General features: G+C 45.9%; 5 protein-coding genes and 2 non-coding genes across 15 annotated transcripts; 2 read left to right on the forward strand and 5 right to left on the reverse strand.

The window, feature by feature from the left end:
- Positions 1–10,657: 10,657 nt before the first annotated feature.
- On the reverse strand, positions 10,658–48,113 carry ep400 (E1A binding protein p400). Of its 9 annotated transcripts, none has more exons than XM_029259382.1 (53): positions 47,927–48,113; positions 45,322–46,658; positions 44,975–45,085; positions 44,733–44,817; positions 44,344–44,463; positions 41,169–41,572; positions 40,788–41,087; positions 40,389–40,574; positions 39,950–40,090; positions 39,667–39,745; positions 39,446–39,492; positions 39,290–39,344; positions 38,380–38,466; positions 38,137–38,244; positions 37,104–37,297; positions 36,005–36,182; positions 35,482–35,618; positions 35,220–35,389; positions 34,908–35,082; positions 34,513–34,649; positions 33,673–33,859; positions 32,882–33,048; positions 32,262–32,428; positions 29,931–30,104; positions 29,449–29,607; positions 28,936–29,021; positions 28,509–28,801; positions 28,152–28,354; positions 27,851–28,020; positions 27,113–27,309; positions 26,725–26,836; positions 25,611–25,880; positions 25,436–25,513; positions 24,599–24,733; positions 24,441–24,485; positions 24,185–24,338; positions 23,797–24,032; positions 22,980–23,153; positions 22,828–22,875; positions 22,587–22,723; positions 21,963–22,019; positions 21,775–21,853; positions 21,490–21,681; positions 21,190–21,235; positions 20,995–21,101; positions 20,594–20,795; positions 19,217–19,341; positions 18,609–18,842; positions 15,835–15,985; positions 15,593–15,732; positions 14,295–14,459; positions 14,070–14,147; positions 10,658–13,895 (listed from the first exon to the last, which is right to left on the reverse strand). In XM_029259382.1, the coding sequence occupies exons 2-53, from the start codon at positions 46,627–46,629 to the stop codon at positions 13,599–13,601; spliced, it is 9,087 nt and encodes a 3,028-aa protein (XP_029115215.1). In that variant the 5' UTR covers positions 46,630–46,658; positions 47,927–48,113; the 3' UTR covers positions 10,658–13,598. The 9 variants fall into 9 exon arrangements, with proteins under 9 accessions (XP_029115215.1, XP_018587198.2, XP_029115214.1 ...); XM_018731682.2 differs by having other exon boundaries at positions 29,940–30,104; positions 38,380–38,469; XM_029259381.1 differs by having other exon boundaries at positions 19,217–19,338; positions 38,380–38,469.
- LOC114912492 (small nucleolar RNA SNORA49) lies at positions 27,610–27,742 on the reverse strand. The gene has a single exon (XR_003798302.1). It is a non-coding gene; the product is annotated as a small nucleolar RNA SNORA49 (small nucleolar RNA).
- Positions 34,283–34,404, reverse strand: LOC114912493 (small nucleolar RNA SNORA49). The gene has a single exon (XR_003798303.1). It is a non-coding gene; the product is annotated as a small nucleolar RNA SNORA49 (small nucleolar RNA).
- Positions 48,114–49,424: 1,311 nt separating the features above from the next.
- On the reverse strand, positions 49,425–54,872 carry pus1 (pseudouridine synthase 1). Its single transcript, XM_018731594.2, has 6 exons — positions 54,790–54,872; positions 53,571–53,846; positions 52,447–52,584; positions 52,243–52,345; positions 50,722–51,419; positions 49,425–49,974 (listed from the first exon to the last, which is right to left on the reverse strand). The coding sequence occupies exons 1-6, from the start codon at positions 54,850–54,852 to the stop codon at positions 49,936–49,938; spliced, it is 1,317 nt and encodes a 438-aa protein (XP_018587110.2). The 5' UTR covers positions 54,853–54,872; the 3' UTR covers positions 49,425–49,935.
- An 8,327-nt stretch (positions 54,873–63,199) lies between these two features.
- LOC114912488 (uncharacterized) lies at positions 63,200–67,980 on the forward strand. The gene is made up of 14 exons (XM_029259732.1): positions 63,200–63,300; positions 63,711–63,784; positions 63,891–64,024; positions 64,238–64,299; positions 64,603–64,676; positions 64,771–64,910; positions 65,092–65,153; positions 65,356–65,465; positions 65,623–65,751; positions 65,871–65,981; positions 66,096–66,191; positions 66,290–66,453; positions 66,925–67,044; positions 67,851–67,980. The coding sequence occupies exons 1-14, from the start codon at positions 63,240–63,242 to the stop codon at positions 67,975–67,977; spliced, it is 1,464 nt and encodes a 487-aa protein (XP_029115565.1). The 5' UTR covers positions 63,200–63,239; the 3' UTR covers positions 67,978–67,980.
- A 2,790-nt stretch (positions 67,981–70,770) lies between these two features.
- Positions 70,771–80,326, forward strand: LOC108921837 (coiled-coil domain-containing protein 180-like). Its single transcript, XM_029259733.1, has 26 exons — positions 70,771–70,908; positions 71,002–71,175; positions 71,710–71,825; positions 71,922–72,009; positions 72,175–72,217; positions 72,307–72,416; positions 72,499–72,650; positions 72,858–73,033; positions 73,138–73,318; positions 73,428–73,574; positions 73,689–73,833; positions 74,131–74,247; positions 74,358–74,456; positions 74,561–74,647; positions 74,747–74,862; positions 75,056–75,306; positions 75,863–75,983; positions 76,252–76,329; positions 76,411–76,480; positions 76,639–76,777; positions 76,951–77,111; positions 77,354–77,491; positions 78,195–78,306; positions 78,429–78,507; positions 78,856–79,000; positions 79,782–80,326. Exons 1-26 carry the CDS (start codon positions 70,771–70,773, stop codon positions 79,920–79,922), a joined length of 3,324 nt encoding a protein of 1,107 aa, XP_029115566.1. The 3' UTR covers positions 79,923–80,326.
- Positions 80,327–80,854: 528 nt separating this feature from the next.
- On the reverse strand, positions 80,855–110,046 carry LOC108921936 (serine/threonine-protein kinase ULK1-like). The gene is made up of 28 exons (XM_029259449.1): positions 108,814–110,046; positions 108,224–108,316; positions 108,059–108,100; positions 103,404–103,436; positions 102,838–102,874; positions 100,136–100,309; positions 99,336–99,409; positions 98,995–99,096; positions 97,722–97,780; positions 96,407–96,489; positions 96,199–96,249; positions 95,566–95,654; positions 94,546–94,705; positions 94,035–94,095; positions 93,737–93,829; positions 92,546–92,671; positions 92,277–92,431; positions 91,992–92,066; positions 91,650–91,876; positions 90,560–90,735; positions 90,280–90,395; positions 89,696–89,815; positions 89,427–89,614; positions 88,598–88,797; positions 88,230–88,348; positions 86,786–86,943; positions 84,533–84,668; positions 80,855–83,940 (listed from the first exon to the last, which is right to left on the reverse strand). The coding sequence occupies exons 1-28, from the start codon at positions 108,901–108,903 to the stop codon at positions 83,885–83,887; spliced, it is 3,093 nt and encodes a 1,030-aa protein (XP_029115282.1). The 5' UTR covers positions 108,904–110,046; the 3' UTR covers positions 80,855–83,884.
- Between the last annotated feature and the right edge of the window lie 32,962 nt (positions 110,047–143,008).

Consider the following 143,008-nt stretch of genomic DNA (forward strand, 5'->3'; position numbering starts at 1 on the left):
GTTCACCTGAAGCTCACGTCTCTGCACTGTGGGAGAAAACCGGAGCACCTGGAGGAGACCCACAGAGACACACGCTGCTGAAGGGGCACCCTGGGTTGGAAGACCGAAAGAGCTCAGCTCCACCCCGAGGAAATAAATCAAATTCTGGGGTTGACTTCTGTTGGTTGATGAGGGTGTCGTGTTGCATCCCATCATCCCTCACCTCCTGCTCTAACTCAGGGCCTCTCACAGAAGAGCTTTTGTTGGAAGAGCATGTGACGAGATGGTCGTCCATCCGGAGGGATTCTTCTTTTTGTAGAAGAATCAAGAAAGGCTGCTGTTTAATCACGATTCATTTTCCTCACCGGACGCCCAAGCTGCTCTCCAGCTCTTAAAGGCTTAAAGAATTAAACTGCTGCTTGAATCTGCTGCTCCTCTGTTTCTCGCCCCCTCTTAGAGCTTCTTTAGGACTTAAGTACCCTAAGTATTGTACTGTAAAGTCAATATAGATGAGCACATTATAATAACTCTGACGCAGGGCAATTGATTGAATCCCACCGCGATGTCAGAGGGAGCACTGTTTTTTATTATTATCTTTATTCATTGATCTCATGCAATGGTAGGTTTGTACACTAAACTACTATCAATCCACGGCGAGTACCTTGATCAAGGGTACTACAGCAGAAGGTGAGATGCAAACCCGGGTCCTCCAAGTGATGACTGACCATTATTATTATTATTATTATTATTCTCTGGGATGGACTCTGGACCTCAGCAACCCTTCCCAGGACAAGCAGTTAAGGAAAAGGATGCAACATTATTGATGTGATTTTTTTCAACAAATCTGAGGTTTTTAACAGGACACGTTGCCATTGGAAGCCGAAGGGGAGAAGATCCTTAGTTAACCCCAGTTCCTTAGCGACTTCTTAGCACAGCTGAACGGTGCATTATTCACCGTAGACGGAGCTGCGGCCGCGCCCACTGCTATAAGAACGGCCTCAGAAATCAATTTCCATTTCATTAACTTGCAGCGTCTCTCAGTTACTGTTAGCTCGGGCAGGAAATTATTCATGTACTCTTACCGTGGTAGGAGGCGCAAAGGAGTTGGAGCTGTGACCAAACACCCTGCTGCTTGAGGGCGTGTACAGGACTCTATGCTGGACCTCCCAGTTATTTTCCCGGTATTTTCTTTCTTTACTTCTTTGATCTGTTGCTCACACCCAAAAATATTCTCCCTGGTAGAACACAATTTGTAAACAATGTTGCAAAATTACAGTGAGCACAAAAAAGACATTTCCTGCAGTGTCTTTTCCCTCAGTGCTGCATCAAATAAAGAAACGGCAGAACGGCATATTTTAGCAAAACTCCTCTGCGGCGAAGCAAACACATAAAGATAATAGAAAGAGCTCAGTGTAGACCATTGGGTCAGGATTTGACAAGTGAGACATTTTTCAGATGACTGTCCACACCACTGTGTCATCATGACATCTTGTCTTTTCTTAGAGCTCCAATGAACCTTCATTCATCTAGGCACTTTTCTCCAAAGACACTTACCATGATTTACACATTTTAACAGCAGGGCAGATTTTACCATGTCAGTTGGTGAGGCTACTTTGGAACTGGGAGGTCCTGGGTCTCAATCCCACAGCCTGCTGCACTGCCCTTTATCTGAGCACTTACCCTAAACTGCAACAGGAAAAATTACAGTGCTTTATGAATGGGTAAATGGGTTTTGATTACCGAACACAATGCCAAGTTGCTTTGGCAAAAAGTGTCACTTAATGAATAAATCGCAGTAATGATCACAGGAAATTAAAAAAATCTCCCTTACATATTGTACAGATGTCTGATATTTCTTAACTGCGCAGAAGATGTGGCAGTAATCCAGTATCGAGATTGGATCATTGTTTATTTAGATGAGACGTTAGTAGAAAAAAATGTGAAAATATAAGTTTATCCTCTCAAAACTTTTTTGCATGATTGCGTCCTAATTTCTGAAGTGAATGCACAATATTTCAGACGGTAATAGAGCACTATTCATAGCCCCCAATTTATCTGTGTCAGGTTTTTTCGTGTAAATTACTCTCTCTAAGATGAGGAAAATTGTTTTGCACAGGACGTAATGAAACAGGCATCCGTAAAAGCATTTTATAATTGGTAGAAATTAAAATATTCATAAACACGAAGCTATAATTCATAGAAAGGCTTCAAGAGCGAAGTTTGGACTGCGAGACGTCCCGTCTCATTAACTTCACAGGACAAAGGGTGTAGATCCATACTGGCCTGTGGGAGCCGCACTGCAGGTTTGCTGGTCAATTCCCTAAGGGCAGGTATAGGGTTCGGGTTTGGTTTGGTTAGGGTTAGGGTTAGTGTTAGAGTTAGAATTAAGATTAAGATTTAGATTTAGATTAGGGTTAGGGTTAGGGTTAGTGTTAGGATGGTCAATCAGGGTTAGCCATAAGTAAGGGTTAGGGTTAGTTAGGTGACTTGAGGGGTTTCGCTCTGCCTCAAATCACTGCACTCTGCATATATCTTCTTTAGCTCCTCTTCCAATTGCTGACCCCCAGCCGTGGCTGTTGGAGTCACTTGTTCTTTTTCTCTGAATTGAAAGGTCGAACTGATCACCTCTGGCGCAAAATCCCAGTTTCCACTGTCTGGTATTCAATGGGAGTGGGGGGAGGAGTGGTTAAGTCTGCAAATTTTCCAGCCGAATGTTCCTGGATCAAACCCCACTTCCTGCTGTAGTACCCCTGATGAAGGCACTTACCCTAAATTGACACAGTAAAAATTACCCAGCAGGTACCACCTGCCTATAAAAATGACATCAGTACCTTCACTCCTCTCAATCCTAAATACTAGATTCAGCCAAAAGCCCCCGTGATGCGGACCATTCTAGCCTGCTTCAGCCCTCCAAAGCTGTCCGCTGTCCTCATCATGGTCCTCCACGGCGGAGCAGAGCGAACGTGTCGCCCGTCCCTCGTTCCTACGCAGCTCATTTAGCAAAGCGGTGAAAGGAAGAAACTGGGAAAATCATCCAGAGCAGAATTAGGGTGTCAGATGGCAGGGTTGTGTTTTTCATAGCTGGACTTGAAAAAAGGCCATAATCTCTACAGTCAAGACCCTCCCACTTTGGAGAGACAGATATGGACTTCGACAAGTCCAAATGTGGCGTATTTCAGAGAGAGAGGACGCCGTACACATGCGCTCCCTCAAGACAAACCCTTCCTGGACAAACAGCCCATCTGTAAATTACTCCAAAGATGGGGTAGAGCCAACAATCTGTGGAACAGTTTCCGCAATTTCCATAACAATTTGTGTTCCGATCCCCTGGAAGCTCCACCGCAGACCCAAATGAGGACAAGCTGCTCACAGAAAAGGGCGCAAAGGGTTTCGACGAAACGTACGAGCTGATGATGCGAAAATAGGAACGGTGCACGCCGATCCACTTCCTCCCTTTGTTTTCGTCCGGAAATTACGAGAACTCGTCGGCCCGTCTACGTGCAGAACTTGCCGTTTTAAACGATCGTCTTTGACCAAAGCGGCATCGCTGTGAACGTGAGCATTTTAGCAAAGTGCTCGTGAGAGATATCGCTTCGCTCGTGTCCCGAAGCTCCCGCTTTTATGCTACATAATTATTTCCCAGACCCAGCCGAGTTCCTTAATAACTTCACATCAACAACAGAGGCTTGGATTTAATATTCCTTCATGATGAGGTGCCTCATGTTTACGTAACTTCATAGAACCGCTATAAAAGAACAAGAAAGAGCTTAAGAGCATTGATATCATCTCCAGTAATAAAACATTTTTTACATGAAATGACAATATTATTAATTCTCCGAAAGATCAAAAGTATAAATGATACTTTTTAAAGGCTCAAAGCTCTACTCCATCACTGCCGGCTCCATCTCTGAATCCCTTCTTTAGTTCCACTGGACTGTCAGTATCAACAATTAATATCACACACACACACACACACACACACACACACACACACACACATTTTCAGAACCGCTTGTCCCATACGGGGTCCCGGAGCCTACCCGGCAACACAGGGCGTAAGGCCGGAGGGGGAGGGGACACACCCAGGACGGGACGCCAGTCCGCCGCAAGGCACCCCAAGCGGGACTCGAACCCCAGACCCACCGGAGAGCAGGACCTGGTCCAACCCACTGCGCCACTGCGCCACCCACAATTAATATCAATATATCAAAATTTTAATATCAATAATATTTTTCCAGAAGTCATAACCTCTCCGGTTTGTAGGCGTTACAACCTTGTGAGGCATTTGGCACTTTTTAAAAACTCGTTCTCAACGTCAGGCACAATTTTCCAAGTGTATTAAAGAGAAACTGAGGGGGAGAAGTTCGCTGTCAGCATTGCGGTGCGTATGAATAGTAATACCCTCATTTACTTGTTTTCACTTCTTCTCCCAGAGAGCGAGGAGCTGATTTATTTAGCGGTAAATGGCGGCTGGGAGACGCCAAATTCCTACCGCGGGCAAACGAGCAGCTGTGAGACGTCTCAGAGCGAAAAGGTTGCTCCTCCACCTGGCTACGATGGGCCTGCTGGGACGCCGAGTCGGATTCGCGGCCTTTTATTGCTTCACGGCTCAACGAGAACTTCCCCGATGAAGCATCGAATGTCTTTGTGTATCTCTGAAAATTCGCAACTCGATCGTTCGTAATTCGAGGATCCGGTGCGACGGGGGCCGAGGACGGGCGACGTTTCCAACGAGCACGTCGCCATAACGCGGCAGGATAATGAATCGAGGGCTTGCCGTACCTCTCCGAGATGCGTCCGGCGGGGCGTCGGCGCGTTCTCATTAAACATCTCCTCCGAAGAGGCGGCATGCGAAGTAGATGCGGCCAATTTCATTACCGCTCCGCTCTTGGCACTTGGAATCGTGTTATTTCTGAGCAATATAATAATATTTCAATATTAGATTCATTGAGGAGTATTCTGCCAGAATGTTTTCCCTGTTGGCGCTGTAGGATTGTGGACTGTGTGGATGTTTCCTTCGTCTTGCTTTCCGGTTGTGTGGCCAAATTGTCGTCCTCAGGGGTTTTGGCGTGTGGGGCCTTTGTTGACCTAATGCACATCGGTGAGCTAATTCCTCTGCAGGCGCATCGTTTTATTGTTTTCATATGTACTTTCGCCGAAAAGCACAACTCCGTTTTGGGTAAGTACTTTACTACGAGTCGTACTCGAGCAGGAAGTGACTCTCCCGGCCCTGATGTCGGGGTGGCACCGGGGGTTGGATCCCCGGAAGGGTATCGCAGCCTCTGGGTGCCGGAGGACCTCGTCTGCTTCGCGTCCGCTTGGTCGCTCGCTCCAGATGAGCGACGTGCTTCCGGCGCTTCGAGCCACTCAGGCCCACATTCACCCCGCTGCTTCCTCCTCCTCTTAACTCACCACCGCAGCGCTCGAGTAAAACGATGCAAAGAAATGGAGGGAGGAAAACAATGTGTTTCTTCCTCCCCATGTAGAGAAGTAAACCCATCCCTCGCCCAACAGGGTTAATCCGTTCCATGAAATTACCCTCCTGGACAAATCCCTGCTATTAGGGGGTCGAATTACCATCATTTGCTATGATGAAAGAATAACAGGCACCCAGACAACAAACATGTCAGCTGAAATTAAATGACAACACCAAAATCACACACACACACAGAAACTGCTTGTCCCGAGCGGGGTCGCGGCGAACCAGAGCCTAACCCGGCAACACAGAGGGCGCAAGGCCGGAGGGGGAGGGGACACGCACCCCGGACGGGACGCCAGTCCATCACAAGGCACCCCAAGCGGGACTCGAACCTCGGACCCGCCAGAGAGCAGGACCAACACCAAAATAATTTGTAATATGTGTAATAATGAATATTATTGATTTCTTTCACTTATTACCCAAGTTAGAAAAAGTGGCAATGTGAATTGTGCAGGAAAATGAATGATTTTCAGACCTCCTTTCTCACCTTCAGACGCCAACTCATAAACCACAAGAGAAACTCCTCTATTTAAAATAGTGTAAGTGTATTCATGTTATAAAAGCCATTTAAGCCAAAATTTACATTTACTTACCAGACACTTTCCTCCAAAGTAACTTCCAATGAACTCTATGTAGTGTTATCAGCCCACACACCTTATTTACCAGGGTAACTTACACTGCTAGATACACTACTTACACTGGGTCACTCATCCATACATCAGTGGAACACACACACTATGGGGGACCTGAACAGCATGTCTTTGGACTGTGGGAGGAAACCAGAGCACCCAGAGGAAACCCACACAGACACAGGGGGAACATGAAAACTCCACGCAGACTGAGCGGGGATCGAACCCACGTCCTTTCACACCACCAAGGCGCTATGAGACAGCAGCGCTACTCACTGTGGCACTGTGCAGCTGAAAATTTATGTGTATATACACTTTATTTCTACAAATTTTGTATCGATTCTGCTATTTCAGTTGTGGTAGACTCACCATAATCAGTGCTCTGACTGGCTGAGACTGTCAATGTTACAGGAAGTAGGAAATCAATAAAACAGATGTTGTTTGCTCAAAATTGCAGAGTTAACAGGGGAAAAATGTTGTTGTGCTGAATACTAAACCTGTTTTATGAAAAGGGGTTTATATTTTCTCATGCTCTATGGTTTTTCGTTCCCGGTATATGAGGGAAGGGTGTGCTTGTACTGGCAAGGAAAGACGATATTGAGATCCAGCACTTTCTGCCCATCACGATACAGTGGATAAGAGGCCTGGAGAACATAGATTGTCTTCGTCAAAGGGGCCTTTCAGAAGACACTCTTGAATCTGAGGGAGTCCTCTAGAATGGTCAAATCACCCCATAGACTCAAGACCGGTTCCCTCGCCTGAGCACTCGGTTCGTTGGTCCTAGAAGTTAGCGCTCCTTGCAGGAGCTGAGGACACGAGTTTGACGCCCGGTCAAACCAAACCTGGTGCTTGGAATCATGCGGAATCAGCAGAAGACAAACTGCTAGGGGTGGCCTCATCGACTGGCGGTTCAACTGCAATGTAGTCAATATCGATCTTGTCCTGTGTATTTACCACAGTAATACATGGGGATATATTCTGAAGTTACACATAATGAGCTTTATTTTAATTGCGAACACTTATCTGCCCAAGTTTATTTATTCATTCATTCATTGTAGCTACTTAGTGGACAAGGTACAGCAGACACTTGGTAGAGAACCTCTAACACAAGCTGCAGAGCGTTATGCTCCACCCTCGGGGCTGGAGTACCGAGTGGTCAAAGATGACAACGTGGAGGAGGGATACCCCCGGGGAATAAGCATATCCGGATTGGCCTCAGGTAGCGTGGACACTCGAGACCATCCTCTTCAAGGATGGACGCTACTGGTGCTAGGATGACTACCTGACCGTGAACAACCCGCGGAAGGCGGTGTCCAACTGAGTATCCCGAGCTCTGAAGGTCCAAACCCAACACGCCGCTTCATCCGTTCTCTTCTGAGGACAGCTGAGAAATTGTTTAAATCGACATCTTGGATGAGATGATTAAGTGCCGCCTTGGGCGAAAAGGAGACGCGAACAGCCAAAGTCAGACTGACGGAGCACTTGCCAGCACCCGGAGAAGCGCTCCGATTAAACATCATTGCTTTCTTGCTGGGGGCTTTCTGCTGCTTCGGATAAATTAAGTTACAGGCCTTTCGCACAGACGTATTTTAGAATTAAGCAATAAAGGTCAGGGTCTTCGCTCCAAGGTCTAACAACAAGAAGAAGTCCTCTGGGTCAGTAAGTCCAATTCCTTGGCTACCGTCTTGACATCGCGGGTACCCAACGGCTGAAGGAAAAGTCGGCCGTGGGAACGATCAGTTGGTCGTAGGCAGATGTCTGATTTTTTTCGTCTTCTTCAAAAGCAAAAAAAAACAAGCGATGAATACAAAGGCTGTGAATAATTTGTTTTTAATTTAAAAAAATCTTTTATGGAGTAAATTGAGACAGGATGGAGAAGAACAGCGAAGATTTAAAGCTGTACGACTGATTTTATTTCAGCCGTCTCTCATCTCATCATGTTCACAATACGCCATGAGACAGGAACGAATATGAAAATGGATCTCGCAAGTTCCAGATAAATCTGTGTTTTGAAGCTGAAACGATGCATAAGACCGTCGTTCAAATTTCACTGAAGGGAATTTACTTTTCTGGACAAACTACATTTTCTTTCCCATACATCTTGAATCTAATGCACTGGGACAGATCCACCTCAATAAATTCTGCACCGTTTTGACAAATTAATGCACTCTGGATCCCCTCTTCCATTACCCTCATGCATAAATAAATTAATTATACATAGTATATATTGCAAAGCCATTAGACCTCGTCTGTTAATTTGTGACATTTAAATGCAGTGTGATATATTTGCTATATTTGTCACATTGGTTAATTTTGTGGAAAAATGACATTTCCTATTAAACTTGCTCCCATGAGTGCCCGCTAGAAATGGCCTTTCCGCAGTGACTGGGTACTACAGCTCCTTCAACCGGCCAGGTGGTGGAGAAGCGGTGAAGGACGCGCACTGCTCCTGTAACTGGCTAGGGGGTGGAGGAGCGGTTAAGGCAACGTCAGACATCCATTCATATAAAAAGGCCGCTTCAATTGCCAGCTAAGCGGAAAAATAGTAAAAACACAATATGATTTCAAATGTAGATAATTTAGGGAGTATAGGTGTGCAACTTAAGTTTTATTAGTGTGTAAAAATGATTATTTTGAGCAAGCAACTGAAGTGTAGTTTTAAGTTCAGAGGGCGAACAAATTTTGAAAACACAGTATAGCAATGTCAATAAACAAAGGGTAGGGTAGGTTTATGCTTAGAACATTCTAGAAAGTGTGAAGAGGCAGAAACAACACCTACAAGAGCACGTTGTAATATCGACAGATATTGTTACACTTCCAACCAGCCGTGCAATATCAATATTCCCTTTGTCCGGCGGCGGGGTGTGGAGGTCCAGTGTCCATCCTGGCACACTGTGGACAACACACCTGTCCTGGGAACAGATTTTTTCCTACGACATAAAGAAAGGAATTCAAGTATTAAAATGAAAAGAGTTAAGCGTTTTCATTTGTGAAATACTGACGAAAATGTAAAAATGTAATTTTTTTTTTTTATGTCGGAGTGATAAAGCTGCAGTTTCTTGTTCTTGGGACCCTCTGGGTTTTTGGGTTCTTTTTTTAACTTGAGTTCTTCATTAATTATTCTTGATCAAACTTTATCTCAACCGCATTAAGTAGAACGTGCGATTTGAGCTCTGTCTGCGCTGCACGAATACGTGTTGTGTCCAACGTCACATTTTCCCACACAAGATTTAAAAAGAGCATTAATCATTTCATCAGCTTTCACAATAAATATCTGCTTTGTCTCTACTGTGTTTTACCTTTTGAACGTAAATAGAGTCCTGTTAAGGAGACGCTTTAAAACTCCGTTACCGAAACGGTAAAGGCGAAAGGATTTAACTTGCACAATCAGTTGAGACGACACACACCGGAGCTCCAGCAGGAGGCCGGAACACCAATACAGCGCAGTGTTGCGGTTGGAGCTGTTTCCTTTAGACCCGAAGGTTGCAGGTTTGAGTCCCACCTCCAGCCGTAGGACCCTTAATCAAGGTACTCTGGTGAAACTCCCCATCCTGATAAACAGGTAAATAATTAGAAGTTTATTTGGAGAAAACTGTCTGATAAATGAAGAAATAGTGTAAAGCATATCCCCCCAAACAGGTCTCAGCCCACAGGGTGGGATGCGGTGAGAGTGCGCTCCAGAGCACAGGCCTACAGATTCATTCATTCCGCAGAAACAATTCCTTCCTGGGGAGCGAAGGCTTCCTCATTTTGTCATCGTGACACTCGGCTACGCGGCCGGAAGGCTTAACGTTTTGTGCCGCTGTGTCTTACAAGCAGCATAAATAAAGAAATTAAACAGAAATCTGGCACCTAGCATTTGTCGTTGTAACAACACCCACGAAACGATACTTTTTTAAATACTTTGCAGTTTAATTTCCTGCTTATAGTCCTTCGAATGTGCTGCCGGGGACTATTGGAAAGTACAGTGACGCAGATGTGGAATCTGTTCGTCTGCACTTGTTTTATCCATAATTTGTTGCATAAATTTAACTATTCTTCATATTTCTGTGACATGTTTCTAATTCCTACTTTATTTGTATTGCCTTATTTATATGATCTCTTCTATCAGTCTGTATTACGGAAAGTCGGAAAAGCATTTCACTGCACGTCGTACTAAGCGCGGCTGTGTATGTGACAAACTTGAACTCGGACTAAGTGTTGTATGATACAACTTCCTGAATGTAGTAACTGCATGGTGATGCTTCTCATCTTGATCAAGACATTAAATGAACTAAACCAATGAATTGTGCATCATCGGTGTAATAAAGAAGTTAATGCAAACAACATTTCGATCAGTGCATCACAATCGAAACCTCAGGTGACCGAATAGAATGAGCAGGCGGTCGAGCAAATCAATACTGAAAGTGATTTTCCAAGATACAGATGCCAAAACAAAACACTTTTTCTTGAAGTGTAAAAGTGGAGGGAAAGATCATCGAATGATTGGACATTTATTAAGAACCGTTTATTAAGACTTTCTGACCTCCGAAGGCCTATGTGACCTATTACATTACGAAAATAGCGTCTGTTAATGCTGCAGGCTTCTGAAGCATCGGGGTCCATGTCTCGAGTCGAGGTTCCTTCAGCTGCAGCTGGGACACGGGATGGATGAGGTTCCTCCAGAAACACCGGAAGTCCTGGGCATCGTTGGGTCTCGAGTTCTTCGACATCGTGTGGAGGGCTGGGACAGGAGCTCTGGACTGACTGGTGCTCCCACCCCGATGATGTGCCACCAGATGATGCGATCTAACTACCGAGGGGTTCCAGGGTCCTGGAGAGGAGGCAACGGCCAACCACGGAGCATCAGACTCAGGAGGGACAGCGTGGGTTTCGTTCTGGTCCAGGAACAGTGGACCAACTCACCGCTCTCACTGGAGGGTTGTGGGATTTGAAGCACCTTGAGCTTTGCCGTCCTGAAGAAGACCCAAAGTTGTGCCCTGAAAATAATCACCATCTGCAAAGGTGGGTCTTCTCAGCTCCTTGTTTGCGATGTTTAAGGACATCAGATCAAGGGTCAGTCAGGAAACGGATTTCATCCCTGTTGTTTGCTGATGGTTTTGTTCCTTTGGCTTCATCGTGATGTGATCTTCAGCACTGCTAGAGTGGCTCGTAGCTGAGTGGGACGGGCGGGATGCAGGTCAGCACCTCCAAATCAGTTGTGATGGTTCACTGTGGGGACAGTGGTCCCATTGGAACTTCAAGTTCTACTCAAACAATATGCAGCCAACTCAACTGGAACAAAGTTCTATGGTCATAAAACATCCCATTGGTTTTTCTAAATGTTATGAAGCAAATGAGGACTGCAGGTCAGGGTGCATTAGACCATCTGAGAATTATGAAAGCAAAACTGAGGTAAGATGGCTCCTCAACTTCGTTCACGCTCTGGTTTATTTCCTACGTGCAAAGGTTTTAACTTTCATCAAGGTTTTTTCTTTTTTTCATTTCACTCAAAGTCACTGCGGTCTCTGTGAAAACAGGTTTAGACAGAGCACTTTCCCAGAAATTAAATCAGTGCTTGGTTCTCACAGGGTTAATGATGTACTTTCCTCCATTTGTGAATAACTAAATCAGTATAATTTAGTACAAGCTGCATTCACACAGATATCTTCCATGTGGTGAAGTTTTGAGATTTTAAAAATGTTTTACTTAATGTTACAACATTTAAGAATCTGAGTATGGAGGAGGATAAAAGCCCTTTTTGTCCAGAAACCAAGTTCAACATTCTGGTTACAGCCTAAAAGACAGTGAAAGGATCCACACCTCAAATCATACAGGACCTTACAGCGTAGCAAGCGCACCATGTTCCTCCACCACCGGCCACTTGGTAGCCCCACTGACAAGGGCTCCAAAATCAAAAGTGCACAGGTGCTCAGTTTTGTCCCCAACATCATGGAAGGAGTTCCCTCCCGCCTAGAAGGGGGATTAAGAACACATCCTTTTGAGAGCCATTCCCCTCCTGCTAGCTCTATCAATGAGTCTAACACCATGTGTTATTACCTATGTATTTGCTATTTCAATGTGACTGTTAGAGGAGTTAGTGGAGTCAGAACCTGTAGCCATAATCCTGTGTCTAAAGCGGTTTCTCTACTGCACAGCTGTAGCGTGTCTTTTTGGAGAAAAGCACCGAAACAAATGAAAAGGTTGCAGTCAATAATAGGGCACATAGTGGTTGGAAGAAACCAAATTTCTAAATGTGTGTAGTTTTATGGCTCACTTCTCCAAGAAGAGGTTGAAGTTCTGCCTCATAAAACTCCAATCCCCCTTCTTACTCAATACAGAAGCACTTCCATTCCTTGCAAGTGGCCGATGTCACATACGGAAGATAAGTTAGGTATATATTTTTTTTTAAAAAATAAAAAATAAAAACACAAAAACTTTATTACAGTTAGACCAGAAGGGAAAAAGCTTAATGAAAACACAACTACTATACAAGTACAAATGCCTCCCCCGCTTATTTACAGAGTTCTCCATGACATGGTAAAATACATGTGATGAAAAAAAACAAACACTGAAGATACTTTACAACAACATTTTACATGTTTATGTTACAAAAGACACCAGTGATATTAAATGATGGCTGGAAAAAAATAACACTTCAGTTTTCCTTCGTCCAACTGTGTATGTGTGCGCGCATTGGGAATACAACTATTTTTAAGCAAGGAAAGTGAACTAGAGCAGGAAGGAGATATAGCAGATCCATGCAGCATCTCCACTGTCTGTGGGAAGAGCTGGGAAGGGGGGCGGGGGGACTGAGGTTTAGAAAATACCAACAGAAGCACTGAGCAGCAGTGGAAGGAACTGTCAAAAAACAACAAAACAGTAGAGTCTATAAACTCACTTTCTGATGCACACAAGTACTCCAAACACAGATGACTTCCTGGGACACGCAGATGCTGTCGCTCTGCAGTGACAGCACTAATATGATTTTTATATACAAAATGATTATGCTTTTAAAAAAAGGAACAGTATTCACAGTGATAGACACAGAAAGGGGTTGAAAAATGTTAGAGAGGAAACTTGTCATAACACCAACTTCAGGGCAGAGTGGAGATAGGGGAAGGTGCCTTTTGCTCTCCTCATACCTTCACTGACAGCCTGTCTATCTCGAGGTCTTTAAAGGAGAACCTCACTTCGTGGCCAGAGATTGACATTCAAATGTTGATTACCATCAAGACGCTCCCTGTGTGGGTGAAAAGGTAGCTAACATAAGGAATAAGACGAAACAGCTGGTGCATCTGTTCAGCAACTCGAGAGCCCGAATCCCTCCCAGCGGTAAAACCAGGGTGCACAGTGCCACACAGATTTAGGGGCTGAACTCCACGTCCTGGCAACACCATCTCTGAATTTAAAGAGAAGAAACGACGAGATGGCTCCATTCCTCCAAGTTCATAGTCTGGAGGAGTGCGTGGGCCAGGAAGTAGTGTCGGGTTCCCCAGTAGCTCAGGTGGAGGAGGGTGGTGCCGTGTTCACTAGGTGCCACCGCTGGGCTTGGCAGGTGGTTTGACCCTCACGGCCGCTGTGGTGCGGGCCTGGCCCTTGGCCTGCTGCTGCGCCGGGGGGTCCGCGGGTGCCTGCTGTGGGGCTGGGCTGTGAGGAGGTGGAGTCTGCACCTGTGGAGAACCTGCGGCCACTGTTGTCGCCACCTGCTGCTGCAGCAGCTTCTGCTGCACCACCTGCGAGGTGGCCGCGGGGAGCACCTGCACCTGACTTTGGGCTGCGGGGGCCGTCGGCTGGGACAGCGACACCGTCTGAGCCTGCGCCTGGATCTGGGACACAGGGAGGGGCCGAGTCAGGAGCGGCAGAGGCGAGCGCCTTCTGGAAGGTTGCGTGGGACTTTGATCGGGCGGCAGAGCTACGGACTCTCAACACCATTCCGTTTTCGCCAAAGACACAGGTGTGAAAGAGAAGGCAGCGGCAGGTCGGAGACGCGAGAACCTCACCTGCTGTGGGGCGGACACTATCTGCTGGATGTTGGCCACAGTGGACTGCTGCTGCACTATCTGGGGCAGCTTAGCAACCTACAAATCAATAACGGGGTTTTTCCTCTATCAAGTTATTGTCTTAATGAAATTCCACTCTCGTTTTGCAGTTCCCACATAACCCACCGAGAACGAGTGGCTTCGTCGGCCCCCCGCCCACTGCCCTGTGCCCATATTCCTGCATACCTGGATCTGCTGCGCTCCGGCAGGCTTCTGTGCCTGAGCGATGGACGTGGTGAAGAACTGGGTTTTGATGCCTGGCTGGAGCTGAGGCGCTGTTGCATAGGTCACCTTCTGTTGCTGCTGTTGGGCTGGCTGTGATGTCTGCACAGTCACCTGTTGGGTGGTCAGCTGGAACAAGGAGCGGACGGTCCCAGTCACACCCAGTCAATTGATCAATACATGGCTTTGTATGGATAAGCCATAAGAAGTCTGCACAAATGTTTAAAGAGATACAAACAAATTGCACTTCCCATTCCTGATGCCATCTGTTGGTTCAATAAAAGGACAGTTACTGCTACACACTGGCTCCTCAAGTTCTTGAGTCAGAGATATAAATCTTGCAAAATACAAATATTTTTCGTTTTTATGTTTTTTTTTTTTTTGTAAATTGCATTTTGTTCATTTTACTTACTACAATCAGTTGTGGAATGAAGGCAACCTGCAATTATCCTCTGAACCGACAGGTGGCAGTAAACTCCCTCAAAAAGAACATGAGGGACCTGCTTAGTTCAAATCACTTTCACTGCTTACAGCTCATGTCTGGTGTTCCTTGGTGTTGGTGATCAATTACAAAATGAGGAACACTGCTAATATTTAGAGATGAATTGAGCAACAATCTATATTAGACAGGAGTGTGTGGAAACATACAAGTTTTTATTTTTGGTCATTTTTAAATCCCATTGAATTTTAATTACAGGACAAAGTTAATTCAGTTTTTATTAATATTAATAATAATAATAAAATATTTGCTACAGCTATATCCAGGGATTTTACCAAGCCTAGTCTGTAAATAATTTGAGGGATGACTGACCAGGAGGGTAAAACTGACTAAAGTTTCAAACTAAATTTACATATTTCCAATCTCAGCTGCATTCAAAAGGTGAGGAACTGTTTGTTTGGTGACAACACTGGGGGGGAATCAGCTTGCCTTTAGTCATAGCAGGTACTATGTTCGAAGCTAAAAAGTAATTAAGAAATGAGCAAATCTTACAGAATATGTAAGTATTTAAGTGGTGATTTATTGTGCCCTTTAAGAGGCAGTTAAGAGTACTTGTGAACGGTCTCCCAGGAAACAGCCAATTTTACCAAACTTATTTTCTTGCGATGAGCTGAGTCCTACAGACATGCTTTAGGGAAGTGTTACTGAAGACCCAAAAAAAAAAAAAAAAAAAAACTAATTCCAAAAATTTGTTGAGTGCTGCAGTGTGAATGCCTGCAAACATCTGGCTGTTTCTCACTGTACATGATGTGAACTGCCTCACCTTTTGCTGCGCAGCTGCCTGTGCTTGCTGGGGTTGCACTGCTTTCTGCTGCGCAGCCACCTGCTGCTGCTGTTGCTTCTTCATCTGCATCAGCTGCTGCATCGGCACTTGCTGGAAGGAGTGTGTGACCACCTGCCCACCTGCCCAGGGAGGAGACAAGCCGAGCCAGATTCCTGAGGTCAGATACTGAGGGAATGTAGCAGAGGGCCAAGCCTAGCTCACATGGAACTGAGAGGTCCCACCTGGTTTCTGAGGAACACTGATCCCAGACACGCTAATCACCCCGGGTGAGGAGACCACCGTAGGCATAGAGACAACAGAGGCCTTGGTCAGAGTCACCTGGGCTGTCTGAGCCGCTGTGGCCTGGATCTGTCCCTGACCTGGCACTCGTGTCTGCAGGGGAGGATATGAAATTCATTATCTCCTGTACATATTTATTAATCTCATCACATGAAGAAGGTACCATTGAAAAGTAGGGGCAGAGGCAATACTAGAAACTGTTATATCACACATATCAGACAATACCAAAAAGTAACACCAGTGCAGCACCCAGCTGGAAAACACTGATTTTCAGCATAGAAGCTGTAGTGACCATCAGAATTAAAAGGAAAACCACATTTAGCAACCTTAAACCCCCATAATCCAGTTATTTGCTTTTGCTCTGAAATTACATTTGATCCCAACAGACTGCAATAAACAAGGATGCTGACATCCTATTGTTAAAACACAGACCGAAGCAAAAAATGTCTTTGAAATGTTACATAGCAAAATCTAATATTAAACCTGCCAACATGTAACAATTTCAGAGTGCTTTCATTACGTCTGTATTCGTTTTAATGTGAACAGGAACTCCCAGAGACCACAAGTTTCTAACATTAATTGGCATTAAGAGCAATGTTATCACACTGCCGCAACACCAAAAGATTATTTAATTAAGATATATCTGCCCGAATTTCGAACAAGATTTAAATATTAAAATAAAACATTGCCTAAAGCAAAATCATACTCCATCACACATTATCAGGACATATTTATTCTAATTAAATGAAGATGTGTGCATTGTTGCAGCATGACAGTTTAAAAATATGACAAGAAATGGTGATCGCTTTGCAAAATTATACAATTATTTCTACTCCTCACAACTTCATGCATAATAATGGGTTACATTCAGAGCCTTCATTAGTTACCATAGCTACACAACTTTTCGGTTTGAGCCAAACTGAACTTAAGTCTCAAATGTAAGCTGAAATCATTCAACCAGTCATCTTGCCACCAAAATTAAATTAATGCCAATCCAAGAGGGTAACCGTCTCGACAGGCAATTTACTTCATTGGCTAGTCTGCACGTTTTCTGATCACCAAGGTGCCCTGAGAACCAGGTAAAATAGCTCATACTGTTGACACCATATAGCCAAAACACTTGATGAACCTTACTTTGCACTGAGCACCAAGCCTTTTGTGGCCATCTCTCTGTGTGAAAGTATTGTACTGCACATAAAAGCCTGAGAAGAGATACAGGGATTGTCACTGATAGAAAGTCGACAACCATCTTTGCTGCATCGATACCCTTGTGTGGAATAAAGATATGAGATGCTTCCATTGGGTGGGCTGCAGATGGTCCGTCAATCAAATGAAAACCTAATGTGTCCAATACTGACAACTTGGGAAGCAACTCAGGATTTAAACATAAAACAAACAAATTTTTTAGATTAGGCCAGAAGTCAAGGATAGAGTGTGGCCGACTTTGCAGCACTACTGCGGATGTTTGGAACTCTAAAAGCAACAATAAGAGGTCTATTGTTACCATGGCAATCAAACTTGTTTGCATCGGTTGTCAACAGATGAGTCACAAGACACACACACACACACACACACACACACACACACACACACACACACACACACACACACACTTGTCCAGAGCCAGGGCCTAACCCGACAACACAGGGCGCACGGCTAACAAGACAAAGCGTAAAAACTCCTATGAAGAAGTGCGCTGTAATCTCACAAGCAAATGAGTCTTATGAGTTCAAGGTAACTTTAAATATAACTCATGTACTCAGTGGTACTTTTATTCTAATGAGACACATCCTTCAGGCTGAGTGCCTTTATAACAGGGTGTAGGTAAACATTCATACGTCGGAGCAGCAGAGCAGTCTTACTGGAGAAGACTGCGTGTGCCCAATTTCTTATTTAGACAAGGAAACTTTTTAAAATATACAGTATGTTCCCTCTTTTCACCCCATATCTCACTGCATCACATTCCAGCACCTTTAACACCCTTTAGATACACACTACTGCTTAAAAGGACCCAAACCCTTAGCAAATGTCTGTTAATGTCAAACTGGCACCAGTCAACAGTCCCCTAAAAGAAAAGCTTTTAAATTTATGAACTCAGTGTTGTTCTGTGAAATTAATCCTTATAAAAGCACAATAATGATAAGGATCAGCGCATGTTATAACAATGAGAGAACCTCGAGGTATCAGCTCAGCCACGAAATGACTATAATTAAGTGAATAAAAACCGAACCAATTTAACCAAGCAAACATCCCATTTCTCGTATCAAACACACGAAAGCTGATCAGTTTGCTGTTCAGGCTTCACGCAGGATGGTGCGACTTGCATCTCCATTTAACATACATTTTTACTTAAACATTTCCAAGGGGAATACTGTTACCCTACAGCATGAGACACACTAAGCAAATGAGGCCTTCTGCAATAATACTCAAATGGTGACTTTATTTTATTTTAAAATCAATACTGTTAAAAAGACCAAGTGAAAAGAAATGTGAACAATGCTCATTCCTGCTTTAAAGACACTTGCATGTCGCACATTTTCTGCACTTATTCTCATTGACAGCAACAGTCCAGGAAGGGAAAAGATTACTTATGAACACAATCTGACTCTGATCCATGTCCAGTTGATCAGTGTATCACTACATTCTGCTTGACAGCTTTAATTAAGATCTAAGTCACACACATACACACACGTACTGATCGCAGTCTGACACTCACCAGCCGTGCCACCTGCAGATTGGCCACGGTGGGGGCAGTGAGCACCGCTCCGGCCCGTGGGGCAGCCACAGCGGTCAGCTGGGGGCTGGGCTGTGTGGCCTGCGCAGATGCCTGCGACTGTCCTGTCTGCTGAGTCTGCTGAGCGGCCGCCGCCACGGCCGCTGCCACCTGCTGCTGCTGCTGTTGCTGTTGCTGGACCATCTGCAACTTGTGCTTCTGCAGCTTCAGAATCTCCTGGGAGGGAAAAGTAAGAGCATGGTTAGACTGGCTTCACTGGGCAATAACTCCACCCCCTGACCCAGGAACACCCCTTCCCTTGATCAATCCCTCCATCCAAAGTATCCACTTGTCGTTATCAGGGTGGTGGCAGTCTGGAGCCTATCCCAGAACCACTGGGCGCAAGGCTAAGCAGGGTATACCCTGGGGAGGATGTCTTCCTCAGATATGAGGTCGAGTACCATTCCTCCATCCCCCATGTATTCAGATACCTCCAGCAGTCTGCCAGTGTACTGGGAAGATATCAGGATGGATTGTGAAGGTAAACAACAGGGTCCCTGCTGGGACTTGCTCTCGTTCGGGAATAAAGGAACAGGCTGTAAGATATTAACCTGGGGCTTGCCCACTGCCTTGATCTGTGGAGACCCCGTCTGTTGCTGGAGCTGCTGCTGGCGCAGCATCTGCAGGTGGGCCTGGGTGATCTGCTTCCCCTGAGCCAACTGCATCCCTGCAGCTGCTGAGAAGGACAGGGGGAGAGCAGTCAGATCCCCCAGAAACACACAAGCACCAAAACACAGGTCACATTTGCTGTTGCAGAAATTTTAGGAAACAGATCAGTGAAGAACCTGCAGTTAAAAATTAATAGGAAGGTGGTGCCATTTTCAGAAATTTGTAACTCTACTGTCTAACCGAGGAACCTGCACACCGGGTCGTTAGCATCAATTCTGAAATGTCGAATGAGCACAGAACTACACATACATGTTAATGGCAGTGTGACAAAACAGGAGAAACTGTGTTTTAGTCAGTGAATTGGAAAAGAAGAGGACGTTGGCACTAAACGAGGATTAATAAGTCCCTTGGTTTGCTGCAAAGCTCAGGGTGATAATGTATGCAGCTGCATTCTTAATATAATCACATCTTTACTCGTGTAATGACCACTGTATCATTCATTTTAATTAGGAAATTAAGAAACATTTGCTGACCCTCATTTTTGCTCTTCCTCAAATACAGGTTCCATTTAAAGGAATTAAAAATTAATGTCAGTCCACAGCCAACGTGGTCAGAATAACCTGATCTGAATTGTGTTATACATTTAATTAATAAGTTCTTGGTAGGAAATAAACCTCATGCTATATACAGTAGGCACTATGGATTTTCACTTACACACTATATCATTGTGTGTTTTTTTTTTTTTTTTGCTCTGAGAGCGCACTAAGGAGAAAAGACAGTCATGCAAAGTTACTGCATCTAAAATATAAGCGATGCACTGAGTGCTTCCAATATTGATCACATCAGGCCCATGAAGAGGAGTTTCTCAGAGATACCGATCAATTCTATTCAAATCTCTCCCACGTGCATGTGCCCCTCTTTACTCCACTAGTCCTCCATCTTTACTCAGCAGAGCTGCCTTTTGAACTCTGGGCCACTGTACTTGGCCATTAATATACACCACCATGTCCTCCATCCTTTAGAAGCAGCAACTTTGTTCCCCTAACAAGTCTATTCTATATTAATACTATAACACAGATGTCTGAAGTCTTCATCTGTTCAAAATTCTTTTTTTTTTGACACTTTTCCCCAAGCTGATATACACTGGGAGGTTTGTACTACTCTGCTTACATTGATTTACCCATTTATAAAAGTTAGGTAATTTCACCTCATCCGGGGTACTACAGCAGAAGCAGGGATCTGAAACAGGACTTGCCGATTACGAGGCTTTAACCACTATGCCGCCCCCCAGTCTCCCATCTCTGTAGACTGGAGCTCACCTGGAGCGACCGGTGTGACAAGAGAGCGAGTTTGGGTCTGCACCGGCGTTAGGCTGGTGGACACGACGGCTGGGGCTGTGGCCGGAGTCACCGCTCGGACGCCCTGGCCTGTCGCTATGGCGACCACCTCAGTGGGGGCGGCAGTGGCAGGGACAGCCCGCTGCTGTGTGTGAACCACTTGGGCTCCGGCACCCCCTGCAGGCTGGGAGGAAAGTGGGATGAGAAGAGTGTATAAATTACTGCAGCCTTTCAAAAATACACATGGAACTGAAAACAAAATGTATGTGGAAGAAACAAAGAAAGAGAAAAGTTAAATATGGCATCCAATAAAGAAAGGCACATGTGTACAGTCAAAGTAGTTATCTGAGCTCCCGGGGGAGTCTGGTTGTGGCAGAGCTTACCGCCATCACACCAGGGATTATGGGGGAGGCCAGGCGCTTGTTGGCCTGGAAAGGGCTGGGTGGGACCCCAGCCACCGTGTTCACGATGACGTTGCCACTCACCGTAGCTGTGGGTGTCGGGAACAGAAGCACAAAGTGAGTCAGAACTCAGAGGTAGTTCCACGGGGTGACTTGGCGATGTGGCAGCAAGCTTACCTGTTTGGATGGTGGTCCCCGCTGTGGCAGTCTTTATAGCGCCTGCCTGATGGAAGAGACAAGGCGGCTCACATCACATGAGAGCAAGAGCACACGCTTTCCCTCATCTCGCACACGCTCAATGTAGTGCACGCAGCTGGGTAAAAATTTAGCTTCTGGCAGACCAGCTCTACCTAAAGCAACTTCAGGAACAGGCAAACGAGGGAAAGTGCTGCTGAGCCAATTACCCCTTTTCAAGAAACAACAGGCAACTGTACAAATGGATAAATGTAGTAACGGATCACGGCGGATGGGTCTCACCAGGACGGCAGTGTTTGGCACGGCAGGCGCTGCAGCTACGGCCTGTGGCTGCGGGACACCCTGAGGTGCAGGCTGGCTGGCAGCAGGGGCCTGGGGCTGGGTTTGAGCTTGGGGAAGTGCAGCCTGTGCCTGCGGTGCCCCTGGCTGTTGCTGCTGCTGCTGTTGCTGAGCTCGGTGCTGCTCGGCCTGAGCCTGGAGACAGAGCAGGAAGCGTGAGGACACCGGGTAAGCATGCACGTTCATGTGGGGGTGCCATCAACCACAACACTCTACAGAGACACTCACCTTCTTTTCTTTGGCTATTCTTTCAGCACGCTGGGAAGCCACCTGAATAGGGGGGAGGGGCTTGTCATAGCTGATCCCGCTGTGGACAAGGGAGAAGGGATGAGACCTAGTAGTGCTCCTGCTAACCTGTTAATGGTTAGAAGCCACAAAACCCCTCTCTGCAAGCCTGCCGAAGACGAGCAGCTCACCTCTCTGCCAGGACGGAGGCGTGCTTCGGGTTCTTCTGGAAGGGATTCATACCCAGCCTGGCCACAAAGAAGCAAAAAGGAACAGAACAGCATTTCACTGACTGCGCTAAGACATGACTTGGGTCACACTGTGAACAGCAGGTGACAAACAGGTTTGTGAACAAGGGATCAAGTCCTGGGAGAACTGACATTTTGCTGTAACTACGCAAGGAGTTCATCTTCAAGGTCTGTATTCCAACAGCGAAAACATCACGAGCCACCTTTCCAGAAGCGTAGACAAAGACAACTTTGGCCTTTAAATCATAGTAGTTAAGAAGCCTGAATTACATTTACATATATTGAATTATCTGACACTTATCTTCAATGTGACTTACTACATTCAGCTGCTTACAATTGTTTTTACCCATTTTCACAGTAGGGTAAATTTTTACTCTATGAACTCAGTATATGTACCTTGACCAATAGGACACAGGGATTTGAACCCGGCTCCTATGAGCATAAAGGCAGCGGTTCCGACCACCGCATCCCCTGCATTATGAAAAAAATGCTCTCCGATTTCGAGCTCCAGTTACACCGGTACAACGATCTGCGTGTTTCCGTCCAGTCGGGAGCAACAGGCCTTACAGCGGTTTGATGGGGGGGCTCCTCTTGCTCGCGATCATCTTCATTAACTCAAAACGGCTGTTATACAGCTGCACCTGTGTGGCGTTGTCATCCTGGCTGTAGATCTGACAGGTGCGCAGCGGGCGGCTGTTCTTGGACTGGAATAGGGAGGCAGGCTGGTTAAACACGGAGCTGCGGGTGAGCTTAACACGAGTGAAGAGCTTTCAAAAACAACTTTCAGCGGACCAAGAACAGGACTCGCCTTGTAGATGCTTTTTGTCTTTTTCTTGGGGTTTGCTTCATACACCAACTGTAAAGATCAATGGAACAAAAAAGGAAGTTTAGCTAGCGAACAGGAAGGTGAAAGGAAAGGAGATGGCAGGGTGGCACTGTTTGCAATCAGGCCGTGCTCACCTTGCCCTCCTCCCGGGGGATGATGACGTTTTCGTAGCGGTTGCGGCACTGTTTCGGTGAGCGGTAGATGCGGCTGCAGGAGTTGACCACATCGCTGACTAGGTCCCAGTTGGGTGTGTGGGCCGGAGACACAATTGTGAGGTTTAGGGGGAGTTCCAAGAGGTGTTTCACAGCCTGCAGGGGGCGACATCCTTCAATGGGAACTCTGACGCTCCTGAGCACTGCTTACACCCTCTGGATTATGCTTGTAATAACCACATAACTGGCTGAGGTTCAGTGGGTTTTCATTCATGGACCTTGAGTTGAGCTAAAGTTATTAGTCATGCTTACGAGTTTCTCAAATTCAGTGGCATTTAAAGACTCCAGTCTTTAATAAAAAGATTTAATTTGTGCCCCTCTATTTTCTTGTTAAAACAAGCCAAAATCTTTTCTCTGGAGAACTATCAGTCTTTCATGCTTGGCAAAGGAACGCATTTTAATGTTATGGTGCAAACAAAGATACCCGTGTAAATATGTGAAATGACCAAAGCATTTAACATCTGACCTACATGATAATTCAGAATAATTTTGCAATGTCTGTGCACTCTGCTGTTACACAGTGCTACGTGACACCTGTTGAAAACCATAACCTTTACACCTTCTGCCCTTCTCTTTTAATGTGAACATAATTTCTCAGCATACTGTCTAGCCCTCTGTTACTGTGACTCAGGGTTGTTCATCAAATGAATTTTTCAAAAGGCAAATGGAAACGGCAGACAGTGGTGCAGCGGTCAAACAGAGAACGAGCGCAAAGTCAAGAGCCACATGGTTATCTGACCTGAAGCAAGGCCCAGTCTTCACTGATGAGCCACTCTGGGCTGTCCTGGCCCGCCTCAGTGGCAGGCTTAGCCAGCGAGGGCAGTGGCTTGGCGAAGGGAGCCTGTTGCTTAAGGGAAAAGTTCTTCTTCTGGTCCTTGCCCTCACGGCGCACCTTCAGCATGCTGGGCTTGTCGAAGAGTGAGCGCGGTGGGATCACCACCTCCCCGTGGCCCTTCTTCTTCTTTCGGCCCGCGGCTGCACCGCACGCGAGCAGAGGGGAAAAAAAAGAAAAAGGCCATACAGCCAAATCAAGAACATCATGCCCAATGAATACACATTTGCACCCAGAACCCAGGTTTCCAGGGACAGCAGATTCTCACAGTCAGAGAACAGAAGCACAGACCCACCAGAAGGATCCATCTTGAGCCGCTTGTGCTCCTTGCGGATGTAGACTGGAGGCAGCTTGGACTCCGGCATGGGCGTGGTGTCGTACATGAGGCAGATGACTGAGTCGATATAGATGTCGTTGTCGTCCTGAGGGGGCGTTGGTGGAGTCCACAGCTAGAACAGAGAAGGGCAAGGGGGGGGGGGGGTGACATTAAATACAGACGTGTTGCAAAGCTAAATCGATATTAAAATTAACGTGACCATGATGGAGCTTACCGGCATGATTTCAGTCTGCCCATCCTCCTCCTCAAAGACGTACTCCTGAGGACAACACAATAAATCAGATGTAACATCCACTCCGTAATAATTGCTTAAATGTCTTGCGGTTTGCTAACGAGGGCGATGCCTGGGAAATGAGTGGTAGCAAAGGGTACCATGTTATAGGCGTCCTCTCGAGTGTAAGTGAAGAGGTCCTCCTCCTCCTCCAGGATCATTCGCTCTTCCTCATCAGCCTTCATTTTCTGCAGATTTTCAACCTCCCAGTTTTGCTTCACAGAATTCGCGTGCACCTTAAGTTCACACAAACAGCCCTCAGTCAGAATCACAATCCAATTTATTTGGCCAAACATGCACACAGATACAGGAAATTTGGCTTCAGTTCCTAGTGGCTTAGTGTAGACCAAAAAGAAGAAGAAGAAAAAAAAAAAAAAAAAAAAAAAAAACCCCCAGACAGACAGACAGACATACAGATACAAGTGCAAAGATGCACTGACAGTCCAGGAGTATGAAAGAAAGTATCAAGGGATCAAATAAATAAGAGGGAGAAAGTACTTAGTACATAGACTAAAACAACTGTTCATGGACATAACAGCATGGGGAAAGAAACTGTTTTTGAATGGTTGTTTTGACACAGTGATCTGCAGCGATTGCTGGATGGGAGAAGTTCAAAAAAGTTGTGGTCCAGGTAAGGGGGGTTTGTCACAATTTTCTCTGCCTGTCTCCTGATTCTGCAGGAGTAAAGATCCTGGAGGTAGAACAGTCTGAAACCAATGAACCTTTCTACAGAACTGAGTATACGGTACAGTCTGTTCTTTTCTTGTTTGGTTGCTGATCCAAACCAGACTGTGATGGAGGAACTGAGTAGACTCAATGACTGCTGTGTAGAACTGCAGTTGAGCCTTCAAGATTTCATACGAACTATGACACACGGCTCAGCCACTGCAGAAACAAGACAATGTAAACGTCCCCGTGTTACACACAGCACCACTTACCTGTGCAGCCCGTTCCTCATCTTCGCTGATGTGCAGATACTCCAGATACTGTAGGGCGTATTTCTCAATTGGGGTCAGCTAGCGAGGAGGAAAAGAAGAGCCAGTGAAAAAACTGCAGATTCACAGTAAAAACTGCATCCTGTAGCAGTGCTCACATCTTCACCTCCATACGTACCTGTTCTATGACTGCTGCCAACTCGCCCATCCGCGAAAAATCATCCCTTCCCCTTCCCCTTGCCTCCTGCTCCTCCTCTCCCATGCTATCGCCCTCGTTCCCCAGTTCCTGTGGGGAATCCTGCCCAATGCTGTTCAGGGCCTGAATGTAGGGGCGTGCCACACGGGGGGAGATGGCTTCCGAAGGTGATGGTTCTTGGTGCAGAACCACAAACTCCTCCACCTTCTCCCCTGTGCCAGACTCCACCTCAAAAAGGTCCTGGATAGTCCGCTGGCAGGAAGGTGGAGAAGCAAATGCTTAAATGAAACCTTGGCTGTTACCAGCTGTGATCAACAAACATTCATAATAACTACACATGGAGAAAACAGAGTAGAGTATTGTCACTTTTCAAGTTTTTGTTTTTTTGGATGCCTTCATGTAATAGGAACAACAGTACTGGGACAGCAGGGAGCTGCGCATTTAGGGCAACAACTTCACTTTGTACGAAACCAACAACTACATAATATACAGCAGCTCATTTTAACTCCAATGTTAAAACAGTAATTTATACAGTAATTAACTTATTCCATTTATTTATAGGTCAGTGTCTAAAAATCACAGCACATAAATACTTTGTAATCACATAAAAAAAAATACTGACTCATTTTAGTGAGTTAACTTTGTTACATTAATACTCATTTAAAACAAGCGAAGATGAAATGAAGACTCCACAAACTCCAGCTCTGTGTCGACGTGACCAGCTGGTCCCCATAAACGCATTCCTCATCTTGTTATTGATGACTGACAGTAAGGAACACCACAGACAAGCTGCAAACACTTAATGAGTAGTAGTAAAATGCTCCGTCACTTCTGTTCTATATTTTACTGCAATCAATCAGCTTGGTGAAGAAAAACCGGTCACATTTGCTCCAGTAGAGGCAACTAGTGTTTGCAAAAGGAAACAAGAACAAACTGCTTTGCGGGGAAGATCTGTGAAAGTCAAAAAAGCCAATCGTTCTTAACTCAAGGAGCAAGTGTAACAACAGTGACAGAGAAAGACGCGATCAGTTAGAGTGACACTGAGAATACGTCCACATGTCACTAGATGGTTGCTGAATTGAGTCGTTTTACATACCTGAGTGAGGAAGGCCACTGTGTAGTCCGTGCCCTGGGCGGCCACCTCGCGGATCAAGTCCTTCGTGCCGTTCTTTAGTAACTTCTCCTCAATGGAGTTGCCACTCTCCAACCTGACAGTTGAGAGTGAGGTGGACAGAAGAGAGACCATAACAGCACCATTCACTATCAAAAATACAGGAAAGACTGGCTTTCGAGTTGAGCTTTATTGTCACGATGCTCGACAACTGCAGTGAAATTCATGTGCTCTTCCTGCAGTACAAATACTAGTGATAGCGCAACTGGCAGCGGGCTGCCATAGGACGGCGCAATCTTGGTCACACACACCCAGCAGCCACATGAAATCCTGCACATTCCACAGCGCACTACCGTCAAATGTACACGGTTACCGGTAGATGTGAATGTCCTTGGACCGGCCAATCCTGTCGCACCACTCCTGCGTGCGAGCGTCCATGCTCGGGTTCAGGTCCGTGTCATAGAAGACAATGGTGTCGGCATCAAACACGTGGCCCACAGCAGAACAGCAGCGATTGGTGAGGATGGCGCAGAATACCCGCCTCTTCCTATTGAAATACTTCATCTGCTCCTAAGGAAGCAAGCGTGCAGAGCATCGCATCACACATGGGCAAAGACCACAGTGGACTTCCATACCATACATACCCTCAATCCAGGCAATAAAATTTAAGGTTAGAAAAATAAAGCAACCGTTATATTATGTCCCATTCAAACTCTTTCCAAGTCTGTTGTCTGCAGTCACTTTGGGGAGTTAAAAAGTACAGCAGATCAGGGAGAAAGAGAGGGAAATGGGTTAAAAACAACAGCCTCAAGTAACAGAAGACAGAAGAAGCAAAGTGAACATAAGAGGCCCGTGAGGTGACAAAACCCCACTGTCGGCTTCTCTTTAGGCCCCAGGAGGAACACCATCCAGCGGGGAGGGAAAACAAGCCCAGTGCTCTATCCCATGAGGAAGACCAGAACCCTGCACTGCCTCCAGAAGGCCCTGGTGTTGGACAGGGAGGGACATGCAACCCCCATACTTTTCCTGCATGCCATGTCTCTTCCAAGCTCCACCCCCTCACCCCTCCTCTTGTACCAGCCCCCACGTGTATCCTCTCTCGAGCCCACACCTGTCGCTCCTCCATAGGCAGGCTCTCATCCAGTCGCACGTATGTGAGCTGCCGATGGTTGAGGAAGGCCTCCAGGATGTCGAGCATGCGGACCATCTGGGTGAAGATGAGCACACGCCGGTTCTCTGACCGCAGCTTGTGGAGCAGCACGGCCAGGGCCTCCAGCTTGCCTGGTTGGGGAAGAGCGGAGACAACACTTCTAAGAAAGCGAAGTTTGGTCTCCGTCGATGATCAGCGACACACTGAGTCCCGCAAGGCAAAGTGCTTCATGCAGGGAACTTCCTGTGCAAGTCGACTCAACCTGAGTCCATCTGCAGGAGCTGCAAGTCAGGAAACTGGTGGAGGCCGGTGGATGCCAGGCGGCGGATATCTGCATTGTGAGGGGCAGCCGCTTCCTGCAGTTGCCGCCGGAACAACTTCTGCTCCAGGGTGAACCGAGGCGGGGGATTGGACGCATACAAGCATGGGGGTGGAGCTACTGCCACCGGGACCACCGACCACAACCTGTGTTGGAAAAACAAAAAGAGGTCTCCATCAAAACAAGGACTTGTCTTCAGTCAGAACCCAAAGGCCTGGTCAGCTTTACTCTACCCCTGTTGTCATGTCCACACCCATGTAACAAAGTAACTAAATACCACAGTAAACTCTTGGCCAGTACCTCTCCGTCAGGTGTCTACTGGACTCCAAGTCCTGGATGGTGTGCAGCGCTGACTGCAGTTGGGAAACCGTAGACACACAGGTGTGCAGGGCCCTCAGACAGCTTTCCCTGCCTACCCACCTCCACCTGCTGGGGCCAGAGGAGGTGGAAGCGGCCCGAGCAGCGTCACACACGCAGCAGGCCTGCAGCAGGTCGGCCCCATAGAGCACAGCACGGGCGCAGCGGCGTTCGTTGGCAACAAAGAGGCGGCCGAGGCGCTCTTTGGTCTGCCGCATCCTCTCCTCGGAGGACTCCTGTGGAAGGGCCACTGACACGTCACTCACACCCACGGTGGCTGCACACCAGAAGACCGGGGTGAAATTACTCCCAGGGCACAGTGGGATATGCGCAGGTACTCCAGAGCAGAGGAGGTGCTGCTGTCTCTTACCTGAGGGGTAGCAGGTGGCTTGGCACTGCTCCATGGGTCCCCAAACACATTCGCTGTGACCGTGGCCTTTGCTACCACTCCAGAAGCTGATAAGGAGGAAAGGTCAATGTTTACAGTCAAATCAGAGAGCATTACTGGCCACTTCAGAATCACCAGCCACTCACTTTTGCACCCACAAACAGTTCACATTTTTCCCCATTTAGCTTCTGAGCACATGACCGCGCCCCACTGAACCGTTGTAGTTCAGGCATGGGGTCAGTGCCTGAAGACTAAGGGAAATATCTAGCATAGAGAGATGCCACTCTGCTGTGCTCAGTGAAGGACACGAGACAGACGACACAGAAAGCGAATCCTGAAATCGGCAAGGTGACGATGCCTACTGCTGGCAACAAGGAGAAGCACAACTTGTATGTGGGGGTGGGGGCTATGTAATTGCACTGTAAGTGTAGAAATTACACACTAGCACATCAATTAACTTGGCAGCTCCTGCGTTGGCATCCCACAGAGCCTTACCTTGAAGAGCTGAGGCTGCAGAGGCGGGCGGGGGAGCAGCAGCGGGCAAGGGAGTGGCGTTGGGGGCCGGAAGCGCCTGGGGCACGGCCTGCATCCCCACCGAGCTGGGGGGCCGTAGCATCTGCTGACCAGGGGCCGACACGATCTGCAGGATGTTGCCTGCGCCATTTGCGGGGGGAGGGGCATTAAAAAAGCGCTCAGAAGCTTATGAGACGAGACTGAAGTTTGCACAGATGTGAGAAGCAGAGGCGTTTAGGACAACTTGGTACATTTCACACTGCAGCTTAGGTTTGTTAAAGCCAGGTACTTAATTTCATACACGCTGCACCTATAATAAGTGACTGGGAAGGGATCGAGGGGAGAACCAATATGGGTGAAAGCATGCTAAGGTGAGCGGAAGAGAGAACGAGGAAGACAAGAGGAAGGGGTGGAGCGGGGGAGAGAGTGCGCATGCACCAACAATGGGGCCGAGTATACTTTACCGAAGGTACCTTGAAGCTGCAGTGGCTGCCCCGTGGTGAGCTGGCGCAGCTGGCTTGGAGAAAGTGTGAATTTGTTGCCCTGGAACTGCAGGGTGACGGGGGTCTCGGGTTGGGAGATGCGGCCCTGACCCCCCGTGATGGAGGCCAGCTGGGCAATCTTCACCACGTCGCCACCTTGGACAGACAGACACAGAGTGGTCTGACATGTGTCCAGAACTTCCTTTTCTGGGGACTAGGGAGTGAGGAGAGGATGTTATGCTGGATGGTTAGGCAGCGGATTCACCTGGCCTGGGGTGGGGGGCTGCCTTCCAACACAGCTGAATGAACCTCTTGGTCCAACCTCTTCCCCCAGTAAAACAAATTTTAAAGCTGGAGATGATCAGAAGACTCAGACCCTTCTGGAGGGTATTCCAGACTAACAAGCTTTTCCTGAAAGCTACTTATTATTTACTTTTTATAAACAGAGCTAGAATGCCTACTGGAACACCACGCTAAAGCTTCACCCAGTACACTAACAGAGAGCAGCAGCCAGCAGTTAGGGTTGGAGGTCTTAAGTTTGTCAACATGACACTCTAGCGCTGACCAGGGTTCTTTACAGTGCTTTCTTATTTCGAGCGGGTCATAAATGCCCAACCCAGGGACTGAGAACACAGTGTTGCAAAAAACTGCTGCAGTCACAGCCTGCAGAGATGTCATGCTGCTGGCATTTACATTTATTCATGTAGCAGATGCTTTTCTCCAGAGCAACTTATAAGAGTAAATGAAGGCACAGAGTCAAAAAGTAACAGCTGCGGAGACGGAATTCTTGTAGCGAAGCCTGTCCGTCCAACACCACCATTTTTGCGAGTACACATGGCACGCGTGGCTGTGTACAGAATTGACGGCGAGCCCCCGGCCTGCTTTGTGTCGTGTTCCACCATCACACTTTTTGAGTAACGAATCAACTTTTGGATCTGTGAGAGGTCTTAGTCTACCAAGACAGGCTGCATTTCAGTCTTTTTCGCAGTTGAAGAACAGCAGCTTCCAGAGTTCAGATTTCTCAAAATATCTACACCATGTTGGATTAAATTATCCATCTTCAGCTGTACAAGGTCCAAAGTGACTGCTGCACTGTTGCAGGCAATCTGAGGTCAGTCTATTTGTAGTGAAACTTCGACAACATTACATAAAAGAGAAATTTCTCCATTCAAGGCACAGCAGCGCACACACTTCAGGAACATGGGAGGCACCAGAGGAATGCAGGAGGCCATTTACCATGCTAAAAAAAAATCCCATGTACCCCAAGGTATGGGAATAATTTCAAGTGAAATTAATAACAGCGTAGAATAGAATGGAATGGAATGGAATAAGAGCAAAGGCTGGTGACAATGTCTGTGGAAGACTTAACAGGTTGTACTGATCGGTACTGACTTACAGATGGAATGTGTTAAGAGCCATAAGGAAAAGTTACCATGTAGCAGTACTGAAATATTAAAATCAAAGAACAAAAATAAAGTAAAATCAAGGAAATAAGTGTCACAATAATTCATCATTAGTACTGTTTCTGCAACCTTTTATACTGCGCAGGACAAGGGCTTGGGGTGCGATACTTTCCTATCTGAGACTGATCAAGTAGAGCTCAGGACAAGCAGACATGTCAATTATTGCTTTTTGCCGCATCATTTCAAATTAAGTGCCTTGACCAAGGGTTCAAAGGTGGATCCTTTGAGTCCAAGGCAGCTACATTATACATTTATAGTCAGTCATTTTGCTGACACTTTTCTCAAAAGCAACTTAGTGTTAAGAACAGTTTTTTCCCCCCCGAAGGTCATCACTCCCATGAACAGTTAACACTCCACTATTGGTCTATCAGTACAATATCCTATCACTTTTTGTAATTTACTTATTCACATTTTTTATATTTATACTACTATTTACACTCTTGTGTTTGCATACTCTGTAAATATGTTCTTTATTCTGTGTCAGCTGTTTGTTGCCTAAATATTGGAAGCATCTAGAACCACAGCAAATTCCTTGTGCACATCAGCACACTTGGCCAATAAAACTCATTCTGATTCTAAGGCACTTACAATTACTTAACCATTTATAAAGCTGGGTAATTTTTTTTTTTTTTTTTACTGGAGCAATTCAGGGTAAGTACCTTGTTCAAGGAGACTAAAGCCAGAGGTGTGAATCGAACCTGTGACCTGTGGGTCCAAAAGCAGCAGCTGTAGCCAATACACTACCAGCTGTAACATGTCTCCTACATGTGACGCAAAGCAGGAAGACCAGAGACACAAAGGTTCTGGAAAGACAGCAAGATGTCTGTGTGTAATGCAGTGATGATCTCACCCTGAGCGCCACTGCTAGGAGTCTTGCTCTTGACTGGGGTAGGCTGGGCCGCGCTAGTTGGGGTTGGTGGAGCAGCGGTGCTGGTGGGGGTCCGCTGAGCAGAGGTGCTGGTCATGGGAACCGTTCGGCCCTCTGGCTTCATGCCGTATTGGACGGGCTGGAAAAGTCTGCCAAAGAAAATCAGAACCCAAAAGGGTTCAAGCCAGGTCACCATTGATAAATCACTGCCCTAGGTCCTGCAGTACAGTCAAGCAAATTCCTGTTTCACTGAAAGGAAAAAAAAGTTAAAAAAAGGCTATAACTCTAAATAAATCATCAGAATAAAACCCAACAACTGAAAATTTTGATTTAAGTCCAAGAGTCTGCTCCCCAGTCCATGGCAGGGCCACAATTAGGTACCCAGACACACAGCCAGGTGAAGGTACTGGAGCAATTGCAGGGCAAGCACCTTGCTCAAAGTCACTACAGCCGGAGGTGGAGATCAAACCAGCAACCTTCGGAGCCAAAGGCGGCTGCTTCAACCACGATACAACCAACTGCCCTGACGCTATATGAACAGTGCTCTTTATATATTAAGGCATGGTGCTATATTCCATGTTCTAGTCCAGGGGCCCACACACCTCATGGGTTTGATCTTGAAGGCCTTGGGTCGGGGAGGTGGGTCCGGAGCGCTGTGGATCTCCTCAATGAGCTGCTGGGTGACCCTCAGCTTGGGGAGTACCTCCGTCTCGTAGCGTGTCAGCTTGTTCTCGTTGCTGATCAGGTCGAATATGGTTAAGTCCACTGTCTGTGGGGGGACAGTGCAGGGAGTAAGTACAGCTAAACAACACAATACCACCCACCCATCCTTCACACAGTCTAGACTGTGTGAGGCGCTTGTGCTACCTGTGGTTTCACGCATATGTGCACTTTTATTACATAAACAGCCAGAAAGCAAACACAGCTTCAGCAAACCGTCATTCCTTCAAATAAACCAACAGTGCAAACAAAACAAAGAGGGGGAGGGGGGGGGGGGGAAAAAAAAAAAAAGTTTTAACTCCTTTGCACAACACCTGCAAAAAAATGCAGCCCAAGATCTCCTGTCGTCCCCCACTCCCTTTTACATTCCCTGTTGAACAGGTCTACGGTCTGGCAACACACTGCTGTCTTCTAGTAAAGTACTCTAAGCTGACACCCCAAACGAGACAAACCCATCTCTTTGAAACATTTCCCTACATCACTGCGACATCTGGAGGCCCTTTCTGACACTTCTGAGCCGCATACTGCTGCCGGCAAAGTGTTTCTTTCTAGACAGACATTTCATACCACAGTAAAAGCAGCTGCTTGCTTTGCACTTTTAACAGTTTAATGTTTTTCAAAACACAGAAACAAGACCTGCACCCATCCCTCTGTGCCTCACACAAGCACACACCTTCCATGGGTCCGGCGCCAGGGCGCCCAGCACTACTGAAGCTGTGCGGTGCTCCAGGGCCGCACACACATAAGTGTGCACTGTCTCTCTGGAGTGCACCAGGTCCGGGTGGTTACAGATCCGCTGGAGCTGCATGAGAACCTGCAGGACACTGACAAAGTGGCCCGTCTTCAGCGCCTCTTGAGCTCTGTGGAGTGAAGCGGTACAAGAGGTTTGTCAGAGCTGCTGCGACACAACCCAGGGGGTTTAAATTTCACTACTTCAAGTAAAATATCCAATGGTAGGAAAGCACAAAATTCCAGCTGGGTTCAGGGTTCCCTTCCATCGACTTTGTCATAAATCGCAAACCTTCTTATACTGTATTATATGAAGCATAAGGATATAAAACCATGGAGGAATGCTACATTGTCTAATAGGGCTTTGTTATATTTTTTCCACTAATTTCACACATTAATCTTTCATTTATTCTGACTAAGCAGCCAAGTAAATATTTACTTCAACAAAATGATGTATGAACAGACATCCAGCCCCAACTGTGTCTGAAAACTGAGGAATCTGTGCATATTGACACACATTTGAGTTTACATGCTGACAGACAAGTTTGTGTGGCTCTGTAGACCCCCTTGCCAGCCCACAGGGAGTCCTGCAGAAGAAGCAAGCGGGACACTGCTGTACCCCTGTCAATGCCAGGGCACTGCACTGAACGCAGGCTCTGGAGTAAGGGAGGGGAAGCTCAGCTCTGCTTTGCAGAACTTGCACATCGGAGCTACTCCCCCACACACACACACACACACACACACACACACACATACGTGCTGGGCGGAGGGTGTCTGCGCTCACCCTGGCTGAGTCATGACATCCTCATACAAGCTCTTCTGTCTGCACGAGAGCCGACACTTCAAGATGTGCTCGTACTTCTTTGGCAGTTGCTTCTCGACGTCCCTCTTGGATCGACGCAGGATGAACGGCTGAATCATCTGTATTGGGAGGCAATTCATTAATGTTCTCTGGGCTCCAGAAACTTTCAGCCTACATCTCCCCACCAACAGAAGCACAGTAGTTAAGGATCCGACACTTATGTTGCTCTGAAGAAAAGTGCAAGACAAACAAATACATGTAAATTTGAACTTAACACTCAAGTTATGAAGAAACGAGGTATCTGGAAGCACAAATTGGCAAGAAGAAAGGTCCATGGTGTGGGATGTGATTAAGCCAACGAAGAGAGCTGGACCCACCCTGTGGAGACGGATGACCAGCTTATGGCAGTAGTCTTGGTTCTGGTCCGTGCCTGGCTTAATGGGGAAGTCCAGATAGGGGCGTGTGATGCCAGGAAGCAAGAAGTGCACCATGGTCCACAGCTCCTTCAGGGTGTTCTGCAGAGGAGTGTTGATGAGCAGGAGTCTCTGATGACTAAAGAGAGAGGAAAATTAAAGAATATTCAGTTTTCCCAAAGAACTCAACATTTCGTCATACTTTGAAATTTACAAGGCGGGCTCCGTGTGTGTGTGTGCGCATCTCAAAACAGAGCTGCACCTACTGCCACTTACCTCCTGAGGGTGAAGATCATGTCCCAGTGTTTCTCAGTCATGTCCTTGATGAGCTGCACCTCATCCAGCACAAGGTGACTCCACCCCCTCCTGAGGAAATGCTTCTGGTCCTTGAAAAGCAGCTTGTAGGACGTCACACATACGTGGAGGCTGTTGGGCTCTGACCACCACTGCAGGGTGCGAATCACCAGGTACGTGTTAAAGACATGGGGGAGGCAGTTTAGAGAGATGAGTGCTCAAAAGGTTCTTCAAAGCACTTTACCGTTCTCTTTCTGCGACGCTCCCTCTTTCCTCCGAGGTACAAGAGGATCTTCAAACCAGGGCACCAGCGCTTGAACTCCATCTCCCAGCTCAGAAGTTTACACGTCCTCACCACCACTAGGTGGGGACCCCAAACTCCTGGAGGGGAGAAAGCAGTATCAATACCAATTCCATTATTATTGCTTAAGTGACTTACAATAATGAGTTGTTTATACCAATTTAGACATTTATACAACTGGGTCATTTTCACCAGAACAATTCAGGGTAAATATCTTGACCAAGGATGCAACAGCTTTGAACCTGTAACCTCTAACTCTAGAGGCACCACCTTTAACCACTACATTACCTGCCATCACCTTAACAGCTTTTAAAATTTTAATACCACTGCATGAATCTGACACCAAAAAGATTTAAGGAATTTATTTATTGGATGTCTTATAAAAAGCTGCACTGCCTGAAGTGTCTGACTAGAGAATGGAAGGATAAGGGAGATTGAAGAAGAGAGGAAAAGGACGACCACACACCCTCTTGGCAGGCCAGGTGTGCCAGGAATGCCACCAACTGCACCGTCTTGCCCAGGCCGGTTTCGTCCGCCAGGATGCCGTTGAGCCGCCGCTTGTGGAGGCTGATGAGCCAGTCGACACCAATCTGCTGGTACTCCCTCAGGGGTCCGTGCAACAGGAAGGGGGCTGCACCGCGCACCTGGACCACAGAAAATATGCTTTTTATAATCTCTCGATGTGCATTTCCAAGAATCCGGTTCCCCGCGACCCCGTATGGGACAAGCGGTTCCGAAAATGTGTGTGTGTGGGGTCATCCTGCAATTTCAAAGAGTAAACAATAATTCACCTCTATTGTCATTATGCAAGTATAACAGTCAATTTCTGCAAGTCCCCTCATGATCCAATACACAAAAATGTACCTTTATTTTCTTAGCTCACACTTTTCTCCAAAGTCACTTACAATGTTAAGCTACTTACCCATTTGGTTTTTTTTTTTTTTTAACTGGTGCAATTTAGGGCAAATACTTGCTCAAGGGTAACGCAGCAACAGGAAGAATTCAAAGCTTCAGCCTTTGGAGCCAAAAGCAGCAGTGCTAACCACTACATTTATTAATTTAGCAGACGCTTTTCCCCAAAGCGATGTACATCTCATAGAAAATGCGTGCATTACATTAGGAGGAAGAGACATGGCTGCAGATGTGTGACTCAAGTACAATTAGCTTGCTTCCTTCATCATATGCACTGACATTCACTACACCATCAGCTGCCCCTGTGTATAAAGACAGATGACTATTTACTTTGTCTCTCCATCTACCCACATTCAGTAGTCTATCCATAGGAATATGCCCCGCCCCCTCCCAATTTGCAACCTGGCCACAAGCCTCTCGGTTCACCATAATTGCCGACTGTCACATCTTACCACTAAAAGCCCTTGGGAAAAACATCAAATGCCATATAAAAATATAACCTCATAAGCAACAGGTATCATAACTATACTTTGACAAAATAATCCAAAAGCCAGGAAATTCTGCAGAGGGAACAGGAGACCAAGAGCCTGATGGGACAGTGAAGAAAGGGTCACATCCTGATACGTTCGGTCAGGCAGGACGTGGTCACTTACAGACGAGGTGATTCTTGCCAAGCCCTTGGGCAGCAGGAGCTCTGTGGCAGCTGCCACCTCAGCGATGTCCCTCTGTGGCTTGCCGTCCGCTCCTGGAGACAAGGGTTTCTCTGGGCCCCGGTACTGTTCGACACTGAGCAGGGAGTCGATCAGCACCGCCTCGTGGGGTCCGCCCAACGGGGGCTCTTCCATTTCTGCGCCGGTTGACAAAGCACATGCTCACATTACAAGAAATTCCAAACAACATACTCAGGCATGGCACCATTAACCTTAGCACAGCAGCCTTAACCTTTGGGACAACTGGGAGAGTAGCGGTTAGAGCTACTGCTTTTGGATCCAAAGGTCACAGGTTCAAGCCCCACTTCCAGCTGTAGTACCCCTGAGTGAGGTACTTACCTTAAATTGCACCACTAAAATTACCCACCTGCATAAATGGGTGAATAATTGTAAGCTTGTAATAATTGTAACCTTAACATTGTAAGTCGCTTTGGACAAAAGCGTCAGCTAAATGAATAAACGTAAATATAAGCTTGAAACCAGCATGTGTGTAGTGAGCCTGACGACAGGTTTTAAACACTTTCCAAACTTCTCAGTTGACCAATGTTTTATGAGAAAGATGGCGTAAAGGGACAGTGCATTCACTAGGTGTGATGCTGTCAGAAATGTTGTAGCAATGAGAAAGTGCTGGGACAGCATGACGACCGGCTGGGCTGCAGTGGCAACTTCTACACTTGATTGCCGTGTCAGCAGACAAGAGTACAATAGAGCTCAGCGTACAGCAACAAAACACCGCACTTTATACCCATGCGCTACGCATTTGACAATAAACTTAAAATAGGAAACAAGTTTATTTTTTAAGTTCCAAATGGACGTTGAGTATATATAAAACTGATGACATACTGATATATATTTATCAATTACAGTATATTAATGGCTTCTCTCTGCTAACTGCCTGTCTAGACTCCTCCTGCTCTGTAACTCTGGAACATTGCTAACAAGATTTTCATCTCATCCTGGTTCAGTACAGTCTCACCTTCATCGCTCTCATCATCTTCACTCTGGACATGGCGCTGGGGCCAGTTGAAGTCCTCGGAATACGCACCAGCATACTGCTTCACCAGAATATCCAGGGGCATCTCAGCTGAGAAGAAAAAAAAGGAGGACCACAGGAACAAATCGCCAGAAGTACGGTGAAGTATGGGGTGGACCATGAGACCACCATGCAACACTTCAACTCCCAATGTCACAGTCAAACACAAACCCCATGTGGACAAACCTTCTTTACTGAGCTCCGCCAACTCAGCCTGCTGGTCTGACGACACCTCTGTTGCCTCCTGCTCCTCAATGGTGCTCTCCTCATCTTCTACTGCAACACACAGGCCATATGCTGTCACTGCAGGGACACAGTGGCCAACAGAGGGCAGGGTGCCCAACACATCACCACTCCCTAGCACAGTTACAAAGCACCCAGGTTTACACTGTCTGTTCAGCAGGGATGGATCATATTTTTCTCAAACTGAAGGCACTAAAGTTCATGTAACGTAAGTCCATTAAGTCACTGCATTTAAGTTGTGCAATTAAAACAAGCAGCAGGGGCTTGTAGTGTAGTGGTTAGAGCTAATGGTCATAAATTCAAATCCCACCGCCAGCTGTAGTACACTTCAGAAAGGTAGTTACCCTGAACCGCTACACCAAAAACTATCCAGCTGTATAAATGGGCAAAACGTAGGTATCTTAACTTTGTGTGTCACTTTGGCAAGAAGCGCTATGTTAGATAACTAAGTAAATGTCACAGCAGAAATGTGGAGGTGTTTGTTTAGTGACCTATACAGCATACGGTACCAGTAGTACCATAGGAAGTCTGATGGGTTATCCAACCCCATTTCGAGAAAGAATGTTCATTATGTAAAGTGCATCCACAATACTGACTTAAAAAACAGCACAGCATCACGATTATGGTACAGCAGTTGTCAAAGTGCTGCAGAGGCAACTTTCCAAAAAAGGCACAAAAGCAAAGGAGGTATTAGCAAATGAACTTATCCATGTGACACCGCTGACAGTATTAAGATTAATTAACATGGTACATTAGAAGTCAGCAGAGTCTGTGTGTGTGAGAGAGAGCGCACGAGCACATGTATTTGTCCTAACAGTCTCCAGACATTTCTCACACACTCTGACACAAATACCTTCATCAGCCACTGATATGCCAGCCTTTCGTTTTCTACCAGAAGGCGATGATTCCTGTAAAATAAATGCGTTCAAGATACAATAATCCACCTTGTGCAAGCAGAGAGTGTCCTGAAAAGACAGATCGAGAAGACAAAGTGGGACGAAAGACTTACGGCTTCAACGTTCTCCGTCGACGCGCGGGTCAATTTCGTGTTTTGCCCTGCAACATCCGTTCAGTCACTCGTTACTTTCCCGTGACACCAACTCTGAATCTCTCACATAAAGAGCTGCTGCAACTGTGACAGGTGGTCCAACTAGACACTGTCCCTTCCCTAGTTACCAAAGCCAAGCAGTGAGTGTGACAGCAAGTACAGTAAGAAAAACACAATCTTACCTTTATTTGATGCCCTCTGCAGGCCCAGTGCTTTGCACCTCTTCTCATAGACTTCAAGCTGTAACTTAATTTCAACGACCTGCGGGTGGTCAGAACGACGTCACGTACACACACACACACACACACACAAAACTTTCTTACAGCAAACTTTAGTTTCATTCAAGGCAGATGCAGCAGCAGAAAGTTTTCATCGATATACACATGCACAAATACAAGCTACAAAAACAGGGCCGTGTTGGCCCTGGCAGCCCTTGTTCACAATCCAGTTTCTAAAAGATCTTGCCTGCTCAATGTTGGACCAGAAGAACTCCACCTCACGGGCAATGGTGCCGGCAATCTGGCGTAGGTGCATCTCCTCCTGCCTCTTGGCGCACTCTTCTCCTCGCTTTTGTTCATCGTGGAAACGGGCACAGGTACGCACCAGCTGCAAACAGATCCCCGAGGTGAGGACCAGGACAAGGGAAAGATCATGAAGAGTGACATTATTTTACCTGTCTGAGTAGGATTTGGGGGATGAACTGATTGATGGACTGTGCAGGACAACTGTACCAATTAGTACATAATAAACGCCAAACAATTTCTCAGTCCACTATTAATTCATAAGCAAACAACGGCAGGTTGGGGATCAAAAACGACCCAAAAACCAAGCCAAAACTCCTCCTTTTTCCATTTATAAGCAATCACCCTTCAAAAGTAGAGACACAGAGAAAATAGCATCAAACCTTCTTGGCAGCAGCCATCTTCCAACGCCGCTCCTGGGCAAAATCTGCAGCCATCCATTGCATCTCCTGCAGCAGGTAATCCCAGTGCGACTTTGGGCGCGGCGCCTCAAGGAGCTTGGGAAGACGACTGGCTGTCCACTGGCCCTCTTTGCGCAGCTCAGCAATGCGCTGGTGCACTTGGCTCTCCTGCGATTGGAGAGGAGATGAATATGACCAGACAAGTCTACAAACCTCACTTCCTCCTTCACATAAATCCACGCATTTCATGTGCATTTCACATCTCTTATGTGGCCTCAGCTTTGCCCTGCCCACTGCCACACCTCTTCCAAATGCCCCATCGATTCCCTGACCTTCCAATGTCAGCTTCAATGTCGCATTTACTACTGCACCCAGACTTACCAGCTTGGCCTGCTCAGCCTGTTTATCCTGTGAGCTCTCCTGCGACAACTGGCCACATACAGTCTGCCCTGGGGCCGCCGTCTGCAGCAGAGAGGTGGGATTCAAGGCAGCTTGCTTGGACTGGGCAACAGGGGAAACGGTAGAAGAAGCGGGGCGGCCTGGCCCAGAGGGATGTGGGGAGGTGAGTGAAGTTGGTGTGCTGAGGGGGGCAGATGGTGTGGTGGAAGGTGGTAGGGAATTGGCCATGAGACGCTGGCAGGACTGAGTGGGGTCCGATGCGGGACGAACAAGAGCCACAGTCTGCAACAGGATACGAGAAAGGTCAGCCATACTGCTTTGGTACACAAGAAGAGCAGATTCTGTACCTCTTCTAAGACTCACCGCCTGGCTAGGCTGCAGTGGGGCCTGCGGTGACTGCAGAGTCTGGGCCTGGATCTGGATATGAAGACTCGGCTGCATCTGCTGCTGAAGCTGCGCCTGTAGTTGAGTATGGGGGTTCCCAGGGGCCAGCAGAGGCCCGCTGGCTTGCACCTTTACCGGGGCTTGGAGCTGCGCGGTTGCCTGAGGGGCCTGCAGTTGGGTATCGGGCAGTGGCGGCTGGGACAGCGTCAATGGGAGGCCTGGCACAGGCAGAGCCCCAGGGGGGAGACGGGCTGGTAGCTGCGGAGGCGGCGTGTGCAGGCTGGCAGCATTCTGCACAGGTGGGCCCTTGGATGGGTCATACTGCTGCTGGCTCTGCTTCTGCCCCGCAATCTGCACTGCTTGTGGAGTAGGGGGCATCCCACCTAGGCCAGCAGAAATGACGCACGTGGAGAGCGGCACAAAGGATGTGATGGAAATGGAGAGGAGGAAGATGGGGAGAAAGAGTAAAATACTGTTGCAACATCTATAATTCACACAAACACATGGCACCCTTCTGTGTCACAGCAGATCGATTACAGGTCATCGTAGCCCCCCCCAGACAAGTGTATCCCAGCATCTTCAAGAGCTGGAACACAGACGAGGGGAGCAAAACCGTGGAACACAGCAGCTTATGGAGGAAAAGAGGGCCATCTAGCTGAAACCAGTCACTTCCAGAAGGTGCAACATGCCTACTTACATCCTTCAGCCCAAAGGACCCATAGGGTAAAACCATAGCATCCAAACTTGAACAGGACATCTATCCTCCCCCCCACCTCTAGACACTTATTTCTACCTGGACATGTATTGATGCCTCTGATTAAAAACAAATATCTACTTTTTTTTTTTTTTTTTTTAAATCACCCATTTCTCTGGATTTGTTTCTGAAGTTACTTATCTTACCATTCAGAGTAGTCAATGTTTGGCAAAGCTTTTTTTTAGAAACAGGAAAGGGGCACTTTTTTGCTTCCATAACTTTTTAGATATTTCATATGCACATGGGATGAAATGAAAAACAAAAAGGTACGATGCAACCCACGAAGGAAGAAATACCTATTTCAGGTATTATTTCACATACTACCTTAAGAAGATATTGTAGATTTATTGTTATTGGAGATAACTGGCTACATTGTAAACTTGGCCAGCTTTCCATAATATCTGAAATAAACTGCTGGCCAAAATGAAGGGTGATATGATCATTTCCAATATTGTCCTGATGGGAGCAAGCAGTTACACATGTCCATGGGTGATGCACCTAAGGCATTCTTAAAAATTATATATACTTACATTTATTCACTTAGCAGATGCTCTTCTCTAAAGCGACTTCCAACGAATACTATGTAGTGTTACTAGTCCACACACCTCATTCACTGCAGTGACTTACACTGCTAGATACACTACTTACAATGGGTCACTCATCCACACATCGGTGAAACACACTTTGTCACTCATACACTATAGGGGAACCTGAATAGCATCCTTTGGAGTGTGGGGGGGAAACCAGAGCACCCAGAGGAAACTCGCACAGACATGGAGAGAACATACAAACTCCACACAGACTGAGTGGGGATCAAACCCACGTTCTCTCGCACCACCCAGGCGCTGTGAGACAGCAGCGCTACTCGCTGTGCCACCGTACCGCCGCCATATATATATATATATATATATATATAAAAAAGCATTAGGGAACTACTGAAAATGTTTTATCAAGAGACACTGGTATCAATACACTATAAAAATAGTATCAGTACATGCCCAGGAAACAACTTTTAAAAAAAATTTAAAAAAAAAAAAAAGCCAAACTGTGGTGGGGAAAAAAGTCTGACTAAAATATTGTACGTCTTTTCTAACCAATTCAAAACACACTAAACTGTCTATCAGATGCTTCTGTACCAAAACTAACTGCTGTACCCATCTATTAAATATTTTCATACAGCAGAATGTACTACAGGGCAAAGTGCAATTTTGTTAACATTTTCTGCATGAAAAGACTACAACTGGCATAAGACATGATGTGAATGAAACTAGAATAGTCTAAATGTCAACTAAATTAAAGAATAACAATGAAAACATTTTTAAATGACTCAGTTCAGAAAATGCAGTTAGGTATATACATGCATAACAAATTATATCTGAAATTACATTTAGGACACAGAGAAACAGAGAAAAGAGTGAAGCAAAAAAAAAAAAACTGCATGCATATAGCAGTAGCAATATCACTCTTGCTGGAAAAATGCATTTAAATCTGTTATTTGTGAGCACAAAAACAGATTTTTGCAAAGCAAAGGTATCAGCAGAGCAGACATAGGTTCTAGCAGACAGGCCTGCACAGAGCTGTGCAGACTGAAGAGCCCCACCACCCATCACCAAACTGACCGCCTGTAGAACCTCTCGCTGGCCCTGACGCGTACTGTGACAATGACCAAACCTCATCGAAAACCCGACGAGAATTTTCTTGCAACATCGTGGAGGAAAAGTCAAAACGGAATGCAATGGAGACACATGGATGGTGAGAACCAACTGAAGATGAACATGGCACAAGGGAACAGAAGGACCCTCTATATGAAGGAATAAAGGACGGAGGTGGAATAAAGGACGGTGTCCAGAATCCTGGTCAACAATGAGTTGGAAGGGAAAGTGCAAGGGGTGTGGGGTGACAGATGAGTCTATAAGGAAGAACGAAAAAAATCCATCCATAAAGTGAGCAAATGTACACCACTGTAAAGATCGTTCTTCCCACTCGCCGCACTCCAGGGGTAGCTTCACGCAAACTCTGAGGGCGCGGGGAAGTGCGTCCAGACAAGAAGAACGTGATCAAAGGCTTAAAAAATAAAAGTGAAATAGAAGAAATATGGATGGAACGCATGGTCGATAAAACACAACGAGGAACACAAAACATGGCATCTTCTGTTGCATAGACTTCCTCCTCTTCGCCTTCAATTCTCTTCATGTACAGAAGAAGCGCTTCAGCAGAGCTCGAGTCTCCGCCCCGATGCTATCCAAGTGCCAGAGATGAGCCGATGTTATTGCTGCCAGGGTATCCGTTGTTCCGTCGGTAAGAGCAGACATTTTGCAATGTCTGATTTGACTTGCGAGATGAGATACTTCCAGCAGCATCGAACAGAACACAGAACTGCCGCGCAGTTGGCACTCCTACCTTGGGCCGTCGGCATAAGCTGTTGCAGCGGAACCCCAGGCGATCCTAAAGGAGTTACGCCATGATGCTGGAAAATGATGCCATGGCGACCAACGTCAATCCGGGGCCTCTTAGCCTGATCTGGGATTCAAAACACATAATACCCTCATAACGCAAGATAGGGCATACAGCAAAGAGTGTTCTCCTCCAAGTCCAAGCTACTGAGAGCGACCTTTCACGGGCGAAAGACTTCTACACACAGCGCTAGAAGACGGTGCCGGGAATCTAGAAGCAGAAGTCATTTAGAGGAAGAAAAAAAACAAAAAAAAAAAAAAAAAAAAAAAACCCCAAAAAGGAAGAACAAGAAAGTCAGAATAGACATTTCACAAACCAACAGGTCAACACCCTACCTGCTTGGGCCAAAGCCTGCTGTCTTTTAAAGGCTTCAATGTCCACTGGATTCGTGATTCCAGCACCTGAGGCTCCCTGATGTGCCTGTTTAGAAAGAGAATGGACCCCAGTTAAACCATTCTGTTTATGACAATAACTAAAAATCCACACAAACAGGTAAAGACCCAGAAGCCTAACAGGGCCTGTTTCACAGCCAAGGTACAGGAAGCCTTTGCGCTGGGGTGGCATCATTACAGCTCACCTGAAACTGCTGCTGCTGAGCAGAGAATGCTGCTGACACGTTGGGAGGAAGCTGTGTTGCTATAGCGACAGGAGTTCCTGTTTGACCGTCTTTCCCAGTCACCACTTTGACCTGAGAATTACGGAGAAGAAATTACTCAAGCAAAGAGCAAACACAGACTTAAAACGTGTTCATATGATCCCAAAAACAGTCAGACAGCAGTAACTTTACATCAACACAAAAACTTCACCACATAACTTGTGACAGGACAGCACTATGTTCTGCTTTGCACTGATCAAATCGCTGACAAGCTCAGCAGGTTCCATAAGGTGATATGAGAGCTGTGAAACTCAGGTAGCGATACCAACCTCATCGTTGATGACTTCCGACTGCTCTTCTTCCTCCTCATCCTCCAGGTCCAGGTCATTCTGACGCAGGTAGGTGAACAGTGGGACACAAGGCTTCTTCTTAAAAGCCAAATAGTCCATCATGTTGCCCTGGAGGTGCTGCAGGAAGAAGAGCTCAACCAGGTACTCCTTGAAGACCTCCTTCAGGCTCTCCATTTTCTTGGTGTGATGATCCAGGCACTGCTTCCTCAACTGGGCCACCTCCGGGCTCGCAGGTGCAATCTCCTCCAGCTTCTTGGGCTGCTTCTTAACACATGCGGTAGCTGCACCGGCAGGTGCAAGAGGAGGGTTCTGAATGCCCTGGGGTGGGTTGGAACGGGACGGACTAGATGGAGGCATGGAGGATGGCAGACCAAAGGTTCCCGCTGCCGCAGATGGCCCGACCCCAGTCACCATACCCTGTGAGGTCTTGTCGTACACCATAGGGCGTGCCAGCTGGCCCTGGATGATGCTGCTTATCTGGGGTGGTAGATTTGAGGTGGTGATGTGGCCAGGGCTACCCAGCGCAGGCAGGGTGGTTCCACTGGCCGCAGGGCTCTGCGGGCCTAAGTGGTGGATAGTGCCACCCGTCTGGGAGTGAGGCTGGGAAAGACGGCGCTCTCGAACTGAGCCTGGGGTACCAGGTGATGCCATAGGCACCGTGGCGGGTGCAAGCTGTGCTAGTCCACCTGCGTCCTGATACACAAAGTGGCTGCCGCCAGTAGGACTGCCCAGGCCAATCTGTCGCACGAGCACACCGGCATCCACAAAGCGGGGTGGGCTCTGGCCACAGACACCCACTCCGGCGGTGGGCGCTGCTCGCTGCACACCTGTCAGGGTTGCTGGGCTGTGCTGGGTGGGGCTCTGTGGTTGAACAGGCTGTGGCAGAGGTGATGCCACCTGGATGTAGGAAGAGGAGCATTGCTCAAAGCGCCACTGCGGTGCAGAGTGCTGGAAGCCTGGCGAGGCGGGGCTCTGCAGGGGCAGCGAGGTGAGCGTGATCTGCTGCTGCCCACCTGGCACCATAGTGCCCACATTTTGCAGCGTGATGTTCATGTTAGCCCCTGTAACAGGGCTGCGACTCATGATGATCTGGTAGTTGGGTGACTGTGGGGCAGAGGGGCTCGCAGCAGGTGCGAATGAAGTTGCCGGGGACTGGGGAAGGTTGACTGACGCCTGCTGCTGCTGTTGTGGCACCGCAGGGGGTTGCTCATCTGCCTCAGAATTTGTGAATGACTTGGAGCGCTGAAGTTGCCGCTGCATGTTCTGAGCTCCACTGCCATGGTGCATGGCGTCACCCAGGTGTGCTGCCAGTCCTCCTACAAGCGGAAAACACAAGAGTGTAAGAACACATACAGTAAATGCACGTACAAAACACAACATGCACTTAATTACACATGACACAAACTGCAAAAAAGCCATCGGATGGCAAGGAGCAGGAAAAAACGGATTAAACTAGGTTATTTAGTTATTAATTCAATTAGTTGATGCTGTTCTCCAAAGCGACTTGAAATGTCAACTTACAATTAGTTACCCATTTATAAACCCAGGTAAATTTCACGGCACCTTATCAAGACTATTACCGCAGGAACCAGGTTTCAAATCTGGGTATTTCAGATTACGAGTGTAAACCTGTAGCCGCTACAGCCCCTTCTGCAGAGCCCTTGGTCAAGCTTACCTTTCTAAACTGCAAAACGAAGTAAAACACCAAATAACTCAAAGATCTTTGTTTTGAGTCCAACTGCCCCAAACTTGATTGAGGAACTATTGAGCCAGAATTGAACCAATAAAAAACCCAGCTTCAAATGAGTAAAACACTAACGTGCTTTAATAAATTATATGGTGATGGATGGAAAGTCTATGACATCGAACGACGAGTCCAGTCAAGTCTATCATAAACAACATCCTTCAAAAACAATCACCAAAACAAACATGTACAACAATATTTGTACGAGTAGCATAAGAAAGTATAAAATTAATTAATAAAACCGTTTAATTAATATTGATTTTGAAAGGCGTAGTCTCTCCCCTCTCTCTCGCATATTCATTCATCAACAACAACAAAAACAGCCTCTCACTTGTGACTTGACAGTAATTAGACAAAAAGGGGAAGAAAAAAAAAAAAAAAAAAAAAAAAACACACCCACCAAGTAATTAAGGACTGATAGAAAGGCAACGAAAAAACTACTGATTATAAACTGATGTGAAAGAGCAGGACAAACTTCGAGCCCGGTTCTGTCACAACAAGCACGGCCTACGGGACCGGGGGCTAAATTAATACGAGGAGCCGGGGCAGAGGCACCAAGCCAAGGGAAGGCCCCGTGGACGGTGGCGGTCCAGCTTCACGCATGCCGAGGCCCCCCTGGGAAATGAACAGGACCCACACACCGAATCGACACGTCCGCTAACGCTCCGCAGAAAATATACAGAAAACGCAAGCATCTCACGGGCGCCATAACAGAAGTACGAACCCCCAGTGGTGACAGGAGCTTTAGCTTCCGAACCTCGCCAACTACCGGCCACAGCTACTAGCATGAACCGAGCGTTAGCAACTGTCTCCGCTTCACTCACTCACTCACTTACTTACTATGAATGAAGCTGTCGTCTCGGCCGCATCCACACGCAAGGCGTCTCTAAAACTGCGGGAGCGAATTGTGAGAAAAGTGAGCTAAAAGACGTGGTGCTGCGAAACGGAACCTGGCAACACAGTATCTACAGACAATGCGCGACAGACACTCCATTCGCAAACATGGCGGTACCTCCACTTCTTTCTTTCCCGTGCTTTCAAACTCCGGAAGTACTTTCCTGTTTTTTTCCGGGTATCGGAACGCCCCTTAACATGAATGACAAAACGGAAAACGAATATGTGCTGGCATGACTCTTAACTTGACTGACATAAATAAAACCAATCAGACGTCCGTTTTAGTTTGATGGACTGGAACAAAGACCAATCAAATTCCGGGAAAGCACCTATTTTCTCCACGAACATCGCCTGCTGACTGGGTAGATAGGCGAGACCCTGTACCTGTTTTCTGCTAGAGTAATTTACCTCAGGTTTCAGTTGATATTGGTTGTGAAGGTTGTGCACAAGCCAAAACATTTTAAATTGTGCAGCACAGTGGTCTGAGCCATTTTCTTGCAATGAGAAGGCCCTGTGTTCCAATGGCACTTTTGCTGAAACTCTGGCTCACTGTAATTTCCCTCCGTTTAACTCTCTCTGCATGCATGGTAATCTGCAGCGAGGAGCGCTGCTGTCTCCTGGGTGGTGTGAGAGGATGTGGGTTCGATCCCTGCTCGGTCTGTGCGGCGTTGAGTTTGCTCTGGGTGCTCTGGTTTCCTCCCATAGTCCAAAGACACGCTGTTCAGGTTCACTCAGTGTGTGAGTGTCACAGAGAGAGTGCATGTGTTCCACTGACGTATGGATGAGTGACCCCTTGTAAGCAGTGCATCTAGCAGTGTAAGTCACCGCAGTGAGTAAGGTGTGTGGGCTGATAACACTACATAGAGTTCATTGGAAGACGCTTTGGAGAAAAGCATCTTCTAAATGCACACACGTTGTCTGAAACCACTTGCCCCAAGCTGGGTTGCAGCGAGCCGGAGCCTAACATGGGCACAAGGCTGGAGGGGGAGGGGACACAAGTGCATCACAAAGCACCCCAAGCAAGACTTGAACCCCAGAGAAGAGGCACAGGCCAAACCTGCTGTGCCACCATGCCCCCTGTCTGCTAAATAAGTAAATGTAAGATATAAGTGGCTGTCAGATGGTTTCAGACTCCTGAAGGTGGGAAGGATTCAGCAGCTCTGAGGGAGCTCTCTCTAGCACATTGACAGAATTTTAAGCCCTTGTGAGTGGGACCACCAGGTGACCAAAGGTGGAGGTGCACAGCACTCTCGCAGGGTTGTAAGGAGCGATCAGGTCCTCTAGATGTTGAGGAGCAGATCCTTTTGATGTCTTGTAGACTATAACTTTGTACACAGACTTGCCTTTGAAAGTCACCTTGGACAAAGGCATCCGTTTAACAAAAAATAAACAGCAATACAATATTGAATAAAATGTTTGTAATGTTTTTATTTTACATCCTCAATACATCTGGATAAGTAAAGGCCATTACAACTAGAGCCAAGTAGAATACATATTAACATCCAGCTGTATTACACAGTTCACATTCCAGACATTTATAGTTTTCAGAGATTATCATTTTAACAAAGAAACTATCTTTACGGAAAGCAAAGGAAATCAGTCAGTATTCAGATAGCAAAGGGTCAACTGAATGACATTTTTTCTTCAATTTTTTTTGGTTGAAAAATCGCAGAAATGTAGGTTCCGGTATTTTCTCCAGGTCCGTTTCACACTACGCACCCCGGCATTGTTGCCTGTTGGTTAGAATCAAGGTGCACATTGTCTACCTTGAGACAAGGCATGAGCAGTCACGGACTGCAAGGGACTGTTCTCAGAAAAGCTAAATTAACATGAAATACACCTCGGTCTTGTTCTAAAAAGTAAAAACGCAAATGTAAAAAGGACTGTCAAGGGAAGTTATTTCCCTGTGGAAGGAGAGCAACAGGTCCTTCAGAAATGTCCTCAGCTTCACACAACTAATCAGATCCACTCCCGTCCTCATCATCATCTCCCACCTTGAATAAAGAAAATAAAAGCAGCAGTTAGAAACTACATATAGCCTGTTTAAGGTAAGCTTCTTAGTACTAATACACTGGTTCCTCAGCTTACAAACACAATTGGGATCAGTTTGTTTGTACCTCAATTTGTTCATAAATCCAGTGATCCCCCCCCCCCATATTTTAATCAGTAAAATTTTAATAGACATGCTTTGATATATTTGCTGATTAGTTTCTGAAAATTCAGGAGAAAGCTATAGTAAATAAAACCCGTGTGAAATTACTTAAAATAAAAATCTTTCTAATCAGTCCTGATGGTTGACAGATTCACCCCGTAATAAAAGGTTAATACGGATGTTCCTTGAATTATTCACAAATTAAGCCCCGTAAAAGTCTTGGATAAAGCTACAATTCATTCAAAAAAAATTTTACTTTTAAACATTCTTTTAATAAATTCACTAATCTACACTGACTGAAAATGAAAGTACCATGTCCAAAAGTTCCTATTCTCTACTCTTATATAACCGATTTATCCAAGAATCACTTGCGCTGCTCTTCATTTTATTTATTGCTGACCCTCAGGAAGACCAGTTCAATTAGTCTCACTCTCGTGTTGTTTGGATAAGCGAAGAAAATGCAATTAGAAATAAATGAATAGTCTGGACAAACGTTTAACTCAAACATTCATAACAAGGCACCGGTGTATTAGTATTTCAGTACGTAAATACTATGCTCAACACACCTGCTATATGAAGCTCCACCCACCTGTTTTCCATCCCTGCTTTCCTGAGCCCCTGTAGCTGTGGCCTCGAAGTCATGGATGGGCAGCGTCCTCATCCAGCTCACCATGGACTTCTCCTCCATCTCCGTCTGCACGATGCTGGGGTAGATGTGCTCTTCCTTGAATGCGGCGATCTCCTCCTCCTCCTGAGTCCAGTCCAGGGCCTCGTGGACGCCATCCCCTCCGAAGCGCTTGTTGTACTTCTCAAAGTGCACCTTCTCTAGCACGAGACCCAGGCCTGGAGCTTTGGGAATGTCCACCTTCTCCTCGCCCCAGCTCCGGTCCAGCACGGTCTCGCTGGCGTATCCCTTTGCCACGGCGATCACCAGCCCCACCATCTTCCGGATCTGGTGCATCATGAAGCTCTGACCTTTGACCCGGATGACGGCGAACTCCAGCCCTTGCCGCTCGAAGGGCTCCCCGCACGCCATCTCCATGATGTAGCGGCGGGCACTGGGGTCCCGGGGCCCCTTCTGGGAAGTGTAGTTGTGGAAGTTGTGTGTGCCCTTGTAGCGGGAGAAGAGCTGGTTCACCCTCTGCAGGGTCTCCTTGTCCAGCCGATAGCTGCTGTCCTCGACGTCCAGCTCCTTTGGAGCGAAGGCGATGGTGGGAAGCATGTAGGTGTACGTCCTGGCGTCACATTTGTTCTTGGAGTTAAAACCGCCTGTTACTCGTTTTAAGCCTTGAAGGAGGAAGGGACATGAACTGAAATATTCAGACAGGCAGCAGCAGCACAGAGATGTGAATTCTTGAAGTAAACACACACACACACACACACACACACACACACACACACACACACACACACACACACACTCTAAATGCTGAGTCCTCATGTTCCAAAGACTTGAGCTAAAAGTTTTCAAAGATACGCTTCGCATTTACTAATTTTAAACTATTTTCCTCTTTTTTCTACAGGTGGTCCTTGATTTACTACATATCCAGCATTAAATATGAATTTGTCAACACTATACATTTCTCTGTCATTTTCAATGTACAAAGTAGCACAAAGTTAGTACAAATATAAACACAGAACTTATTTTTATTTATCACGATTACGTCCAAGACTTTTACAGGACCTGGCCCACCAATAAATCAGGGTACATCTTTATTGTTGTACTTTCAGTGACTGTAGAGACAGTAATTAGTTTAATGGTTCTGACAAATGTTACATATACTGTTTAATGCTAATAAAATATTAAATAGTTCTCCCTCGCTCCCACCCTGTGTTCCAGATCCTATGCTGAAAATGGAGCCACCCAGCATGGTCTGGGGGTGAGGGGGAAGTTTTTTTCTTAACCCAACCTGTGCACTGAGGTCCCACTGTATAATACATGTTACGGACCCAACAGTAACACTCATGTTAACATGAGGAGCTGACAGGGTTCACTGTACTACAGTTTAAATTTCACATTACTACCCCAGACACTTTGTAGAAACGTGCCAGGGACTGAAGGGAGTAAATAAAACCTCAAAAAAAAAAGAAAAGCGTGATAGGATCTTACCCAATACTCTAATCTGGGGAGGAAGGTTAGAGTTGATCTTGTGGAGGATGTTGTCAATCAGCCAGAGCTTCAGGGAAACTATCTGACCTGCAGCAGAAACACCCTGGCAAAACAGCACCAGTGAATAAGTAAACATAGTTAAAAAAAAAGAAAAAATGCAATGAATACGCTGCCTGTCCTGTCACGAGAGTTGAGTCGCGCTACCTTGTCAGTCCTTGCACATCTCTGGAAGGACATTTTCTTCATGTCGGCTCCATGGTTCTCTGGGATGCAGCCCGACTTGACCAGAGCTGTGACCAAGTCATCTTCAATTGTTTTGAACTGGGAGGATCCCACATTCCTCTAGAGTAGCCCAAGAGACACAAAAAAAACTGCAGTGAGGTTCAGTTACATTAAGGGGCCACAGGTGGCGTAGCAGTGAAGGATCTTGATTTCTATCCAGCAAATCAACACTAATATATATAATGTGTTTAATAGTGTATTTAATAATTATTCTGATTTTCCCATTATATATTCACTTACATATTGGGTAATATTCATCTACCGAATATGTATACATTTATCTATTATCAGTTCAGTTCAGTTCAGTTTCAAGTTTATTGTCATAGGTACAAGTACCGTGTGTAAGTATCATGAAATTATTCTTGAATGCTTCTCCACAGACTATGGACAAGACAGACAATACAAATACCGCACAAACAAAACAAAACAATGACAATGACAGCGAGTAATGCTAATAGCAATGGCAATAAATAACGGTAACAGTAATAACAATGATACCAGCTGACAGTCAGAGAACTCAAAACGAGAGAATGTGAATGAGAATGGTAAATTACACTGCCACTTTAAGCAATGTGCTTGGAAGAAACAGTGCAACTCTATTTACTAAAGGTGGCAAATTGGTGAGTGTTGCATACTCTTACAGCATAGGGGTAAAAGCTGTTCCTGTACCTAGCAGTGCGGGTTCGAATAGACCTAAGCCGTTGTGCAGATGGCAGGGAAGAGAAAAGCGCCCGTGCGGGGTGACTATGATCTCTCACGATGCGCATCGTCTTTCTGGGGCAGCGTATGGTGTAGGTGTCCTGGACTGCTGGACACCGATTTACCTACCTACACAGAATGGTCATTTTTAGTGTCAAATCGGTTTAAGTACCTTGATCAAGGGTACTACAGCAGGAGGTGGGATTCGAACCCGGAACCTTCAGCTGAAAGACCACAGCTCTCGCCACTGTACCACTTGCTGTCTGAGGTTCAGACTTACAGAGCTGACTATCCAGTGGGACCCGTACCCCCACCCCACGCTCCCTATTTCCACCCCCAAGTTCCACCTGCATGCCATGGAAGCCTTTGCCCGAGTAGGCCAGGAGCAGCACCACTTTCCTCTTGGGGAACTTGCGCCCATCGGCCGACTCCTCTTCAGCCACGTCCGTTTTCAGTCTCTTCTCGACATGTCCACCATCGCCACGGTCCCGGGGTCCGTCGGCGCTCCGCTTGACGGCCTCATTCGGCTCGCCGCACCGTTCCTTCAGCAGCTGCTCCGCGCTCATCCTGTCCGGAGACTCCAGGCGGCGGAGCCCTTTAGCGAAGGCACACGAGAGAACTCTCTGCAGGAAGACATAAGAGCGGTGTCAACCGTGAACCAAAAGTCACTTCACACTTTTACTCAGCGTTTCGGATTCATCAAGCACGTACAGCGAGTATTACGGCACAAGCCGAAGCGTACGTCAAGATGATGTGCAGATTTCTATATGAAAATTAAACATAGTTCATCCTTGTGTGACCGGACTAATGGGGGGTGGGGAGTCTGGCCATGCGACTAACCTGTTATCCCAATGCACCACAACACTGTCACAAGATTTGACATGATAGCAATATTGTTGTATTAATTTTTTTGTTTAATATTTAAAGTTTCATTTTATGAACATGCAGCACAACGACAAAAAAAAGTCAATCGGTGTGTTCCAGTTTTTGCATTTTTTTTTTAGTAAACAATTTCGTAACTGTGTCCGTTTGAATCCTGGAAATCCGGAAGCCTTTCATTCGACGGTTGCTACCTAACAATAGGGAGGGACAACAACCAAAACCAAAGGTAACACATCGTGATCATGTACAACAGTAAACGGGATAAGTGAAACAAATCGCCACAGCTGAATAAGATAGAAGTAAAAAACAACAATCAACTCCAATGGCTGGCCGGCGCAAAGCATGCTGGGAGAGCAGCCCTCCCCTCCCTCATGGCCAGGCATTTCCAAGCAGAACGGGTTTTGAAAAAGAATAAATAAGAGCCGCCGCCGGCGACACACTTCGCCTCGCTCCTCTGCACGCGCAGTGCGACACACAGACAGCGAGTGACTGTTGGTTCCCCGCCCGCCGGAACTTTAATAAAGTTAGAACTTTAATAAAGAAGAAGAAGAAGAAGAAGGACGGAAACCGCCGGTGACCGCAGCGGCGCCGCGCACAGCACAGTGATAAGAACGTTCAACATTAACAGCTCCTGCAGAATACTTTAGTTTAGACTTTAGAGGATAGAACCCTAAGACCACGTACCGCCTCGCAGAGGACCCTCCGCAAGCCTCTTCCTGCAACTCCGCGCACCCACGTGGGGAGCATTGCGGGGAAGCTCGTGCAGAGCCGAGAGTTCGCAAATGTCGCGAGAAGACAAACGGGAATTGGTGAGAGAGCGGGAAAAAAACGTTAAATGTGAACGCATCATTTGTTTTCGTACTGCTTATGCTGCCCGCTGTATTTTCACAAATAAATGAAAAGGACAATTATAATAAGTCTTATCGAGTCTTTATTTATTGTACTCATAATCATTATAATGTATTGGTGGGTGGAGAGAACCTTCCTAGCATCCCCTTCCCAATTTATTCTGCTCTTATTTTTTATTATTGTGGTCTTATAGTAATGATGACGTCCAAAAGCTACGTTGATTTGTTAATGTTTAGTGTTGCTAGTAGTTATGTATTGCAGTGGGTTTTTTTCCCAGTACAAACTGTGAACCCCTGTACTATTAATCCCTTGTTCACACTTGCTCTATGTCACCAAATACAATTTACATTTATTCACTTAGCAGATGCTTTTCTCCAAAGCAACTTCCAATGAACTCTACGTAGTGTTATCAGCCCACACACCTTATTCACTGCAGTGATTTACACTGCTAGATACACTACACTGGATCACTCATCCATACATCAATGGAACACATACACACTCTCTCTACATTACTCGCACCCTATGGGTGAACTTGGAGTGTGGGAGGAAACCAGAGCACCCAGAGAAAACCCATGCAGACACCAGGAGAACATGCAAACTCCACACAGACTGAGCGGGGATCAAACCCACATCCACTCGCAGCACCCAGGCGCTGTGAGACAGCAACGCTACTCGAAGGCCACCTGTCGCTCGCTTGTTTTATGTTCTGTGACATGATGAGTTACTCGCAAGGTTACTTACGGAAAGTTTATTTTACTATGTTCCTTTCATTAGTTTGTTACGCATAGTTAAATGTAAGACAGTAAGTGTAAAGTGCAGTTTTCAAAATGGGATAAAACAAGCAGCTTTTGCTGATTCTTCATAAATACGGCTCACAAAAAACCTAAAGGTAACTGAACTTTGTCACGTACGTAACTATAAAACAACATTGGAAGCGGAGCGCAGCAACTTACAGCTTCTGAGGTGCTGGTAAATCACAGGCATTAGCAATACCGCCGGGTGCGGTTGTAGATAAATGTGATAAATGAGTTAATTGAAATTTTTTTTATATGTCCCATCACTTTCGTAATGCTGAACTTCGATTTCAGGTTCACCGCTGTTCCCGGCGTGGCACAAACATCCAGCTCAGACATTAGCGAGAAAATAACGAAGATGGAGAGCAAACACTTGCAGGCAACCGAAGAGCTAGAAAGTCTCCTCGCTGCCCTCAGCTCAGCACACGCTACCCTTGGCAGTGTGGTATTTCTTCAGCAGTCTCACCCAAGGATTTTAAGTCTGCCGAGGACATCGGTGATATTTTAGAGGGGTTGGGCAGTACTTACAGCTTTAAGGGATATTTTCCACGTTTGCTTATTTCAGAAATACGATCAGCTTATCCAAGAGACTGGAGAGAGATTCCAGGGTGAAATGTCACAGTATGACAGAAAGATGGACAGGATGATGCAGAGGCTTGAGGACAACTCCGAGATGTAGAAGTTTTCCTACCATGCAGCTGCCATTTGTATATGTTCTAGGCATCATCAGCAACATCTCTGCACCATCATGGTTTCATGTGAAAAGTGCCATTCTGTCTTTGATACACAAAATGTGTAATTTGTGGGACAGTGTAAATCGCGAGTTAGAAAAGAAGAAGAAACTCACAGAGGAGCTAGGCGAAACCCGGGATCAGTATGTCTCAGAGAGAATGCCAATGGTAAGACTGATGAAGAGATCTCTATTAATTTTTTAAAGCACTGTTCGATGAAACCGCTGACTTTAGCTGTGTGCTGGAGACGTTGCTTAGCCTGCCTCTGCCCGTTGTCAAGATTTCAGAGTTACAGAAGAAATGCAAAAAATCTCTGAAGGAAATTGGCTACACGACACCCTCTGGCATCCAGAAGCTGTTAGAGAACAAGGCCATGTGTTCCACATGCTAACATAAAAAGTCATTGAACTGATGGCAAATTATAGAAAGTCACATGATGACTCTTGTGCGATTACCTGCTTCCCTCAGATAATAAAACTGGAAATTCTGACCAGCCAGCAAGCTGCAGATAACCTAACCTATGACCTGAAGGAGAAGGATCTGCAGAAGGGGCTGTTCCTCAAGTTCTGCTGGGAGAACAAGTTGCAGGACTGGACCTCCTGCAAGGTCCAGGCCTTAGTGGACAGGTTCATGTATGTTGTGTTCATGCCAGAACTCCTACTAAGGTTTGCTCTATTCATCACTAATTTTCAAGCGCGCTTTACAATTCAGCAAAAATAATGGCTCTGAGACGACGCATTCTCTATTTTGTCATTCATTAAAATTAGAGTAACTGGAGCCAGCTTCTAGCAGCCTGGAATATGACCTGATTCAAGTATGTTGTCAATTGTCTATAAATTTCTAATGAATCTGGTCTATGACATCCAGTGACATTATTGGTATTAGCAGCTATGGAGACTATTATTTATTCATCTGTGGGCTACTACACAGAACTTACACATCTTACAAAGTAAATTTATTTTACAAAAACTATTTATATGAGGTGTTTTATAGTATAAGAGAGAACTCGGGTCCAAACTTCTCTTTTATACAGCCCTAGTGTACATTTAGGTGATGCTTTTTTCCAAAGCAACTTACAATGTTAAGATTACAATTATTTACCCATTTATATAGCTGGGTAATTTTTACTGGAGCATTTCAGCATAAGTACCTTTCTCAAGGGTACTACAGGTGGAGGTGAGGCTCGAACCTCCAACCTTTGAGTCCAAAAGCAATTGCTGTAACCCCTACGCTACCAGCTGTCTCTAGTGTGTTGATTCTCTTAATTTGACAAATGGACCAGGATCTCGGCTGTGCTCATACCCTTTCTATTGAAATGTCCAGCCACTGGCAGACACTGTTACTCGCTCTTTGATTAGGCAGTTCATGAGCAGCCCACGTATCCAGCAGCCTGAGGGGGTGCAGGCCACACTGGAGAGCATGCAGACAGAGCACAGGCATCTTGCCAAGAGATGCAGGATAATCCTGCATGGCTTCGGGTACCAGAATAAGCATGTTCACTGAAAACAAGCTGAGTACAGTCACTATCTTGTAGCTAAGGTTGTTAATCACAGCGTTCATGTTGAAAGACATTTATGTTTAGTTATCTAACATGGAAGAGACACCTTAGCTTGTGGTTCCTGGAAAATATATCAGGGTTTTGTTTCTCCGTACTTCCTCTATACCCCCAGAGTGCTCAAAGGCACTTGTTACCCAGTGGTATTCCTCCTTGTCTTAAGCCAATGAACAAATAGGTGAGTTTTACCTTGGTTATGATGACTATCTTCTGTCTGGGTAAGATCTCAGTGAGAATACCCTGGAGTCTTCCAAAAGAGAAATGGCACCCCCAAACAATGGTAAGTCACCACAGTACTTCCAAATTTTGGTGACATCACAGCATTTGTTTCTGAGCACAAGGATTCATTGGGTTATCATCTATACAACTAAACAGTCAAGCAATTATCGATTGCCTTGACCAAGAATGCAATACATGTTGAATTAGCTAAATTACTCTCTATCTTGGGGAATTGGGGTGAATATTATTCCTATAATGGGCAGCAGATCTGCCCCAAAATCACTTCAGTAATGTGGAATTTTGGCAGTAATTATAGAAATTATCACAAATGTTTAACATTACTTACATACTTGCAGGAGTGCCTCCTAACTGTATGCCTAAAATAATTGTTTTGAATAAGAGTCATAGATAATGCTTCAGACTTTTTTTTGCGCACTGGAAAACAATTGTACTGCACTTTTTTGCAACCAGGTATCCAACATTAATCTTTGAGTGCATTGATCTGATTGTGTGAATTGTATTTTCAGGCAAACTTCACCTTGATTCAATGGCCAAACTAAGGTTATGTTATGGCAGAATTTGGGTGGATTTCTTGGCAGAGGTTGAGAAATTCAAGGTACAATAACATAAGTTGTTTTTTTTTTTTTGTTTTCATACAGGAAGATGTTGTTGTATATGGTCTTACCCAGACCAGAGCATTGCTGATAATGAGTTCATGCCACTGATTGGTTAGTGCCAGTGTCAATCAGAAGAGAAGCTCAAGGCAATGAACTAACATGTCAATGACAGAGCAGATCATGCTTGTACAAACTTGTCTTTTTCCTTTCTCTCTGGGCATGCTGAAAATGGCCATCACTTTCTCTACACAGGATGAGTTTGACTGCTGGGCCAAGAGGGCAGCTGCTGTAAACAAAGTGATGTTTAAGATCTCCCATTTAAAACCTATTTCTTTTATCAGAACCTGGCCTGGGCTTTGCTACCTTGAACCCGAGGGCCACATGATTCCAATCCTTCAACCCCACAAAAGCACTGCTTCCATCACAGCTGCAAAGACCACACTCGGTGACCGCAGAGCTTTGAAAGCCTGAGATGCTGCATGCCAAGCGATGCGATAGTTAGTAGTGCAATGGTTAAGGAACTAAATATCTTCTGAAGGAAAAGTTGAGCTCAGATCCCATATCTGGCCCTGCTGATGTCCCTTGTTTTAGCTAAAATGCTTCTGTTCACCTGACTAACAGCACATGTCTAGAGTTGTAAGAAGCCAGTAACAAGGGGTCAGGTCCCAAAAACTCACACAAGCTCATGTGGCATGAGTTCACAAAACTATACATGCAATGGTTCATGAATTCAGTTGAGAAGTGGGCACTCCTCGATCCAGTCTGAGTAGTCAGAACCCAGAGTTTTGTGTCTGTTCTTTTCGTGTGTTGGTATAGCTATACCAGTGCAGATATCACGAGGAGCTGGTGGAGATCCAGGAGAACCGGACCCAGAGGAAACTGCACTGGGTGCAATACTAGTGAGACTCGCTGCAGACTGCCAAATTTCTCCACACTGGAGAAGCATAGGGTGCATTTCTCTTCTCGTTTAGATTAATCTTTAAAACTGAAGGCTCCAAGTTCTGCTCCTGCAGTTTCCCTTTGAGCAAGGTACTCATTCTGAATTACTCTGGTAAGAACATCCTAAAGGTACAAAAGGGTAAATAATTGTTTATATAACATTACAGGTCATCTTGAAGAAAGGTAAAATAAACGTTAGTAATGTATGACAGTGTAAGGGCCTCCGAGGGTTCAACAGGAGAATGGTAAATCAACCTCTTTGTGCTGATGATAACTCATTATGTTTGGTAATGTATACAGCATTTCTGTTGTTCTTTCCTCTGACTGCCAGGTGAACTTCACCTGAGTGGACGAGGGATGTCTAGGAGACTAACAGACTGCCCTGGATCTTGCTCATGCAATATTAACAACTATTTCCTGATTTACAAAAAAAAAAGTGGGAAAATGAGCCTATGACAATTTAGCATTTCAATTTCACTTGGATTCATTAGAAATATTTAAATTTGTTGCTGTATTTAAAAAAATAGTGTTGTACATTCAAATTATTACTATAAGTTTGTTAATTTCTCATAGTTTATCAGTAATATGTTATGATGGAGCAAAAGCAAATGTTTAGTTGGAAGTGACTTAATATTTTGTGTTATGACACAGTACATACATACAGAATGACTATACTTTCCTATCGACTTTCATCACCTTGTGTGACATCTGGCAGCCTTCATCTACAGCGCATCATCAAATTCAGAATTTCACATCAATAACCATGTTTGCCATTCAGAGTTTGGTAGCCAAGATCAATACTGAAGTAAAAGCACTTACTTTCAAAAACAACTGTTCAGACATTTTGGATCAGTACTTTTACTTGAATAACAGTAATAACTATCAAGTCAGACAACAAGTTATCAAAAAAAGAAACTGCTTTTCAATATACAGTTTGAACTTCCGGAAAAAAATTCAATTAGATAAAAAAAAAAATACATTTGAACAAAATATTGCACAGGATAAAATTTTTCTCAAACTTACTTACCTTCACATACAATTATGTACTCATCTTTTTTTAGGTTGTTATTTTCAAAGCTTTGCGGACCTTGTGAAACCTATCCAAGGACTCCAGTTAAGAACTTTGGTTTAGGACATTCATGAGAAAGTTTTAAAAATAAGTTACATTTATTTGTTTAGCTGATGCTTTTCTTCAAAGTGACTTACAGGGTTAAGTTACCTACAGTTATTTACCTCTTTATACAGCTGGGAAATTTTACTGGAGCAATTCAGAGTAAGAACTTAGCTCAAGGGGACTAGTTTGAGGTGGGATTCAAACCTCTGCCTTTTGTGGCCAAAGGCAACAGTTCTAACCACTACGCTACCAGCAGTAAGTTGAACTGCCAGGCGGTGACAAGTCCACAGAACTACCACTACATCACATCATATCAGTGAAGTAGCAGTGAAGACAGAAGACTATCATTTGGCAGAGTGCCAGTAAAAGATCTAGAGAACCTCCATAAAAATGTTCTGACCTGTCCAGAAGATCAAGGATTAATTCTTCAAGCTTTGTTGTGAAAGCAGGGTGGAAGTGAAAATAACAGCAAGGAAAACATGGACTCCTTTGAACTACAGCGTGCTGAAGTACAACTCTAAGGAGACGCAGCCTGGAAAACAGATGGATGTTGGATCAAATCAAACCAAAGCAGAGCTCTCACTGTAGGCACAAATGATGAAAGGGAGGTTGTCGTACTTTGGACAGACCAAGAACAGACGGAATTCTCTATAAAGGGCAGTAATGCTCAGGGTAACTGTACTAGAAAAAAAGAAACAGGACTGGCAACCAGATGGATGGATGCAAATTCAGTGACAGTGAACACAACCCTTTCAATAGTACAGCTACAGTGGAGGACAGAACTTTCTGGAAGAACTAAATGTGGTCAATATATAAGGGTGACACTGAAAGCACAAGAAAATATTTCAGCACTAATGCTGCGTGAGAAGCCCTTTCCTCACATTCTAATTTCCGCAAGTAACGCGTCAACTCACTGTGATATTTATTTATTCTCAGCAGCCTCTGTGCACGCGCGCTCAACCTTATGATTTTTTTTAAAGTTAACACACAGCAGCACAGCATAAAGAAAGAGAAACGCCCCAAAGAATTTTTTATTATTATTATTAAGAAGAAGAAGAAGAAGAAGAGAATTGCACTTAACGCTTTGGACTAAACGACCCGCAAAGTCTTTTCCTGACATTGCAGACACTCACGCGGGAAGCACTGCCGAGAGCTGGCGCAAATTCGAGACTTGCGGAATATCGCGAGATTAGAAATTGGTATTTTAATAAAAGGTATTTAGTATTTTAAAACTGCAAAAAGCCGGTGGGATTTATTTATTTTTTTGTACCTTATGAAAACCAAAACCGTCATTCGTGTTTACGATACATGGTTGAAAACACTCAGAAATCTGATTAAAATATGAGGTTATGATTATTAAGAACGAACCGATAAACAAGCATGTCAACATGTGAAAAACATGTAAAACACTGCAGGTGCTACTAGCATCGCGAAATAAATTAATATTTAAATATCGCGTTAAACGTTCGCAAATTACAACTTAGTTTGTCTTACTTCATAACGTCATACGTACTTGAATGTATTCTACATGATGTTTTTTTTTTTTTTTCCTTTGAGCTATCGCTTAGCTTCGTTTAAGAAGAGCGAAAATAAAAGTGATGTATCATGTAAAGACGGCAAGATGTTGTCATCACTCAAGAAGTGACTTGGAAGCTCCGGAAGCGGTCAGACAGGAAGCTGGTGTTTGTGGTTCGTCATGCGCGGAAAACGCCATTCCAGCCCACTAAGATAGAGAGCTCGAGCCTCTTAAAGGGACCCCAACATAAAACGTAGTAAAGGAAAAACGCAAGCCCCCTCAAAACATAAACGCTTAATTTTGTTAGTGATGAATTTATCTTTAGCAGTTGCTTTTATGTGTAGTGTTTATAGTCAATAACTGCTGCTGGAACAGGTGGTCCTAGAATGTTTTTAGAGAGCCTGTGAATCTGTGTGCTGTTGGAATCCATATACCCACACACTGGCTGAAGCCACTTATCCCAAGCAAGATCACAGCAAACCAGAGCCTAACCCAACAACACAGGGTGCAAGGCTGGAGGGGGAGGGGACGCACCCGGGACAGGACAACACAGCACTCCGTCACAACCACCCCGAGAAGGACTTAAACCCCAGACCCACCAGAGAGCAGGACCCAGCCAAGCCCGCTGCGCCACCGCACCTATCCACATACCCTTCGGCTCATAACTTCAGGTTTTGCTATCATGTGATGTAATTATGACATCATATGCAGATTGTTATGCTACCATGGGAACATTTGTTTAGGTCATTTGGTATTTTACTTGTCTGCATAGGTGCCAACAAACTTGAGTTAGGAAGATGGAGAAACAAAGCAGCTTTAATCTGGGCCTTCATAAAGACAACTCATCAAAAACTGGAGGTAGCTGAATTCTGTGACACATAATTAATGAAAACACATTTCAGAATGTATCAGAATAGCAGTACTGCAACTTGTTGGTTATTGGGGGGGTGGCAAAACTATCTGCAATAGGAAGGAGGCGGAGTTAGGCTTGAAAATATTAGACTTGCTTGAATATTTGGTGGGGGCAATTCTTTCCTGCACCCACCCCCACCCTAATTACACATGTGCTTTCTACAGTTTGTCCATATGGATCATTTTCCAATTTTACAAAACCCCAAATTTTTAGACCCGTCGACATTCACAGATTACAAGTAATTTTAATTATTTTGTTCAGGTATTTGAGTAGAAGTATTAAAAGAATAATGTATTAGAGGAAAATTACAGTGTCAGTGCAGTCACCTGTTACAATTCATGCATCTAATCCTCAGCAACAAGTTCAACAATTGCTGCAGCTTCTCTCATTCCTCCCGGCAAAATGTACCATCAGATATTTGAGACTCAGGTTTGCTGACCATGTTTAAAATAATCTTCAAAGCAAAATAAATTGCATTTCAAAGCCGTAAAACAACTTTTTAAAAAATTGTGCCTTTTTTTTTTCTCAAACTCAGCTGTCCAAAACTCCACAGGAAGCACAGACATCATCCTGCCCATTACTGACCTCCAGGACTGGAATGATCACTGAAAAGAGCATCACTCAGCTACAGACTCACACAAAACCTGACTCACATGTCATAGGTCACCAGTAAGGCTGTGGGGCTTATAGCTTTGATTCATCTCTTATTATTGGCCACAGATGTGCATACAGGATATTTAACGTAGAGACTTCAGCAGCTGTTTTTTCAGTTGTGCAAGTATTGTATGGATGCAGATGGGGTGCTGACAGGGGTGGGGACGACTGTCTGAGATGTACAATGAAGGTTTACAGCACTGATTGTCTTTGCATGTTTGCTGATAGGATTCAGTTTTTGGGGCCCACGCAGGAGATAAATCAGAGTCTATGTCTACCTAAAATTGTTGGTAAGGCTCTCCACAGGTTCTTGGAGACACTATGCATTTTCTTATTCATTGGAGTTGCAGCTTACATGGGGATTTAAATCCTAAAATCTTGTATATCCATTTCACCATGTAAGCCTTACAGGACGTAAGAAAACACTTCAGTCCAGAAACACATCATGCTGAGTAATTTGCTTCAGCCTTTATAGAACAGAACTGTGCAAACGTTTAAAGGAATAAGTCTGTTGGTTTGGAGCTCTTCTAGAAAATATTCACAGCATCAGTGCCATCCCTTGTTAAATCACTGCCTGTGTTTCTAATGCGTAGCAACAACTTCAATGACTGCCGCACCTTCTTTCGTTCCCCCTGGAAAAACATACCATCAGATGTTTGAAGCCCAGGTTTGATGGCAACTCTTCAGATCACCTTCAGCGTTAAACACACAAAATTTCAATGGCAAAGAACAGTTGTCATAATGTTGCGTGTTCTTCTTAGGCTCAGCTGTCCAAAAGTGTGCTGGAAGCACGGACTACACGGCACCCAGCGCTGACTTCCTGGAATGGCATGGTCTCTCGACAAACCATCATTCAGATGCAGACTCAGGTCAAACCCGATTCACAAGGAACTGGTCACTGGTAAGGCCGTTCAGCTTAGATTACTCTTCTGAGTTTATTATTTTTTGTTTTATCTATTGAACAAATGTGGGTATGCAAAGAATTGCCAGACTTCTGTTGTTGACTCCTGCATAGAACAACCATCGGAGACATATGAAGATAAGTTTGTGTCTATTGATTTTCTTTGCATGCCTCATAATAGGACTCAGCTGCCTGGACTCCCACAGGAGATTAATGATGTTCTGTGCCTCCCTGACATTGTTGGTGAGGCTTTCCACAGCTTGTCTGGCACCAAACCTTTGAAATAACGTTGAACAACTATTTCTACTTTTCAAAGAAATAGAAACACAAGGGAATAGGGAATCTTCCATTTGACTGCTTAACTGAATGCTTAAGGCCTTGTAAAGTCATGCCATCCCATCCATAATGCTGAACTCTCACTCCATTCTCACCACTGTTTCTGCAGTGGCCCAGAGCTCGACATCTGACATCTGTGAGAGAATAACTAAGAAAATGGAGAGCAAACACATGCAAGCGATGGAAGAGCTAGAAAGTCTCCTCGTTGCCCTTAGCGCGGTATGTGTGGTATTTTTTCGCACAGGGGGCAGAATCTTAGCCACAGATTCGAGTCGTGAGGACATGTCCCCACTGTTTCCTCCACCTCGTTGGGGTTGTGTAATCTTTTTGAACAGCTTTAAAAAATAAGGGAAATTTTTCTTTTTCATTTCTGCAGAAATACACACAACTCATCCAGGAGACAGGAGAGCGGTTCTTACATGAAATGTCACAGTATGATGCTAACATGGACAGGATGATGCAGAGGCTTGATGACATCTCGGAGATGGAGAGGTTTACGTACCAGGTAAGAAAATACAGAGCACCTGCTACTGCCATTTGTCAAGGATGTTCTAGGAATCATCAGCAACATCGACGGCACCATATCGGTTTCACGCAAAGTTTGCCATCCTGCCTCTGATACAGGAGATCCATGATTTGTGGGACTGTGTGAATGAGGAGTTAGAGAAGAAGAAGAAGTTGACAACGGAGTTGGGTGAAAACCTGAATCAGTTTGTCTCGAAGAGAACACCCATGGTGAGACCAAGGAACACATCTCAAGTAATTTTTTAAGCATTGTCATGCATACGTGCATTTTTTTTGTCGTTAACTGCATTCTGGAGACATTGTTTGGTTTGCCTTCCTGTTAAGATTTCGGAGGTACTGAAGAAATGCAAAAAATCTCTCGAGGAAATTGGTTACATGATGCCCTCTGACATCCAGAAGTTGTTAGAGAACAAGGCCATGGTAAGGTTATTCATACAGCAACTGATTTGAATGGTTAAGTGAAGGTGAATTCTATGAAGTCACATGATGACACTTGTGAGGTCACCTGCTTCCCTCAGATGATAAATCTGGAAATTCTGGCCAGCCAGCGGGCTGTCACTAACCTCATTCACAACCTGAAGGAGAAGGATCTGCAGAAGGGGCTCTTCCTCAGGTTCCTTTGGGAGAACAAGCTGCAGGACTGGACCTACAACAAGGTTCAGGCCTTGGTGGACAGGTTCAAGTACGCTGGGTCCATGTCAGACCTCCTTCCTGGGCTCAGCCTGTCATTGTCAAGATCCTGTAATTGTGGACATCTGTAGTCAAATTCAAAACTTCCTGGCTATCCAGGAGCAATGTTGGTTAAGTGTGACGTTACCTGGTTATAACCTGATGTAATTTGTCATTATTCAATAATAATGGTGGGTAAAATCTCAGTTAATGTAGTCTGTTGGCATCCTGTGATGTTATTGGCATTATTATTTAGTCTGCTTCACACACATCCTGCTGACCTGCAGTTGCATTTCATATTTAAAAAAAAAATTTACAAGAAGTACTTTTATTGCTTTACAGCAAAAATGTACATGAAGTTGAAGAGACACACTTTTGATTCCAACTTCAGTTCTATAAAGTTCTTGCATGTCAGTTCAAACCTGGATGCTGCTGTAGTGATGCATCCATATATCTGCACACGCTGTCCTATGCTCTATACCAGGCAGTTCATGAGCAGCTCACACATCCAGCAGCCTGAGGAGGTTCAAGCCACACTGGAGAGCATGCGGGCAGAGCAGAGGAGTTTTGGCGAGACATGCAGGACAATCCTGCACGGCCTCAGGTACCAGGATGAGTGTTCCCACTGAAAAAGTTGAAGAGCCGCTCACTTGCACAGGAGTGTCATTCAAGCAAATACGTGCAATTTCAGTAAAAAATCGTTATTTGAGGAGTGGCAGGTGGTTTGATGGCCTGCTCAGTCAAAATTTTGATTGTGTCCAACCATTTGTAAGGTGCAGAGATGGTGAGCATGGGGTTGTTCTTCTTCTGACACAGCTGGTGATCTTTACCAGCCAGTTTCAACTTGGCATGGTTGTCACAGCATTCTGTGGCTAGATTTTAGTTCTATAAGGAATTTTTTAAACAGGTTTTGCCAAGAAATGAGGCACCAGATCTTTTGCAGCAAATACCAGAGATGTACAATACTTGTGGGTTGTGTTGCTTTGACTCTACTTTCCATTTAGTCCCATGTAAGTACAGTATTTCCCAGGGTATCCAGGTGGGTTCGCACTTTTAACTGGTACTCTAAGAGGAATGTCATTTCTTCAGGGCTGGGCAGTTTTTAGTTCGTCAGTATCTCCTTTCTAGAAAGGTAATGACCTGAAAGACACCCCAAAGCTGTGCAATGACAATTGCTGCAAAGAAGGAAAGCGAATGACAACTCAAACTAATTACTGAGACAAAAAATATTGTTATAAATGTAATTATTAAAAAAATTGTTTCCAGCCTATGACCTAAAACTTTTGAGTGGTACTGTATGTAACGTTTTCAATTTTTTTAATGTTTAGTGTTTTTACTGCTGTATACAAAAGAAACAGACTAGCTGGCTTGTGGTTTTTGGAAAATATATCGGAGTTTATTTCTCTGTAGTTCCTCCGTACCCCCAGAGTGCTCAAAAACAGTTATTACCCAGTGGTATTCTTCCCTGTCGTCTGCCAATGAACAGATTGGTGAGTTTGACACTGACTATTATGACTATCCTTTGTATAAAGTCTAGATTTTAACGGATATGTAATGCATTCAACTATATGGCTTATTAGACCTTTACTGCACTGGATATATATATATATATATATATATATATATATTTATATATATATATATATATATTTTTTTTTTTTTTGCTGCATTTACTTGTATATTCTGGAATTCAGTTAGCATGCAGGTTAAATGATAAAATATATGAAGAAATTTAATATATTGGCATATTTTTTTTCCAGAACTACAAATTTTCTGTAACTGACAAAAATCCCAGAGTTTTTATTCTCTTGTGGCAATTGCTGCTTTTATAGTTTCACTTCTTATTTTGACAACATGGAGTAGCAGTCCTCATGGATGTCCTTTTACTGAACTCCTGGTACTTCACAGTTGATCAGTTACTGCTGTTTTGACATATATAAGAGGGCAAAGGTTTTCAGACATGTCATCTTTCAGAAAACCCAGCCAAAATGAACTAAGGCTTTTGGACACCAGTCCACCATCCAGTTTTGCTGACATTACAGTATTTGTTCTTGACCTCTAGAATTCATTTACAGTGTAATACTAAACAGTTATGCTATTATCATAAAGTTTACCAAGAACACATTACCGACTGAATTACTGGAGCAATACTGTCCCAGTTTTAATCAGTCCGTATTGCTCCAGCAGTAATGAAGGTCAGACTACAGAGTAAAAATTGTCTAGAAAAGAGACGAAATACAGAAGAATAATGAAATGTATGAAATTTACCTATGGAGGAACAAGGGAGCTCCTCTGAAATGATCTGAGAAATGAAAAAAGTATCAGCCTTGACATGGAATGCTCAGAGCCCCAAACTAACAGTGTAGTGAAGATCAAGCAGACATGGAACGGATACACCAGAAGATCTGTATAACCGACATACCAACATTCAAGATATGTTTAACACTCCTTTTGAAAAAGATCCCTTGATAATGGAGAACGAGAGCACTGAAGTCATCGCCGAAAAAAAAAAAGCAGTACTTACCAATTTACGCCAACAAATCTGGAAAGTAATATGGTGTTCAACAGAGTGGGAAAGAACAGCTGACATTCCACTATCAAGGAAAGGAGACACAAATACACAAGAACTCCCACAAATACTCTAGTTTCACACAGTAGCACGGTGAAGCTCAAGATCATTCGACACAGCCTGCAGCCAAACATGGAACGAGACTTGATGGCGTACAAGAGAAATACAAAGGGACTGGGAATGACTTGTGACAGTCAGCAATATGTTGTACTGTAGATTAGGAAAAAGGCAGAGAAAACCAACAGGAGATCTACATGTGTGACTATTATCGACAGCAGAGCCTTTGTACTAGTAGGAAGTCTTAGTGTTGGCTGCAAAGACATGCGTCCGTTGTTCACTACAACTTGAAAAACACCAATGGAAGATCTGGAAAAGATCCTCATGGGCTGAAGTTTCCACAAGAAGGAAAATTAGAATTGTTTCTTTTTTGAAACACCATGGATGTGAAATCTAGAGACTGAAAAATATAGACAGAAAATGCATGGAGTGGAAGACTTTTAAGGATAGCGCACATGACCTGGAAAAAACTGATGGATCTTGAAGCAAATCAGACACATCAAACAGACTCAGGTTATCATATTTTGGACACGTTAGAAGACTGGATTCTCTCAAAAAAATTGGAAATCTTGATAGAAAAGAAGGCTGACTAGCATCCAAATGGAAAGAGTCAGTCAGTAAAAATGGTCACATCCTTTTCAAGCCACAGGTGGATGATGGAACAATTTTTGTGGTCTCTAATGGTCAGCATTAAGTAAACAAAATATCGATTCGAAAACAACATTGCTCCTGCAATGGAGAGTAGACCTGTGTAATCACCACTTTAATAATATTTCTGCAAAACGAATGATTAGAAAATAAACATTGTCACATTTGCTCTGATTGCACTTTTGGAAGAATGGCTCCGGGACTGTTGCCCAGCAATAGTGAATAATAATTCTTATGATGCTGTTGACATTGTAATTATACCATATTTTCTGAAATAATCTAAATTAAAATTTAACACATTTTTGTTTTTACCAAAAATCTTGTAAATATTTTACTCCATAAATCTAAACGTGTTCATTGTATTTTCAGGGAAACTTCACCTTGATTCATTGGCTAAACTACACTCATGCTATGAGAGAATTTGGGCGGATTGCTTGGCTGAGGTCAAGAGATTCAAGGTACACTTTTAGTCATGTGCAAATTGTTTTAACTAATGTTTCGCCAAGCTGGAAAGCAAAACGGAATCCCGGGAAATGCTATCTTAGTGACATGGTTTATATGAACAGCTGAGAAAAAGTGAATCTTTGGGCATTACCTGGATTTCTGAGTGAACGGTTCCTAAAACGTGATCAAATGTTCATCTAAGTTAGAATGAAAAACTCGCACTTTAAATTGCCAAGTCTATTGAACAAATGATTTAAACAAGGTTATTGATGGAAAAAGTATATGAAGCTCACTGCTAATGATATCTTGAAAAAAGGGTTAATATGAGTCTGGAGACCACTGCATACAACACCAAAACCTCATCCCAGCTTTGAAGCGTGGTGGAAGGAGAGTCATGATGTGGGACTAATTTGCTACATCAACACCTAGACAACTTGCAGTGCTTAGGAGACCAATGAATTCCAAATTGTATCAGTAAATTATACCGCAGAACGTTCATCTACCTGTCTGTGAACAAACTACAGCTCAAAAAAGGATCACGCAACATGACTAATGCAATGCACAAATCAAGATCAGAGTAGGTCAAATTTCAAATTTCGGGCACTCAATGAGATGGCTTTGTCTAAACAGGAAGAAGTTATTTCATTCAGTGTTTGCCCAGACCGGATCCAGGGCATTATTGATAAAGAGTTCATGCCACTGATTGGTCAGCGTCAGAATCAATCAGAAGAGAAGCTCAAGGCGATGAACGTAAGATTTCAATAATGACATTGCAGGTCTGTGGAAACTTGGTCTCTGAGTCTCCATCAGCTGTGAAAATTGAACATTGCTTTCTGTGCTCAGGACCATTTTGAACGCTGGGCCAAGAGGGCGGCTGTGGTCAGTAAAGTGCTGTTTAAGATCTCCAAAGAAGCTGCATGTATGTGGGAGGCCCACAGCGCAAATCTGCAGAAGAGGGAGGAGCAATTACTGCTCCAGCTCAGCAAAATAGATGAAGACCACCAGCGTAAGATCAAGGTGGGCCATGTCTTTTGCCACAACCCTCAGGACATCAGGACAATAGCTTCTGAACCACATGTCTAGTCACAGGCACCAACGGTAGCACCATATGTGCCCAATGCAAAGTTTAACCTAGGCCATGAAGATTCCTGTAATCTTTGTTCCACTCAAACTTCTGTCTTACCACGTTTTCGGTGGACATCCATCTCACTTAAAAGCAACACTCATGATACTGCATTTGCTAAATTTAGATGGACTTGGCAGTTAACATACTGTAGTTTCATACTCCAGAGATTTTTTTATTCTGCAACCACATGCAACCTTTTACTTTTTTATTTCAATGATGTCTCTGGACCACCGTGACCCTGTCCTTGACAAGTTTTTGTTGATAATGGACAGATGGGTACTTAACATGAAATTTTGTTGAGGACTTTTTAAATGGAATTTTGCTCTGCTCCTTGAACGTTGAAAGCACTTTGAGGACTGTTGGTTTGGAGATAAGAAAGAGCAATATTTAAATGATAACGTTTGTACACTGCAACTTGCCTTCAGAAGAAAGAGGCCACCCTGGATAAGCTGGTGGAAAAGATGAGGCAAGAAAGCTCTGAGAAAACCTTGGATGTCCTGATGAGGAACACACTTTACCCCTTGACAGAGATGAAACTAGGGTATCCATAATTTTTCCATTTCCCCTTTACTAGCCATTATGAGTAGTATTCTTGGTATCCAGTTGAAATGTCACATGCATTGTGCTTTGTCTGTAGGTACATCAGCTTCTTTCATCAGAAGGAGAAGATGGTGAAGCGTTACCCTGGTCTTGTCCTGGAGGAGCTAAACGCCTACAGCATGGCCGTTAGTCGATTCTTTGGTGTCAAAGAGATATTTAAATTGGTACAAATCCTACTTCCTTTCAACAGCAGTCCATCACATGTTTAAAGGTTTCAGAACCTTTAAATCAGAATTTGTTCAACATATTCATTTGTGTTAATTAACCGAACTGTTCATTCTCTTCTTCAGGATACTAAGGAGCTCCTCAAGGGTTTTCCACTGATGAGCACTGGTGAGTATACACACCATCATCCGGCTGAGACGAACACAGCCTACCGATTTTGGTCCATCATGAAGGAATCCTTGTGTTACCTTCTTGAGGATTTGTTTCAGAGGCATATGCCATCTTTACACTGATTGTAGATGCTGAAAAGCCTGGTGGGAGAACTCCAGTGGTCGGGCAAAGGGATGCTGACAGCCAACTGTTAGAGGTACACTCAGTGCAAGCAGCTCATTGCATTTGAGGTCAACTGGTAAATAATTCTTAATCCTAAAGGTTCTTGCACAATTTAGGATGCAAGGGATACCTTCACAACCTCCCAGGGAAATGCATACCACCTGACAAGCCGTGGGCCGCAGTGGCCAGAAGAGGAACATGAGGTTTCTTCTCCCGAGATGGAGTTAGTGGCATATTCCAGCAGTTTGCTAGACGAGCTGCATAAAGAGTAAGATTTCTGATACCGAAAGGAAAGTGTTGAGTCATGTTCCCTGTCCAACAGATGCCGTTCTACTTTATAATCTTGATGGCAGTTAAGAAATGTATCAAATTTTAAGAGCATCTGCCAACCAATGAATACTAAAACTGAAAGTGTATTGGCAAAGATCACAGTACCATTTTGTATGGTTATTCTGTTCAATATTTTATACTGTAGGTTACGTCTTGCTTTCTTCAACCACCTTGAAGGATGGTTCCATACAGCACTAACCAAAGCGCTCAACACTGTTGAGACCCAGAATGAAGAACTGAAAGCTGAGCTCAACCAGCGTCTCACCCTCCGCAAGTTGCGTGCCAAGAGTGTAAAGAATGATGTGCACAATGTCCGCGTTGGTGAGTTCCTGGGAAATCAGTGTCTTCAGACCCAATGTTGTTTCTCAAAATATGGGTCAGTGTAAGTGTCTCCATGATCCCCCCCCCCACCCCCACCCTCACAGCCGAGTTAGCACAACACCACGCTGACATAAAGCAGCACTGTGACAGCGTCCTCCTGGATCTGGACCAGACCGTGACCCACCTGGAGAACTTGAAAGCTGAACAGAGCAATCGAGCGGCAGACTTCCAGGCTGAGGTCCACAGGATGGAAAGTGGCTTCTTCTCTGCCACTAGCTCTAAAATGTGAGGAATCTTTGGCAAAACACACTGAAGAATCTACTGAGTATCACTTAAGGCTTTTTATGGACCGTTCTACCTTGTTTTACTGTGTTTCCTCACCTCCCACGCTCAGCCTGGATGATCTGGTTGGTGGTCTACACTCACGGCTGGATGAGCAGCAGACCCTCATCAAGACATCACATAGGCAGTTCCGAGAAGATATGCAGTCAAAATTGGACAGCCTGAGGGAGGCGAATGATGACTTCAGTAAATCTTTCAAGTAAAGTCCAGCTTTTAAATGACTCGTTGTGGCCAAAGACTGTCGGTCCTTATTAAAAATGACCTTTACATCCCTGACTGCATTTAGTGATCTCCCGCTTTCTTGTTTCTTCAGGTTGTTTTCTGAAGGGGGGAACTTTGCACCCGAGGAGGTTGAGACATATCAGAAATGCCTGGATGAGGTGGCAAAGCAAATTGACTGTACAGAGGAGAAACTTGCATCGGAACTGGAGAAGAGTGAGAACAAGCGTCTGGAAACGGTACAGAAGGACAATGATCTAATGATGATTAAAGAATTTGGACAACTAATTGGTTGCCTGTTCAGATGTTGGACTGGGGAATTATATTGACTGTTTTTGTGGCCTCAGGGCCTTTACTTTGTCTGAATGTCTACGGGTGAAGCTATGAACAAATAAAACATGAAACTGTCAGTGCGTGATGAAAAAACGATAGAAATCTCTGAAAAATGCGGCGTGATGAAATGACTTTTACACTTTGGAAAATTGCTTCATTTTAAAAAATTTGCTAAATATTTTTCTCTGTTTCTGCGTCTTCAGGCGAAAAATTTTGTTCAGAAATTTGAAAACAAACACCAATTTTTGGTGCAAGGTCTGAAATTACTTGAAAGCTTAAAGAGAGTACCTCCCAAAACACAAATCCAGATTAAGACTGAGGTATGACGAAGTATCATCTCCCATGAGACATGCGGAAGCTTTTTTTTTTCTTCCTGCCCTCGAAATGTTTGTCATTTGCTTTACATACGCTGATGTTTCTTTTTCTGCAGGAAGGAATGAGTTCCATGCAGAGCAAAAAACTCGATAACATGCTGAACGAGTTGCAGAGGATAATAGATGCATACGCTGCACCCATTCTTGACGAGGGGGTATCACTACTTTGAAATGAGCACTGTGGTAACACTGATGTGTACAAGCGCTTATGTTTGCTTGATGCACTTTGCTCAGTGTTGGGTTTTGCTTGGCTCTGCAGGCTATGAAACCAGAGGACATTATTTCCTTTGTGTCTTCGGTCACTGAAGAACTGAAAAAGAGGGGCCACTATCTGGACTGGCCGCCGGTGAGTCCAACAGTGGAGATTTGTTATGGCAGCGTGGCTCTGTTGTCCTGCACCTTCTCCTACCTGGAGACATCGCACCTCCATGTGTCTCACGTGCAGGATCCTCCCCAGAAGCCATCTACTAAGACCACATCCTTCCTGACCCGCAGGCTGGTCCACCAGAGCAGGGTGCTACAGGGGGGAAAAGTGCTGGATATGATCCAAGGACTCTTGAGGTAAACAGTGGCTTGAAAACACACAAGGATGGGGTGGCCATCACCTGTTATTCCAAAGAAGGTCCAAAGCCGCTGCTCGTCGATCACAGCTTTCAGGCAAAGGTCACCTTCCAGCTGTCGGGCGCTGTTGGTTTTGGATGATGTAACTAAACAACTGAAAGCACAGTTTCTCTTGTTGCTGTGTACCACCTAGAATGAGCAAGGAGAACATGAACAAGGACAACGTGACTCAGGATGGCATGAGCAAGGACACCGTGATCATGGACGGCATGACTAAGGACAACGTGAGCAAGGATGGCGTGGGGCAGGAGGGCACAAGTAAGGACAGTGTGATCAAAGACGGCATAAGCAAAGACAGCATGAGTCAGGATGGCACGAGTAAGGACATCGTGAGTCAGGAGACACGCGCAGAGCCAGCAGACAGAGGCTCGACTGCAGGGACAGGTGAGCTTACCCACAGCTTGGGTCTGACCTGCTTCCCAGATTCCTGGTCTCACACAGTGGCTCAGCTGCGACGGATCCGATACTGGTCTGAGTTTCATCCAAAGTTCAATGTGACGGATTTCAATGAATATGAATAACATGGATCTGATGTTCGGTTGATCAGCATGGAGGTGTTTTTGATGCCAACATTTCATTACCAGTTGAGGTAATATCACTGGCTTGTATAAATTGCTTCTGTATCGTAAACACTATGAAGCGACCCCAACTGATCAGTTCACGATTGACCTTGATCCTTGATGACCTGTTTGTCATTCCGTTTGCGTTGAACCCCTGCTTCAGCTACGGCTGCACCGTACGAGCTTCTTGGCTGTCAACAGCTCACAGACAGTGTCCAAAAATACATTCCAGTAGAGTTTTGCCAGAGAACCAGGTTTCAGAAACTCTTGTGTTTTTGGAATGGATCAGAACCTCCACACTTGTCTCTGTTGAAGGTGTGCCAAGTATCAGTTATTGTTGTGGTTCTCAAGACGCTGTTTTATCTCCACCTCCCACTCAGCAGGGGTCCACTTGTCCGTGATGATATCAGCCAGTCAGCAAGAAGGGGTCCAGAGCAACTCCAAACTGTCAGCATCTGAGTCCACCAGAAAGACATGGGAAGACACCACTGACTCCGAGAGGTCAAAGGCATCTCCTGTAAAAGGCTGTCTGAGCTGAATGCTCGTTCATTTTTCATTTAGACTCCAGTGATATAAAGATCTGCTTCTTATAGTGACCGTAGACCTTTGGCAAGACTAGACAATATCTGATATCGAATCATCTGTCTTAGTAATCGTGAAAAGTCTCAGTCACGTGACGAAGCATGCCCTCTGCTTAGTTAGTAGATCAGTTTTCCGTTTTCATAACGTTGACAGTGACGCGTTTTTGTTGGCATCTCTTACGCTGTAGAGTGAAGACGTTCCCCAGACCCACTCAGTTAAGCAGGACATTTCTGGATTTTGGATCCAAACCTGGCGATGAGGACATGTGAGCTGGATCTTAGTAGCACTTTCATCCCTTTTTTACGGTGTTATGGGAATTTGTGAATCATTTATCGGTTTCTTTTAGCACCACATTTAAAGGCTCGATGGCAAGAATTTTCCGGAAGGCAAATGATCTTAAGCTCCAGCTAACCAAGGTACACGTATAGTCGGTTACATGAGGCTGTGATGTCATACTTAGCGATGTGTTTTTTCTACATCTGAACTTTTTACATCACTTACCCAGGTCTGACACCTCAGACTGTTTTAGACCCACTGCTTGTGCACTGTATCCTTTTCTTGACACCCTCAACAGGAGTTCAACAGGAAGATGTGCCAGATCCCTCAACAACAAATCCTGCAGGACCGATTTGAGACGTATGTGGAGAAAGCGAATCAGAGCCTGCAGGTCTACTACAGCCAAGTGCTAGAGTACTGTTGCGAGTCTCAGCAAGGTGGGTCCAGTGTCTGAGGCAGAAAACCTCCAGCGGAATAGTTCCAGAATGAAGCCCCTGGAGATGTTCTGCTGTATAAAAATGGGATGAAGTATTGACTCAGCACAGATGGTTCAGCGCCTACTTGACTCGGTGCTGTACTGTGAGTGATGGAGGCATCTTCCCTTCGGCAGAGTTCTGGAAACAGCTGCAAAGCTTTGAGGAGCGCTTGGCTCAGCTAGCAGAGCTTCTCGTCTCCCACCTGGGGAGGGAGCACTTGAGGGTCCTGGCCACAGAATCTGGCCGTCTCAGAGACCAGCTGCGGCTTGCGCTGCAGAACAGCAAGGACAGCAAGGTTGAACCCTTACCTGTCTGCACAGAACAGCCAATGACAGTTTCACCCTTTCTATCTTTGACATGAACTCCAATTGCACACTTTACATATTGACGCAACTACGTTGTCTTAGCTGTGGTTAAGGCACTTGCATACAGCACAGAAGCTCCTCTGGGATTCAGAATCTGCTACTACTGGTGATGTTCTTGACTCAGTACGTAATATGGAAGGTTCCTTGAGGTTTGCCTTTCGTTTACCGGCAGGACGAGCACAGCCGACAGCTGCGGATGTGGTTGGGTTATCTCGACTACGAGAGAGAGCTGGAGAAGCTGAACGCTGCCGAAGAAGAGCGGCAGCAGGAGCTAACCAGCACCATCGACAGTTTTGAGCTGGAAATGCAGGTTTGCCAGCTTGAGCTGCATGTTTCCTGCATCATCGCGGTCGTGGGCTTGACGAAACCCCAAATGCATCGACTCCTTAGTTTACGAACTCAGTTGGCATCGTAAATGTGTTTCTAATTCATTAACGTACTCCAAAGTTGCTTGTACCACTAAGTCACAATCAATAAACCCTTAACACAACTGAGGTACAATGATTTATTCACAGGATAGGTTGGCTGGGTTAAAATGGGTAAAACACAGTGAATATCAGCTGTAGCTACAGTATAATACACTGTAAAAATCTTTAAAATGTAAAATGTTTTTAAGTTTGTACTCCCGTTAGTATTGAAGCTATTTTGAAATGACTAAAAATAAATATGCCGTCTTTCCAAACTTCTGTTCAGTGTCAGTGACATCCCATAAATATGAGCAAGGCGATCCCACATTTCTAGCCTATTTCGGCGCTCTTTACTTCCATCTATCGGCTCACTGGGTAAACGCAGGTTACCTCCAATCTGCTGCAAACCGCAATTTTAGAAAATGGTTAAAGTGAAAAATATGCAATTACGCATTAAGTTAATAAACTGGAAAATGTTGACCGAATCAGTGCAGACATTTGAGCCCAGGACGTTTCTGTAGCCCTTCTAGGTATCAGACTGCTGTGACTGTGATTATTATGGAGCCTTCTGTGTCTTTCTGAATGTATGGATCTCTCTGCTTCCAGGCATCTATGAAGCAACACGGGGATGAGTTTGTGACAGAGCTCGGCTCGCTGACCCAGAACTTGCTCTGGCAATTTGATGGTCTGCTGACAGCTAATGAATTCCACGGCAGACGTATGCCACTCTTTGCTCATTCCGTTGCCCGTCAAATGCGAGATGATTCGGAGCCATAGAGAAAACCATACCGGCCATTGCCTTCGCTAATATACACAGTAATTATTATTTTTCTGCTTCAGAGCCCGTGGAGACGGTCACTACCTTGATACGGCGCAAACAAGCCGAAGGTCTGGATGGGAACTTGCACATAGGCAGAAGGTAGAGTTGTGATGCTGCTCTGACTGTAATTAAGAACTGCAGGTAACTCAAAGGATGGTACAAAGAGCCAGCAGGCCAATGTACTGCACTTAAGAAGGGGGTTGGGGGGGGGACTTACTGAAAAACACAGTGACTGTGATTTTGCCAGCTTATATTTGAAACCAGCCATCGCGTACAGGTGCATTACACACATTGCGAGGGTATCTAAAGTAAAGAATACATCTAGAAATTCACTGCACAGTATGTTCTTTCATTACAGTACCAGTTCCATGCTCCACATATTTGTGAGTCCTGGTTATGGCAGGGTGCAAAGCAAGCTAACTATGTAAAACCTACTTCTTTTATCAGAACCTGGCCTGGGCTTCGCTACCTGGAACCCGAGGGCCATATGATTCCAATCCTTCAACCCCACAAAAGCACTGCCTCCATCACAGCTGTGAAGACCACACTGGGTCACTGCAGGGCTATGGAGGCCCGGGATGCTGCGTACCAGGTGATGCGATAGTTAGTAGTGCAATGGTTAGGAAGCGAACAGGTGGTAGTGCTCAGCTCAGATGTGTCCCTTATTCTTGCTTAACTGCTACCATAAACATAACAGTATTTGATATGCAAAAAACTTGTAGCACTTATTACATTAGAGCAACAGTAATTTTCCAGTTTACTTTTACCTGCATTGTCTTCACTGGTTTATTTTCTAAAATTTTTGTCTGTAGCAGAGCAAACACAACCCGTGTTTACCCTCCAAGCCAATAGATGGCAGTAAAGAGCAGCCAAACCAAAGCACCATCAATCAGGCAGTTCATTGAATGTTTTCTTGCTGGTGATCAATAAGATGAAGAATGTTACTCGTGTTTATGGAATGAATCGGTCAACAATCGGAGCCAAATAATAGTTTTTGTTTCCAGTCATTCTACTCATTCCTTCCTTCCTTACTGATCACTGCTTGTCATAATGCAGGGTTGTGGTGGTCTGGAGCCCATTCCAGACAGGGTGACAGTTGCAGGGAATGATATTCTGTATTCTTAAACTGCAAATGCAATGCATTTCCTTTGTGTATTTGTGTCTACTAAGCAACAATATAATTTTATAACATTATTTCAGTTTGATGAGAGATAGGTCTACCTTTCATTTATGTTAATGTCTGGGGAAAAAAATGACAAACGTAAAAAAGAAAGCTGAACAATGACATAATATTCTGTTAAAGCCATTGTAGCTAATCAGAACTGCATTAATATTTAGTTATACGAAATTCTGTTGTTTTTTGGTGGGTACAGCTGTACCAGCGGCGGTACCACGAGGAGCTGGTGGAGATCCAGGAGGAGATCCGGACGCAGAGGAAACAGTCCCAGCACTGGGAGCAGTACTGGCGGGACTCGCTGCGGACTGCCAAACTCCTCCACACTGGAGAAGCGTAGGACGCGTTTCTCTCCTCATAGCCAGCAGATGTGATTTTCAGGGAGGCGACCCTGCAAACTAAAAGTTCCCCGTTTGAACTCCCGCCCCGCTGTAGTACCCTTGATCATGCAACATATCCTGAATCGATGCAGTAAGAATATATTGACGAATAAACGGATAACTCATCGTCAAGTTGATTAACACTGCAAGTTTCCTTGGACAAATTTGCATAAAATAAGGCTAATAATAAAGATATACTGCCACATTTAGAAGGGCTGCATCGTGTCTTTTGACAGAGTGCACACCAAAGCATAGATGCAGCTTGCGACCACTGAGCAATTCAGACAGGTTTACATAGCTCAACGAGGTGTACTGGTGTAGTAATATGAAACCCTTTCCAGGCCGAAGTATTTCGGCACACGGACTTCCCTCGAATAAAATACACTTAATGGATGGAAGGACACTGTTCTTTTACTGCTGTAATTTTTTTTTTTTAAGTGCTAATACTGTAAATTGCTTATGATTTGTAACCCATGCAATGGCTGGTTAATTACAAAGGACTTTGAGAAGCTCTATAAACTCTACTTAACAAGGCTGTTATGATTTACATAATCACTCACAACCCTATAACCCCTCTGCTGAGCTGTTTGTACATCAAATCACAGAAAGCCACTAGTAATGATATTGCCTTTTGAGACCATTCCATGCATTTTTAATTACCTTAAGCTTTCAACTGATAGCTCAAAGGGTTTCATCTGCCTTTTCAACTGGTTGTAGCACTTTATAACTCTTCCCCCTGCCCCTCTTTTGGGCTCATTTATTTTGAAAGATACTGGTTTTACAGTATGATAAAAGTCACTAAATTTGTGACAATACATTAGCCAGTGTACTTAAGTCCACAAACAAAATGGAAATCAAAGTCCTGACAGAGCAGTAACTTAAAAATACTACAGGCATTTAAAACTCTTTATTTGTGTTGCACATTCAAACCAATCTTACAACAGATTTTTTTTTTTTTTTAATTTCTTATAGTTTTATCAGTAATATGTTACAAGAGATCAACAACAAAGAAATCGTTGCAGAATATATACGGAAATGGATTTCTTGGGGGTGACGGAAAAATGCCTGAAGCGGTCCTAAATACGTTATCCATAATCCAATAAATACCCATTTACAGATGCTGTAATTCTGCAAAATTACGGTAAAAAGTGACACTGAACGACCACAAAATAAATGGTTTATATTCAGAAGCCTGTCAGCAAAGTGTTCAAGTATTATGAAAGTATATACATTGCTTTTGGTGAAATTCTTTATGGAAGAGTATGTGGATGCACATTGTATACATTCATTTACACACAGCCGCAGGAAGGCTCAGGCTAACGGGGCGGGGAGCACAAAGCTGGCGCCTCCTACTGGCGCCCGGGCCAACGAGATGAAGAGCAGCAGCTTCTCCAAGTGGATTTGTCCCGCTGTCGCCGCCCTCGCTCAACTGCACGCAAACCTCCCTGTGCAAAACGGTGTCTGCCCACCCACCAGTTTGGCTTCTGTCCACCTGCGACACTTGTATCCAGGTTCGCCTCGCTGCGTCAGCGTGCCGCCCTCATGTGAAGACACACTAACGTTACCCCAGGTACAAGTTTGGCTCACAGTAAAAACCACTCATTTTTATGTTATCCACTCATACAGAAACTGCACAAAAACACCCATCTGAGGTTGGCTACTTCAACTCAGCGTGGGCAGAAATAAAAACTAAAATAACACACGTAAGTACAAACACACTATCAACCTAACTTCTTAAACTGTGTAGAAATTTAATGACTTTCAAAAGGTGCCTTTTTTTTAAGTTTCTTTTTTTCTTATAGCTTATACACATCTGTCCAGGTACATACAAAACACATCAATGCAAACCATAACTTACAGGTCAATCATCATCCAGCCAAAACACAAGTAAAACACACCCCGAGAAAACAAGTGAAAGAAAAGGAAATGTGTAGAATGAGTATACGGGAAAAAATGAAAATGGCACATAGAACATGCCCACATCTCAGCATACCTGTGTCTTCGATCCATCCACATACAGTACATTATAGGTTCGTTAGTCCGTTCACCAGCAGCCGTGCAGCATCTGAAACGAAGCACGCACGCTGCCACCCAGCATCCCTGGTGGCTCGGGCAGTCCCAGAGCCCCGCTGTCCTGTGGGCGCAGTCCAGGCGACGCCGCGGTCAGGGGCACAGGAGCAAGACCCGCTCATTTCTACATAGTGTTCAAGTGGAAGGAGAGCTCACATAGTCAGGGAGGGTGGGAAAGGGCAGTGGAAGGATATGGGCCATTCCAGCAGACGACGGTGGAGTTGAGCCTCCGTAGACACTTCCTGAGTTAGCGGAGCCAACGCCATTCCTTGCCCACACAGCCACAACACCCCCGCAGCCTCCACCTTTCAGTACAACCTCCCATCTGCAGTGCTCGCAGCTCCCTCCTTCATATCGAGCAAAGGCAGCATCTCTGGACAGCTTGAGAATCTCATAAGTTAAACAATAACAACAATGGAATTATATATTTCAGATGATTGTAGGCTGCATAGGATTGTCCTCAGGCCGCTTCCTTGCGTCCCTTGGCTCCAGGTGGGTGTGGACAGAGCAAATATCAGTTTGGGTCATCACCCTGACCTGACCCTTTCTACTTCCAACCCGCTCCTCCTAATTTTCCCATTCTGAAGTAAATGCCTTTCACTCAGCTAATTAAAAGATACATAAAAACCGAAATGCAGGAAAGTAAAATTTGATGTTTCCGCAAGTTCAAAAAGGATTAAAGTGCTCCTCCGTTCCAATGTCCCGCATCTGGAGTAAGGAAAACAAAGAAAAAAAAAATAAAGGCCTCTTTCGTTCTGTTTGCAGCTTTGACGTCACGAGATGGAAATTCCACACCTCGGCCATCTGCTACATTCAGGCCACTTACTGCAAAAATCGTGATCGTCGCTAATGAGCTGAAAGGTGTCGTAACGTCCCTTGTTGTCATGGCGGCCAAAGACGGCCTGTTGTAACGGGACGAGAGCGTGCGGAGAAGAGCTCATTGGATGCGTGCAAATCTTCTCACGTTCGCGTGTTCCGATTGGCTGTTTTCCGTGCAGGTGAAAGGGGGAGCAGATGGAGAATTTCCGAACGAGTTGCCGAACCCTCTCGCTGCTGCGTCCTCGGCGAGACCATGAACTGCCGTGACCGGCTGAGTGCAAAGAAACGAAGTGAAGACGACGCATGGAGAAACGCACATTGTCGTGTGGTGCTCTCAGCCAAGACGCTGAAACAATACTTTGGTCTACAAACACGATTCTTTGACTCCACCCCTTCTTAACCCCGCCTCCCAGATGGTCTGTATTCAACACTATTGGCTCTTCGAAACCTTGATGCCAGTGTCACTGTAGACGTTCTCCGTGATCTAGTGCGAGAGCTAGTCCTGGTCACCTTCTCAGTCTGAAGAAGCACATCTCGACTTCAGTCAGATTAAAGAAAAGGGTACAAAAATAAATAGAAAAAAGCAAAATGTATCCTGGGAACACCAGGGGACCCACTATAGCCCAGCAAGGACAGTTTCCACTCTAAAATGGGGCCAGTTCCATGTCAACGAGTCACACTGACCTTCCATCAACCCCCTTGTGATACGCAGGTCCCTTCTAGTCTCCAAGATGGCTCCACACAAACCGATTTGGGTTTTCCCTCTTGGAGCACCGGCTGTTTGGTTTTCCACTCACGACAAACCAGTTCCCATCGGCGGGGGACACAGTTACACCGCCCTGTGTCCCTGAAAGCTTGGTCCAAACCCGTGTCAGGACAGGAAAGCTCTTCGGAGGGGCGGAGTCATTTGAGCCACAGCAGTGGGGTAAAGGGGTAGAGACACTCAAAAGAAGCTGGGGTTACATGAGTGTTACGGGGCAGGGCTGGGGGACGGGCAGCAGTAGGACTGGGCTGCAGCGGTGGTCCTCGCTCCTCACGCGCACAGCCCCGACTTCAGGGCTGAGAGCCGCCGCTCAATACACAGTTTACCTGCAGAGACACGAGAGGAGCCGTGTGACCGGGGACACGCGCTAGCACACGGGACAAACGAGTCCCAGCGGTCGTTTGGCCCTCATTTCAGAACATTGAGCAAAAGAGCCCCACAAGTTCACAAAACACAAGTTCCAAGAGGTCAGTAAGACAATAATTGCCCCTTGTCATGGTCTGACGTGTCCATCATAACCCATATCAACTCCTGAATGGACATTGAGACGCCCCTGTTGACACTGAGCTATAAACTAATTTAACGCAACTGTATCTACTTATGTTCAGCCTTCACTTCTATGCCCATATTACACGACCAAAAAGGGGTGTAATGATTGGAACCAGCACATTTGGACTTGAAGGGCCTGGGTTCGAATCTCATTTCTTGCTCTAGCATCCTTGATGAATTTAGCTACTAACCCTGAACTGCTCAGTAAACATTACCCAGCTCTGTAACTGGGTAAATAAATGCTCCTACACAGCTCTCCCACTAATCAAACTGCACAAATTGTGATACAGTAGCCTTCCACTTTTGATACTGCTTTCTATATTTTGAAGCTGTTCTTGTCAAATGTGTCCCCAAGAAGACCTCACTCACACTTGCTGAGGTTATGGATGTCATCCTGGTCGGCCACCATGTGGGACAATCCCTCCATCAACAGCAAGGCCTTATGGTAGCGCTGGACAGAAGACGCCCCATGGTGGAACATTTCATCCAGAGCTGCAGACTGCACCTGGGTAGAGAGAGGTGTTCTGATAAGCATGGCTCCACCCAAAAACAGAACGCTGATCAAGTTATACAGTAGTTCCTAAACTGCTGAGAAAAGGATCACACTTTTACTCATAGATGTCAAGATTTAGTCAGAAACCTTCACCATCTGCAGCAAAGACACAAAACTGTAGTTATATGAATTTGGCATGGCTCCCAACCTGTGTTCCCCAGGGCTCAGTACTTGGGCCGTTACTCTTTTACATTTGTTCATTTAGCAGATGCTTTTCTCTAAAGCGATGTACATCTCAGAGAAAATACAATTTGTACATTACATTAGTAGAAAGAGACATAGTTGAAGATACGTGATTCTTAAGTAAACCTAGTTTGTTACTTTCCACTTTATGCACCGATGTTCATCGCTCGAGTAGGTGCATAAAACGCAGGACAGATGAATCCTGGTCATGTTCCTACAATTTTTTAAGGTACACAAACATTTACGTACAATACAGGAGTAGCGGCTGTGTAAAGGCTTATCTGGGGATGATCATGAAGTTACGGTGCATGAACATTTACACCATAGATGAGCTGGAGAAATCTCGGGCGAAATGAGTCCAGAAAAGGTGAGTTTTCAGACCCTTCTTGAACGCAGACAGAGATTCAGCAGTTCTGAGTGAGAGGGGAAGGTCGTTCCACCACAACGGAGCCAGAACCGAGAACCACCGTGCTTTACTTTTCGTGCGCGGGACCACCAAGCAAGCAGAAGTAGATGAGCGAAGGGGTCTGGTTGGGGTGTAGCGGTTGATCAAGTCCTGTAAATAGCTGGGAGCAGTTCTATGGATGCTTTTGTAGACAATAACCAGGGTCTTAAACTTTTCCATCTAGGTCTCTTCCCTCAGCTCTGACATCACCTCTCATGACTTGTATCGCTGCTATATTGATGACACCCAGACCTTGCGCCTGCTGCAGTGCAGCTTGTCTCTCCAATATCTCTGCCTGAATAACCAACCAATTTATAGCTCAGCTTTTGTAGTACTGCAATCCTCCATCTCCCAGCAGGTCCATCCAGCTGTCAGGAGCTCTATCAGCTTGGACAATTTGCTCATCCAGTTCAATCATCGCTCAAGAGTCTGCGAGTAACAATCTACTTAAATCTCTGCTTTTCCCAGCACCTTGAAGCCACAACCCAATCTAAAGTAATCCTACAGGGACTGTTTTTCAACCTACAGCAGGATAAGAACTAAAGAACCTGAGTGCCCCACTGCAGGAGGAACTCAAATAACTCATTCACAGCAACTGCCCAGCTTACAATCACAACTGACACCGCAAGTCTGTTCGTAATTTCTCCTGTTTTATAACTCTTTCACCACCAAGGCACCATCAATAGGTTTAATATCACATATCCCTCAATTTATTTATGGCTTAGGTTTGGTAAAAATCTAGATATAGCTATAATAAATTAGAAAAAAGACTTAAGTCTTTCACTTTAACATTCTATTAATTTTGAGCTGTATTAAAATAACTAAAAATAAACATACAATGTCTACCAAAAATTTATTTTCCGTATTCCTGTTGTGCATTCCTATTTAATATGCAATATCTTCCACAAATTCCTACTCCTAGTAGCTAAACCATGTTACTGATCACCACAGACACACACACACAATGTCTGCAACCGCTTGTCCCGAGCAGGGTCGCGGTGAACCGGAGCCTAACCCAGCAACACAGGGTGCAAGGCCGGAGGGGGAGGGGACACACCCAGGATTGGATGCCAGTCCGTCACAAGGCACCTCAAGCGGGACTCGAACCCCAGACCCACCAGAGAACAGGACCTGGTCAAACCCACTGTGCCCCCCCTTATTGACCACCAGCACTCAGGAACTGAGTCTCACACCTTTGCCTGTTCAGGTGCTCTTTACTGCCACCTACCTGTTGAACGTATAAAGACGGGTCGCATTTGCTCCACTACAAATTAAAAACTGATCTTTGACCATGATGTGTTATTATTGGATTGTAACATGACAGCTTAACTGACTCCCTGAAAAAAATCCAACTTCGACTTTTTATTACGTCTTTATTAGTCAGTCATCATTTCAACAGACCATCTGCCACACCTTTGCTCGGAGGTGCAACGGTACGTACCATCTGCACGGTGTGGCTGTAGATGAGCTTCTCAGCCGTGATGCTGTTTATGCGGTCCATGAGGCGCTGTTTGTGCACGAAGAAGCGCTGCAGACGCACACTGAGGCCACGGCAGAACGACACGCTGGATTTGTACAGCTCGTTCAGCTTTTTCACCACTGACACACAGAGGGAGAGAGAGGCGTCAGCGTGGAACACCTGTCCCCAGGAGATGCTGGATGTGTTCACATAAAACAGTCCTTTGGTCAGTCGATGCTGGCGTGCCCCGCTTTTCTTTTTTTTATTATTATTATTTATTTATTTTTTCTGCACCTCTAGAACTATAAGCACATACTTGAACAAAGGAAAGCACAACTCGTACCCTGACCATCACCACGAATGGTATTTTTACACACACACACACACACACACACACACACACACACACACACACACTTCTCGTATGCAGCCCAACAGCTGAACCTATGTAAAGAAGCAAAGGAAGGAAATGTTCATTTTCCAAGAGCTAAGCACGGGGATCAGTTGAAATTTACCACATTTGCTCGATTCCAAGACAAATTTTTTCCAACTTTTAACAGAGTGAAAATCGGGATGTGTCTCACAATTGATGGCGTCTCACAACTGCTGATGTCATGGTGTGTTTCACTCTGTGTATCGTTTCAGTTATGTCCACTGCTAGTACCGCACTTGTTCAATTTAACCCGTTTGGCACCGAAGGACAGAAAACAAACCAATAAATCAATATAACGTGTCAGTTATATTGAAAATTTAAATACCAATTTAATAGTTCTCTTAATGCGTTTCCTGTGATGTTTGTATTTTCCCTTTTTTGCAAATGTTGGAATGCTTTCACTTTTCCACTATTTTCATTTATTACTGTGTTGTACTATTCATCATATCCCTTGTATTATTTTCCTTTACTAATTACTGTCAACTGCATGCTGCAGAGAGTTCCGGAACACAGACCAGGGACAAAGGCCTCGACTAGCTTTTGTTGCAAGAACATACTGCTAAGTACATTTTAGGGTGTATTAAATGTCAGTTAAAAAAAATAATAAAACCATATAATAAAAAAAGTACAAATAAGTCCCGTAAATAAATCTGTAATAAAACAAACAGTAATAAAATTAATTTTAAGCTTTAATGCATCTTGTTATTATAATGCCAATCTTAAGCGTACAAAGAAGTCACACCAACTGGGCAAGGAACAAACAGGTTCGTGTTACCCCACACAGACACACACAACTTGTTTCAGGTGTTTCATTAACACTATGTATATGATTTTTTTGGATGGAAAAAATGCCTCTTATGGGCTAAACGGGAAATTGACAAACTTTGTTTCCCCAAAACTATGAGCTGGTAATTCTAATACTTACCTAATTTGTTATATTTCACATAACAAATGAACAAACCGAACAGCAACGGTGTGTGTGCGCGTGCTGACCTTGCTTGACGGTGGAGGATGGGAACAGTTTTCCCTGCCTGATGGCATCCATGGCGTTCTGGAGCGCCGATGACAGCAGCTCCGCCATCTTCATGTAGAGAACGAGCTGCTCTGCGTAGCTGGAACACACACACACACACACACACACACACACACACACACACACAGACGTGTCTTCAACATTAAACACCACCACTGCAATTGCATTTAAATGTGTATTGACTGACTGTGGTATGGTTTGGTCCATGCGTCCGCACACATGCACCCACACACACACACACACACACACTTTCAGTCACTGCAGAGACATTTAAACCACCTCTCAAAGCTCAAGGTTACAGGTTCGGATCCCTGCCCTCCCTACGTACCTCCACTCGCGGCTCAGCTGGCTGATCTGGTCGGCCACGAGGCTCTGCTGGGGCTGCAGGAAGGAGGTGTCGGGGGCGGTGGCGGCGTCTGGGGTCACGCTCACCTCCAGGCCGCTACCCTTGGCACCGGCCATCTCCATGACACAGAGGACGAAGGCCAGTGTGAAGCGCAGGCTGTGCAGGGTCTCTGTGTGCTCCTGCTGCATGGGGGAGACAGTGACCGGGACACCTCACTTTGGGATATAAGAGCATCGCTTATTACTATCATTATTATTGCTATTATTAGTATTGTAAAATTAATTTTCAGTACACATTTCCTTTTCAAATGGATGTGCACAGCCTGGACTCAAAAAAAAAAAAAAAAAAAAAAGAAAAAAATTTTAAACACCAAGTGGCATAGCAGGTAGCGCCAGTGGCTTGCAGCATGTGGGCTGTGCAGCTGGACGTGGTTTCAATCCCCACTCGGCTAACACTAATTCACCTTTGATGAAGTGTCAGATAAACAGATAATTATTGTTCACAGCTTTGGACTAAAGCATCTGCTACATGAATAAATGTAATAAATGTTAGTTTATCCATCCATCCAATTTCAATAACCGCTAGGCCTCAGCAGGGTCAGTGATCCGGAGCCTATCCTGGAAACTTTGGGCGTAAGGCTGAGGGAGGTACACCCTGGATGGTACGCCAGTCCATCAAATATAAAAATTTAAATTTGCATGTAAATAAAGTGAGACCTGGATCCGTTTGCTGCCAGTATGCAGTCCCTCCGAAAGGTATAACAGCAAGCGCCTCCTGGCTCCGCTTTCCACTCCACTCCCGCTCAACTCACCTCCATCAGTGTCTCCTCCGGCAGCTCCGGGGCCTCGAAGGTTACGGCGCCCTCCAGGTTGGCTGTCACTGCGTCGGTGAAGCCGAATCGGGGGCTGGGGGGGCCCTCGCAGCCATCCATGTAGACACCTGCCAGGGTCTGACGGCCAGAGAAGGATCCGGCAGAGCTGATAGAGCTGGAGGAACCCACTGCGGGGAGCGGGACCACACAGGCAGGTTAAATGTGATCATTAACACCATTAGTGCGCCGAGGAGCCGACGCCCCCTTACCTGAGAACATCCTGGTGCGCTGGGTCTGCGGCGGGGTGCACCCGCTGGGTGGAGATCCCACTGTGAAGACCACCGGTGCGGGACTTCCTGAGCCAGCAGCCAAAGCACCACTAAGGGGAGCTGTGGAGAGAGACATCCCTAATGAGAGGACAGGGCTTCTCCAGCCTTCTGCCCTGCCCCTCCCACCAGGGGACTATGGGGACTGGGGTGGGCCAAAGAAATGTTATACTCACATTTAGTCATTCATTAATTTTTCTGATACTTTTCTCCAGTTACTTAGAGTGTTAAGCTACTTACACTGATTTACCCATTTATTATTTTTGCTGCACCAGTTCAGCCTAAGTACCAGAACAAAGCACACTGCAGCAGGAAGTGGAATTCAAACCAATGACCTCTTGAGTCCAAAAGCAATAGCTCTAAGCACTATGCAAACTGCATTAAAGCTTTTCAAGAAAATTTAGAAAAAAAAAACAAGCTTCTAACCCATCATGTCCCAGCTGACCCGCCCAGCCTGCCCTTCACTCATTTGCGCCGCCCCTTTCACCGAGCCCCGACTCCTTCTCCCACCCTTTCCATTGCCGTACCAGCTGTGTCCATGAGCTTGTCTCCCGTCAAGTTCTCGTTGCTCCCTCCATCCAGCAGCTGCGTGCCAAAGGCGGCTTTCAGCAGGATGTCCGAGAGTCGCCCGGCGCTCAGGGACCTGCGGGGCCGAGAACGTTAACCACTCCATTGGGTTAAGAAAACTGCCAGCACAGCAGTATTAGGCTCCACCCCCCACTAAAAGCCTCTGAAAGTCATCCGAAAATAGCATGTCAGTTAGGACCCATGGCCAAGTAGTGTTCTCAATGAATTTGCACCCCTTACCTGCCGAATGCGCCCTGACTACCCTCTGCCCCGCAGGCCGCAGCACCTGGACCCAGATCCTTCAGGTCCGGGACGGTCCGGTTACGGGTTGGTGTGAGGACCAGGCACTGCTGGGTCAGCAAGGTGACCAGGTTCTGAGAACTGGGGGGCTTAGGGAACTCAAAGGGAGGCATGGTCTGCAACAGTAGGACACCATCCAATTAGTGCAAACTACAGACTCATTTGCATATATTTGTCCCACCCAGGAAGTCCACAGGTAATGAGGTGACAGACCCGAAGTGAAGCCCTCCGACTGCTCAACTTTATGAAAGATGAACCAAAATCAGTGCGGGCTAATTTAATTATTTTAGTCATTTTTATCATATAATTAATTCATCGGGTTTATTTTCTAAGCACGCGCTTTAGAGAGGCCCACATGGGTCTTGAACGGGATACAATTGTTAATACATATTTAACACTGTCCTGTAACACTGTCTTAGTTTAAAAACAGAACTGGGTTCACACTTTATGTTCATAACTCCATAATAAGTTCTAAATCACAACTATAAAAGGTTAACACTCATGTTCCTTCATTTATTTATTGGTTAAGTTCTGTAAAAATGTCATATACAGCTGTAATAAATAAAAAAATAAGCAGTGAATCCATCACGAGTTACACTACACTTTCTTACATTTACATTTATTTAGCTGACACTTAAAACTGTTTTTAGAGCTGGTTAACTTTAAGAATTAAACAACTGAAAATAAACACGTCATCTCCACAAACTCTTGCTGATGACTGACTCATCCCATAAAGAGGTACAAGGAGCAAGTAGCTGTAGACACTGTGCAATGAGCTGAATTAAGGAGGTCCTTCACTCCTGCTCTGTCTGGTTGCTCTTTACTGCCATCTATCAGCTGGACACATAATTACAGGTCATGTTCTGTCCACAACAGCCAAAAATTTGAGTGAAAAAAATAAGGGAGTAAGAAAGAGAAATACACCAGAAAATTTAACTGCGAAAACCCCGAACGTCTAGCAAATCAAAGAGCAACCAGAGAGTACCGATAATGACCTGCCAGAACACAACAGGCCTGAGATTCGACTCACCTTGGTTGGGGAGCCCAAAATTGTGGGCAGGGGGCTGCGCTGAATAAGCTCGCTCAGTTTTGGAGAGGAGTACTGCGCCTGGCCACAGCACCGCTGTACCAGTGGGTCCGAATTTTGCTTGCGAATCTTCTGCCGGCAGCCGTGGGTGGCCTCGAGCAGGCAGGGGGCGCTGTGGAGCCGGGAGCCGAGCCCCTGCTGCGACGGGTAGAGCTCCTGGCCGGGCAGAGCTGTCGGAGAAAAAGAGGAATTGGCGGGTTGGTCTGAGAAGCAACATGTTGGACCGGGAGGAAATGTAAAGCGTAGCGTGGCACCGTAACCCTGCCCCCCCCCACCCCCACTCACCAGTGCCCTGCATGGGCCGCCCCAGGTCCACCCCTATGTGACACAGCTGCCCTGGCATCTCCGGGATGGTGCCCACTGGAAGACATTGTGAGCAGGGCTATATCTCCATGTTACCACCAGTTGCACAGTGAAGGTAATTTTTACTGATGTATCAATTATCTGACACAGTTACTCAAAATTTCCAACAACTGTTATTAATTATAAACACTAATAAAACACATGTGAAAACCCAAAATTTAGAGGAGCAGATGTGTGAATAAAACAGGTCCATGCGGAGGCAGCTACCTTGAAGGGACGGCTGGTAGGGTCTGGACCCGCCCAGGGACAGGCGTCGAGCGCCCGCCACGGGTCCCGGGTCTCCCGGGAAAGGGGGTGAGGTTCCGGTCCTCCCGAAGGCCAGGGAGCCGCTGCAGCACCGGCGGTGGGTGAGGGACGCAGCCCTGGAGACGGAAACGCAAGGAGTGTGAGCGAAGGGAGAAGATGAGAGGCACGGAAGGACGCGGAGGACGGAGGTGCTGGACACACGGTTAAAGGTCAAAGAGCTGTCCACTGACCGGGGTGAGCCGTGTGCGCCGGGCTCCAGAAGGTTCTGCTCCATGCGATGGTAGTTGTGCACCTGCGTGGGCACAGGGACGGGCACCGACTGGTCGTAGCTGCTGGGGAACTCTGCCAGCCGACTCCTGGGACGCGGCGGAGGGCAGGCGAACGGGGTCGACGACATGAGCAGGTAAGGGAAAGAAAGAATATGAGAGCAGTCAGATCTCAAAATACTCAAAAACTTTCACTTCAACTTTTTGAAAAACACAGTAAATACAGTAATATATTTACTGTACCTGACTTGAGCTATGTACACCGATTTACCCATTTACACAGCACTGTAATCACGCTGGGTAAGAACCTTGATCATGGGTACAACATCAGGAAGTGGGATTTGAACCCAGGTTTTTGAATTGCAAGATGGCAGCACTAACCACCATGCCACCTACTGTTCGGTTTGCATATTAAATCGCTTATTTAGGATTATTTACTCCATTTATATGTGCGGGGAGTAATTCTATGATATCAGTTAAAGGGAAAATACTGTCTGTGGAAGTTACCAAGGTGCATAAAGAGGTAAATTAATGTATTGTCGAGTGCAAACCTCACATTGTAATTCACCTTGGAGAAAAGTTTCAGACACATTAATAAATAATTTATACTATTATCCTTATTACTAGCATAAAATTGTAGAAAAAAAAAATACATTTTTGGAGGGAGTGTGGGGAAGTGTCCCCTGGACAACATGCAGCAGCAGTGCTGACCTCATGCTACCCCAGCACCCCTCTGTACACCAGGGATGCAACCGGAGGCTTTTCCGCCCTCGAACCCAAGACAAGACAGCTACTTTTCAATGTGAGCAGTTTGACGTGGTTCATAATTCTTACCAGAACCCATAAAATAAACTGAAGCAGCAGAAAAGGCATGAAACACATGACTCAATTTGCGTCCATTTCTGTTCATACGTGTTAACCGTGTTCCCAACGTTCAGTTCCTTCTATTAAAAAAATAAGGTCTAAGTTCCATGAATGAGACCCAGACGCTTCAGCGAACAGTGACAGTTCAAACAGTACTGGGGTTCAAGAGCCATTCTTCCCATGACCAGCGACAGAGGTGGTGCTATAGTTGCCATAGGACTGGGCATCCCAGAGGGCTCATTGTCCCGAACCTCAGGCCAAAAACAGACCCTGCGGTGCTTAGGCTCTCACCCTGGGGGGCCTGGAGAGCTGCTGAAGGAGGGCGAGGGGGATGACCCCTTGGCGAGTGTCACTGGTGCACCAGCAGAGATCAGCAATGAGCTCCTGTTCACACGGGGGGGAACACAACAGGGGTCAGAGGTCAGTCTCTGTGGACAGGAGCCCAGCTAAAAGCTCTTTAAACTCAGTGCAGAGAGAGTCCACTGTGAGCACCCCCTGGTGCCCCACAGGCCTTATGTCTGATGAAAATCATTAAAACGGACCTTCTGCCCCAGGGACACTTCCCCCCAGTCCCCCCCCCCATACTCACCCGCTGTACATCAGGCTGTCTTGTATGGCTTTCCCTGCCGGGCCATCGCTAGTGACCTCACCTGGAAACAAGCGGGAGGTACACGAGGTAAACAAAACTAAAAGTTATCATTATTTTTGGCAGATGAGACAGGAGTAATATTTGATGAACAATTTTCTGGCGGGTAAATGATGCACCCATTCAGGTGACAGGTGTCTGTGACAATGTGGCGAGTGAATGGAGTCGCTGACCGATTTCTCATTGCGTCACAGGGTCTGCTGGTTAAGTCACCGTCTCGCTGCTCCGCTAGCATGTTGATGAAGGGAGGGGCTTATTGTGCAGCTGTGATGGGGGAGGGACCTATTGGGCACATATCTATGACCAATCCAACAGGTGGATGTGAAAGGGAAGCTTAATGGGCAGCTGTTTTTCATTGGCCAATCCATCCTTTGAATGGAGAGGGTTGGGGTTTATTGGACAGCTGCATCTCACTGGTCAGTGCAGAATGTGAATAGAAAGGGGTGTGGCTTACTGGGCAGCTGGGCGGGAACCATCACAAAGTCGTCAATGTCGCAGGAGGAGTTTTTGCTGCTGCTGTTGCCTTCAGAGTCCTTCAACAGGAAGCCAGGTGCATCCTGGGTAGGGGAGGCGAGTGTCTTGTGCCGGAGCTGCTGCATCTCAGCCACGGACTGCTGTAGGACAAGGTGGGGCGAGAGAGCACTCTTAGGGCCTTCGTCGCTTCTCAGCAACATCCTGCCCCACTGGTGTGGTGGCCGCTACTCATCCGCACGCGAACAGGTTTGGAGCTCGGGCAGCAGTGGGCAGAGCCTCGCCACTTGGGCTCACATGCTGGGATTGCACTTTCGGTCCAAATGAGGAGTCGGAACCCAGACAAAAGCCAACAACTTGACCGACTTCTGTGCACAGCGACCTGCTGGTCTAAATTTAACCTGAGTTAATGAACCTCGACTGAACTTAAGCTTGAATCAATCAGTTTCAATGAAGATAAATTGAGGGTCAGTTCAGCACAGAATATAATTTCTGTAACTCAGCTTTCATTAATATTTGTTCATATATCTCATGCTTTTCTCCAAAGTTAGTTACAGTGTTAATCTACCTACAAAAATTTAACCATTTATACAGCTGGGTAATTTTACACCAGCTGAAGGTAAGTACCTTGCTCAAGGCTACTGCAGCAGTAGGTGAGATTCGAACCAGTGACCATCAGATCTATAGGCAGCAGCTCTAACCACTCTGCTGCTAACTGCCCATAATACTCATAATGTACTTCCTAATGGTGAAAAGTAAATGTGTTCATCTCTTCCTGCTCAGGGAATTAAATAGGTGATTTAAACAGAAAATGTCATATCAGCATTACTGCGGTAGATTGAAAACCATTTAATGAAACCAAAGATTAGAGGTTTTAAAGTGGTATTTTACCATGTTTACAGGTACAACAATGGCAGAAATTCTCAGTGCAAACGGTTGAGTGTGACAATAAATCAGTGAAGGCGACTGGATTGTGGCGAGACCAGCGGGCGAATCATCTTACCGGAGGGGAGGCCAAGTGAGAGGTGGAGGAGCTGCTGCAGGAGCTGGCCGATGCAGAGCTGGGGTACGAGGGCATTGGCATGGGGACAGCTGTCAAAGGAGCGCGAGCAAACACACACACACACACACACACACACACACACACACACACACACACAGAGTCTTATTATCATTCATTATTAATAAAAGTTATGCTTTTCTGTGACACGATGTGAAGCTACTTACCCTGATTTAGCCACGAATACAGTACTGTCATTTTTACCATGGTCAGCACATGTCTCAGTGGTTGCAGCTGCCACCCTTAGACTGGGTTTAAATCCCACCTCCCACTGTTATACCATTGATCAGGGTCCTTGCTTTGAACTGACATGAGTGGCTGAACACTCAGTCGCTTTTAAGAAAAGCATCAGACAAATTAACAAGCCAATGGTATTACAGCGGGACGGGGATTCGAACCCGGGACCCTTTGGTGCAACCTGCTGCCCATACTGATATGGTAAAAGGGCTGCACTCATCTCCAGTGTATTTGCAGGTCTCGTGTGCTAAAACTATTGTTTGCATTTATAGAAAGTATGAGGAGTTCTGAGGGATGGGAGCACTGCTGCGTGTCGGGTTCGAAAGACTCTTTACTCACACTTCTTCATGGATGAACCGGCCTCCAGGAAGGGATGCCTGAAGAACTCCTCTGCAAAGAAAGCCGGGGGAAATGCATGTGTGAACAGACCCGCCCTGTGCTCCAGCATCACTCTCGCCGTCATTGTTCTAAAGCAGGACACAAGGCAGAGAGGAGCCCCCACCCAACAGCGGGAGTCCCCACCCTCCAGCGAAATGGGGTCCCTCACCGAAGTCCATGCGGTCCTTGTGGTTGCGCTGCAGCAGGCCCTGGAGCAGGTGTCTGAGAGGGGCAGACGTCTCCCGGGGGATGCTAGGAAACACAAGAGATTCACTGAGCAAGGAAGGGCTCAGCTGGGAGCAAGAAGAAGGTCACCTTTCGGAGGAGTGCCTCGTTTCAAAAATCCAAATATTCAAGAGGAGGCGACGCAAAAACGTCAAAAATTTTGATTGTGCCTTATTTGAGTCCTGACTGCCCGGTATTTGCGTCACTCAAACATATAAGAGATACAATTTACTATAGTTGTGCTGTCAAACATGGTACTTGTGGATTAGAGTAGATGTAGAAAGAGCACCGATTTCCAGCTTGAGGTCAAAAGTGTGTTAAACAGTCAGTCAGTCAGTCAGTCACTTAACAGGAACTGCATCACAACTGCCTGCGTTCGTGTGCGCGCATTCATCACCAGGTTACTGTGACGCTATTACCACGAGCTGTGAGACATGCCGAACACGTAGCGTCTGTGCAGATTGACACTAGCACAAAGCAAGCGGAGTGTTGCCACCTGCAGAAACACACACACACGTTGCACCCCTGCAGCAGTGTAATGTCGCCTGCAGGACCTGAAACATTTCCGCTATGAGTCCTCGAGCCCCGGAATGGTTCTCAAACACTCGATACCCACACGGTTCCCACTGCAATCATTTTTTGGCCTGGGACCGAAACGAATGACACTCCATGGCTGCCGAGTGTGGTAATCGCTGGAAGACGTTCGGTGTGTCTCACACACGCACACACACACAATGACAGGGAGAGACGCAAAGGACACGCTAGAGGAGTGGCAGCATGGGCCAGCAGGGGGGTGCAGTGGTCAAAGCTGCTACGTTGCTCTTGAAGGGCCCAGGTTTGAATCCCACTTTCTGCTGCAAAAATTACTCTACTGTAGATAGGGACACCCGGTAGCGTAGCGGTTAGAGCTACTGCCTTTGGACCCAAAGGTTACAGGTTCGATTCCCACTTCTGGCTGTAGTACCCTTGAGCAAGGTACTTACCCTAAATTCCTTCAGTAAAATTACCCAGCTGTATAAAGGGGTAAATGATTGTAAGCAGGTAATATCTGTGACCTTAACATTGTAAGTTGCTTTGGAGAAAAGTTTCAGCTAAATGAATAAATGTTAAAATGCAAATAGCTTAGTTTACAAACCTGATGTTGTGAGCTGCTTTGGAAAGAAGTGCCAGAAAAATGACTCATTAAAGATAATTGTTGATTTTTCTTAATTGTTTGTTATTTTACAATTATTATTATTTGTAATAGTAGCAGCACTTACTTGGGACTGAGGTTCTTGTTCTTCTCATAGAAGAGCCGGAGGTCCTGAGGGCTGCTGGCCTACAGGGGAGACACACAGACAGGACTGCAGCATAAAACAGGGGGTGCTCTCTCTCTCTCTCTCACACACACACACACACACACACACACACACACACACACACAACACACACCTGAAGAGGAGTTGAACCTGTGGCGACTGGGGTGACCATACTAGCACTGTTGCTCTCCAACACTGAGAAGGGATTACAGGGCATTAAGGGAATTTATTCCGTGATTACCACAGTGAACGATGCTCTAAAAGAGTAAGAACGCAAATTTAAAAAAAAAAAAAGGGTCCCAAATTCACAGAGCAGCACAAAGTGCGACTGTCAGGCAGAGCTTGGCTCACCGTCACAGCCTTTGAACTGCGTGTGTGTGCGCATGCGGTGTCATGCATGTCAACTAACAGAGTGGGGCGAGGCTCTTGCCAGAGGGGCTTTCTTTACCACGAGGGTCCCGAGAGAGAACACGGCAAAAGCGCCAGGTAAGGTGAGCGCTGACACCAATCCCGGCATGCACCACACAGCAGTACAGACAGCGGCTCCTCAATTTATGGGAACAGGTGGGACTAGAAGTCTGTTCGTATGTCACTGTGTTCATAACCCCACCGTCACTTCCCCCCCACCATTAAGTCACAACAGACGAAAGTTTTAATAATTCCGACGGCTCCGTTTAGCTGGTTACTTTTTACAAAGATCGAGGACAACAATAATAAATTGAAAATATGCTGTCGGCCATAGTAATTTCTTTGTTAAAGTTCAATCTAAATTAAAATTAAAACTACTTGTGGGACAGATGGATAGATGGACAATGACCATACTGTACCACACCTCACCACATACAAAGGGTTAAGGTGATGGAAGCATCAGGCTAATTATGCATAAATAATTCCTCCACGGGGGATGCGGTGGCGCAGTGGGTTGGACCGCAGTCCTGCTCTTTGGTGGGTCTGGGGTTCGAGTCCCGCTTGGGGTGCCTTGCGACGGACTGGCGTCCCATCCTGGGTGTATCCCCTTCCCCCTCCGGCCTTACGCCCTGTGTTGCCGGGTAGGCTCCGGTTTCCCGTGACCCCGTGAGGGACAAGCGGTTCTGAAAATGTGTGTGTGTGTGTAATTCCTCCACAGGCAGGAGTCTGAGGGCTGAACATTTGAACCTAAATGCCAAACATCCCAGAAGTCCCTCCGACATGGGGAGCGGGTGCAAGGCCTCCACTTGGGAGATGGGGCTCTTACCTGGAAAGGGGCTTTGCCCATCAGACACTGGTACACGATGGTTCCTATGCTCCACAGGTCAGCTTTAGCATCGTAGTTCTGGGACATGATCACCTCGGGGGCCTTGGGGGGGTGCGGCACAAAGCACACAGTATAATTACTTGGCACTGCTGGTCATGCAACAGACCAATTCCAAACATATCATACGTGTTCATCTTGTTCTACAGAAATAAAATGTTTCACTCGAAACATTTTTTGGTTGCATGATTGGAAACCACATTTTTACATATGTGTGTATACACATACACACACATATATACAGTATAAAAAATAAAGGACGATAAGCGAAAGATGAGACCCACCATGTACATAGGAGAGCCGCAGAGTGTCGCCGCCATCATGTTGTTCTGAAGGTAGCGTGCAAAGCCAAAGTCCGCTGTGGACGACGACACGGTGGGTCACAGTGCGGAAATGAACCTCAAAACGACTCAGCAGAGAGCGGCCGCATGGGGGCGCTACCAAGTCCTCTGTGGAGTGGTGCACGGCTCAACCGTAGGGGTGCCACGGTCATTCAATTAACAGGCTGTGAGAACCAAGAGCCTACTGTGCGCTACTGTGCTGCAACCAACCGGGCCGCAGACAGCTGAGGAAAAGCCCACCCACTCAAGTAAAAGGGCCTCACCGCAGGTATGGCACACCCCAAATATACCCCGCCCACCCCAAGAAAAGACCATTCTCATCCTCGAGAAGACCCGCCCCCACAGACACAGCCTGCCCAACACAGAAAGGAGCCAATTGTAGGACTGGACCCACCCAGCATAAGAGAACCCAAGAAAAGACACGCCCATCCTAGGAAAGCCCCCCCCCAGGAAAGCACCACCCCCACTAGGAAAGGCCCACTTTGAGGACACCAGCCATCACAGAACTTGAACAAATCTCTGAGTAAAAGTATCATCCACTTCTCTCAAACCCAGGAACTTCAGGTTTTAATCCTTTTAGGGAGTGCAAATACCACATTCTTACCGTGTTCAAAGTCCGCAGGAAACAACATGGAGAACGGATGGCTCTCAATGGAGCAGGGGGTATTTTGGGAGATTTCACAGTAAATGAAGCACAGTTGACGTTTCCCATTTTTCCTGCATCCCAGAGGGGGAGCGCTCACCGATCTTGATGCGGGTGTTGTTGGGGTTGGACTTGCGGCCCCCCGAGTAGGACAGCAGTATGTTCTGGGGCTTCAGATCCCGGTGGATGATGCCCTTGGCCTGCAGGACCCTCATGGCACCTGCAATCTGCTGCAGGAAGAGCCGTATGGTGTCCTCGCTCAGGGTGCCCTTGGCTGTTGGGGGGAATGAGGGTTGGACAGGCAGGAGATCACACAGCTTTCCACCAAACCCTCTCTTAAGATCTTGACTCAAAGGATCTCTCCCGCCTTCCTTCTGCTTCCTGTATCAAGGTCAACACTCTGGTTACTGCCTACAAGATGGTTAAAGGACCTGACCAGTCCCTACTAGTAGCCCAACCGGAGCGCTGTGCTCCTTACCTCTGGACACCTGGTGGTCCCACTCACAAGGGGCCCTAAATCAAGAGCATGCAGGTTCTTGGTTTTATCCTCCATGTGACAGCATAAACTCTCTTCATCCCTCAGAGCTCCTGAGTTCCTCCCACATTCACTAAGGGTCTCGAACCCATCTCTTTGAGAGCCACTTCTCTCCTGATCTCCTGATAGCTCCATCAATGAGTCCAACACCATCTCCTATATTTATCTACGTATTTGCTGTTCGAATGTCACTTCCATAGGAGCTACCGGAGGGATGTGAACCAGCAACGTGGTGGTGTCACACACACAAACTGTGTCCATAATCCTGGGTCTGTCTCTAAAGCTCTTCTGTCTGCTGTTGATACACTTTTGTTTACTATGAATTGTACATCACTTTTGAGAAAAGTGTCTGATAAAGAATAAATTTAAATAGATGGAGACAGAGAGAGAGAGAGAGACAAGAGGGCGAGAGAAAGGAGGGAGGGGGTGTGGCTAATTTTTCAGCCCTTTCTTACTGCTCAACATCATTATCATGGTTATAATCTATTTGCCTTGCCTCGCGGTTGGTGAAAGGTTCGCTTTGGCAACATAAACACATTACAGTGGCGTCATTAAAGAAACAGGAGCTCGGGGGGTGGGAAGGAGGAGGAGGACGACGACAAACAAGGACATGAGACAGCCGTAGTTTAAAGTTGACTCTGAACTGGTGAACGTGGTGCTGATGGGTTGGGAAAATACACCCTTCCGGGACCAAACTTCCTCTTTCTGTCCTGCCCGTCTTTTGTAACCCCGGCTTATCTCCACGGAAACGGCTGCTCTTATCAAAACAATCGTTTTTGTTTCCTTAACTGTTCAAAACGCAGCGCCTAGAGATGCCCAGACTTCAAACTATTGCAGTTTCCTCCTAGACATTAACAGAAAAGTTGTGTGTGGGGAAAAGGTTGCAGGTTCGCAACCCAGAGTGGATGAATGTAGGGACTCCAGCACATGGGTCAAAGGTCATTTATGTAAGCCGATGACCCTGACGCTTCCAGAAGTTTCAGCACATGGCATAAGGCTCCCCCTGCTTACGTGTGTTTGTTTATTTATTACCGTGACACTTGATCTCTCCAAAGTTGCATAACCGTGTTTTACATATTAACCGCTGAGACGCACTGGGTTCAACTCCTGAAGCATTCCAGGACGCGTCAGCCAGCAGTTCAACAGCAGCATCCCACGCAGGCAGGATTCGACACGCAGCAGAACCACCTAAAAGAACATCCCCACCCCCATCCCCACGGTGCCGCGTGGCACAGCGCCGCGCCAGTGAGGCGTAACTGCTGGACCAGCGCACTGATGCCATCACGCTTTAAATAGACCGGCTGAGTCAAGGGAGGTGAAGCGGGTCAGGGTTGGGGGGGGGGGCTCTCTTTCCACCGACAGCCCCCTCCGCCGCACCACACCCCAACATATGTGGTCATGGAGTTTCTGCTGCCACTTACATAATAGCTCCAGACAGGATGTTGTCATTATCTTTCCATTTCAATGTCCAACACTTACAGCACCTGATGAGTTCCAACACCCAGCAGGAGTGCTGAGCTTCTTTACCTCTGGCTTTGCAAGGGGTTCAAAATCCAAAGTCTGACAGTTCTCCATTTTTAGCTCCCTCTGCCCCTTAGAGCTGCTGAATCCCTCCCAGCATACAAAATGGGTCTCAGCAAAACCTCTTTCAGATCCACTTCTCTCCTGACACTTTCATAAATGACCTCTTCACCACCCGCTACTGTTCACCTACCTATTCTCCTACTTTTAGGTCACTTATCGTATACCAGGAGTGGCAGCAATACGTGCACCGTGACAACAGTGGTGTTGAACAAATAAGCTGTGCTTTTATGACTTTAAATATTTAAGTGCTCTATCCATTGATGATGTAATTTGCTTACGTCACTTTGGAGAAGTCTGCCAGATGCACAAATCAGTATCTTTCAATCATCATCATCATAGCCATTATTTACCTAAAGCTGACACTTTTCAAGTGAATTACAATAATATACAGCAGGGTAATTTGTATCATATCACCTTAGGCCAAGTACTCTCATCAGGGGCACCACAGCTGGATGTGGGATTTGAACCTACGACCTTCCAACCCAAAGGCGCTGGCTCCGCACAAACAGTATCTGCTGTTACATTCACGCAGAGCTAGAACACACGACGCAGCAGAACTGACTGCACACGGAACACCAGATGGCGAGCAACACCTTGGCACCAGTTGCCCTTCGCCATGGATCACTTTGGAAAACGGGCACCGAACTGCTGGGGGTCTTCAGCACACGGAGGAGCACACTTACAGTGGAGATAGTCGGCCAGGTCTCCGCCATTGCAGTACTGGGGAGAGAGAAGGGGGAGACAGGTAATGTCACCTTCACACTGCAAACACCACCGGTGTGTGTCAAACAGACAGCTCTGCTATACTGGTCTCTCTCACACACACACACACACACACACACACACACACACACACACACACACACACACACACACAGAGTTTCCCAGCCCATTCCCCCATAACAGTGACATGCTGTAACACAGCTTTGGACTACTGGAACAAACAGCTTCCTTTACCACGGTCCTCACACCCCATGTGATCGTGTTTGAGCTACAAAATTAGGAATGTGTAACTGTTGTGCATGCAGCCCATAACTCATATGCACAAAGTTCACAGGAATGAATGGGGGAGCAGTGACATGAAACACACACACACGATGGTCACGCGGGTCCCGCAGACACCGGATGAGCCCACAGAACCCCCCGTGAAGACACAGCATCGATAATATTAATACTGCAGCTACTAAAACCATCGCATCATCAGCTCGACTGGGCTTTCTGTGCAACCCGGAAAGAGTGGGACTCTCACCTCCATGACCAGGTACACACAGCTCGCCATCTCCTAGAAACACAAGAGAGAGAATGTGGTAAACAGCAGTAAACGTAGTACTCAGCTGGGACCTGGCATCAGTTTGAGACGCCGCATTTTGTTGGAGGAGCAACACAGACTGAAGACCAGGAGAAAACAGAGAGAACAGCTCCAGATCTGCCACAAGTCCCCTCTCGGCGGAGAGAACAAACAGGTAGCTAAAGAGTAAATCAGAGTGAAAACTGGGCGTTACAACCTGGAAAGTCAACAACGAAAAACAACCTTAAAATAAGAGGGAAAATGATGTTATCACCCCATGTGATATTTTGATCATTGTTAAAGAAAGACCATTTTGGGAGTGAGAGTGCAAATCTCATCCAGGTACAAGTGTCATCATCAGAACTATGGTAAAAGTGCCACAAGGGGGAAGAAAAAAAAAAAAAAAAAAAAAAAAAAAGGTTTAGGCCCATCTTAAAATTTCTTTTCTGCCCACTTACATCCAACCCAAACACTCGTCTATAAATCAAGGTTATGGCTCATATTTCTTTCATTTGCACAATTTTTCTTTAAAATAAAATTTAAAAAAAATCATTTTGTAACCGGTTGATGCTGCCGTCAGGATCAACAGAAGAGCGTGTCCACTTGGAAGGTCCTGTGGTCACCTAGCAACAGGCATATCTCTTACATAACGGCCAGCGGGCTGTGCCTGCCAGGCCGCCCCAGGCCAGTCGTGTTGCTGACCAGGCATCGTTGTCTTCATCTTCAGCTGGTCATTCGAACAATTTGTCGTCCAGTTCACAGCCACGCAAAGGGGGGGGGGGGGTCAAACCCAAGTCCTTTGAAGTGGGAGGCTTTACACACCATGCCACCTGCTGGCCCTGTTCGCCATGTCGATGTTACAGCCTGGAAACATCTGCATTCCACACACACACACACACACACACACACACACACACACACAAAGACGGAGGATTACAAAGAGCCAAGTGACTCTCTCACTCTGCACATCAACCTCCCTTTCGGCCCAAAAACAACGCTGTGAGCGTTGAGGCCTGTCACTTGTCACTCGTCCAAACCGGGGAGCAGCGTGTGGCAGAAACGCCCGAGAGGAGAAGAGCAAAACCGCAAGAGCCGAGGTCACCCACTTCCCACGCGAATCAACGAGTTCCATCTCTGTCGCTCAGTCAAACATGAACAACAAGAAAAGTTCACCGCCAACCCTAGAGCTCAGGAATTCAACTAGAAGAGGAGGAGAGGGAAGTGGTAAACGTCCCACGAACAACATCCGTCCGTGCCCGTCACGTGTGTTTGGTTTATTTAAGTGGTTTTACTGTGGGACACCGTTTAATTACACTTAAGCTCAGGTTGGAGCCACAAAGTGCCTCCAGTTCCCTCTAATCCGAGGAGGAGGAGCCGAGTGCCAAGTGCTCTTGGGGCCGAGGCCCCAGGCGGGCAGAACCACCGCACAAGGTGCTAAATACCCCTGACACATGAGATTTTCCAAAAATAACTTCCCCAAAAACAGCTGGAGGCACAGTGATGCTCTGATGAACCCACGGTGTTCCAAAAGCTGTACTCGTAACATGGAAAGCCAGAGCGCAACAAGCGTTCGAGTCACAAACATCTCCCAGAATATTTTCCTATTTTAGGAGGGCTTTTCTTCACTCATCTGTTTGCCGAACTTTCTGATCTTACAGAGCAAAAGCAACCTGTGTTCCTGCATCTTGCCGTTAAAGAGCAGCCAAACTGAACAAGAGCTCCGACCTGCTTTAGTTCAACTCACTTCCACTGCGTTCACAGCTCGTGTTCCTGAGTGCCGTGACCAATAGCAAGATGACGAACGCTGCACATGTGTATTGGATCAATTGGTCGACAATCTACATTGAAAAGTAATTTTTGGAGTTTTTTCCCCCCAATCAATTTTAATGTAGTTACATTAGTTAATAAAATGTTAAAAAGCCAAAGTAATTTTTTATATTATAGTTACATCAAAAGTTTTTACAGAATCTTACCTGTATGAAACCTTTGATTGTGTAAATAAAGAGCTGAAAGTGGCCAGAAACTGACAAACACAGCACGTCTATGGGACTCTAAATTTTAATGATGTTTGAATTTTTTTTTAGAAAATTAATTTAATAACTCTTACAGACTTATCTCAATAATCCCTACTTGCTTTTTGAGGTTTTTACAGAGCCTATAACAAGTGCAAAAATTACAGGACGTCTCCATTACTAAGCCGACTGCAGATTGGTGGTAAAAGTGACTGAGTTATGAACAGCGTTACGAACAGACTTCTGAACCCAGCTGCGTAAATTGAGGAGCCGGTGAATGTGATTAGCAAAGAGTGTTCTGTGAATTATAAAACAGACCACTTAAACTGGGCCCCATTACTGTGGACACCTTCTCCGCACACACACCTGTACACCTGTCTGCAGGTGAAAGGAGCTGCAGACACGGCCCAGCAGTCACCTGTGCCACATGTCCCATCTAGACGTCCTGTTCCCAATTGCTGGGTCCGCCACATGGAACCCTATTCCCATAACCCCTCTCGCAGTCTTTTGTCCTCAACCTCAATAGGTTACCATAGCAGCCTGACTGGTCACCACGGCACCCTTACCTTGCCAGGTCAAAAAAAAAAAAGACGGGTCACTGCTGCATAAACAGTTTTTAAAAATGGAAAAAAAAAAAAAAGGGGCAAGTGATGTGGCGCAACACGTGTCTCATCTCGGGCTCCGTGGACATGACAAAGCAGTCTTATTTAGCGCGAGCCGGCTGCTCAAATGCGGACTGAGTCCAAGCTGGCAGTAACTACTGCACACGGCAAACATGGCGAGTGACTGCGTTCCTGCCAAATCACACATACCAGACAGACGGGTACACGCATCTCCCCTGGGTGCCCCGCGTGCCGCTCGGACAAGCCGGGCTGACACTTTTCTCCCATCCTGCCAGGGAAAACAGAGTCTGCTCTGATGGGTCAGGCGCTCAAGCAACTTCCTCCACATGGACCAGAGTCTCCAAACACGAGCAGGACACATCACTCTCACCTTCTCCGTAAACCAGTTTGCCTACAAGTGAGCAACACATGCATTCAGGGAGCCGAGATCTCAGCTAGGATTTCCCACACCACCAACGTTGCATTTATTCATCTAGCAGACGCGTTTCTCCAGAGGAGGGATTTGGCTGCAGACTCATAGGCGACTCCTGAGTACAGTCAATACTTTGAAACCCCACGGGGCGCTGACCACGTGTGACTTTGAAAAGGCCAACTGCAACACTCTGCAAGGTTTATTGATCGGACACCTTTCCCAAAGGCTCTCGCAACAAAAGGCTTAGTACACTAAGCTACAGCACTGTCTGAAAATATTTGCATTCCGTCGCAGTCACTGCAGCTAAAAGTGGCACAACTACGACAGCATAAGGGGGTTTGCGATTTACGACAAAGTTGCCGGAACAGCAGCCCCTTGTGCAAGTCGAGGACCACCTGTACTACCGAAACCAACAAATAAGACGAACAAATTTCACGTCAGAAAGTTGCCAAAAATAAGATGATACTTTTTCACAGCAACGATGTATCCATTTATACAGCATACCGGTGTAGCAGCAGTCTACAGACTGGACACTGGCCACCCTACTAGTACTGAAGGCCAATGAGCAAATGACAGCTTTATAGAATTGCTGCAGGAGTAGTGAGACACTAATTCAAGACGGATTAATGAAGTACAGCTCATCAGCACAAATCTGAACAAATGAGGCGGGGGGTGTCAGGGTCCAGACATGTGATTCACTGGCCATATCACTCATGTGATGTTTAAAAAAAAATCATTGACATAGCAGTAATCTTTTTATGTGTAAACAAATGTTTTATTATAACAAATTTGGAACAAACTTACTGTAACAATTACGGTTCACGATGGGTGGAGGAGGATAAGAAAAGAATACGACGATGCTGGATTTCAAGAAAATTGTTTTTATGTATTGAGAGTTGTATGCTTCACTCAATTTTTTCAACAAACGGATTTTTTTTTTTTTACCAATTTGGAGTTAATTTAACTGAACAAGAACTCATTTTTGTAATTCTGAAAAATACACTAAAAAAATAATAATAATGTAACAACCCTGCACTGAGCAGATAAGTTGAAAGACACATGGAAGCCGATACATTTGAATCTGACTTCAAAGAAATCATGTTTACTTTTGAGTATTTGAGAAAACTTCTACTGTACATATGTAACTGCAAACGATCAGGCCACTGGAGGAGCTGACAAATATCGAGGTGCTGATTAAGTGTTTTAAAGGTACGTGACAATTATTCTTCGCAGTTGCACTTTCTGCCACTGCTTTCCAAGAAATGTTGATTCAATAATATAACGACAGCGAACTACAAACAGCGAGTTTTTATGGGTACTGTAGTACGACGTTTAAAACTTATCCTATACTTCCACCAAAAGAGGACTACAACTCCCAGAAAGCGCCACGGTAAACTCCCTTCCCAGCGTCATTCGTTGGAGCGAATCAGATCGCACGCACATGGCATGTCAACAGGGAGACACGTGATCAGAGAGAGCAAACAAAACAGAGCAACTGGGCCAAAGAGCTGGTGACCCGGTTTCTACAAGGAAAACAAAATATACATAATTGAGCTTTAATAAACGTACCTGGAAGTCGAGCAACCCAACGATGTTTTCATGTTTCAGCTCCTTAAGGTGAAATACAGGACAGTGTCAAAGTGAGCCGTGTTCCAAGTAACCAGATAGAAACAGTGACGATGATTATAAAATTATTCTCTTCGAGTGATAAAATAAAAACGCTCAACGTCACACCTTCAGGATCTTGATCTCCTTGCCCAGCAGCGTCTGGGACTTGGCCAAGTTCTTCTTGTTGATGCATTTCACGGCCACTTCCCAGTCGTGTTTCTGGTGGAACAAACAAGGTGCTTATGTTTCTCAAGATAACGAGGTACCGATAATAGTTGCACAATTCCATGTCCTCTCTGCAATAATACCTGCCCCCTCACCCCTTCCCCCACCCGACAGCAGTGACACAAAGAGAATGCCACCATCATGGACCAGTAGCGCAACGCAGCATTACTGCACCTGCCCCGGTCCAGGCGACACCCCCCCCCCGCGGCAGAATCTCCGCCAAGATGTTAAATAACAGGGCCCTTAGCTGGTCTTGTCCCTCTTGTTAATTCCTGTGTTTTGTCGCTTTCTCAGTTTCTGCTCAGCAGCACTTCGACCGCAGGCCCCTCCACAACGTTAAGGTGGACCGCCCGTCCCTGCTCGGCTGCGCGCTGCCCGGCGGTGCAGACGCGACACGAAGCGACACGAAGCGACGCACGTATGCATGGCCTATGCTATGGCACCCTCGACTCGAGCCCCGGGCTCTCCTACCCACCTTCCCCACACCTCACCTCTCTGTGTCTCCCCTTGAAGACCACCGCGAAGGCGCCGTGCCCGATCAGGTCCTTCCGGCTGAACTCGAACTTGCCCACGGTCTCCATGGCCGCGGGACTCCCGGGAGCGAGGAGGAGTCACGGACGGCGGAGTCAGGACGCGGCTCCCCCGGCGCGCGTCCCCGCGGCGCTGCGCTCGCGCCCGTCACTCAGCGGGCGGCACGTCGAGAGGGGCCCCGCGCCCGCGCGTCCCACGGGCTGCCTGTCGCTGCAGACACCGCCGGCGCTGCTCATGTTAGCCCGGGGGGGGGGGGAGTGGGGGCAGCAGAGGCTCCCGCTGTCAGTCCCGTCGCTCCAACATGGCCTCACAAGGAGCCCCGACGAGGCATGGCGAGAGCAACAAAGAAAGATAAAAAGCAAAAGTGGGGGGGAAAAGACGAGCGCGGATTCGGAGGAGGAGGAGGACGACCTTAAGAGGCGCGAGATGATCCGTCCTGTTTCTGTTTGTACACACAGGCACTGACTGAGGCAAAAGGTCCAAAGGAAGACTGGTCCCGGCCGGGGTCTCCACTCCCTATCACACTAAAACATGACTTAAAAGATCTGAGATGAGGCGCGGCTATACTCCGTTCCACAGGGCGATTTCTGCGTTTATTCGCCCTCAAAGTGAGCTCGATATCCGCCGACTCTTTCAAACCGTCCGACTTCGCAGACGAGGACTCGGCTGAAGTAGATGCGCCTAAACAAAAGAGCCCCCGGCTGCGGAGCGGACTGCGCATGCGCGCCGGAGCCAGGTCGTGACAGCGGGGTTGCGTGTAAAATACGGAGATGGAATTTTATTAATATTAATCACTTAGATCATCTTCTTCGTCGTCGTCGCCGTCATCTCTGGGTCCTCAACCTATGCGCACAGACTGCCTCGGAGGTCCGCTCGTATCTCGATTTGTTCGTATCTCTAAAGTCACTATTACCACTAAGTAAGAATCATGCAGAATAAGTATAAATACTCTGTTCTGTACTGTACTGTACTGTACCCCCTTCTTCCATCAATGATCAGGAGTCTCTTATGACCAACCAGTTGCCGGTGGTCTGCTGTGTTTTGAGATGCAAGTGGTGTCCGCAGGGTACAGGGTCACAGAGCAACACTTTACTTATTTCTTCTTCTTTACTTTTTAATTCAGTTCAAACTACAATAATAAAAAAAGAACTCAGTGACATATCTCCAAGTACATAATAAATACCATTCACTACCTCCCGTTAATGCTTCTGCCGACTGAAATGTCCAGTGTTCATCATCATGTTTGGAAACTTTCACGTTTCTTTCATTTATTATTTTCATAATCAGTTAAAGCTGAACAAGACAGATGTGCTCAATTTATTTATGGTTGGGTTTCCGTTTCGGTAAAATTCTTGAATATAATCGTAGTAATAAGCATTGTTACACTCACTGTCCTTTGTTTACTGAGCACGTTGTGACACAAAGAGTGTGTTTCACTGATGCATGGATGAGTGACCCTGTGTAAGTAGTGTATCTAGCAGTGTAAGTTACCCTGGTGAATAAGGTGTGTGCGCTGATAACACTACATGGAGCTCACTGGACGTCACTTTGGAGAGACATGTCTGCCAAATAAACATCAAGCTGTTTTTGGGCGATTTGATGCTTCTTTCACTTTCTTTTTCTGTTCAGCTTCCCGCTGCAGTCGTTCTGCTCGCAATTTCTCTGCCCAACTACTTGTTCAGGCCATGGTGACGTCCCCTCTGGTTACTGCAACTCTTTCCTGTGTGGCCTTCCTGCTACTGCCATCAAACCGCTACAGCTTCTACAGAATGCTGCTGCTGCACGAGTTGTGTTTGACTTGCCGAAGCGTTCCCACGTATCTCTTCTTCTCATTTCTCTGCACTGGCTTCCTATAGCTGCCTGAATCAAATTCAAAACCCTGGTTACTGTGTACAAATGCATCAATAAAACTGCTCCCAGCTATTTACAGGACTTGATCAACCGCTACACCCCAACCAGACCCCTTCGCTCGTCTACTTCTGCTTGCTTGGTGGTCCCGCGCACGAAAAGTAAAGCACGGTGGTTCTCGGTTCTGGCTCCGTTGTGGTGGAACGACCTTCCCCTCTCACTCAGAACTGCTGAATCTCTGTCTGCGTTCAAGAAGGGTCTGAAAACTCACCTTTTCTGGACTCATTTCGCCCGAGATTTCTCCAGCTCATCTATGGTGTAAATGTTCATGCACCGTAACTTCATGATCATCCCCAGATAAGCCTTTACACAGCCGCTACTCCTGTATTGTACGTAAATGTTTGTGTACCTTAAAAAATTGTAGGAACATGACCAGGATTCATCTGTCCTGCGTTTTATGCACCTACTCGAGCGATGAACATCGGTGCATAAAGTGGAAAGTAACAAACTAGGTTTACTTAAGAATCACATGTCCGCAGCCATGTCTCTTTCTTCTAATGTAATGTACAAATTGTATTTTCTCTGAGATGTACGTCACTTTGGAGAAAAGCATCTGCTGAAAAAGTAAATGTAAGTGTAAATGTTCTCTCTGAGCACAATTTACTGCGGTATTGCAGCTGCACCCTGAAACACAGGTTGCTTTCGCTCCTCTACACAGACACCTTTTTTTCTTTACAGAGCAGACCGTTTTACTGGGGTAACCTGTGGTAATTGCACAAGGGGACTTTTTGCCTTATATATAACAATCCCCATAAGTCCCCTCAGACAGCAGGCGTCGGCTAAATAAGAAATAGTGGTAACTTTGGCAGGAGTGGGATTTGAACCAACATCTTTCCTCCAAAGAAGGCCCTAGCTTCAACCTCCATATCACCTGCCGTCCCAGGAAATTGGGTCATAAATAATAGACAACTGCTCAATAATTAAGGAAGCTCTAATCTCACTGTATAAATAGGACTGGCTGGAAGACCACATTTAAAATGTTGAAAATGCCACCTTTATTGACAGGGGAGATATGTTAATATAATTTATTGTAATTAGTGACAAGGTAAGCTTATCTCAGACCAATCTGAAACAAACACAGAGCGCAGTTTGATATGCAGGAGCAGATGGATCGGAAATTTAAATGCATTATTGAGGTTATTTCTTTAATATGTGACAACTAATTGTTCGCCTTCTTTATCAGTTTAATCTTTTTTTAATGCTTTCAGAAATGAGTTCAACCAACTCTTCATGTGCCATCAAGTCGGTCTGTGATAAAGGGGGGGCTCATCACAGGTAAGGGTATGGGATAATATGCAGGAGCAGATGGATAGGAAATATAAATGCATTATTGATATAATATTGATATATTATTTTATACACCCCAACCAGACCACTTCGCTCCTCTTCTTCTGCCCGCTTGATGGTCTCACGTACGACACGTAAAGCATGGAGGTTCTCAGTTCTGGCTCTATTGTGATGGAACGACCTCCCCCTGTCACTCAGAACTGCTGAATCTCTGTCCACATTTAAAAAGGGTCTGAAAACTCACCTCTTCCAGACTGAGTTCTCTCATCATCTCTTAAGTTCATCTAAGGCGTAAATGTTCATGCACCATAACTTTAAGATGATGCCCGATAAACCTTTACGCGGCTACTCCTGTAATGCAATGTAAATGTTTATATGTATTGGGGGGTGCGGTGGCGCAGTGGGTTGGACCACAGTCCTGCTCTCCGGTGGGTCTGGGGTTCGGGTCCCACTCGGCGTGCCTTGCGACGGACTGGCGTCCCGTCCTGGGTGTGTCCCCTCCCCCTCCGGCCTTGCGCCCTGTGTTGCCGGGTTAGGCTCCGGTTCCCCGTGACCCTGTATAGGATGAGCGGTTCTGAAAATGTGTGTGTGTGTGTGTTTATATGTATCTAAAAAAAAATTACTATGAAGGTGATGAGGAATCATCGATATTTGGTGAAAGTTTTATGCAGCTACTCGTGTGATGAACGTTGGTTCATATAATGGAAAGAAACCAACTCTACTTAAGAATCATGTGTCTGCATCTAAGTGTCTCTTTATTCTAATGTAATGAACACATTGTATTTTCTATGAGATGTTCGTTGTTTTTGGGAAAAGTGTCTGCTGAATGAATACATGTACATGTACATCAATGTAGTGAGCTGCTGCTTTTAGACCGAAAGGTTCCAGGTTCAAATCCCACTCCTAGCTGTAGCACTCTTGAGCTCACTTACCCTATACTTTGCTCTATAAATGGGTAAATAGTTGCAGGTAGCTTAACCTTGTAAGCTGATTTCAAGAAACAACAGCTGAATGAATAAATAAATATGCCTGAAACATGCAGTACGGTATGGTACAGTACTATAGTGGATCGAGTATGGCTTTCCAAACAGGTGAATGATGTCAGTTTTGCTCAGCTGTAACTGCACAAGGACACAAACAGGTTTTATGCAAATGTGCACAGGTGCCTGCCGCAGACAGCTCCACCTGTCCCTCATTTACCTGTGGTGCGGAGAACCGTTACCGAACTGGCGCAGAGATGGTCAACAGGGTCATGTGACTGCGAACGATGCTGCGTGTGGCAGCAATGACCGAGACACAACACAGGTACCGTATTTGTGTTTCCCCTCCTTGGTTGGGGTGGCAGCCGAAAGTACCGTTAACTCATTGCTCACTAGCACGCATACGGTTCGTACGGGAACTCATTTGAATACATTTGCATATTGCGTGTTTTACCACGAAGGGGGTTCTGATGGACACCTGAGAAAGACGCGATGATGATGGTTCCTACAGCTTGTTGTTACATTATTAAGTCTTTTATGCTATTTATCCTGCGTACTTGAGTTTCTGGGAGGGACTTTAGCTGAAAATGGCAAAAAGGACCAACATCGGTCTGCAAATGATTCTTTCGATGGAGAGTGAGAGCGCTGTGATTGTTTGTGATGTTGTTGTGATGGAAATGACGACTGTTTCTCTCCTTTAGTGTTTCCCCTTTAATTCTTGTTTTGGATTTAATACGCAGAAAAGGGCCTCTTATCTCGCACCGAAGGCCGAAGGACCTTGCAGGTATCACCGTTCCCTCCGTGGCTGCAGAGGAATGAGGACTTTCGGGAAGGACAGGAACGGGGAGAGAAATGAGATGGAAAACAAGTTCAGCAGGAAAAACGGAATGGATGCCGACGCTTGGATTAATGCGTGCAACAATTTAGCTGCATTATAAATACACACACACACACACACACATTTTCAGAACCGCTTGTCCCTTACGGGGTCACGGGGAACTGGAGCCTACCCGGCAACACAGGGCGTAAGGCCAGAGGGGGAAAGGGACACACCCAGGATTGGACGCCAGTCCATCACAAGGCACCCCAAGCGGGACTCGAACCCCAGACCCACCGGAGAGTAGGACTGCAGTCCAACCCACTGCGCCACCGCACCCCCCACATCATAAATAATTCAGTTGAATAATAACATTATGGTGTTATTGAAATACAAATGCAGTCAGTTTCAGATGGACCCAGTGCATTTGGCTCAGGTTTGTATTTTATATTTATTTCCTGCCCCCTAATAATAACTTTGGTGTTGGGGCGTTACACCATCGGAAGTGGCGGGAAGAGAGCCGACACACGTGCCCCTGTGGGTGACCGAGCCACTACTAGACTGCGCTTGGAAATATTGTAAATCTGGGCTAAATTAAAGCAGTTAGTGTTTTTTTTTAATGAAGGAAGTTGTGATGGGGATTGGCTGTGGCGATAAAGGAATCAAAAGAATTACAAAGACAAAGAAGGGAATTTAAGCTTCCGCTAAATGGAAAACTGCTTAACGATACAGTTAATGGCAGTACGACTGCGCACACCAGTAAAAAGTACCACAGTATATATGTACGTAGCAGCTGTGATAATGCCCAGTAGGTGGCGTGGTGGTTGGAGCCATCGCCTTTGAAACAGAAATGTTTTGGCTTTCAATCAGTGGTACCCTTGATCAAGGCTCTCACCCTGAAAGCTGCAGTAAAAATTTCCCTACTGTACAAATGGGTAAATCGGTGTAAGTAGCTTAGTGTTCAAACCTCACAATGTCGGTCGCCTTGGTGAAAACGACCAGATGAATGAGTAAATGCAACATCTTGAATTGGAAAGACACGCCAGTGAACTGGGAAATGGTGGGGGGGGAGGTGTCCCATCAGCACCGAGGTCCTCTTGGACACGGCCAGTCGGTGTTGCGGGGGTTAACGTACAATACAATGTACAGGTGCACGGTCTCGCACCAAAGCTCATTTTTTTCTTAAACTGCTCCGTGAAACATTTTAAAGCGGAAGGTGGAGACGTGAGCGGCGATCATTTCCATGGCGATATAAACCTTTGTGACCAAAACTGGTCATCTGATGCAGCAAGTCTCCCTGGATTCCACTGACCATAAACAGGAGCTAATAAAAGCCATCGAGGGAAACATATTATGAGCCACTTCACAGGTCCCGCGCCGAGGGCTCAAACACAACCAGTGCGTCAGAATCCAAAGCGTGGTAAAAATCACAGTAACGAAACATGCAAAAACATCCATGAGCATTTGATGCTTCATCGTTAAGATCTGGCAACCTGAGGACGGAACATCGACATTTTCCTTTACAGTCATATGTGTTCGGGGGGATTATTATAATTAACACTTATTCTTATGAGGAGTTCCCTGAAGGTGATTTACAGTGTTACGCTTGTTTGTGAGGCCACGTATGATTTTTCACTCCTTGTATTCACTCTTACTGTGTTAATTCCAGGGCAGCTGGTAATGTAGTGGTTAAAGCTGCTGCCTTTGCGCCCAAAGGTCACAGGTTTGATCTCCACTTCCAGCTGTAGTACCCTTGAGCAAGGTACTTACCCTGAATTGCTGCAGTAAAAATCATCCAGCTGTAGAAATGAGTAAACAACTATAGGTAGAGTCCTGTAATTTGCTTTGGAGAAAAGTGTCAGATAAATGAAGAGATGTAAAGTAATACACACACACACTTTCAGAACCGCTCATCCCACATGGGGTCGCAGGGAACCGGAGCCTACCCGGCAACGCAGGGCGCAAGGCCGGAGGGGGAGGGGACACACCCAGGACGGGACGCCAGTCCGTCGCAGGGCACCCCAAGCGGGACTCGAACCCCAGACCCACCGGAGAGCAGGACTGTGGTCTAACCCACTGCGCCACCGCACCCCCTTAAAGTAATATAATAATAAATGTAAATGTAGCTCAGGGTCAGTATCTTAGTCGTAGAGTGGGAGCAGGGACTTGATCCCGGGTCGTTGAGCTGGAAGGCAACGGATCTAACCACTACGCCCCCTACTGCTCTGTGCGAGTGGACTGGTGCTCTCTTTATATCCTAAGATAACAGCGCCGAAGAAACAAACTTTAAAGCTCAGCGTGGAGTCTGCTGACTTTCTTTGGCCTCCGTCAGCACCGATTTCACTCGAACCCCAGGATCATCCTGCCGCTTGTGGGCTTTGATCGATCTCCTCGGACGGCGGGTTCTTGGGCACCTCTACAGCATCTTCTCCTCGACACCACGCATTGTACTTTTATGGCAATTTTGTCATGCACGCAAGTGCTCTGCTGCAGCCCTCCTTGAAATAAACAGAGTTTGAAGATCTGAGCGGGTGCCGTGAAGCAAACCGCTAGCTGGTGTCACACGGGGTTGGGAGCGGAGACCTGCGCTCAGAGCAAATGGCTTAATCCCATCAAAGCTTCCCGCTCGTCTCTTCCACTCTCGCCGAGGTGTAAAGTACCTGTGAGGCCTGCTACCAAACGTCACTAGGCATTCCTGAAGCCATTCGTCTGCAGAACTTCTGGAAGTAGAAGAACTCGATTTTATCATGTTGCTTTCGCAGACTTTTTTAAGCATCTGATCCCACTTGTGGTTTTATAGGGCTGTTTTTTATTCACTGCAACTACTGTTGCTGTGCCATTCAAGATGTCTAGAGGGCAGGTGGACAGAGACACCAGGTGTGTCTTTCTCAACAGGCATGTCTCTACGGGGGGGCGAATCGAACCACACTGTCATCTACTGGTGCAAACAGGCAGATGGCTAAAACAATAGACATCAGACCAGCTCATGGCCTCAACCAGTTGGTGTGGGACCCCCTTCCGCAGTGTGCTCTCCACAGGACACCCAAGACCTATGAGATTCAAGTAGTCTTTGTAGCACCAGTAGTGTCCGTACTTGAAGAAGTCGGTCCGAGGTAGGAAGTCCCACCAAACCACATGGATCTCGCCTATCTATGGAAACACCAGGTGCCACTTTCTCATCAGGTATTTTTCTAGATGCTGGTGCTGACCCCAGTAGCATCTCAACAAGTAACTGAGCAGACAATGAATGGTCTTATCTGACATGGGCCAGCAGGTGGCGTGGCGGTTAGAGCGGCTGCCACACAAGAGAAGATGCAGGAATATGGATGAACTTCACTCCCTTCCCTCCCCTCCCTTTCCCTCCCCTCAGCTTCCAGGCTTTTTACCACATTCACTCCTCCAGCTCTTGTGTGTGACTCCATGGAAACCGTGACACTGATTTCTGTCCAAACGTTTCAGATTAAATGCTGGGAAGTGTTTTTCTCTTTGGATGTTTTACTCCCCTTGTTCAACGGCTGTGACTGACTTGTTAACAGTAAAAAGTGGGGCAATTATGCAAATTCCACCGCGGATACAAGTAAGTCCTTGTTTCACATGTAATTAACAACGGTCTCTGAAAAGGCGTGTGCGGCGATCTGTCACGCTTCATCCGTCTCGCCTGCAAATCGTCCGTGAAGAAGCTGACGGGCGAAACGGCAGCTCCCTGCAGGAGGACGGAGGATCCCGGCTCACCTGCTGCAGGTCCCAAATCGGCGGGCGCTTAACCGGTTTAAACTGGTTTCGAAGAGGACATCGAGGGGAGCTGGAAAACTGAATCTTGGCCCACTGAGGACCATGCAGAGGCCACTGTTAACATAAGTTTGTCCCAAGACAATGCACTGGAATGTTTAACATATCAAGTTTTACCATGGTAATACAGGGGGCAGCACGTGGTCAATCAATCGATCAATGGTACCTATTGCACAATGATACAGCGTACAGCAGTTGTTGCTGGCAATGAAGTGTCTTTTTCCACAAACTCATGGGGGGGAACAACGTGCATCAAGATTTACATTTATGTTAGTACTGCCACCTTGTACCTGGAGGGCATGGGTCTGAATCCCAACTCCATCTGTAGCTCCCTTGATCAAGGTACTTACCTTGAACTGATGCAATAAAAATTACTCTGCTGTATAAACGGGCGAATCTGTGTAAGTAGTTAGTACAGCACCCTGTACCATGGTAACACCAAGCTGCCCCAGGAGCTGGTTCAGACGAGTCCTGTTTACCAGCACTTGCTCGCCGCATTGGTATTTTCCACATTTGTGTCATATTTCAAATATAGACCCATCCCATCACTGAAATCTTATTTTAAAAGCAATATTAGTGATATTAGTCACTGAAATTATAACTTCTATATCTTACCTCATGGACAGTCGTTCCATTTCAGAGTTAGCTCAGTAGGGTCAATTTTATGGTAATTCTTTCAGATTCTTTTGCAGTTTTTTTACATAATGGTTTTGAGTTGAAGGCATTTTATGTTGCATTGAAGTGTTATATTTTATGCTTGTACCATTTTAATGGAATCTTCAGATGGTGTGTACAACCATAAATTGAAGGCTCTCATCTCAATGTTGATTTTACACTGAAGGTTTCAACACGGATTGCTTTGCTTTACATTGTACTCTACGTGTACTTCAGTCGTTTCTCTTTGCTAACAAATAAAAGGGAAAAAACACCTGTTATATTAAATGAAATTTACTTTGACACTGATCTGCAAAGTAATTTATTAAGGATTATTATGTTTTTTGCTCAAGCACTGCACTTGGATTACAGATAAAGGTGGAGAAACTCATTTGCCCTGAAGTGCTACATATAGTCTTGAAGGGTTAGGGGGAAGTAATACAATTAGGCTTACGCTTAGTCTTAGGCTTAGGGTTGGGGTTAGGACTTGGGCTAGGGTTAGCGTTAGGGTTAAGGTTAGGGCTAGGGTCAGGGTTAGGGTTAGCGTTAGGGTTAGGGTTAGGAACAGGATTAGGGTTAGATACATTCTACAGACGTGAACTTTCAAGGTGATGTGTTGTGGACTCTGGCAGGGCAGAATGTTTGAGTGACCTTTCATTAAAGTCCACATGTGAGAAAAGTTTCATCCTGATCAAATTTGTCTAAGACAGAGTAGCAGGTATCTTTTCTCATCAAGACAAGATTTCTTCAAGACAGGTACTCTGGACCTCAGTGTCACGGTCCGATACAGACTGTGCAAGTTGACCTCAGTGTTCCCAAAAGACACATCACATCGTTTGTGTTAAGACACTTGGCAGTGTAAACCACATTTATTAAGTACACAGGTGTGAAACCGAATTTCCCGTTGAACCATAGTTTTGGGACAGTGGTGTCAATCAAGAGCGATTTTCTGTCTGAGATTCCTGCAGATTTAAAACACTGCCTTTGTGTCGCTCAGCTGGAGTCTTGTTCTATAACACACTTTACCGTCACTACCAGTACAGTCCATGTGTCGGCAGAGCCTGATGGGAAAAATGTGAAACTACCGGTGATTTAGAAAACTCTCACATTTCTCTCAACCTGTTTTTTCCAGAAAAAAACATCACATTCCTCTGTCTCACGGCTTTTTCTCAACAGCAGCTAATTCTATGTTTAAGGTCGGCGTTGCAGTAATGCGGTGTTTTAAACTAATTACCGTATGTCATCATGTACTTTCTTGTGTTGACTCGCCAAGCTAAAACTTGCGCATTTTGGTTGCCATGGTGATGTATTGAGACTTTAGCAGAAAAGCCCTTGACACATGGCTGTGGTGTGGGGAGATGTTGAGGATGGCAGTGCGGCTGTACGCTGTGTGTGATGTGATGTCATTGGATCATCAAGTCAATGATGATCAGTGCAAGTTCAAGTTTCAGCTGATGGGTCAACCCTTACCGATTGGGCGTCTCAGTCCGGAATGAGCGACCTTTAATTATCGAATAAACGCGAAAAACACACCAGCAGACTTCCTCCATGCAAGGCTACATTGTTTTTTTCTGGAATCTGACCCTGGGCATGCTGAGGTGTGTGAAGTGTGATGCCAACCACTCAGATCCTTTGGAGACTGACAGCGAGACACCGATGTGAAAGTGGGTAGAGGTCTCTTTGGCCCTTTGTAAACTTCGCCGCTTGTCCGTCCCAGATACGTTGTCCACTTTATTCCGAGTCTGCCTGTACAGAAATAATGAGAAGTCTGGACATATCAGTGGTGTTTCCTGAGTCCTTATTCCCCAATAAATGCCACATCTCACCGAACAGAGCTCTCGCTTCTAAATCATGGTGATTCACCAGAGGGGGGACAATCTGCAGTTCAGTTTGTGTCAGGAATGGAAATGTCAAAGTGGAAAGTGAAACCCAGAGCTCAGGGCTGCAAGAAGGCCAATTGGCTCAACTCGTCCACTCAGGTAACTGCACTCTGTTTGATTTAGGAGTTCATTTCCTTGCCCTGAAACGTCTAGTGAGATCTTCAAAGGGGGTCTAACTGCTCCAAGATGACATCACTTGAACACCAATCACCGATTCACATGCAAAAGAGGATTTTGACATTCTGTGGCTCACGTCTGGTGTGGGCAGGGCCAAGTACCACGATGGTAGGAGTCCTCATTCTCGAGACCCTATCCATTCAGGTTACTGCCTCCCTGAGGGCCTGGGTTTCCAGTGTAGAGGCCCAGTTGGATTCCTTTATCTTCAGTGAAGATTCTGTCTTGGCAGAAGCTAATGGTACCAGGACCCATGAGGTCTGGGTGGGGAAGGAGACCATTTTTTAATGAGCAACAAAATCAGAAGACACTGGAATGTCGCTGGTTTTTTTGACCGACTGAAGGTTGCACTCATGAATTAATAACTGCAACAAGAATAAATGTCAAATATTCAAAGTGAGACATCATGTGAATAATCTGATTGGTTTTTCACCTTCTCAACATTGCTACAAGATACATTGAAATAGGGCAGTAGGTTAGGGGTTAAACCAGTAGGTTAGGGGTTACCTATGACAATAAGCTTGAACTTGAACTTGAACTTAAAACTGTGTTAAACCCTAAAGTGGGTGGCACAGTGGCACAGTGGCACAGCAAGTAGTGCTGCTGGCTCCCAGCACCTTGGAGACGTTAGAAGACATGGGTTTGATCCCTGCTCAGTCTGTGTGTAGTTTATGGGTTTCCTCTAGGTGCTCTGGTTTCCTCCCACAGTCCAAAGACATGCTGCTCAGGTTCCCCCATAGTGTGTAAGTGGCAGAGAGAGAGAGAGAGAGAGAGAGAGTGTGTGTGTTCCACTGATGTATGGCTGAGTGACCCATTGTAAGTAATATATCTAACAGTGTAAGTCACCATGGTGAATAAGGTGTGTGGGCTGGTAACACTACATAGTATCCATTGTAAGTTGCTTTAGAGAAAAGTGTCTGCTAAATAAATAAATGTACCCTTAATCAAGGCACCTACCTTGAACTGATACAGTAAAAATCACAGTGTGGTATAAGTGGGTAGATCAGTGTAGCTCAGAGTATGAACTTCACATTGCAAGTCTCTTTGGTGCCAGATAAATGATAGTAAATGATGCTCATTTATAGTCCTTACAAAGGTCTTTATCCTCCTTAGATGTTTGTCTTCTCATCTCCTGCTTCCTGCTGCAGCATTTAGCTTCTACTCATCTATTGCCTTCTGACTTCTCCAGCTCTTGTGTTTGTGTGTGTGTGTGTGTGTGTGTGCGTGTTGGGTTGTCTGACATTAAGTGCTACGGGTCGATTCAGTTGAATCGAGTGTTTATCCCAGCAGTTCTGCGTCTGCAGACGTTACGTAAAAAGAGCTGAAAAAATATGTTCTCATCAGCGCATCCAATCCGGGACATGGAGCGAAATCGAGTGTTTTGCCTGAACAAACCTGTTTCACTCAAAACAGTTTGATGTGATTCGTGTTTTGGAAACACACAGGTGGCAGGTGCAACCCCCCCCCCGTCAGATGAGCGCATTAAGAGCACTGAGGCCGTGCGGCCCTGAAGAGGGAAGGAGTGTGTGGTTGCCTTGAGTTAACTGGCTTCTCTGATGGGCTCCAGCCTTTCATCACAACCACAAGGGAATCATGACTGTTTTCTTGTTCTACGCTTATTTGGTTTGGCTGATGCTTTTTTCCAAAGCGATTTACATTGTTCTATCCATTTACAAAACAGGGTGAATTTTACCATATCATTTCAAGATAAACACCTTGATTCAGGGTTCTACAGCAGGAGGTGAGACTCAAATGTAGGTCCTCGGGGTTCAAAGGGAGCGACTCTAACCACTACGCCACCTGCTGGCCTACATGCAGTATAGCGAGTTCTTAAGGAATAAATGACCAAAAAAGTCCATCCTGCTTCACGTCGTGGTTTCTGGCAGTGCGGCTCCTGCAGTAGTTTCCGATGTATTGCCTTTGATCAAGGTTCTCATCCTGAACCGATACAGTAAAAATTACCCTGCTGCTTGAACGGGTGACTCATTGTGAAGTTGATTAACCAAAGTTGTAAATCACCCTTGAAAGAAGAAGTCTGACAAACCAAGGTGATGACAACCTGAGCTGAGTCTCCAAGCACAGCAAGGTGATAGATTGTGACAGAGTGTTAATTGTCATGTATGAGTGAATGTGGTAAAGGCGCGGTACGGAAGCAGGCGGTGAAGTATCCCGTAGAGCAGCTCTTCGAGCGGAATGCTTTTATACTCGGCAACTGGTCTGAATCTATGTTGTGTAAAAATCTGATAAATAAACAGATCTGCCTTTACTGCGAAGAGCGTGAACCCTTGACTATACCATCGTCAAAGCCCTGACAGCAGTGGAGAAATGCTGTCAGTGTGGTAAACCCGGTAAAACAAGATGAACCAGAATAAGGAAGAACTTTAACTCCTCGTCTGGCCTCAGTTCTGGTGGTTTGCTTTGTTTTATATATATATATACACACACACACACACACACACACACACACACATATATATGTACATAGAACAGATAAGATGGGACATCGTAGTTGGGTTAAAAAAAATGACGTTTTTTCTTGTTTTTTTGTTTTAAAAACAAAATAAATTATGAATTAACTATGTTTCAAAACCATTTTTTTGCTCAAAATGTGAAATATTTAAAATATGCCTCATTCACAGTTTCTTGCTGTCTTATTTTTTGACTTTGAGTTATTTTGTTTTGTGGTATCTTGAAGAACCCGCATGTGAACTAACTGAAACGGCACATAATCCATCAGCGGCTTCATCGAACATGCTGCCTTCGCGCCGAGTTATTGATCAGAAGTTCATATCGATCACTAGGTGCTTTTCGAAAGCAGCGAGTGTCGTTTTCTTACAATGTTGGGCCGCGCACAAAATGTTGGGACGCTCATTGTAGAAGAACCCCGCACAGCACCGTGTTTTACTACATTGTCTGCGATCTCTGAATATGTTGCTGTAGTTTCTATCATTTTATTTATCATTTGTGCAAATGGCTCCAGAGGGGACATTTTTTTCAAAGAAAAGACCACCAATGAAGCTCACTTTTACATCCAGGTTACGCTACTTGTTAGACATTTACATTTATTTATCTATCAGACACTTTTGTCTAGAGCGACTTCCAATGAACTCTATGTAGTGTTATCAGCCCACGCACCTTATTCACCGCGGTGACTTACACAGCTAGATACACTACTTACACTGGGTCACTCATCCATACATCAGTGGAACACACACACACTATGGGTGAACCTGAACAGCATGTCTTTGGAGTGTGGGAGGAAACCAGAGCACCCAGACCCAGACAGACACAGGGAGAACATGCAGACTCCACACAGACTGAGTGGAGATGGAACCCACATCCTCTCCCTCCACTCAGGTGTTGTGAGACAGCAGCGCTACTCGCTGTGCCACCATGCCATTACATTGGAAACATTGCACACTTATGGAAATTCATCATATTTGGTCTTGTGAGATTTTGATTTCCACACTTTGTACTGTGTGTGCTCAGAAACAACGAAAAGCCATTTTTGTCGTTTTTCTGCTAGTTAATTCGTAATTTTGTTTTCCATTTTTAGAACCAAAAACGAACGAAGGCACCCGACACGGACCAATTTGGGTCGTTCCTCTGTTAGCCGATCCCTTTTCGGTTGAGTGCGCGTCGCACTCGTGCTTCTGTTGTAATTCAGGATGGACTTGCATATTTTGCAAGCGACAGTAGCACAGGCTTCATCTTCAGTGCGGTATTTCCACACGCGGCCGGTTTGTTGCAATGACCCACAAGGCTCCTCACGTGTTCTCTTCTCTTCTTGGAGGTGTCCGTGTTCTTAGTGTCATAATCGCATGATCTGCAACTAGTCAATGGCAAGCTTATAGCGTCATCGCAGAGCAGTAAAGTCGAGAAATCCACTAGTCGACTAGTCTGTGCGACCCCTAACCCCTAACCCTAATAAGGTGTGTTACCAAATAAGGTCTGATAACACCACATAGTATCCACTGGAAGCCGCTCTGGAGAAAAGCATCTGCTAAATAAATAAACGTAATTATAATATGCCAAGGGGGTGCAGTGGCGCGGTGGGTTGGACCGCAGTCCTACTCTTCGGTGGGTCTGGGGTTCAAGTCCCGCTTGGGGTGCCTTGCGGCGGACTGGCGTCCCGTCCTGGGTGTGTCCCCTTCCCCCTCCGGCCTTACGCCCTGTGTTGCCGGGTTGGCTCCGGTTCCCCGTGACCCCGTCAGGGACGAGCGGTTCTGAAAATGTGTGTGTGTGTGTGTGTGTGTGTGTGTGTGTGTATAATATGCCAGTCTAACATGAACCTGAAGGCAGCAGCCACCCCCCGCTGGAATGTCCCTCTAGCTCGTGCGATGCTCTGTTTGTACCGATCACCTCTTTTATTTGGCAGCGTAACAGCGACTCTCAGACACGAGTGCTGGGATGCGACATTGCATGAAGCACAAGCCAGAGAAACGGCAGTTAAGCGCACACGTGCGCGGGGCTGCGAGACACGGAGCGGGCCGAGACGCAGCGGGGGGGCGTCCGAGAGACGGGGCCGCGAGGACTGTGAAATGGCACGAGTCGACAACCGCGACAACCGCGGCAACCGGCGGATCCGAACGGCTCAGGAGGCCGAGCGTGTGCCGGTGCGATAGCGGCGTGTGCGAACGCAGCACGGTACCCCTTTCCGGCGGCAGAGGGAGACAGACGAGGCGGCTGGGAACCGGAGCACGAGCTGGAGGGAAAGAGGCACGCGGGGAACATGGTTTCCGCATCTTCGTAACTTAAGGTGTCTGTAACGTGTGACTCGTGGGAAGCTCGTGACCGAATCGGGTAGCCGCGTGGCAAATGAAATGGCGAAAACAGCATTGTCTCCCGATGAACGCGTTTCTCCATATAATATATAACATCTGTTCATCCGACATGTTTCCGCGAAGCGACTTACAGCGCTGAGTTATTTACACCGATTTACCCATTCATGCTGGGTAATTTTTACCGTGTCAAGTCGGAATCAGCACCTCGATCAAGGGCACAGTACTACAGCAGGAGGTAAAATTCAAACCTCGGTCATTCGAGCGGAAGCCGGCATCGCTAAGCACTGCGCCACCTGCTGCCCCCGACTATAAACATTACTTACCTTTATTCAGCTGACACCTTTTCCCAAGGTGATGCGCAGGGACAGGTAAAGCACTTCACACCGATAAACCCATTTGGGTGGCAGGGTAATTTTTACACCATCGGTTCAGGGTAGGATAGGACACGGTAATACTTCATTGATCCCTGCAGGGGGGTGCGGTGGCGCAGTGGGTTGGACCACGGTCCTGCTGTCCGGCGGGTCTGGGGTTCGAGTCCCGCTTGGGGTGCCTTGCGACGGACTGGCGTCCCGTCCTGGGTGTGTCCCCTCCCCCTCCGGCCTTACGCCCTGTGTTGCGGGTAGGCTCTGGTTCCCCGCGACCCTGTATGGGACAAGCGGTTCTGAAAGTGTGTGTGTGTGTGTGTGTGTGAGATCCCTGCATGGAAATTTACTGCTACCAGAGCAAGAAGTGGGACTTGACCCAGTGACCTGCAGACTGCAAGATGATGGCCCAAACCATTATGCCCCCTGCTGGCCTGCAAAAATGCTGCTGCCACTACATCGAGCTCCCTGACGGCCTGAGGATGACGCTGTGCGGTGCTGGAAGAGAAGGTACCGTGAGACTGTTTTTGGTTTTAATACCTCGGAGGCGGAAACTCTGAGCACGTTCCCTACGAGCTCCAACAGTCACCCATCCCTCAGCGATTTCCAAATTGTTTGTCTTACGCCACCAAGTATGTAAGAGCCCTAATTAGCTGACAGGCAGTGAGATGCGTTAAACGCAGACAGGTATTACCGCGGTTGCGGTAATGATGATTGGAAAATGTACCCCAAAGCAGGTAATAGGAGGAAACCAGCGGCGTGGAAAACAAGACAAATAAAACCTCATTTTCTACTGGGAGTCAAGCCTCCGCACTCGTGCATCTCCGCTCCTGCCTTTATCGTTATTAAACTTCAAAGATTACATTTGTAATAATTTTAATCTCTTACCTTATTTAATCTCTATGGTAAAAAAACATAAATTAATAGTTTGAAATTAATAACCTTTCTAAACAAAATGTTTCGATTTTTTTTTCAACTGAAGATCTGTTGTAAATTGTGAAACGTGTTTGATTAATTATGAATGGTTACCGAAGCAGTGCTGCCAGAGAAGCCTTTCGAGAAAGAGCACATAAGGATACATTAAAAAAGGAAAAACAAAATATTATATGAGGAATATAAAATGGGACAATATAAGTGTGACTTTCATCTCTTAAGGCATTTCAGTGTGAACCTCTTTTTTCTTGGCCAGAATCACGAACTCAACTGATAGGTGCCATGGTGCTTATGACCAGAAAAGTAATTTGAGGTGACTACCAACACTGATTTGAACTAGTATTAAATATGTTTTAAATTCTATGAAATTACACTGTTAAGGGCAGATGTGTTTCAATCACAGAAGTATTCCTGAGCCGTTAACACCGATTCGTCTTCCCTCTTTCTGCTGAAATTTTTGTCCGTAGTAGAGGGAACAGCGGCTGCATTTGCCCACCCAGCCAGTAGATGGCAGTAAAGAGCCCCCGAGGAGAAGAGCAGTGTGGGGCCGCCTTTATTCACCTCACTTCCACTGCGTTCGCAGTTTGCGTCGAGGTTTTCCCGAGTGCCGGTGGTTAAAAATAGGATGAGTGATGCCGCACCTGAATGACGATTCAGTCAACAGTCGGCTTTGAATACGAGTTTACGGATAGATTGTATTTTTTTCGTTGTCCTTTTAAATAGTTCATTTTGACACAGCTCAAAGTTGATAAAAATATTAAAGTAAAAAGTCTTGCACAGTATTTTGCATTTGTTAGTTAAGAAGCCGCCGTGCTTAATTTACAGCCCCCCCCCCAGTATCTTGCCTACGAGACTGAACTTAGAGCATCGGGATCCAGAGCCAAAACTTGGTGAGAGTCGCCCAACTCTGCTTTTGAGTTCACCGGCAGCGGCCGTGACGGAATCGCTTCTCTTCGCGGAATTCGGAATCGGTCCGAAGAACGTCTTGAATTTAAATGACCCCACATCGTCACGCCCTCCACCTCAGCCCAGTGACGGACACCTGCAGCTAACCGGGGACGAGTGTATAAAAGGAAAGCGCGGAACGCACACAAATGCGGAACCTTCTTCAGCCTCGTTACTCACTTGTGCTGCTTGTGTTAGCTCTCCTGACCTCCCTGATTCCTAGTACCTGCTCCTCGCCTACAACTGCCTGGATTACCATGATGCCTGTGTTGCCCGTGTTCTGGATTACGATTCTCGGATTCTCCCTTCGGATTTCGTTCGCACGTCGGTGACCGTTTGCCTCTTCGCTCGACATGTCTTCCGGATTGCCCTTCGTGAAACCTTCCTTCGCTCCGCACTTGGGTCCGACGCCCCCGCTCCCGGAGGATGCCGTGACACACATATTGTCCCGAAAGGGTGAACTGTGTTTTTTTTTTTTTTTTTTTTTTTGGACCATTGTGTTCCCTATAGGAGCGCAGTGGCGCAGTGGGTTGGACCGGGTCCTGCTCTTCAGTGGGTCTGGGGTTCGAGTCCCGCTTGGGGTGCCTTGCGACGGACTGGCGTCCCGTCCTTGGTGTGTCCCCTCCCCCTCCGGCCCCATGCCCTGTGTTGCCGGGTAGGCTCCGGTTCCCTGTATGGGACAAAGCGGTTCAGAAAATGTGTGTGTGTGTGTGTGTGTGTGTGTGTTCCCTATACTGGACGTAACTCTTGAAATATTTCCGAGAAAGTTGGGAAAAAAAACCAGTTCTACAAAATATAGTTAAAAGCTGTCATTGCGGTTCTGAATGTGGGGAACGTCGTCCTCGAACCGGACCCCCCGGGCCGTAGAGACGAGCTGTTGAATTGAGCTGAAGGCCCAAAATGCCACCCAAGAAGTGAACCGTTCGGTCGCCGCCTTTTTTTTTTTTTTTTTTACTATTGAGTTTCTCTCGACTTTGTGAGTTTTGCTGCATTTCAGATCCATTGTGGGAGACCTCATCGCTTCTTAGGCGCCTCTTTCATCACGGGAAAGAAGAAAGGAGTTTAGCGCCTGAGCCGTCAGCCGGATGCGAGGCTATAAAAATAAATGGATGGATGGGCGAAGGAAATAAAGAAAGGGAAGATAAGCGTGGCTCTTTGGGACTCGTCGGGGTGCCTTGGCTTCTGCTCCATCTTAATGGGTTTCGAGGCTTTTTGTTGGTTTTTTGTTTTTAAACACACTTCAGTATTAAATTATTAAATATGTCCCCAGTCACTGGAAGAAAAAAACAAAAAAAAAAACATCGTTTTGTTCTCAGATGTCACTGGCATATTCCAATTAATAAAAATACACTTTTTCACCTTTCGTTTCAAAGAATGTTATTCGTGTTTTGTTTGGGAAACCAAGAAATGTATCCATGGGTCTCAAATACAGTCTGGAGTGATTTCTCTGATGACAGCCATGTAAAATCACAGAGACCGAGTGCTCAGAAAGCGCCGTTCATATCGCATTATACAATATGAGCACTTTCATGTCACTTTCAGATCTCCACATTATTTTACACAATATGAAATCATTTCCTTGGCACTCGCTTTCAAATAAACTTTTCATTGTTTTATTCTATTCTTAATCAACCGGGCATTTTATTGATGAAATGTAATATATTTTTAAAGGGTACAACAGGGACCTGCACATTTTATTGCCTTTAGATCCTGCTCTCCTTGTTACTCTGGAAAAGTTTCCACTAATTAAAACCACAGGGCAGAATACTAATGACAGTAAATAACGGAATCAATTAAACTAATTACTTTTTCATTTAAAAGTTTATTTACTTGTTTCAAGATATTGTAGTTTAGCTGTGACACACACACACGCGCGCACACACACACACACACACACACACACACAAAGTCTTATTGTTTCCTTCCACAACAACTGCACTGTGAATTTTGAAGTTAAATGATAAAGTACAGTTTTTAATTTATATACAATGAGTGTTTAAATGTCTTCTAGTTCTCTTCATGGATTTAACAAAGTGCTCTAAAAACAATATTGCACAATCCAGATATGACTCTATAGTGGAATATGTAAATGTGAAATAATTTTAAGGACATGGATCTGATGTGTGTGAGTGTGTGTGTGTGCCGCCCCCCCCTCCATTTCTGAGCTCAATGAACTGCCTTCCCTCCCCAAGGGAATCCCAGTGGAATATATATGCATATACATCAGATTCCCGGCCCACCTGTGCCCCATTAGCCACCCAGGAGAACCTTGCAAAACCTCATTAGTGACGGTTGTTCCACAGGCATCTTAAATATCACACCAGACCCACGTCTTTGTCCTTGTCCTTGTCCATCCCCAAGTCCAAATCCAAGTCTTCATTCGCACCATGTCCCATCTTCAGTGCCTTTGTCTTAATGCTGTGTCCAGCCACCCTGATGTCACTGTGTCAGTCCACTGTTTCGCTCACTACGCTGATGCGCTGTCAGTAAACTCTTCGCCCGAGTCTATCGCCGCTCCACGTCTCCGTGCGTTTAGTACCGAGTATCAATCAGCTCACACCCACGAATTGACAAACCGAAGAAAATACCGTGCTGCCGTAGCTGCGTAACACACCTTGACGAGGTCACCGTACTGGTTACGGCAACTGTTTGTGCCCAAAGGACCCAGGTTTGAATCCCATTTCCTTCTGTAATTCCTTTGGCGAAGGTGCTTACCTGGAACTGATACGGTACATATTACAAAGCCGTCTAAACAGGTACACGCGCACGCTGAAACCGATGGTCCCAAGCGGGGTCGTGGAGAACCGGATCCTAACCCAGCAACAAAGAGCACAGGGCCGGAGGGGGAGGGGACACACCCGGGATGGGACGCCAGTCCATCGCGAGGTACCCCGAGCGGGACTCGAACCCCACACTCGCCAGAGAGCGGGCCCCGGCCAAACCCGCCACGCCGCGCGCCCCCTATAATTCGGTAAAGCGGTGTAAATAATACCATAAGTTACTTTGGAGAAGAGTCCGGTAAATATGTTCATGCACACGTGGTGGCCTTGGTCTTAGTGTTTAACCCCAGGGCACGTCACTGCACCCGTCAATAAATCTGCGCTCCTGCCCACGTGCCGACTTTTACGCATTCGATCATTATCGATTTCGTGTCAGCGGGGAGGCCTTCTGGCATCTCTCAGCACAACAGCGTCTCACAGAAACCATAAAAATGAGCTCTGCTAATGAAGAGAAATAGAATGAAATACAGCTTCATGTTGCAGTGGCTCAGATAGACCTGTAATTATAAAGTTACAAGTGTAGGTTCGTAATGAAAGTGTGTTGCGCTGCTCTGGTTTGTGGGAAACAGCAACTGACTTTACGTGTCCACGGTGAGTGTGTGAGGGATTAAAAAGACATGAAAAGACAAAAGCTTTCAGTTTTCCAGCGCACTGTGCTCACGTTTCCTGTCCACAGTACAACCGAGCGGTAAACCTCAGCAGGATGGCGCAAGTACCGCGGTACAGCAACAGTCGCCTTTCCGACCCGTGTTGATGACATTTGCTGAACGTGAGTCAGTTCGGCATTTCTCTCACAGTATTTTTCTTTACATTTACATTTGCAGTCATTCGTTTAGCAGACGCTCTTCTCCAAAGCGACGTACATCTCATAGAAATTAAAAATTATGGAAATTTTTATTCATTCTTCCAAAGCAAATTCTGGCATGTGATCAGATTTAGAAATATTTACTCGTATAAACAGCGAGGCAATTTGTACTGTATCAGTTCACGCGAAGCGTGTGGACCGAAGGTACTGCAGCAGGAGGTGGGCTTCGAACCCAAGTCCTTAGATTGAGACCATATGAATTCCACTGAGTTGTGCCTGACTTGGAAACACGCTATCGACACCAAAATGTGGCCATTGAAGTGAACTCAGATGCGGACAGAACAATCCAAGAGCTCGGAGTTCAGGGAACACGGACCCAGAGAGTATCGAGTGGGAGTCGCAATATCCCGGACACAAGGAATCCGTAGAGCGAGTTCAAGGCGCTCGTTAGAGGAGCGCATGGAAAAAGGGGCTAAAGACAACTTCTCTCGTACGTGAGAATGGTTCTTCATTTTGCGACACGCTCGGACGCGACTGATCAGGAGCGAGGCGGCAAAGGATGGGTTTCAATTCGTGTTTATTTGTGCTTTTATTTGTTCTATTGCGGCCAGTGACTCAGCAAAGAAACACAAGCATGAGACGCAGACGCAGAAGGAAGAACCTATATTCCCGAAAACATAATGAAAATGAAAATGGAATGATAATAAAGAAAACAAGCTTCCGGCTGTCAGATGACCAAAGGCACACTGAAAAAATCAAAACCAAGTCGGAGAATTTGGGGAGCTGACCCCAAAAGCAGAACAAAATCGACATTTCAGCCGTTTACGCAGGAAACTCTCGCTGGAAACACACGACGAGATGGAAGTTTTCGTGCTTTGGACACGTCATGAGGAGGGTGGAATCCCTCAGAAAGACTGCGACGGTTGGAGAAGTTGTAGGAGAAGGAGGAAGAGGATGAGCAGGAACCAGATGGATGGACTCAAGAACAGAGAGTGGACACAACCCTTTAAGGACAGAATTTTCCAGAAGAACTCCATATATGTGGTCAACAAGAACCGACGTCGACGCCATCATTTGTAAAACTATTTGTGACGTTGAGAATGCCGGACAAATTCTGCTTTCGCTCCTTGTTCGGAGAGCCTTTGTGGGGGCGTCGCCGGGCGCACCTTGTGAATGTTTTCTCAGAACGAGTTTCTTCCAGGTGTGTCCGTCGGTCCTGGGGGTGGGGGTGGGGGTGGGGGTGCCGCCAAGGCCCCTGCACGTCACGCGTTTAAATGCGCTGCAGTGCAACGCACCTCTCAAGCCAGTACCCGGCCGAGGTAGCTGCTCTTAAGGCCGACAGACCCCACGCCGGGGCTGTTAAGGTGCCATCCAGGCATCGCGCTCCGCCTCTAAATGGGGCAAAAACAAACATCCTCATCAACATCCAGCTCTGTGGGGACACAGATACTGATGCAATCTGTGGTAAGTGCAGGAAAGGACGCACTAACGTGCATTTAAATTCTGTAAAAAGAGTGAAATAAAACTGCATCTTGAGAAATATGTCAAAAAAGAAGTTTCCCGAGTCCAGATATCCGTGGTTTGTACGGGAAGTGCTCCTCTAATTGAATGTTGCCTGCCACATTATAAGGAAATATCCTTTATACAAAGAAGCATCTGCTTTTTGCTTTGCAATATTGCAAAATGATCTTTCATCACAACTTTTTTTTTTTTTTTTTTCCACAGAGGACGCTGTTTATAAACGTTGTCTTTAATTCGCGGAACCGAACGGGATTTTGTTTATGCGCGGTGTTGGGACGCGTCACTCTGAAACTGTACTGCCAGCTCCCCTTAATGAGCATTCCCTCAAGACGGCAGAGTGTGACTTTTCAAACGGAGAGACAAGACAATCGCAGCGGCGTTCAGATCGTCTGCTGTTTTATTAATCTCTTTGGCTGTGTACTCAGGCCCTTCGCTCTTTATCTGGGAAAACAAAAATAAACCCAAAATGACTAGCGTAAAGTCTGGTTAAAAAAAAAAAAAAAAAATCATCCCCTAGAAGATGTTGCAAAAAACTGAATTGTCTTCAAGGTCGACCAGAACTGCGTTTTGGAAATCTCACATGTTCTGAAACCTGTATCTGTCCCAGCGTTCAGAGGAACGGGAAGCTCTTCCGGCGTCCGGCAGCGATCTCAGAAAGCCCAACGATCCCCGCGATGAAACGGCTGAGACCAGAACCCGTCCCGCCCGGCGGCGATGACCTGCCCGCAGCCCCTGTGCTCGTACGCTGTAAGCTGCCGAACCAACCCCCCCAACACCCCGAGGGCAACACTGCTCCCAAAATTCGGAAAACCACAAAGGAGGACGCTGATGCACCTTTAAAACACATTTACACACATTCCACGTCAAAAGGTCAATCCCACGTGGCATTTACTGCGTTCCATAGTTGAGATGCGCTAGATAATAACATTCGTTGATATCCAGATAATTATTTAACTTACATCTCTTATTTTCTATATTTGTCTGTTATTAGAAAAATACGACGTGATCGTACCCGAGAAATATTTTAACGTTTGGACCTTCTGACCTTGCGCTGTGTATGTGGACATCTTTCCAATTTCTCATCGTGCTCTTCCTGCCTCTGTGCTGCTGTGACCCGGTGCTCCTCACGAAACTAATAAAATACACACCTTTACTCGTTTAATTGACGCTCCTCTCTATAGCCACTTTGAATGTTTAGCTACTTATAGGTATTTTCTCATTTACACAGCTGGGCAATATATGCTGTAGTAATTTAGGGGAAGTATAAGAGCAGAAGGGGGTGCGGTGGCGCAGTGGGTTGGACCGCAGTCCTGCTGTCCGGTGGGTCTGGGGTTCAAGTCCCGCTTGGGGTGCCTTGCGACGGACTGGCGTCCCGTCCTGGGTGTGTTCCCTCCCCCTCTGGCCTTACGCCCCTGTGTTCCCGGGTAGGCTCCGGTTCCCCGTGACCCCGTATGGGACAAGCGGTTCTGAAAATGTGTGTGTGTGTGTGTGTGTGTGTATAAGAGCAGAAGATGGGATTTGACCCTACAACCTCTGAGCCAGTTGCAACCCACTCCACTGCGCTACTCATTTAAACCTGAACACGAACTACGATGGATGTGGGAGATGCTCACAGAAGAGTTCGCTTTTCAGAGTACGGAGTGAATAAAATGAGGTTTTGAGAGGCGATTGTTGTAAAGGTGCTGTTTTGTCTTCCCGTTGCCATGGTTACCGGTAATCAATGGTCTGCCTGGACTGACATGTTCAGTAGGTGTTTTTATTCAGAGCAGCTTATGTAGCTTACTGTTTCATGCTTTAACCCCCCCCGGTATTGATGGGGTGGGGGGTTAAGTACCTTTGTGAATGGTTCAAATCCACTTCCTGTCTAGAGGTAGAACCCACGTGGTTAACTGTGACATCCGCCGAGTTGCTATGTTACGCCGCGTCATGTTGAGAAACATGTTTCGGAGGCTGAGCAGAGGATCCTCTGCGGAATACAGAGACTGGACGAACACCGGGGACCCCGACTGCCCAACGAAGGCTTGAGAGTGAACTCGGGTGCACACTTTTTAATACAGTGAATGTGGTGTGATCGTCCAAAACTGACCTTCAGACAAAAGACACAGAAAAGACGGGGCTACTGGACAAAGATAAGACAGCGAGGACAGTTTGTCCGCTTACAGCTGTCAGGCAGGGCGGGGACCTGTCTTCGTTATCCCGACACGTGGGACATGGAGTGCTTTGCGGCTCTCCACTCCTTATTCACCTGTCCACTCCTCGCTCACCTGTCCACTCCTCACTCTCCTGTCCGCTCCTCGCTCTCCTGTCCGCTCCTCGCTCACCTGTCCGCTCCTCGCTCTCCTGTCCGCTCCTCGCTCACCTGTTCACTCCTCACTCTCCTGTCCACTCCTCACTCTCCTGTCCGCTCCTCGCTCACCTGTTCACTCCTCACTCTCCTGTCCGCTCCTCGCTCACCTGTTCACTCCTCACTCTCCTGTCCACTCCTCACTCTCCTGTCTGCTCCTCACTCACCTGTCCACTCCTCGCTCACCTGTCCACTCCTTACTCTCCTGTCCGCTTCTCGCTCACCTGTCCACTCCTCACTCACCTGCCCACTTTTCCAGGCTGCAATTCCTCATGCGCTGTCGTCAACACCGGTGAGTGTCAGTCAAAACTGATCCAGTTCTCACAATTTGTTCAGCACAAGAAAAGGTTCGCAGGTAAGCAGTGCGCAGTCCAGCTCTGCTATAGATGAGACTGTTATCTTCATTATTACAGTGTCATGCACAGGATACCCTGCTGCTTCGCTCTCCTTTCAGAATCACACACAGACCTTATGAAAGCAGTTCCATAATTCCTTGACGCTTATAAGTGTTATTATCATAATTATTCCGCCTTTTAAACGTGCGGTGCGATTCTAGAGTTAACGGCTCGATTTTTACAGTATTAATATAACTTATTTGCCTAACAATACACTTTTATGACTCATGTTAAATGGATGGGATCATTTTACCCATTTGAACTTCCGGATGCTTTTTGAAACAATTTGAACTATGAGCGTCAGTCGAGGGTACGAGAGCAGTGCCTTTCTGGGTACTTTAAAAATAAAACATGCGGTACAACAGAAGCACCTCCATCGGAACCGCAATAGCCGTCCGCTCATTCAGAAATAGGTCCAAGTGGGTGATGATAATTCATATACTCATAGCTTTTCCGAGGTCACTTGAGTGATGTCGAGCACAGTGTCGAAAAAGACCCAAATAAGCACTTTGTTTCCCGAATTTTTTTGTTTGTTCGTTTGCTTGTTTTTTCCCCCGTAGGTCTTGTCTTGACATTCAATATTTATGCAGCAGTGTGGCCCAAGAGCAATCTAAAAACTCATTATTTGCTTACGACGGATAATATCAGCTTCTTGTCCTCTGAGCAGAATGCGCACTGCACGTCGACCGCAGGAACGAAAGCAGCGATTTACCGAAAAGCTGTGGCTCACACACCTGTGCTCCTCATGTGCGGAGCAAACAAATGAAAGAAGCATCACGGACTGAATGATCAACATGAAGGTGTGAAATATCTCCTAACTGTTAATTTTGTACTCAAAATGTTCTAAACCAAACAATGTACACTCACCCCTTATGTAACGAGTAAGATACAACGAAACAGCTCTGCAACGTCTTATGAAAATATAAAACTTTCTTCTGCACTGTGGCCTTTTTGCCAGTTTTTTTTTGCAATTATTTTACTTTATTGTGGAGAGCAGCACATGGTGTCTCCAGCTGAAATGGTTTTCTTTCCCTCTGGGGCATCGATCTGGCTATTTTCTCACTGTATGTAGCATATTAACCTCTATGTTACCGTGGAGACAAAGACCGCCCGTGTACGCAAAGCCGTAATCAAATAAACACCAGCCACCCATCAGATGAAGACAACTCAGCGTCCGGCGTCTCTCAGTAACGCTACACAATTTTTGCAGAGTGAAAGACACAGGCAGTGATCTTCTGCATTTTCTGCGAGCCAAACGAAATAAAAAAAGCCCTGTGAAAAGCAGCAGATGCAGCAAAAGAATGAAAAAAAATGCATTAAAAAAACATTTAACAATATATCAAACATAAATTATAGATCATAAACCATTTTCCATCCAGGAACTGATTTTTTTTCCATAAGGGAAAGTAGATATTTGACTGTCCCACAATGGGAATTTGCCGAAAGAAGTGTTTTAATGGAAAAGTGATTCTTCTATGAGAAAGACTGGTGTACATGGCTTAGAGATTCACATTTTGCCATTTTACAAAGAGCAATTTCATCTTTACATTTATTTATTTAGCACACGCTTTCCTCCGAAGTGACTGCCAATGAACTCTGTGTAGTGTTATCAGCCCACACACCTTATTCACTGCAGTGATTTACACTGCTAGATACACTACTTACACTGGGTCACTCATCCATACATCAGTGCAACACACACACACACACACACACACACACACACACTCTCTCTCTGTCACTCACACACTATGGATGAACCTGAACAGCATGTCTTTGGACTGCGGGAGGAAACCAGAGCACCCAGCAAAAACCCATAAACTACACACAGACTGAGCAGGAACCAAACCCACATCCTCTCACACCACCCAGGTGCTGTGAGATAGGAGCGCTACTCCCTGTGCCACCGTGCCAGCCTTACAGGGTAAGTAGATGAACTTGGAAGCACAAGTCGAAAACTTCAGAGTCATTTTAATCCCACAGCCACAATAAATAAAGGGCAAATAATACAGATGTTCACTTTATTCGATACAATATGATTTTATACAAAATGTTTTTCATTGGAACATTTTTAACATTGAGCTAAATTAAGATTAATTTAAAATCACTGTAAATAAAGACATAATCCCTTCTCCAGCTCCTGCTGAATGCTGCACGTTGACCGGTTCATCCGAGAAAAATCCTACCGTCAGGAAGAGCCGACATGAGCTGTAAACACCGAGCAAGTGAGTTGAAGAAAGGCGGTTCCACACTCCTCTTCTGACGGTGCTCTTTACCGCCATTTATTGGCACAAGGGGTAAAAACAGGTCACAGTTACTGTGCAGCCCATAGAAATATTAAAAACTAGAAAGCGGAAGAAAATACACTTTGCTGAGAAAAATAAATGAAATTCTATCTGAAGAACATGATGAGCGATTAGAGTTTGTTCAAGGGACCAAGAGCAGGGAGCATCACGGATTTGAACGCACAACCTTCCGGTCATACGTCTAGTACGCGACACGCTTTTCTGCCTTTGTTAGCAACATAGACGGGAGCTGACGAACAATTAATGTGTTTTTAAGAGACAATTTGGACAGAAAGCGCGGCACGATCCACCGAGCAGACGAGCTGAAAACACACAAGCGAGGCCCACTCACGGCTAAGTACATAATCTTTTGCACTTTTATCTGAAGTCAATAGTGCTTATCCGTGTGTGTTTGTCCCCCCGGAGAGTGTGTTAATTGAAAAGGGTTTCCTGATTGTACTTTTGACGGCGCTTCACAGATCTCTCCGCTGAAGCACATTTTAACAGCCCCGATTCCCCAAAGAACACAAAAGTGTTATTATATAATTATTATATAATCAAAGCCGTTTTCCGTGCCGGAGCCGGACCCCGCGGGCCGACTGGCACCCGCTCGCCCCCGCCGCTCTAAAGGAGGTGCTGTTATGGCCAGTGTGTGTGGAGATGCTCTTTGACTAATGGGGGTCTTGAAAGGTCACCCTTTGTTTCGGCGATGATTTTCCCCTTAATGGCACCGGCGTCTTCCCGCCTTCTTGGAGAGCTATGACGTTCGCTGCATGTAAGGTATCACCCCATTTTTTGGGCTCTAATTGCTGGCGCTGCATTAAGTGTGTAACTGAGAGTCGAGCGGCGTTTTAATCCCTCCGCACAGCGACCCGCTCGTCTCCGGGGTGCATTTTCCGTTTCGGTGACGCCAAAGAGGGTTCGCGTCCCCCCATCCCGATTGGCTGGCGGCATGGTTAATGCCGCATCATCGATTTCCTGCTGTGCGTTATGAAACCCCCCACAAATTGTCCGCAAATGGCTTCTCAACGTTGGGGGGGGGGGGGGGGGGGGGGGGGGCGGCATCTGAATTAACATCACTTTAATTTCCATGATTTCCACTGTATACAGTACTGTTCGAAAGTATGTGAACCCTACAGGGATGATCATTATTCTTGTATAAAATATTAAAATAGATGTATAAAATGAGTAAATTACTATGATTTACACGCCTGATCCCACTCACCTACTTGGTTTAATCAATGACACCTGGGTGTCACTTATCTTTACACCTTTACACTACTTGTGTGTTTCTACTAGACACACGGTTTCCTCTAAAGGGAGCAACATATGGAACTGATCATTACGCACCCGTTATGTCACATGAGAAACACAGATTCTGAATAAATAAGCGTTTCGTGGTAAAAGTAAGGGGCACGAGGGGTTCACACACTTTCCAGTAGCCCTGGATTTGTTTATTTGTCTTCTCGCTCCTTAATTTAATTTCCTGAGACTCCTGTGCCACGGTAAATTATTGGGTGGCGGCAAAAGGAGCCCGGGTTCAAACCGTCCACCTGCGTCCACCACCATCGGTTTCCTCCAGGTGCTGTGGTTCCCCCCAGTCCAAAAACATGTGCTTCAGGCGGCTGAGAGGGTGATTGTCCAGCGATGGACCGGCATCCAGGGTACACACAGTGTCTCACACCCTACACTTCCAGGATAGGCTCTGGTCCACTGGGACCCTGCGCTGGACAAGCCCTTGCTGACAGCGCAGGGATGGACCTGACAGTGTTTAGCAGACAAGGCGTTCAGCGTTTTGGTGATTGCGTTTCCTTTCGTGTTTCGGGGACAAAGAAGAAACACTTCTGCCATGAGGAAGGAGCCTTTCCTCGTCTCTTCCGCGCAAAACGAATCCATTGCAGCTCAAACTAACTTGTGTGTGTAGAGCATCTAAGGCCTCCATCTGCTCTTAATGCACTTTGTTTACTCTGAGCTCTGTGTCTCTTGGAGGAGATTCTGCTAAATTCATAAATGTAAATATGAAGGTGTGAGCTGCAGTCCGATGGTGAATTTGTGCTTTTTCTATTTCTTTGAACGTATTTTAATGGCAAGTGATCAAGTGCTGGGAAACATCCCATCCTGTGGCGCTCCAATTGTCTCTTTTACATCTGAAATTCAAATGTTTTTTTCTGGCAGGTGCAACCTTTCAAATTACTGAACAAAAGAGAAGTTAATTTCCCAGGGAGCTTCGTTACATCTCCGTTACGTGTCGTAATGCAGAAAGTTATGGCAGAATTGGGAGTGATTTTCACTGCATGACTTGACGACACTACACCCAGTGTGCCATGGCAGGGGCGTGACTCAGGGTGCAGAGCGGTTAAGGGCACTGGAGAGCAGCTTGAAGGTTGCTGGTTCAAATCCTAGGAGAGGTGTGTACTCTATTGATATTGTCTGTTGTAATAATACATTTATCACACACTGGGAATACAGTGATTTACCCATTGAGGGTGTGTACCTCTTTCAAGGGTACTACAGTCGGAGGTGGGATTCAAACCCGCAACCTGTGTGTAACCTTAAAAAGAAATCCACTGCTTGGAGGACCTGCATATGATCCTTGATACTTCCTCCGACTAGGACAAAGGCTGTGAAAACTATTGCTATGAACTCAAAATCCATTTAATGTTCAAAAATCGGTGAGGGGGGCGCGGTGGCGCAGTGGGTTGGACCACAGTCCTGCTCTCTGGTGGGTCTGGGGTTCGAGTCCCGCTTGGGTTGCCTTGCGGCGGACTGGCGTCCCGTCCTGGGTGTGTCCCCCTCCCCCTCCGGCCTTACGCCCTGTGTTACCGGGTGGGCTCCGGTTCCCCGTGACCCCGTAAGGGACAAGCGGTTCTGATAATGTGTGTGTGTGTGTGTTCAAAAATCAGAGGTGCTTCAGTTGCCATCATCCTGAGTGCTTATCATATTCCGTGTGTACACCGATCCGCTCATAGCTTCGTCACACAATTAGTGGTGTATTTGGGGGAAGTGTTTGCGCGTCCCGCTGTGCACACGCTCCTCCCCTGTCATTTTTCATCATCTCTAGCCGGTTGTCATAAGTGATGCCTCAGGTCCCATGATGGCTGAAACCCGCAGCTCATCTCTCTCGACGAGAGCGGCTCAGTCTCAGCGTGAATCCCATTTCCTCTGCTTTACACATGATTGTTCGAGCCAAATCCCCTCCTCAAAGAGAGCCTCATCTTAATTGAACTTTTATTAAAGACGGAAATAGAAGTTGCTGATGGCCAGCTGGGGTTGGGGCGGATGGAGTTATGGAAAGAAGAAGGAAAAGTCCAGAGGCATCCATCAGCTTCAGCGCTGACACGCGACTAAAGGAGAGCAAGCAGAGTCAATGAGGTCGAGTCCAAGAGGTGCAGCCGGCAGCTCTTCAAGAGCAGAGGTCATGGATGTGGGACGAATTGGGAATGAATTCGCAGGAATCGGGATATTTAGCACTGAAAAGGGGAAAAAAATATTTAGAGCGGCACAGTGAGGGAGAATAGTTACACTATGTCACCAGAGTGCTCTGATCTTTCCTGCTTAGGTTCCGTAAAAACACTTTGGAAATACTTTTTATTGCAGTATTTTTGCTAATTGCAAATTATATTAAAAGTTAAAAGGATGTAAAGTCCATTGTCTTCGCAAAGTCCCATCCAATCCCAGTTACAGGCTGATTCATCTCATTTGCATCGTCCCTCATCGTTACTGCACTTTGGTGCTCTTTACTGCCATCTACAGGCTGGCAAGAGAAATACAGGTCGCATTTGCCTCCTCAATTTTACAGAAGAGTTCAGTGAAATAAATTTAATAAAAAAAATGAAAATGGATAAACTAGAACATGTTCCAAAGTTCGTAACTCGAAGGTCTGTAACACGAAAAGCCCACGTAGTGGTGAAAAGCAGTCACGTCCATGCTGAAGGACGAATGTGATGTTCATCTTGGAATAAGACTCTCCATCCTGGCTATTTCGCTAGATTTTGTATCTGGGGACCACGATGGGTTTGAGGAAACACTCCAGTTTTCCTGGGCTTTTAATCGGGTGCTGGAGAAACACCAAGAGAAGAAGAAAACGGTGGAGAAGTGATCCCCAGGGGCCAAAGAGAAGCGCGATCTCAGAGTTTTTCTCAGGGTTCTGGAAAAGTTACTAAGTAAGTTTATCAACTTTTTACTGCCGGGGTGACACTGCTAGTCGTACAGCGGTGATAAAGAAAATGTGGCGGGTCCACAAACAGCAGAGCCTCACGGTGGGCTCTAAAAACACGCTTTCATTTGCTGGATCTCGAACCACAGAAAATCACACACTCCTGCAGCTGTATCCCAGCACACGGGCCCAAGGGGCGAGGAAAGAAGGGCGCAAACAGGACTTAAAACCCTCCCCCCCCAACACCCCCTACCAGGAAATGGGCACATTACCCCGGAGAATCACTAATCTACGCTGTAAAGAACCACATCTAATGCGATGCATTTAGCAGCCAGTGCAAAGGAAGGGAAAAGAAATCCTCCAGGAACGACTGAATGTGTTTCATGGTTTGACGGTGTAACGTCGGGTGTGACGCTGAAATTTGTCACTCTTTGACTCTTCTTACAAGTGTACCTTAATATGAGATGAAATTACTTTTAATATTATTGTAGTACCAAAAATAAACGCATAATAATGCATCATCACATCACAGTGAGAGGTAGTAGCAGCTCCATAACACACTTGTGATAAGATGTCAAGCAGAAGCAGGAGAGGAAGTGGGGAGGGAGTGCAGCTGGTAGCGTAGTGTCAAAAACTTAGACTTTTAATTTGAAGGTTGTTGGTTTAAGTCCCACTTTCAATACAACAGAAGTAAAGAAATAAAAATGATTTGGTAAAAATACCTAGTTGTATAAATGAATCAAATTCTGGGGGTTACAAGCCAATCTGGCAGACACCTACTCGGTAATGCTCGTTGAAGCCGCCTGTACTGCACAGCAGCTCCTGGCCAAGGCCATGATGACGCACTGCCGCAACTTCTTCCCATCTGGGTCTTCTGGTGGTCCCACTTGCAACGGGTCCAAAATCAAAGGTCCACAGGTTCTGACTTTTGTCCCCATTGAGTTGGAGCACACTCCCTGTGCCCCTCAGAGCTGCTGAATCCCTCCCCCCACTGAAGAAGGGTCTGAAACCCATCTCTTTGACAGCCAGTTCTCTCCTGAGCTCCTGAGAGATCCATAAATGAGTTCAACATCATCTGGTATGATTATCTGTGTATTTGCTATTTGAATGTCAGCATGGTGGTATCAGACACACAACAATTTAGTATCTATATTTAAACCACTGTATCTGCCGTTGGTGCACATTGTTTACCGTGTGCTGTGCCTCCCGTTGCAGAAAAGCACCTGCTAAATGTAAATAACTCGAATCTGTCCGCCAAGCAGCAAAGAGATCTAATAACATTCTTTGTTCTTTGTTGTTCTGCTCAGGTCCGCTGTCACTGTGCCGTCTTTCACTAACCACTGGAATTATGGCGGC

The sequence above is a fragment of the Scleropages formosus genome, chromosome 17 (genome assembly GCF_900964775.1).
Source record: "Scleropages formosus chromosome 17, fSclFor1.1, whole genome shotgun sequence".
Classification (NCBI taxonomy): Eukaryota; Metazoa; Chordata; class Actinopteri; order Osteoglossiformes; family Osteoglossidae; genus Scleropages; species Scleropages formosus.

Bases quoted from the DNA above. Each gene is read 5' to 3' on its own strand.
- ep400 (XM_029259379.1), bottom strand. From the start codon at position 46,629: ATGCACCATGGCAGTGGAGCTCAGAACATGCAGCGGCAACTTCAGCGC. The intron at 33,860-34,512 runs GTGAGCGCAGAC...TTCACTCCACAG, and splicing joins GATGTCATGACTCAGCCAGG to AGCTCAAGAGGCGCTGAAGA. The intron at 22,724-22,827 runs GCGAGTCCTGTT...TCCCTATTCCAG, and splicing joins AGACAAAAAGCATCTACAAG to TCCAAGAACAGCCGCCCGCT.
- pus1 (XM_018731594.2), bottom strand. From the start codon at position 54,852: ATGCTCCCCACGTGGGTGCGCGGAGTTGCAGGAAGAGGCTTGCGGAGG. The intron at 52,346-52,446 runs GTAGCGCGACTC...CTGTTTTGCCAG, and splicing joins GATGTGCAAGGACTGACAAG to GGTGTTTCTGCTGCAGGTCA. The intron at 51,420-52,242 runs GTAAGATCCTAT...TCCTCCTTCAAG, and splicing joins TCCCCAGATTAGAGTATTGG to GCTTAAAACGAGTAACAGGC.
- LOC114912488 (XM_029259732.1), top strand. From the start codon at position 63,240: ATGGAGAAACAAAGCAGCTTTAATCTGGGCCTTCATAAAGACAACTCA. The intron at 63,301-63,710 runs GTAGCTGAATTC...TCTAATCCTCAG, and splicing joins CAACTCATCAAAAACTGGAG to CAACAAGTTCAACAATTGCT. The intron at 66,192-66,289 runs GTAAGGTTATTC...TGCTTCCCTCAG, and splicing joins TGTTAGAGAACAAGGCCATG to ATGATAAATCTGGAAATTCT.
- LOC108921837 (XM_029259733.1), top strand. From the start codon at position 70,771: ATGGCTTTGTCTAAACAGGAAGAAGTTATTTCATTCAGTGTTTGCCCA. The intron at 73,834-74,130 runs GTACAGAAGGAC...CTGCGTCTTCAG, and splicing joins AGAACAAGCGTCTGGAAACG to GCGAAAAATTTTGTTCAGAA. The intron at 74,863-75,055 runs GTAAACAGTGGC...TGTACCACCTAG, and splicing joins ATGATCCAAGGACTCTTGAG to AATGAGCAAGGAGAACATGA.
- LOC108921936 (XM_029259449.1), bottom strand. From the start codon at position 108,903: ATGGAGACCGTGGGCAAGTTCGAGTTCAGCCGGAAGGACCTGATCGGG. The intron at 99,410-100,135 runs GTGAGCGCTCCC...CGTCGTCCACAG, and splicing joins CAACACCCGCATCAAGATCG to CGGACTTTGGCTTTGCACGC. The intron at 90,736-91,649 runs GTGAGTCGAATC...CTACTGTTGCAG, and splicing joins TTTTGGGCTCCCCAACCAAG to ACCATGCCTCCCTTTGAGTT.